We start from the raw sequence: 144,179 nt of genomic DNA, 5'->3' as shown, positions 1-144,179 counted from the left end.
TAGCGTGACCTGAAGTCAGAAGAGCGTGACCAGAAGTCAGAAGAGCGTGACCTGAAGTCAGAATAGAGTCAGAATAGCGTGACCAGAGGTCAGAAGAGCGTGACCTGAAGTCAGAATAGAGTCAGAAGAGCGTGACCAGAAGTCAGAATAGCGTGACCAGAAGTCAGAATAGCGTGACCAGAAGTCAGAAGAGCGTGACCTGAAGTCAGAATAGAGTCAGAATAGCGTGACCAGAAGTCAGAAGAGCGTGACCAGAAGTCAGAAGAGCGTGACCTGAAGTCAGAATAGAGTCAAAATAGCGTGACCAGAAGTCAGAATAGCGTGACCAGAAGTCAGAAGAGCGTGACCTGAAGTCAGAATAGAGTCAGAATAGCGTGACCAGAAGTCAGAATAGCGTGACCAGAAGTCAGAATAGAGTCAGAATAGCGTGACCAGAAGTCAGAAGAGCGTGACCTGAAGTCAGAATAGAGTCAGAAGAGCGTGACCAGAAGTCAGAAGAGCGTGACCTGAAATCAGAATAGAGTCAGAATAGCGTGACCTGAAGTCAGAAGAGCGTGACCAGAAGTCAGAATAGCTTTACCAGAAGTCAGAATAGCGTGACCTGAAGTCAGAAGAGCGTGACCTGAAGTCAGAATAGCGTGACCAGAAGTCAGAAGAGCGTGACCTGAAGTCAGAATAGAGTCAGAATAGCGTGACCAGAAGTCAGAAGAGCGTGACCTGAAGTCAGAATAGAGTCAGAATAGCGTGACCAGAAGTCAGAAGAGCGTGACCTGAAGTCAGAATAGAGTCAAAATAGCGTGACCAGAAGTCAGAAGAGCGTGACCTGAAGTCAGAATAGAGTCAGAAGAGCGTGACCAGAAGTCAGAATAGCGTGACCAGAAGTCAGAATAGAGTCAGAATAGCGTGACCAGAAGTCAGAAGAGCGTGACCTGAAGTCAGAATAGAGTCAGAAGAGCGTGACCAGAAGTCAGAATAGCGTGACCAGAAGTCAGAATAGAGTCAGAATAGCGTGACCAGAAGCCAGAAGAGCGTGACCTGAAATCAGAAGAGCGTGACCAGAAGTCAGAAGAGCGTGACCAGAAGTCAGAATAGCGTGACCAGAAGTCAGAATAGCGTGACCTGAAATCAGAAGAGCGTGACCAGAAGTCAGAAGAGCGTGACCGTGACCAGAAGTCAGAATAGCGTGACCAGAAGTCAGAAGAGCGTGACCTGAAATCAGAAGAGCGTGACCAGAAGTCAGAAGAGCGTGACCTGAAATCAGAAGAGCGTGACCAGAAGTCAGAAGAGCGTGACCAGAAGTCAGAAGAGCGTGACCAGAAGTCAGAATAGCGTGACCAGAAGTCAGAAGAGCGTGACCAGAAGTCAGAAGAGCGTGACCAGAAGTCAGAAGAGCGTGACCTGAAATCAGAAGAGCGTGACCTGAAATCAGAAGAGCGTGACCAGAAGTCAGAAGAGCGTGACCAGAAGTCAGAAGAGCGTGACCAGAAGTCAGAATAGCGTGACCAGAAGTCAGAAGAGCGTGACCAGAAGTCAGAAGAGCGTGACCAGAAGTCAGAAGAGCGTGACCTGAAATCAGAAGAGCGTGACCAGAAGTCAGAATAGCGTGACCTGAAATCAGAAGAGCGTGACCAGAAGTCAGAAGAGCGTGACAGCGTGACCAGAAGTCAGAAGAGCGTGACCAGAAGTCAGAAGAGCGTGACCTGAAATCAGAAGAGCGTGACCAGAAGTCAGAAGAGCGTGACCAGAAGTCAGAATAGCGTGACCAGAAGTCAGAAGAGCGTGACCTGAAATCAGAAGAGCGTGACCAGAAGTCAGAAGAGCGTGACCAGAAGTCAGAATAGCGTGACCTGAAGTCAGAATAGAGTCAGAAGAGCGTGACCAGAAGTCAGAAGAGCGTGACCTGAAATCAGAAGAGCATGACCAGAAGTCAGAAGAGCGTGACCAGAAGTCAGAATAGCGTGACCAGAAGTCAGAATAGCGTGACCTGAAGTCAGAAGAGCGTGACCAGAAGTCAGAATAGCGTGACCAGAAGTCAGAATAGCGTGACCTGAAGTCAGAAGAGCGTGACCTGAAGTCAGAATAGAGTCAGAATAGCGTGACCAGAAGTCAGAAGAGCGTGACCTGAAGTCAGAATAGAGTCAGAAGAGCGTGACCAGAAGTCAGAAGAGCGTGACCTGAAATCAGAATAGAGTCAGAATAGCGTGACCTGAAGTCAGAAGAGCGTGACCAGAAGTCAGAATAGAGTCAGAATAGCGTGACCAGAAGTCAGAATAGCGTGACCTGAAGTCAGAAGAGCGTGACCAGAAGTCAGAAGAGCGTGACCAGAAGTCAGAAGAGCGTGACCTGAAATCAGAATAGAGTCAGAAGAGCGTGACCAGAAGTCAGAAGAGCGTGACCTGAAATCAGAATAGAGTCAGAATAGCGTGACCTGAAGTCAGAATAGCGTGACCAGAAGTCAGAAGAGCGTGACCTGAAGTCAGAATAGAGTCAGAATAGCGTGACCAGAAGTCAGAATAGCGTGACCTGAAGTCAGAATAGCGTGACCAGAAGTCAGAATAGCGTGACCAGAAGTCAGAATAGAGTCAGAATAGCGTGACCTGAAGTCAGAATAGCGTGACCAGAAGTCAGAATAGCGTGACCAGAAGTCAGAATAGCGTGACCAGAAGTCAGAATAGAGTCAGAATAGCGTGACCTGAAGTCAGAATAGCGTGACCAGAAGTCAGAATAGCGTGACCAGAAGTCAGAATAGCGTGACCAGAAGTCAGAATAGAGTCAGAATAGCGTGACCTGAAGTCAGAATAGCGTGACCAGAAGTCAGAATAGCGTGACCAGAAGTCAGAATAGAGTCAGAATAGCGTGACCAGAAGTCAGAATAGAGTCAGAATAGCGTGACCAGAAGTCTGAAGAGCGTGACCTGAAGTCAGAATAGAGTCAGAATAGCGTGACCTGAAGTCAGAAGAGCGTGACCAGAAGTCAGAATAGAGTCAGAATAGCGTGACCAGAAGTCAGAATAGCGTGACCTGAAGTCAGAAGAGCGTGACCAGAAGTCAGAAGAGCGTGACCTGAAGTCAGAATAGAGTCAGAATAGCGTGACCAGAAGTCAGAAGAGCGTGACCTGAAGTCAGAATAGAGTCAGAATAGCGTGACCTGAAGTCAGAAGAGCGTGACCTGAAGTCAGAATAGAGTCAGAATAGCGTGACCAGAAGTCAGAAGAGCGTGACCTGAAGTCAGAATAGAGTCAGAAGAGCGTGACCAGAAGTCAGAAGAGCGTGACCTGAAATCAGAATAGAGTCAGAATAGCGTGACCTGAAGTCAGAAGAGCGTGACCAGAAGTCAGAATAGCGTGACCTGAAGTCAGAAGAGCGTGACCTGAAGTCAGAATAGCGTGACCAGAAGTCAGAAGAGCGTGACCTGAAGTCAGAATAGCGTGACCTGAAGTCAGAATAGCGTGACCAGAAGTCAGAATAGCGTGACCAGAAGTCAGAATAGAGTCAGAATAGCGTGACCAGAAGTCAGAATAGAGTCAGAATATCGTGACCAGAAGTCAGTATAGAGTCAGAATAGCGTGACCAGAAGTCAGAATAGTCAGAATAGCGTGACCAGAAGTCAGAAGAGCGTGACCTGAAGTCAGAATAGTCAGAATAGCGTGACCAGAAGTCAGAAGAGCGTGACCTGAAGTCAGAATAGAGTCAGAATAGCGTGACCAGAAGTCAGAAGAGCGTGACCTGAAGTCAGAATAGAGTCAGAATAGCGTGACCAGAAGTCAGAATAGCGTGACCAGAAGTCAGAATAGCGTAACCAGAAGTCAGAAGAGCGTGACCTGAAGTCAGAATAGAGTCAGAATAGCGTGACCAGAAGTCAGAATAGCGTGACCAGAAGTCAGAATAGCGTGACCAGAAGTCAGAATAGCGTGACCAGAAGACAGAAGAGCGTGACCAGAAGTCAGAAGAGCGTGACCTGAAGTCAGAATAGCGTGACCAAGTCAGAAGAGCGTGACCAAGTCAGAAGAGCGTGACCTGAAGTCAGAATAGCGTAACCAGAAGTCAGAAGAGCGTGACCTGAAGCAAGGTTATTATAGTTGTGCATTTTTAAAATAATTTTTACTTTATTATCGTTTTGAATTTTGCTATAAATTTCAGTTTAGTTTTAGTTTGTTTTATAAATTGTTTTTGCTAGTTTTAGTTTAGTTTTTATTTTGTAAACACATTTCTATTTAGTTTTTATATATTTCGTTTCAGTTTTAACCGGCATTTTTAAAAGTCTTGTGAGGTACATTCTGCGTTCAGTAAATATCAGTCTTGCTCTTTCTGTCCGATGGCACGCATTCGATGTCCGTAATAGCTGATAATAACATACGTTGTCTTATTTTAAATCTAGCTTTACGAGCTTTCAGAATATGCTTTAGTATCAGTGCTCGTCTCTTTTCCGCTGTTTTGTTAATTACCTCTTTAGTAAACCAATACATAACTAGCAAAAGCAGCACTGCTTGCATCTCCTCCACTTGTTATGGGTGCAGACAGTGTTGCGCAGAAATGATTATTGTCCGTCACTGACTGGGAGGAACAGTCGCGCGCAGTCCCGCGTCTCTGGACTAATTTGCCTAATCTTCACGGTACTTTAGACCGCAGTGGAAACGCAGACAGTAGCAGGTCTGGGGGGAAAAAAGTTCCTGGTACAAATTGTTCTGGGTAATTTCGGTGGAAACGGGGCTCATGTGACTCAATCTTAATTTTATGAAGCGTTGAGAATACTTTTTTTTTTGCGCAAAAAACAAAAATAACGGCTTCTTCAATTTCTTCTCTTCAACGTCATTCTCCTACGCTGTTGATGAAGTAAATACAGCGCAGCGCTTCAGAGTTCTACATCAGAACGCCGGCTCACCATTGGCTAGCGCATGCATTGTGGTGCTCATGTGAACAGCGTCGCCCAATGGTAAGCTGGCGTTCTGTCGTTGCTGCCTATTGAGGGGTCAGGGAGCTCTCTGATTTCATTAAAAACATCTTATTTTGTGTTTTGAAGATGAACGAAGGTCTTATGGGTTTGGAACGACATGAGGGTGAGGAATTAATGACAGAATTTTCATTTTTGGGTGAACAAACCCTTCAAGAACCCATTTCTCTTAAATGCCACCTTAAACCCCATCTCTTAAATGCCACCTTAAAATGAGTCTGTAAATTATTACTTTGCTTCTTAATATGTTTATGGCATCTGAATGATCTAAATGGCAGCTGTATTACCGTCTGATAACATCATAGTAAAATATCTGCTCTCTTAAAGGGGTAGTTCACCGAAATATTTAAATTCTGTCATTAATTACTCACCCTCATGTTTCAAACCTGTAATACTTTTGTTCGTCTTTATGAACCCTTTGAAGTGTCAAAGTGGTAGTTGTGTAGCTGTCAAAAATCTCTCAGATTTCATCAAAAAGATCTTAATTTGCGTTTTGAATTGGAACGAAAGTCTTACGGGTTTGGAACAACACGAGGGTGAGGAATTAATGACAGAATTTTCCTTTTTGGGTGAACAAACCCTTCAAGAACCCATTTCTCTTAAATGCTACCTTAAACCCCATCTCTTAAATGGCACCTTAAAATGAGTCTGTAAATGATTACTTTGCTTCTTAATATGTTTATGGCATCTGAATGATCTAAATGGCAGCTGTATTACCATCTGATTACATCATAGTAAAATATCTGCTCTAGTTCACCGAAATATTTAAATTCTGTCATTATATCCTCACCCTCATGTTGTTTCAAACCTGTAATACTTTTGTTCGTCTTTATAAATCTTTTGAAGCATCAACGTGGTAGTTGTGTAGCTGTCGAAAATCTCTGATTTCATTAAAAAGATCTTAATTTGTGTTTTGAAGGAAAGTCTTACGGGTTTGGAACGACATGAGGGTGAGGAATTAATGACCGAAATTTCAATTTTGGGATGAACTAAACCTTTGAACACAGCATGTAGAACATTCATGAATAAATAATGAATGCAAAGAGAAACAGCTGAACATTTTATTTGAAAATAAACAGCACTTTATTTCTGATCCACATGTGTTTGTGAGCATTGGGTCCAGATGAGAAGACGAAAATCCATCAACTGTCTGCCAATCATCTGGTTTTGGTGATTTCATGATTTCCAGTACGCTGACAATGACAACAGTATTCCAGGCAGGAGCCGTTCCCGGCTGTACTCGGAGGCACAGTTCCATATTAAACGCTTCAGGTGTCCATTAAACAAGCAACACAGCATTAATGCAGCCATCATTTTCCGGGTTATTCGTCACCTGGGCGTATTTACCTGAAACACAACATCACATTTCATTTTTCACTCTGAAACACATTTTTAAGTATCGCATAGCCAAAAAAGAAGAGCCAATCAGACTCACCCCAGATGACCTTCCCCCCCTGCGTGACCAATCCGAGCTCACTGACGTTGACCTCAATGACTGTTCCCTTGGTGATGACGCCCAGCGTAGTGTACAGGGAGGAGGAAGGGTTCTTCTTCACCCCCAGGATGGGCAAACAGAACGTGGCCTTCAGTTCAGGATGAGTGACGTGTGCCTTCTTAAACCTCAGACCCTGTAGACATTTACAATCACAATATGTGGTAACTCTTTACAATAAGGGTCCATTTGTGCTAATGTGTTTATTAATCTTTGTTCATGTCAGCATTTACTGATACATTACTAAAATCAAAGGTTGTATCTGGTAATGTTATTTAATGGACCTGAGCAAACATGAACTAACAATGAACAGATCTATTTTATTAACGAATGTTAACAAAGATGAATAAATACTGTAACAAATGTATTGGTTGTTGTTAGTTCATGCATTAACTTATTGTAAAGTATTAACAAATACATAAATATATACATGGTATTAACATATAAAAAAGTACATTCATAATATAAAACAATAATTACACATTTTAAATAATTACTGAATTTTTGAAAATAATAATAATAATGCACTTTTTATTTGGCCTTTCTATTCTTACAACTCAGGATATTATTTTTATCCATATTCCCCAGCCCAAGACTGTGTGTGTGATATCTTACCATAGGTCTGATGAAGCGCTCATATTTGGGCGGTTTGCGTGTGAAACCGTCTCCTACGAAACAGACTTTGGTCACCATTCTCTTCCAGGCCTTTTTCTGTCTCTTTCCTGTACGGATGACTTTCAGAACCTCGGTTTCACCCTGGGCTCGAACCTTCGGTAAAGGAACCTCCCACTTTCCCTAAAGAAACATATCAAACAAACCTTATAGTTAGTATGGACACCTCACAGATAGGACCAGACAACATGCTTCAAAACGAAACGGGATATAAAAAAAGAAAAAAAAGAAGGACGGGACTTGATTTAATCAACTGATAACTGACTGGATGGGTCTAATTTTAGGTTTATTTTAATCTATATTTTTCTCTTGCAAGTTCCTTTGAACAATATCAAAAGATAAAGCAGAACCTTTTAGCTTTCACTTTAGTTCAGGGTCCAATTCTCACTATTATCTAGTTGCTTATTAGCATATTACTAGGATATTGTCTGTTTATTAGCACTTATAAAGCACATATTAATGCCTTATTCTGCATGACTATATTCTACATCCCTTAATCCTACCAATACCTAAATTTAACCACTACCGTACTAATTATTAATAAGCAGTAATTAGGAGTTTAATGAGGCAAAAGTCATAGTTAATAGTGAGAATTGGACCCTAATCTAAAGTGTGACCTCAATTTCATACATTTGCTCGGGTACTAAGTCGGTTATTATCGTTAACTAAAACTATTAAAAACATTTATGTGAATTGAAATAACACTGAAATAATATAAAATGTAAATATTAGTGGAGACTAAACGAAAATTTGAAATGTTGCCTTGGCAAAAAACTAAATAAAAGTAAGAAATAAAAATAAACTTAAATAGCAATAAAATAATTAAATGACAAGAGCACATAAGGAAATTACTAAAAATGAAACAAATTAATATGACATGAAAAAATATGAAAATCTAATTCAAATTCAAAAGCCAATTCAAAATATTAATAAAACTATAATAAAATGAATACTATCAAATCTATTAATCGCATCTATCAAAACAATTCACACACATATACTGTATGAGGGTCCATGACATGACATGTATTGTTTGTGTCCGAATTTATTATTTTCCTAAACATTTTTTTTTAATAAATACATGTCACATATCAAATTGATCTACAATATTTCCTTTATAAGATACTCTTTTAATTTTTTTTGAAATTCAATTGACTTTTTGAGTTGTGTTTCAAAGACCTGAAGAAAAATGTCAGGTGGTGCGACCAGCAAATTTACATTAAAAAGTATCAATTCCCACTGCAATTGCAAAATGAAGAAAAATATAAATGTAAGCCATTATATAATGTATACAAAAAAAAAAAAACCTAACTCCTTATGGAAAATTGTGTTCTGAACACATAGAAAAGTGTCCGTATATGAATTGGACTAAAAGGGCAATACATAAAGAAATGGAAAGGGACTTTACCATGTGATATGCATTTTAGACACTACAATGGTTCATATGTATATTGTATATGTGTATCATTTTAAATTAATATATGGTCGCACCACCTGACATGATTTTCTGGGTGGTAAAATCAGAAATCTTGTTTAATAATGAATTAATGCTGTCTTAAAACCAATATGAATCAACACCATACATTTTTTGGACATAAAAATGTATTTTAAAACTCTTTTGCTTAAAATTATTATTGTTTTATCTTAAAAATATATATAATTTTTTCTTATTTGTCATTGACCCATAAACAACTTTTATATAAACAAACTTTTATGTTAGATGCAATTAATTAATTTCTTCATGCCCTGAAAAAGCTTATTGTAACTAAGTATACGAAGACCATGAATATGCAAATGAGCCCTGCCTCCACTCACTCACAACAGCTCAGAGAGCCACTCGGTCGGGTCAATGGCAAGTGGAAATAATACTGGTTTAATTCAGCCATATTCTGTATGTTTGAACCAGAAACTGATTCAGAAGAGTGAATTAAACAGGCTCATCTACAAGTCGATGTATCAGAACGGTAATTTGTTTATCGCTCTTTACAACATCTGACACATAACGGTAATTAATGATTAGCCTTTGGCTTGCCTAAACAGCTAATAATGTGATGCTAATCTTACACAAACTATGTTCCTGTTCGCCATCTCAGAGTCAGACAGCTGCCTTCTAACAATCAGTTTCCTTTGAACTTCATTGAAAGTCGGTGGAGAAAAGCCCCGCCCCTACGTTGATGGGATTGTTACATGTTTGTGGCGGCAGGAAACGCGAGGTTTCAAACTGCATTTTTAAGACTGTGTTTGGTACACTGTCGTTTTAAAGTGAAATTACTCAGCAAGGGTGTTGACTGTTGAATATTTTCACTACAGGGGGTCTGTAATATCTTAAATCTGCTGTCCGATTGGATACTCACAGCCTTCTCTTTCCTTTTCTGTTTGATCATATTGGAGAGAACTTTGGCGCGTGATTGGCCCTCTCTGTCCAGCAGGTAAGCTGGCACCGCCCCCTCTGGTGTCTTGTCATCGTCCTTCTGTTTGCTCTTCCTCTGCTCGTGCATCTTAATGCTGTAACGCAAATAAACAGGCAACAGGTCATCAACAGGTCCTCCCTGACATTTAGCCTATATCTAAAGTGAAGCTGATAGTAAGAATAGCTCACGTCTTCTTCATCTGGATCTTCTCAGCGTGTCTCTGTTTGTGGTAGAGCTTGGCTTTGAGGCCGATCATCTTTCTGGCTTTGTGTGAGCGCTCGTGCGCCTCACGGCTTTCCTTCTTCCTCTTCCTCTCGTGGTGGTCCAGGCGGTAGCCATGCCGCTTGCGATGTAACTCGATGTGCTCGTTCTGAGGCTGTAGACAAACACAGGAAACTTCATGAATATTTGATTTCGTCTGTAGGTTCAACTCTCACATTTACACTCAGTTGTAATACTGACTATTAAATGTTTTCCCAAATATGAATCTATAAACATCTGATCATAACTGAACTTAGTCCAGCTATACGTCATATAAAGGTAGTCATGGGAAATATATCACTGTATGTAACAAGTATTACGCATCACAAATCAAAGTGCAAGCAAATAGCCAGATATAAACACAAAGATAACATGCAAATCAGCTGAGCTCCTCAATGCTGTGACTCACTGGGGTTTGTTATAACAATATCAGATGAATCAGAAATACAAGCTCCGCCTTCATAGTAATGAGACACAGTTCTTGCATAATGTAACTTAGGTATTACCATAAACATAGGGGGAAAAAGATGGCTAGAACAATATATGGTTTTTGGTATATATGATACAAAAATGCCTTTGCCCACATATCTAAATGTAGGAAAGAAGTTGAATAAGCCCTATTTCTAAAAACGGTGGAGTGTTCCTTTAAAAACAGTAATGTTTTCAGACTTTTGACCTATTGACTAATATATATATATATATATATATGTATGTATATGTGTATATGTATGTATATGTGTATGTGTATATGTATGTAATATATATATGTATGTAATATATATATATATATATATTAGTCAATAGGTCAAAAGTCTGAAAACATTACTGTTTTTAAAGGAACACTCCACCGTTTTTAGAAATAGGGCTTATTCAACTTCTTTCCTACATTTAGATATGTGGGCAAAGGCATTTTTGCCTCAGTGCATGCATTGTTTTAGTTTGGCAGGGTCGCCGCTAGCTTAGCTTAAGCATAATGAATGGAATCCTATGTTGCCAGCTAGCATGTCCCGAGTAAAAGTGATCCAAAAACCCCCCACCTAATTACTTCTTGTGGCCTGCGTATTCACAACAAGTACAAATAGCGATGCAGATTAAGACTAGGCGACATCCTAGGTAGATATTGACGTGAGACTATATTATGGGGAAGCACAGGCGAAGCACTGCTACTTGGGCGCAGAGATATCACGCAACACATGAAATCCCACAACTTCCGTCAACATACCGGCGTGAATAATAGCTGGCTATTTTTCATACAGTACATGAATGGCGATGAACATGGCTGATTTTGTGAGAGACGAAGAGGGTTACTTCTTAGACAGTCAAGATCCAGAACCATACCTCTATGAGCCAGAGTTTTCAGAAGAGGAGCTACGCCTGCGTGCTTTGGAAATAGAACGACTGGAGGAGGAGGTTGCGATCGCTCAACAGCCGGAGGACGTGAGGATGAGAGCCAGCACGAACTGGTGGTGTGAGTGTGGTGGAAAATGTCACTGTATGCCAACTGAAATAGAGTGTCTGTGCTGTGGCGAGTGGGACAAGTTACTGCCATACGGCTCAACGCGTCAGATCAAGATGAGCGTGCCCGCAGTTGTGTCACAGCTACTGAGGATTTCACGGCGTTGATCCATCCTGCAGTACTCTATTTTTTTTCCCGGTGTGATAAAGTGAACTGGAAAAAACGCCCCACGCCAGATAGACCCAACGGACAGCTGTCCACAGAGTAGGTGATTATTTTAAACAGGACGCATGCAATGCAATACGCAGGCAATTACCATGTTTGCTGTAACTTCTCAAAATAAACAATCCAAAAGATAAGACACTCGGTGCACGTCACGCAGGTATGTTATACTTTTCCCCCCGTTTTTTTAGTTGCGTTGCTTCGCCTGTGCTTCACCCTAATATACAGTCCCAAGTTAATATCTGCCTAGATATTTTTGATCACTTTTACTCGGGACATGCTAGCTGGCAACATAGGATTCCATTCATTATGCTAAGCTAAGCTAGCTGCGACACTGTCAAACTAAAACTGCATGCACTCATTGCACTGAGACAAAAATGCATTTGCCCACATATCTAAATGTAGGAAAGATGTTTAATAAGCCCCATTTCTAAAAACGGTGGAGTGTTCCTTTAATGTTTTTGAAAGTCTCTTCTGCTCAGCAAGGCTCACTTATTTGATCAAAAATACAGAAAAACAGTAATATTGTGAAATATTATTACAATTTTAAACGTTTTTTTTATTATATACTTTAAAATATAATTTATTCCTATGATCAAAGCTGAATTTTCAGCATCATTACTCCAGTCTTCAATGTCACATGATCCTTCAGAAATCATTCTAAGATCATTTATTATTATCAGTGTTGAAAACAGTTGTGCTGCTTCATATTTTTTTAATAACATGATCATTTTTCAGGATCCTTTGATGAACAAAAAGTAAAAAAAAAAGAACAGCATTTATTTAAAATAGAAAAGTTTTGTAAAAATATACACTACACTACTGTTCAAAAGTTTGGGGTCAGTCTTTTTTGTGTGAAAGAAATTAATACTTTTATTCAACAAGGATGTGATAAATTGATAAAAAGGGATAGTAAAGATTTATATTTTGAATAAATGCTGTTCTTTTTAACCTTTTATTAATCTGTAAATTCAGACCAAAGTATCACAGGTTCCAAAAATATTAAGCAGCAGCACAACTACTTCAAACTTTGATAATAAATCAGCATATTAGTATAATTCCTGAAGGATCATGTGACACTGAAGACTGTAGTAATGATGCTGAAAATGTTGCTCTGATCACAGTTATTAATTACACTTTAAAGTATATTAAAATAGAAAAACATTATTTGAAATAGGTTTATTTTTTGTATATTTGATCAAATAATTGCAGCCTTGGTGTGCAGAAAAGACTTCTTTCAAATACATTAATAACAAAAACCATAGGTTGTGTGTGTGTATATATATATATATATATATATATATATATAATCTGTATGTGTGTGTGATTATTACGCACAGATACGACTCATTGGAAACATAAACACACACAGCCACATGTCAGCCAGACTCGGGCTAAACAAAGACATTTACACGACACTGGCAGGATTCTTCTTCTTACCATGATGTGATCGGTGGTGTTGAAGTGTTTATAGAGCTGTCTGTTGTTGCTTAGTTCGCTCTTTGGTGTTTATCGCTGATATTTTGATGGTTTTATTTAAGACTCGAGTTCGCGATGTTCTTCACTCAGAGTCTGTTCTGTAGAGGAAGCGCGTCTGTAAAAAGCGTCCGGTCACTACAGCGATATCTGCAAACCTACGCCTGTTCTGATTATTAACCACGCTTCATATATATTCAAAAATTATATGTATGACATATGTGTTTATTAATAAAGTAGGTAATGTCCGTGGTGCAAAACAGCAAATAATTCCGTGTTTGCAAAGAAACCTTAGGAACCAAATATTTGAGTCTTTGTTCTCTCGAGGATCACTGTAGACGTAACACACATAGGACAGCATGGCTGATGAACCTCCAGTGAAGAAAATCAAACCAAATACAGTCTTAAATAAAGAGGTTTGAACTTATTTTGTGGTTTTCACATTACTGTGCTCTTTAAACATTTGAAGCTATAAAAATGAACGTCATTACCAAGCTGTTTCGTGTCACATTCATGATTTAAAAACGAATAAATACCCTGTTTATGTCTGTTTAACGTAACGTGTTTATAATATTTTCATTTGTAGGGTGAAGAGAGAGTCAACTGGAAGAAATGGAAAGAACAAAGTAAGTGACAGCTTGAAAATATTCTACGTTTAAAGAGTTTTTGACATTATCAAGCTGAGAAAAAAAATATTAGAAAGGTACTAGATCGCATAAAACATGTAAAGCCTGACAAATGAAATTAGTATTTGAAATTAAACTGTTTATCAAACATTTAGACATAATATAAAATAAAATGCTGAAATATGTGTTTTATGTTTTATATTATATTTGTTCCATATAATATGATATAAAAAATATGGAGCTCAAACTTGAGGAAAAACACTTCACATTTTATTAAGAGGCCTTTAATGAAAGTCAGTGAGATCTTTATAACAGTATAACAGACTAAATACATAAATAGCATATAAATATCAGTCATCACTGTATATCTGCCAATAGTATGTCTTCTTAAGATATTTAAATGCTTAGTTTTATAATCAAAGCTCTGAAATTTTAAAACATATAATGCAATTCAATGATGATTGGTAGATGAACAAACCTTCCTCAAAAGCCTGATGATCATATTTGATACTCTCATTTGAACATTGTTTTTTTAAATAATAAATGTATGGATAATCTAGTAAACCTAAGCTGCTTCAGTCCAGTAAGTGTTCATCTTGAAATATTATGGCGTTTTTACAACCAAACTGGCCTTTTACTTGTGTGCGGCCTTAGAAATTATATAATGTATCAAATATGACACAAGAGGCTTTGTAGTATTAAGATTATGATGTAAAGCTCCTCTCACGGTCATATTAAATTGTTCATTGTTGCTGTCTGTGTCTTCATCCCCAGAGAAAGAGGAGAAGAGACGACGGAAAGAGAGCAAACTCATCCAGAAGCTGGAGAAACAGAAGCAGAAGCAGGAGAAAGAGGAGGAAAATAAGCAGCAGGTTCAGCTGGAAGAGAAGGAAAGTAAAGGTGAGCAACACTGCAGAGCTTTGGCATATTCAAAATTGCAAACTACCACCACTGCATCTCACTGTAATGTGTGCTAGACCACGGCTTTTCAATCTCTTAGATCAGAGTATTTTTAAACTGGGGTCCCGGGACCCCCAGGGGGCCGCAAGGGAGTGACAGGGGGTCCGTGAAAAAAGTCTAGAGAAAAACTGTAAAAAAATAAATAATAATTTGATTAAAATAAATGAATAAAGCAACAAATTGGATCTAAATAAATAAAAAATGTGTTTTTTTGTGAATGTGAACCTGGTCAAAAATGATTAGTTAGTCACTAATCTATTAAAATAGATTAAAATAAATAAAATAAAAATGTGATTCATATAAATAAATAAATATTTTATTAAAATTAAAATAATTAAAAATAACAATACATTACTATAGTGGTTAGAACAAAATATATAATAATGTAACTGAAACCAATTTTAGATGTATTATAATACTTTTTCTGTGTATAAATTAAGTGTTTATAAAAGACTTAAAATAAATAAATATAATATTTATACATTTTTGGCTGGGGGTCCCTCTCAAAGGGAGGAGCATATTTGGGGGTCCGTGGCATCTAAAAGATTAAAAACCCCTGTCTTAGATGTCACTGACTCCCAGATATGATCATCCTTGTGCAAAGGACCCTCATGTTAAAATGAAAAAGGTTTAATATACTTTCATGTAATAATATAGTTTAGTATAATATATAGTATAATATAGTAATAATATAATTAATTCATGATCATGACAGGCCTAACTATAGTACTATGTTTAATTCATTATTATTGTTGTCAAAGTTATATATCTTATTTATTTATTTGTACATTTTCCCCGACCCCAGTTTGAAAACCCCTGTATTATACTCCTATATATTCTAGCTGCACGATTCTGGATAAAATGAGAATCATGATTATTTATAATAGAGAACAAAATAACATGTAAGAGACTCTGGCAAAATGTTCATTGCTGCAGTCTATTTAAAATATATGTTATTAATTTGAATTAATTATTTAAAAAACAAAACATAAAGACACTTGTTTCATTACTGGATGAATCAGCGTTTTTGAACAAATCTCTTGAATGAATGATTCAGTCACAATTTAACAGTCTACTGGTGTAACGATGTAATCGATACAATCAATATTTGAAGCGTCAAGTTTCTTTCAATAGGTGATTTTCTCCATTTTGATCGCTACTGTGTTTATATCTGAACTATAAACTTTTATCTCAGTACTTCTGTGATAATATGAATTATTGTAAGACAGAAATGCGGATACTGTTTGTGAAGTAGTTTCATAACGAAACATGACAACTGCTCTCTCTGGCTGAGTGGCAGCACCAACACAGATCTGAATGAAGCGCTGTGATCGTACTTGTCAGAGGTTTAAAGCAGCACTAGGTAGTTTTTGCTCTCGGGGTCCCCCTACAGTTGAGAAACAGTATTGTCCTCTACTACTGTCGTAAACTGTCATCCTACATCAGTGGATGCATCGCACGTGCATTTGTTGACATGACAACTATGATAGCCCTGAACACTGCAGGAGGAGTTCACCTGTCTATGGAGTTCACATGCAGGTGTTTTGCTTGCGTCGCGTGTGAAATGTCTTCATCCCAGGTACAGTGGCATATGTTTCAGCATGTCATATGAATATAATTTCATGGGTTTTATTTTTTTTCAAACGCCAAATGATCGCGATGCTCACGTTTACAAGTCAGCGTCATTATAGTAGCCTAGTCTATTGGTTCCCGTTTTACGGAATCTATATGATACTTCAATTCAATGTTTGAGTGATAGGTAATAGGCTAACCATATTTCGTCAATATTATATTATCAAGCTACCATAGATGAATCTGCAAATTTGAAAAATCGATTTGCATTATAGCTTGAGGCAAGACAAATAAACCAATACCACAGACATGTTAGGTATCCTAAAATATGATTTTGTATGTATTACGTATTTACTTGCAAGAATATTGCCCCTCCTCCCCCAGCTCACGCCAGCCAGCAAACGCTGCCCAATGTTGATCCTCGTCCTGCCTTTAATCCGATCACTTTCTCGTTTTCTCTTTTTGCTTTCCTCAGACAAAACCTTTGCTTTCTTATTTTTCTGTGCTGCTTCGGCCATGACTATAACATTCGGCAAACAAATGATTTGCGAGCGATTTTTTCACGCACGTCCGAATTGGAAGTGGGGGTGGTGGTGGTGGAAGTGACGTATATGCCGTAAAGCAGTCTAATTTTGTAGTTCTTTTTGTTCTCGGGTTACTACCCGAAACCCGAAGTTTAAAAGTACGATTAAAAACGATACAGACCCTGTCAGGCTATGGCAGACGTGTCATTCAACCTATTGTAAGTCGATGTATCATCACAAGAGGTTTGAAAATATATTATAAAGGTTGAAAAGTTACCTTGTGCTGCTTTAATAGACAGAGGCGAATCGTTGTAATTTAGGAATAAGATCACGCGGGTGTTTAACGATTAATCGTGCAGCTCTGTTACATATAGTACAATACCAAAGTAAAACCATCCTCTTGTCTCCTCAGGTCGTGTGTATACGTTGAGTGTGGCTCTGCCTGGCTCAGTGATGGACAATGCTCAGTCACCAGAGCTGCGGACGTACCTGGCGGGTCAGATCGCCCGGGCGTGTGGGGTGTTCTGTGTGGATGAGGTGGTCATATTTGATGAGCTGGGAGAGGATGCAAAGTGAGTCGCTACTTTGATAGTTTTTGTCATTGATTACACAGCAAACTTGACAACAAATTCTGTGATTTGCAAAATAGGCCTAATATTACCTAATTTGATGATGCAGAGTTAAAGCTATTATGCGCAGTTTACATCACATACAGTTTGAATGAAGATATTTCAGCTTATACATCATATTCATCATATGTACATGCGTGTGTATGTGTGTACCGGTCGATGTTTAAATAAAAAAAGAAGTCTCTTCTGCTCATCAAGGCTGCATTTATTTGATCAAAAATACAGTAAGAACAGTAAAACTGTGAAATATTATTACAATTTAAGTTAACTGGTTTCTGTTGTAATATATTTTAAAATGTAATTTATTCTTGTGATCAAAGCTGAATTTTCAGCATCATTACTCCAGTCTTCAGTGTCACATGATCCTTCAGAAATCATTCTAATATGAGGATTTGATGCTCAAGAAACATTTATGATTATTAAACATGGTGGTGCTGCTTAATATTTTTGTGGAAACTGATTTTTTTTTTCTTGTCAGGATTCTTTGATGAATAAAAAAGTTAAAAAGAACAGCGTTTATTATAAATAGAACCTTTTTGTAATATTTATTAATTCCGTAAATGTCTTTACTGTCTTTTTTTTTTTTTTAGCAATTTAATGTGCCTTTGCTAAATAAAAGTATTAAATTATTATTTTTTTTATTCTTTAAAAAAAAATCTTACTTATAATATATTTCAACATAAACCAGTTTAAACTCTAATACTATTTCACAATATTACAGTTTTTACTGTTTTTTTTTGTTGGATCAAATAAGTGCAGCCTTGGTGAGATTAAGAGACTACTTATAAAAACACACACACACACACACACACACACACACACACACACACACACACACACACACACACACACACACACACACACACACACACACACACACACACACACACACACACACACACACACACACACACACACACACACACACACACACACACACACACACACACACACACACACACACACACACACACACACACACATATATATATGATATGATCAGTTCATCAAACTAACAGAAGCAGTCAAATGTCAAAGGTTTCTGTTTTAATTACAAAAAAAGTATACATTTATATTACAATCTGCAAAATATGTTCAGTTTTTATGTCAATTAAATGACATATAAAGTGTCCATTTAATGTCAAATAACTTATACTATATAACTATATAAACACAAGGTTATAAATAGGCTTTTTTTTCACAAAATCTCTAATTTTCTGTCACTGTGTGGATGCAGTAAAACACCCACAGATGAAGCCGAAAACATCTGGGTTATGTTTGCATTCACCGGCATGTAATCCTAACCTTGATATCATGGATTAGGCATTAAATAATGTAATGTATGTAAAAATCGCCTGGGAGTTTATCTAATGTTTGTAACCTGGTTCAAGGAAGAGAGGAATCATGTCATTTTGGCAATTTTTCTTCTGATTAAGGGGTAATGCAAGACTTCTTCACCTTACAAATGGTTGTCAAAAGCAAAAATGCTACAAATTGCATGTCATATTTTGGGCTAAAGTTAAAATAGTGCACTATTTTTTGTAATGAACATCCCAAAATTATTTCATTCAGCAAATATGATGCAGTGTTATCAATTTGAATGCACAGTTCAAGCTTCAAAACATGATTTTCATATTTCAGGACCGTTGAGGGAGAGTTCAAAGGCATTGGTAAGAAAGGCCAGGCCTGCGTCCAGCTCGCACGGATCCTGCAATACCTCGAGTGTCCACAGTGAGTGCTGTCTCAATCAGATTTATGTGATATTAATGTGCACGTAGACCTTTAGGCATCACCACGTCTGTGTTATGTGCAGATACCTGCGGAAATCTTTCTTCCCGAAGCATCGAGACCTGCAGTTTGCTGGTGAGTATCACATAATCTAACACTGATCCTGTTTTAGAGCTGAACGTTTGCAGAATCAGTGAAAACGGGTGTGTTTCAGGTCTGTTGAATCCTCTGGACAGCCCGCATCACATGCGCATGGATGAGGAGGCGGAGTTTCGAGAGGGGGTGGTGCTCGATCGGCCAAGCAAACCGGGCAAAGGGTCCTTCGTCAACTGCGGGATGAGGAAGGTGTGTGTTTCAAGAGACACAGACTGATCGGTCTTTCAATGAACAGGAAATTACCTCAGTCTGTTTAATCTATCTACAGGAAGTTCAGATCGATAAACAGCTGAAAACTGGACTGAGAGTGACCGTACGGCTCAACAAGAGTCAAAAGAAAGGTATACACACATTTTGTGTTTTATTTTATATCCTATAATGCCCTGTTTTACAAGATGTAAAATAAGTCTCTGATGTGCCCAAAGTGTGTATGTGAAGTTTTAGCTCAAAATACCCCACAGGTCATTTTTATAGCATGTTAAAATTGTCACTTTTTGAGGGTGAGCAAAAATGAGATGTTTTTGTGTGTGTCCCTTTAAATGCAAATGAGCTGCTGCTCCCGCCTAAATGTTCTCGACTACAAGAACAATTCCTCTTCTCAACATGGCCTTGTTGCGTGTTCCCGGGGGCGGGGTTTATGTACATTTTAGGGTTTGTGATGTCAATAACCCAGGAAGAAGCTTGTTGTAGTCCCTACCAGCTGTTTGTTGTAGTCCTTAAAAAGCTGTTTCTTTAAAAGAAAATATCTCCCTTTGCTTTCAACTTTGCAGATGTTGTTTATGCTAAAACGGCAACATTACACACTAACTAAAGTAAAATAAAGTCAAATCATTCCCTTTTAAAATCTGTGACATTTATTTGAACCCTGTGTGTGTGTTTCAGAGGGGAAAGTGTATAAAGGTGCAGTCGTGGCTCCTCATGTCCCGAGGACAGAAGGTGGGCTGTACTGGGGTTACAGTGTCCGCCTGGCTTCCTGTCTCAGTGAGTTCTTCACATTTATTCATCTTTTATGTCATCCTTTATTCTCCAGCAGCGAATAAAACTGAAATTGAGTCCCTCTTGTGTGTGTTTGTGTAGGCGCTGTGTTCACAGAGTGTCCGTTTAAAGGCGGATATGATCTGACCATTGGCACATCAGATAAAGGAAGCAGTGTTGATCATGTCACTCTGTCTCCATTCAAGTGAGTTTTGCACAGGTTTCTGTCTGTGTCTTATTTGATGGCTGATAAATGCATCTAGAACTGTCTCACTGGGACGTTTGCTATTACATATTTTTAACTTATTCTAAACCACAAACAAACTACATAATTTTAAAGCTTTTGGACTCTAATTTTCATATTTGGCGATTGTTTTGCCATAGACATGATAAACTCTTATTGTAATTATTAAAATTTTCAGGGATCAGCATTTTCCCCTAAAAGTGATCAGGCAGACCAAACTGTAAGTCGTAGAGACTTGAAACTTTGAGGGTTGGTAGTACCCATCCCATCTACAATGTCACCCTGATCGGCCTGACGTGGGTGCTACAGCGGTCAAAAGTACGAAATTGCTCATGACTCCTAAACCATTAAGCGTAGGCTTTGGTGAAATTTTCAAGTTTTTGGGATTTTGGCCTGATCAGAAACAAACCAGTGCAGTAAGATTCTCTGGAGTCCGATTATCATAATTGTATATAATTATAAAAAACTAAGTAGAAATTTCGATTTACTAAGGGCCACCAAAACGTTCCAAGTGGGCGGAGCCACTTTTACTAAAATGGCTGAACGGAATTAGATATTTTGACCGAACTCGGTACACATATCTATGGGCTCAATCTGGACGTGTGAAAAATCATGCGGCGACTGGCCACTCATAACATGGAAAAACAAAAAAATGGCTATACATTTCAAGTCTAATTGACTTGAAAATTGGTATGAGTTGTCTTTGCCCAAGGTGCCAAGATTGCGTTTAAGTTTTATGGAGCCTGACATGCTGAAAAAAAAAAAAAAAAAAAAAAAAACAATATATATATATATATATATATATATATATATATATAGTTTTTTTTTTTATTTTTTTTTATATATATATATATATATATATATATATATATATATATATATATATATATATATATATATATATATATATATATATATATATATATATATATATATATATATATATATATATATATATATATATATATATATATATATATATAAAAATATTATATAAATAAATAAATATTGGGGCCACAGATTAAGAATTAATTCCCTTGATTTATTAAATAGTTTTGAGGGAACAAATTCTTAATTCATGGCCACAATTTAACTCAAACAAGGAACGGATTAATAAATCATGGCTATGAATCAAGAATTTGTTCCCTCATTTTACTAAAACATGGCCACGCTGTAATAATTTGTTTCGTCCCCTTTAGGGAATGAATTTGTCAAATGTGGCCACAATTAACAAATTCATCCTTAATTCATTGCCACAATTTAACTAAAACTAGGGGACAGTTTAGTAAATGGCTAGCCTGGATCCCTGCCGAACGTAGCTCCGCCAACAACATTTGAGGTCGGGAAGTTCAGACTGGACTTGATCCGTTGTGGAGCAACTATGCTCGAACCAGAGCTGTTCGGACCAATCAAATTGTCAGGGCGGGCTTTGTGCGGTGATGGACAGATGATCCACAGTAACGTAATCATCACGTCACCAAAGAGCGCTTGGGTTGAATTGGTTCTAATCCTAAACGGAGAACTTGTTCGTATATATGCATTCACCTTCACTATTTCTCTCAAAAATGATGATGATGGTGTTGGTAAGTACTCCGTGTATCCTTAAATTATTTTTCCAACACCGGCAAAGATTGTTCACACTCATCTTCTTCTTCTACTTCTTCCAGCGTGCGTGCAGTTCTGTTGACAACTATGCATCGTTCAACATACGTCACTTACTCCGTTGCTCTGATTGGTTGTAGGTCTATCCAATTGAGTGCAGAGGCATTTTCGCCCCAAAATCACAGCCCAATGGAGCAGTATCAGATTCATATTCTGATTATGATGTCAGGCTAGTAAATCGCGGCCACAATTTATTAAAACTAGGGAACAAATTTTAAATTTGTGTCCATGATATTTATATTTTTGTTTGCATGTCATGTGTAGGGTACGATTTCATGCCAGGTTTTCAAAAGATAACATCCATGTTTAAAATATAAAGAAATACGATAAATTTTCCATTTGTGATGCGTCATGTCTTGAGCATGACCTATAATGCACATCTTTCTGCATTTCCTTTTACGTGTTAGTTAAAGGTTGGATTCACATCAAATACTGCCATTCTACTTCTGTAAAATGTGTAGAAATATATGTAATTTACTTCAATCATGTGAGACATGGGTGGAGCTTGGAGGTCAACTCGTGGAAGTGTTTGGTACTGCGCCCAAATTAAATCTTACTGAAAGTTAATTTTTGGAGATGTCAACCTCAAATTTGGAACACATTTTGTTTAGAATTATGGCTTTGATTTTCTAGCATAAAACATGTTTTGCTAAATATTTACTTTTAAAACTTACTTTTGCTTTCAAAAGTGACTAAACTATGGTATTGTATCTAATTATGGCAATTTAAGTTGGAAATGTGATTTTCAGGTTGAAGAAGGACTGACAGTTGATTTTAAATATGCTGTTTTGATTTGCTGAGAAATATAACATAACTCTGTTCTCCGTCAGGCACATGCTGGTGGTGTTTGGTGGTCTCCAGGGGTTAGAGGCCAGTGTTGATGCCGATGAGAATCTGCACATCACTGAACCCAGCGTGCTCTTTGACCTTTACCTCAACACCTGTCCCGGACAGGGCAGTCGCACCATCCGCACCGAGGTGAGGAGAGAAAATGCATATTTGTTCATTAAAAATTGCTATTGTTGGGCGGGGTTTACTAAATGGATTTCTCGATTTTAGTCGACTCTCATTTTGCTAAACCGATATTGATACTTAAATCCCAAGAATCGATGCTGTTTTCAGTCGATGTGTGAACAAAACTTCTCTAAACATTTGTAGCACACCTACCACCCAATCAATCACAATAAGCTTTGTAACTTATGATATGAAATTGATAAAATATAATATATATATTAAATTCTGTACTTTTTCAAATGAAATTCAAATAATAAATGCTGTTTTTAAATCAAATTTGCCCTTTAATGTGGTGTGACAGATCGCTTCTTAGGTCACCTGATGGGGTTTTGGTTTCCTTGCCACTGTTGCCTCTGGCTTGGCGTGCTCAGTTGGGGACACTAAATTTTTCAACTAAACATCGAAATACATCTAAATAATAAACTAAATTAACCATTTAAACTAAATTACTGATCAAATTATTGATCTAAAGCCCACACTGTCACTGTATGATACTTGAAATTTTTCCAGAATGGCTATACAGCTGAATAAAATTATGCTGCATTATTTTCCTGTTTAACACTGTAAAGCTGCTTTGAAACAATCCACATTGTTAAAAGCGCTATATAAATAAAGTTGACTTGACTTGACTTCTGTTCATGCGAAGCGCACGTAAACCAATAATTTCTTCCTCTTTACTAGCAGTTATAACACAAAATAAACATGAATGAACATCAGAAGGTATGTTGAAAGATACCGTACAACTTACTGAAATGCATCTAGTCTCATGTAATCTCTTAATCAGTGTTTCAACAGCGTAAAGACGTCAATAAAACAGCTTGTGAACAATGTCATGTAACTACATTTACCTTAGGAATGCCATTCAGTGAGCATACACTTTAGTCAGACATTAGTCAGATAGAAAAGTGAACTCTACAGAGCAGTGCTTTGATAAATATATACACTATATTCATTCTATTTTACTTAATCTGTTCTACAATATTTAATGCATGTTTGAATAAATCCCTAATTGGAGTAGAGACAATTATATGTTAAAAAAGTTATTATAAAAACTGACTGATGTGCTATTTAAATGTTTGTATCAGGGCTTAAAAACGGAAAAAAATATCAATCGGTTCACTCCGAGCAGAATCAATATTTTAACGTTTCCGTTTTTGCGTTCCTCAATAAACATTACTGTTCTGAAAACGGTTTGATATGAAAAAATACTGGTTAATAACGTTATTTTAATTTAGCCTATACTTTAAACAAATATGTATAAATAGACTTATTTTCACTCAATAATAATATAACGCATGGTAATTAAACTTGAATATTTAATTCATAACATTTTTAAAACCAGAAATACATGCATTAGAATTACAAAGCATAAACAGCAGACCTGTTTTAATGGAGCGTTAGACAATCGAAAGTGGCTCTTATGCCTAATTATTTTCAGAAGAGTGATAACATTCTTTGTACATAACTTTTTTTCAACACGACTTGTTTTAAAAATTGCATGAATAAAGAATAAATAAACTGGATAACCATTGCTCTTTTAATGCACCGTCAACTGCTAATTTCAAAGCAAACACTGCGCAACACGTCCTTGCATCACATAATCAAATTCAGTCAGCTAATAAAGCTTGATCATTTAATGCAATATAACATATCATTTAATACGAAGCATCAACCGTCTATATAGAAAACATTGACCTGTCCTGTATTGGCAATCTGAAAGACTATAGGAAAAATGTTTGATAGATGCTAGTAGACTTGGACAGGCTTAAACAAAATCCATAAACTAGCCTAAATCAGTCTGTTTGAGCTTAAAGTCTGTACTGCTTATTTAAACGTACGAAAATACTGTCCTCCAATACCTGCGATTTCATTGTAGACCTCAGCGGGGAAAGAAATGTACTTGAGGCATGAAAATAAGCGCTCTGCACTGACGGTAGATTCATAGATGACTGGTGCGCGGGCATTTCACTCACGCTTGATAAGTCAACGTCACATGCTGGACTACTCTATTCATGATTGGTCACTGCCAAATTAAAATATTAAAGAGAACGATAAAATAACGTTATTAACCGGTTAATGGTCATTTCAAATTAACGTTTCTGTTCAGAACGATTCAAATTGATTTTGATTTCGTTTCCGTTTTTGTTCCTCTTAAAATTTCGTTCGTTTCCGGTTTTCGTTCCTTGAACCGGTTCAGAGCCCTGGTTTGTATACAAATCAGCTGTTAATGTAATTATAGTAATGGACCAACTGAAGGTTTCCTGTATAGTTTACTGCATTAGTTGAGAAAAAAATGACGTGTACTGTACCTCAGGGCGGTAACCAACATAGACATTGAGGGACAAGTCCCCCCAATATTTGATGGATTGCTGCTCTGCTGTACTCCGTTGACAAAAAAAATCAGTGAAAAAATCAGTCGTAAGATGTAAGCTAAACATTTAATATTTGACAACTGTTTTACGATAAAAAAAATTCAGTGACCAACAGTAATATCAAGTGATGCAAACTTCTTGACATTTTTTTAATGAGGCTTCACCATTTTGAATAAAAAATGACAATGAAATGTGTGTTTTGAGCAGTGTGTTTAACTGCTGCAGTTCATTAAATGTTTTCTCTTTCATGCAGGAGGCCATATTGATCAGTTTATCAGGACTCAGGCAGAAAATCACAGCTGCGTTTCCTGACCTGTCCAAAGGATGACCACAGGAAGTACATTTTGAAGGACTATAGGAAGTGCAGCAACAGGTTGAGCAGACCAAGTGTGCACTCAAATCAAAAATCTTTGAACTTATGAACTTAAAGTGTAAACATCTTTTGCATTCTTTATCAGTGTACATTTTGTGAATCATTTTGTATTAACTCTATTAGTTTGTAACAGTGAACTGTCATGAATATTATTAGAACCATAAACAAACAAATCATGAAAGTCTGTTTTCAAAGGTATACATTTATTTATTTTTAAGACAGGCATGTAAAGAACATTCATAATGAGCGAAGAGCAAAACAATCAGCTCATAATACTGCAATCATGACTAATAATCATCTTTATCATCATCGTACATACTGATTTCAGTCTGAAACCCTTCATCTCAATACAATTACCCACAATCCCTCTGCCCTTTGAATGAGTGAAAAACAAATAAATTCTCTGAAGGTTTCAACATTACGGGTGATAACTGAGATCATTTCGAGCGGGACTTGAAAATTCAAACGGTTGGGATGTTTACAATGAAATATGTCACTCAAAGCTGCGAGTTCTGCTCATGCTTGTTGATTATTTTAGGCGACATTTGAGATGCAAGATCAACTTAACGGATTTATCAGCTGTTGTACAAATTAAAGGCAAGACATTTAAAGCAGCACATACGTTACCTGAACTACCAACGACTACTTGAGTTCTCCAATGAAAGCATAGTGCCAGAAAAGGCATCGTCCAATGAGAGCAGAGCATCTACAACTCATTGAGAAATAAAGCGATTCGGTCATAGCGTGATATTTAAATGTGTGTGTGTTTGTACACTAACAGCTGTAGCCAGAAAAATTCAAATTTTACAACTGATCAATAACATCAGAACTACTTGGTAAAAAGATCATAATAAACCGAAAGGCCTCTACACACCGCTGACACACTTTAAATACAACATAACTTTTTTTTTTTCTTGAAACCTTTTTCTTGAACTTCACAAAGATATGTCTAGGTCATATTTCACCCACAAACAAAAGAAAAATATATTTCACATGAAGCCAAGGTGTTTTGCATTGTGACACAAATACCCTCCAAATTTCATAATTATATCATTCACATTGCAGAAAAATCCCAACAGTGTTATTTTAGTATTATTTATAAACTATTATAGTATTTTGAAATAGCTTTTATTTTTATATTTCCAGTTTCAGGTGTTTTAGTCATTTTGTTATGTGCTTTTGTCAATATGAGTTTATAACTACTGTTTATAACTTAGGACTTCAACTTTTTTTTCCAGTTACTTGCCAAGGTAACTTTTATTTTATTTCGCAGTTGTTGTTTTTTTTAAAGTTTACATTTATCAACATTTTTATTTCAGGTTTATTTCAATTAATGGAAATTATTTTTAATAGTTTAAACACTCATCGCATAATACAGTAATTAAAAAATCACAATATATGGACAAGACAAGTTTATATATATATATATATATAAATTTATCTTGTATATAAATATTTTACACATAAATCTAAAAATTTTCTTAAATGCATACATGAATGTGTGTGTATTTATATATACATCATAATTATACACAGTACACACGCATGTATTATGTAAACACTTTTATTTTGGATGCGATTAATCGATTTCCCAGCACTAGTTTTCTTTTAATCAGCATATATTAAATTCAGTGTAACAATCTATACTTTACATCCGGGGTCCCCAACCTTTTTGAAACTGAGGGCTACTTCTTGGGTACCGATTAATGTGAAGGGCTACCAGTTTGATACACACTTCTGAAAATAACAAATTTGCTCAATTTACCTTTAATTATACGAGTAATTATACTCACAGCGAGTCATTTTATACATTTCATCCCAGCGTGTTAACCTGTTAACTTCATTTTGAATGTTTTTTGTGACATGTTGACAACTGAAGTCATTTTTATCACCTGATATTGTGTCTATTGGGGATTTGTAAAATGTGATGTAAAGGATTTAATAAGAAATGGAAAGTCAAAAATAGAATAAATGTATATGAATATAAGAATGTGAAGTAATTCACATAATCCACTTTATGTAGCCCCCTATCTGTCTTTCTTGTAATTAAGTAGGACAGCGCTCCAGATTCATTAACTAAATGCCTACAGAATACAATTGAAATCAATTTCAGTAATGAGTACTGGGTCATAATGCAAAACATATGAATGCTCCTAGATACTGTAGGCCCGGGTTTCATCGATTTTTCTTTGATTTTGTGGGCGAAAAATGACATTTTTTAATGAAGCTCGCATGTGAACCATAATTTGGCATTGACATTTGGTTCATATGACTTAAGGCCCGTTCACACCAATGACGATAACTATAACAATAACCATAAAGATATAGTTCTAAAAATCATGCTAAATGTATGTATAACGATAACAGCACAGAGAAACAATATCGTTTGAATCATGTTCAAAGCGATTTTTTTTCCAGCTGATGAACGATAAAAACTTTGACAGCCAATCAGAATCCATCCTGCTTTTAAGAGCTTGAGCATTTAAAGCGAAAGCCGACAAAATGCAGCGATAAACAGAACGATATCATCCGCTGATATAGTTATCGTTATAGTTATTGTTCTTGGATATAAAGGCATGAATAACTTTCATTCCAATAGCTCCCCTAATCCCCCCCCCAAAAAAAAAAACACAAAATGTGCTGTTTTTCCTGAAAACTGTGATTTAAAACGACCCTTTACCTGGTTGTTTATAAAGTGTCTTTTTGTAATATTGTTTTGTTTAGGGCTTTTTAAAACCATATAAACTTGTAAAAATATTTATAATAATTTACATAGTGCTTATTTACAAAATAAAACAATCTTGTAAAGTTGTTTCATCTCTCATTTCTATTCTGACATTTTTACATGATTAACATTCAAATATGTTGATTGTACCACGAGATGTAACTGAATCTTTCATTTGGCAACTGACACTCCATTCTCTGAGAAATGAACAAGAGAAGGCGTAGGAGAACTTCATGGCAGTAACATGTAGATGTTTTCGAAAACGTCATGCTCAAGACAATAAATGTTCCATCATCTCCAAAGGAAAACGAAGATCGTCCGCCCTTGGCTTGTTCCTGGATCCTTGAATGGCCTCCATTTTGGCTCAGTTACTAATCCAGATCAAAGAGAAACCAGCAGCCATACTGGATAAGTTTCTGAGCAGGCAATGCATTTGAAATGATGGTAGCCATTTTGGATCAGAAGGTCACCCAGTTACAAAAGCCGCCATCTTGGATGCGTTGTATTTTGTTGCTCACCACGTTGGGTGGGCGTAGCTGATGTTGTACTGCTTGGCCCAGCGTGCGAACACCTGTTTCTCAGTGATGAAGCGATGGTGTGATCCACGGCGCCCCCTCTCGTTCTGCAGGTACGTCACACACTCGTCTGGACCTCTGGGTTTGTAATAGTGATAGGGCATTCGTTTGGGCTGAGGGTGTCTCCTACAGGGAAGACAGGACAGGAAAATGTATTTTATTGATATAAATTTGTATTGTTTTTGCCTTTATAGAGAGCAACAGTGCCTGTCCGCCCACTTTTTCGCAAGCCAATCAGCAACGAGATGAGTCACAACATTACAAACTGATTTGAAGAAAAAAAGAAAATTGGATAAAAAAAGACTGAACTTAACGTCTTTAGTGAGGGAAAGAACTACAATCCCATGAAGCATTGTGAACAGCATAATCAAAAAGGATGGAGAAATTTAAAACCGCTCTTGATTAAAAACAATATATTTTAAGTTTATTCCAAAATGTGCATTTATATGCAAGTATTTTGAGAGTGTAGGAAGACGCAGTGCTTCATGGGAGTGGGTGGCGCTAACGAGATCTTTTTCACTCTGATTGGTGGAATTTTCTCTACAGCATCATGGGTAATGTAGTTTTCACCACAGATTCTGCTGTTAAACACTGTTATTTAAAAAATAAGATGGCTCACGCCTCACAGTAGGGCTGTCTTTAAGGGTTCCTAAGTTATTGTTAAAAATCAATTTACCTATGGAGAAAATGAATGGAGGTTTTTGCTTCCGAAACCCAACTGTTGCACTCTATTGAGATAGGACAGTATAGAGACCTGACAGGAAGTGATGTGGGAGAGAGAGGGGGACAGGGTCGAGAAAGGTCCCCGAACTCGGGTCACCGCCCATGAGGCCATTGGCTCCGACTTGGATGAAAATAATTATTTATCACAATGATACGATGAAATTGATTGTTTACTGTTTCCCAAAGTAAAACTTTCATCTTACCCACAATGGTTTGGCGGCACCATCCCATAAACCTTTATGTTGTCGCACATCTCTATGGCAATCACCATGGTAAACCAGCCTGTGCTTAACCAGGACTGAGACTTTTTTCTGTGAAAACGGGAAACAAGAACAAACACCGAAAATATAGAAGTCAAAACAATGTTCAGCCACAACATAGAACAAATTAAGGCTGGGTGATATTATTATACAACCCCAAATCAGAAAAAGTTGGGACAGTATGGAAAACGCAAAAAAAAAAAAAAAGAAGTGATTTCTAAATTTACCTTCACTTGTATTTCATTGCAGACAAAATGAACACAAAATAGTTCATGTTTTGTCTGGTCAACTTCATGTCATTTGTAAATATGCATCCTTTCCTGTCATTCAGACCTGCAACACATTTCCAAAAAAGTTGGGACAGGAGCAATTTAGGGCTAGTAATGAGGTAAAATGGTTAAATAATGATGTGATTTGAAACAGGTGATTGTAATTATGATTTGGTACAAAAGCAGCATCCAAGAAAGGTCTAATCCTTTAGGAGCAAAGATGGGCCGAGGATCGCCAGTTTGCCAACAAATACGTGGGAAAATTATTGAAATGTTTAAAAACAATGTTCCTCAAAGAAAGATAGGAAGCGATTTGGATATTTCACATTCAACAGTGCATAACATAATTAAAAGATTCAAGGAATCTGGAGGAATTTCAGTGCGTAAAGGACAAGGGCGCAAGCCTAAGCTGAACAACCGTGATCTCCGATCCCTCAGGCGGCACTGCATCAAGAATCGTCATTCATCTATAAGCGATATCACCACATGGGCTCAGGACTACTTTGGCAAACCTTTGTCAAGTACCACAATACGTAGTTACATCCACAAATGCCAGTTAAAACTGTACTGTGCCAAAAGGAAGCCCTATGTTAACAGTGTCCAGAAGCGCCGTCGACTTCTCTGGGCTCGGAGGCATCTGGGATGGACCATCACACAGTGGAAACGTGTACTGTGGTCAGATGAATCAGTATTTCAGGTATTTTTTGGGAGGAATGGACGCCGTGTGCTCCGGACCAAAGAAGAAAAGGATCATCCAGACTGTTACCAGCAACAAGTCCAAAAGCCAGGGTCTGTCATGGTATGGGGTTGTGTCAGTGCCCTTGGCAAAGGTAACTTGCACTTCTGTGAAGGCACCATTAATGCTGAAAAGTACATAGAGATTTTGGAGCATAATATGCTGCCTTCAAGAAGACATCTTTTCCAGGGACGTCCATGCATATTTCAACAAGACAATGCAAAACCACATTCTGCACACATTACAAAGTCCTGGCTGCGGAGGAAGAGGGTACGGGTACTTGACTGGCCTGCCTCAGTCCCGACCTGTCTCCAATAGAGAATGTGTGGCGCATTTTGAAGCGCAAAATGCGACAATGAAGACCCCGTACTGTTGCCCACCTTAAGACTTGTTTGCAGGAAGAATGGGACAAAATTACACCTGAAACACTTCATCACTTGGTGTCTTCAGTCCCTAAACGTCTTTTAAGTGTTGTGAAAAGGAATGGCAACATTACAAAGTGGTAAATGCTTTACTGTCCCAACTTTTTTTGAAATGTGTTGCAGGTCTGAATGACAGGAAAGGATGCATATTTACAAATGACATGAAGTTGACCAGACAAAACATGAAATATTTTGTGTTCATATTGTCTGCAATGAAATACAAGTCAAAGTAAATTAAGAAATCACTTCTTTTTTTTTTATTTGCGTTTTCCATACTGTCCCAACTTTTTCTGATTTGGGGTTGTATTAATGGGTATAATACAATATAGATATTTTTCCAACCATGTTGTAATCTAGCAAGGATATTATCGTTAACTTAAAACCATAAAATAAATTTTTTTTCTGAAACATTACAATTTTATTTCAGCCAGTTTCCAAGGCAACATTTCTCTTTTTTTGTTTAGTTTATGTTGAAGTACTAAAATAACTAAATAAACTCAAAACAAAACCTATATAGAAATATTAAAATAATAATAAAAAATGACCAAAACACACAACAAAATGACTAAAACTTTTAAATGAAAACAGGAAAATGTAAAAATAATATCTCATAAAAAATATGAGCAAAAATTGAAATACTATATCAGTGATACTAAAAATGCAATGTTTTTAATGATTGCTTATTTTCATTTGATTACATTACATTGACATTGTAATGTAATGTAATGTAATGTGACATTACATTGATTACATTTTAAAGTTCTATTAATTCATTTCATTAAGGCCCGTCCAGACCAGAAACGATAACTATAAACATAACTATAACGATAACTATATTAGTACTCACTCAAACGCACAATATGGTTCTGTTTATTATTAGTGCGCTGCCGCTTTAAATGCTCAAGCTCTTTAAATCAGGATGGATTCTGATTGGCTGTCAATGTTTTTCTTATGTTTACATTCATTCTTGAGGTCTAATTAACATGTGGAATGAATTTCCTTCCCAACTAATGTTTTAACATGAATATTGTGATAAAAATGTATTCCCAACATGTATTTTAAGATGAGAAAATATACAAAAATGCTTCCAAAATAAATCCATCCAGCAAAAATATTTTTCAAAATATACAAAAATGCTAATAAAGATGTTAAAATACATTTATATAAAATGTTTTAATTAGTTTACTTGTTTACATGCATACTTTTTGGCTATTTTTACACACATTTTTTTTTTTTATGCAAACAGACAAGGACAATATTTACAAATGAGAAATTAGATGAAAATTACATAGACCAACAAAACATACATTATGGTCAGTACGATTTGGGTATATGTGTGTGTGTGTGTGTGTGTGTGTGTGTGTGTGTGTGTGTGTGTGTGTATTTAAATGTATGTAAATATATGTGTCAATGTATTTAAATATATTTATATTGTCCATATATATATATATATATATATACATATACATATATTTACATACATTTAAATACACACACACACACACACACACACACACACACACACACACACACACACACACACACACACACACACACACACACACACACACATATACCCAAATCGTACTGACCATAATGTATGTTTTGTTGGTCTATGTAATTTTCATCTAATTTCTCATTTGTAAATATTGTCCTTGTCTGTTTGCATAAAAAAAAAAAATGTGTGTAAAAATAGCCAAAAAGTATGCATAAATAAAATTGCATTCACCCAAAATGTATTTTAAGATTATAAAATATACAAAATATATTTCAGAATATACACAAATGCTAATATAGATAAATACATTTTTATCTAAAACAAACAAATTATGTTTATTATGTTTGAGGTCTAATAAACACGTGGAATAAATTTCCTTCCCAATTAATGGTATGAAATTAATTTTGTGATTTCGATATCAAAATATTTGGGGGGAAAAAAACGTTTTGGTCATACAGCCCAGCCCTACAGCAAATATTATGAGTGTGACAGTTGCATTAAAACAATGAAATAAAACATTGAATAAATAAATAAAGTGTTTACCTGTCTCGGCCGGTCTCTTTCTGAAAGAGTGTGTCAAACTTCTGCATTTTGCTTGGCGAGATGACGAAGAACGTCATGTTCCTGTAGGTCAAACTGACTCTCTGGATGAGCCGGTACAGAGTTCCCTTTGCGTCGCGTCCGATTTTTGACGACGGGCCCCAGAATATGATGGCAGGGCTTTCTGAGTGATTGAGGAACTCCGCAGGTTTGCGCACCACCCGGAATACGCTGGAATGAGCCACGACGCGCACACTGGTCCGGTTCCCTACGTCTGATGCGTACCCGGAGGTCGGAGCGTCGTTCATGCGGATGACACACTCCGTACGGTCGATCTCGTCCCCGGCGTGAGTCCCCAACACGTGACTAGAGCTGGTCACTAATGCACAGTGATGGCAGCGCAGGCTCATGCTCTGAAACAACAGTTCAGCAACTCATTTATTCCAGAAAGAATTCGAGTGCAAATTTTTACATCTAGCAAAAAGATATATTTCAAAATATATAAAAAGGCTAATATAGATTATATAAATTGACGTACAAATTTTCAAAATGTACTAATTTCTCATATTTTTTGACAACTTTTTACATATATTTTCAATGTCAATATATTTATATTGTTCATTTATATTGTCCAAACCTTGTTGCATTCACACAAAATGTATTTTAAGATTAGAAAATATACAAAACTGCTACAAAAATTCCATCCAGCAAAAATTATATATTTCAAAACAGAGAAAAATGCTAATATAGAGCTTAAAATATATGTATATAAAAAGTTTCAATAACTTTACTTATATTTACATTTTTAAAATATATTTTCAATGTTACTATATTTATATTGTCCAAAAGATCAAAAATACAAAATTGTATTTTAAGATTAAAAAATCTTTAAAAAAAATTCTAATATACCTAGATGTTAAAATATATTAAAATTATAATTGTACTTAAATTTCCTCATATATTTTTTTATATATTTTCAATTTAAATATATTTATGTTGTGCAAAATATAATATATATATATTGCATTCATCCAAAATGTATTTTAAGATTCACCAAAAAGTAATATAGTTTAAATATATTTATATAAAATTCTTCAATAACTTTACTTATTTATATTTTCTCATATTTCTTTTTTTGTTGCCATTTTTAAATATATTTTCAATGTAAATATATTTATATTGTCCAAATTCTTGTTTTATTACATTTTGCATTCACCCAAAATGCATTTTAATATACACAAAAATGCTTCCAAAAAATTCCATCCTGCAAAAATATTTTTCAAAATATACAAAAATGCTAATATAGATTTAATATAACAATATATTTATATGTTATATATTTATATGTTAACATATATTTAAATAATAAAATGTTTAAATTAGTTTACTTGCTTATATTTACTAACATATTTTTGGCCATTTGTTTTAATAATTGTTTTATGTAAATATATTTACAAATATATGTAAAATATAAAATATATAAAAAATATATAAAATTTTGTCCAAAATATATAAAATATAAATGCATTTTTTATTCACCCAAAATGTATTTTAGGATAAAAAAAAAATGCTTAAAAAATTCCATCTAGCAAAAAATGCTAATATAGATAAATATCTTTATATAGTCGAAATTATGTTTTATTGTTTACATATTGCATTCACCCAAAATGTACTAGAAATGATTAGAAATGCATTTCCTTATATTTTCACAATATTTTGTCATTTGAAGGTTTACGTTTTTAAAGGTTTAAGATATTTAGTTTTTCTATTTCAAAATTTCAGTAGCTACACCATTATTTTCTCAGTGTAGATATACACTCTAAAAAAAGGCTGGGTTTAAAAATAACCCAAGTTGGGTTGAAAATGGACTAACCCAGCATTTGGGTTGATGTTAAATGTTGACGTTGGGCAAATGTTTGCTTAAAACAATCCAATCGCTGGGTTAAAACAACCCAATCACTGGGTTAGTCCATTTTCAACCCAACTTGAGTTATTTTTAACCCAGCAATTTTTAGAGTGTATACTGTCCAGAACGACACACATATAATGTGTCTGCCATATAAACAGGAATTTGATGACTTGTAATAAAAAGTTGATCACCTTGTTGCCGTAAACAGGAAGGTATCCCTCTTTCCCAGCCCATTTCTTGAGGTTGGTGTTTCTGACCTTGTGGTGAAACTCTGTGACCTTAAAGGGGCTGGAAAGATCAGCTGAGCTGTTTGAGCTGTAGAGGATGAGGAGGGTCATGATGAGGAAGACCGTCCCATAAATCATCATCCGCTGCCCCTGCTGCCATTGCTGAGTAAAACAAACACAAACGCTATCACTTCAACTGTATACACACAGTCAAACCAAAATGTATTCAAACACCTTTCACATTATCACAGTTTATTGGCTATAAAATGGTAATAAAATTGGCAGTGGCTATTTGCACTCAATGAAAATAAAATTGTCTTAGTGATAGATGATATTTACACTAAGTGCAAATAGCTGTATATGCTATTTACTAAGTCAAATAGCATACTAATTGAAAATAGTGATATATTCTATTCACACCATGTAAAAGCAGTTCTTTGCAAAATGTGTAAATAGTAATTAGATGCTATTTATACTTTATTTAGACAGATACAGATTTGCACCTCAGTATTATTGTACATTAACAGGATGCAATAATAACAGAGTGTAAATGATTATATTTATTAAAATTAGTAAAAGGATGCCGCCTTAATGGGAAAATAAAAGCCCTCCCTAGACCGACCCCTAACCCTACCCAATAAATGCTTTTATTAAACATTTCATTAGGCACTTTATTTCCAATTTTAGACATTTTCTTCATTTTTATTGAAAGTAAATGCCTTTCCGATGTGATGTTTGATAGGACAAGAGAGAAGAGCGAGCTCTGCAAAATGCGGATTCGAACCCAGGTCGATCACGTTAAAACCTAGAGATCTTTAAAGGTGGGGTAGGTGGTATTTCGAAGTGTCTTAGGCCGAGTTCCTAAACAAACTTATGGCCAATCAGCAGTAAGGGGCGTGTCTACTAATGACAGGGAGAAGAGAGTGCTCAGTGCACGTCATTATTCAAAAGACACGACACACGACGGACATTAGCCGAGCGACGACAGAAAGAGAGAGATGGCAGATAAAAAGCACATGTGGAAGATGTCTGTGGAACAAAAGAAGGCTTACGATCAGCTTTCCAGCGCTGGAGAGAACTGAAGGCCGAGGTTGCTTTATTTCTTCTCGATTGGCGAGTTACATTGGTTTTGTTTTGTATATGCTGGTTTTTGCTTGAATATGCTCGTGTGTCATGTTGACTTGTTTGTCCATTTGCGATCGTATCGTCGTTCACTTCAGCGATGATAAAGACCCATTCATTCCCAAATCCTATAAACCACTGTTTGTTTCAAGCATCAGCTCGCAGTGTATCCAAAAAGTAAGACAAAATATTAGGAATTTATGTTTGTTTCCTTTGGTTCCCCTCGTGATTGATATATCCCTCTAATCTGGTCATAATTGTAATGTGTTGGTTAGTCGGACTGTCGTGCTCGTGCTATCGGGTTGTTCATGAGAACTATGTTTGTGTTTTTGGGATATAAGGGATGACTTTTTCACTGAACATTCGGCCTGGATTACCATAGTAACACACATTGCTTTCACTTATTGATGACATCATACCCTTGGCCGGCTAGCACAGCAGATTCCGCCATAGTCGTTGCCTGGGTTACGTATGTGTGGGGCGGAGCTATTAAAATAGGGGCGTGTTTGTTTTGGTGATTTTAAATCAACATCGGTTACCAGAAATCACTTACTCCACCTTTAAGCCTTACGCTTTATTGACTACACCACTGAAAACGTTGAATTACGCCTGTTATTTTTTTTATCTTGTTTTTCCCAAACAGGCATTGTAATGCTGCGTTCACACCGAATGCGAATAGAGCGTCAGGAGCGAGTGATTTCAATGTTAAGTCAATGGAAAGGCGCGTTGACGCACGTCTAGAGGTCCTGCGGCGTGATAGACGCGTTTTGCGTGGCGCGACGGACGCAATTCCACCTCATTCGCGCGTGCGTCCAGTTCGCGTGAATTTGACGCGAATTGAGCATCTTGCGCGAGTGGTACTTTTTGTGCATTCACGCATTTGAAGCAAATTTGCGTCTGACGCCTGAGTTGATTTTTTTTTTACTTTGCCGTCAATTCGCACCGCGTTAACCAATCAGGAGCCTGCTTGCTGCTGACATGTGGTAAAGTGACGTGATGAGAAACCCTGCATAATTTTAAAATACTACTATTGTGTCACAAAAGGTAGTTTTAAGACTTTTTCAGGTGAGAATGTAGTTGTTTAAAGCTCAAATCTGTGGTTTATTTATAAAGAGAGCGCCTATTTTAAAAAAAATAATCTTGTGTTTTTGGAGTTGTGAGATCCAGGTGATCACCGGGCGCTCAGCGCTCATTAACCCCAGCGAGAGCAGCCTTTCCTCGGCCAGTCCTTCTGACGTTTGCCGCCGGCTCAGATGTCCTGTAGTGGTTCGTCTTGTGTGGATCTAACGGGCGAGCTTTGGTCTCATGAATCTATAATGTGTTGTCTGCCAAATCGTTTTGGCTGAGGGCAAAGAGAAGTTTCATATCTTTATTTTTTAAGGATATTTAAATATACATGCAGTGAAGATAATGTAGGAGTTGCCTGGACCACATTTGTGTGGCTATTAATGCTTAATATATATTTTTAATGAAAAGAGGCAGAGTGGTGTTTTATGACATATTTCTCCTGAAGCGCCTTGAACGTGCGTCTATTTTGCTTCAAATGCTCAATTTATATGCGTGTCCAATTCGCTGTGGATGCGCGAAGGGATTCAAAATGTTCAGGCGTCCAACTAGATGCGGTAGACGCGATTTTGACACTCTATTCGCGTTTGGTGTGAACACAGTATTAGGCAGAGCTAGTGCGAATAGCACTTGCCAACAAGGCACAATATTTACACTTGGTGTGAATAGACACTCCTGTAACGGAACTGCTCTGAGACAGAAGATGAGAATCCAAACGCAGCTTTATTGAAAGGGTAATCCACAATCGTAGTCAAGAGTTCAGGCAAGGTCAAAACACAGGCAGGCAGTCCAAACAAACAAACAAACACAACAAGGCAGGGAACACGGGCAAAAGAGTAATCCAAAAACAGGCAGGCAACCCAAAAACCGACAGACAAGAAACCAGGGAGACCGCTAAACAAGACTTTGCAGTGAATGACAGAGTGAACATGGTATAAATAGGCATGGTAATGAGGTAAATGAGACACAGGTGTAAACAATGAGTGCTGATGAGTCCGGGCAAAGGATTATGGGTAATGTAGTCTTTGATGGTATGGCAATAATCCGGGGTGGAGTGGTAATCACGGGCACTCTCACTGGTGAATCGTGACAACTCCGAATAAAATATGACAAGAAGAACAAATTCATCTTGGTATGTCATATAACTCTAATAGAAAGCTATGTAATGGACTACAATCAACCAATCAGCTGTTAAATTTAAGTACACAATTGGATAATACCAATTTAGGTCAACCAATGACAAAGCAATGCTTCATTTTGTTCAGTCTGTGGTGTAAAAAACACTGAAGCAAAACATGGTCAGGTCAAAGTGTCTGAATAATGTGGATCCCAAATGTTTATCAATTTGACTGGTAGTTGAGGGTAGTTTGGGTACAATGTGTCACAGTTTACTTTATTTTGCTATCCTCACTTACATAAATGAATTATAGTGTCCTGCACCCACTAGTAAAAAATTATATCTGGCGTCTGAATCATTTTTGGTTTGACTGTGTATATATATTGGAATATGTTTTTGAAAGAAGTCTCATTAAGGCTGCTTATATTTTCAATACTGTATTATTACAATTTCAAAAGAACAATTTTATTATATTTTAAAGTGTAAATTATTATTTTCAAAAACTTTTATTTTATTTTTTAAATTGCAATTATTCCAAACTTTTGCCCGGTACACTGTAAAAAAATATTGTTGGTTTAACTTAAAAAAGTAAGTAACCCAGTTGACTTAAATTTGAGTTCATTGAAATTAAAAATTTTAGTTAATACAATGAAGAAAATTGGTTTAATAAATAGAAACTCAAAATATTATTGTATCACATAAATAAATAAAAAATGTTGTGATAAATCATGAAAATAGCACATATATCACAAATAAAACACACAATTACGCAATATGCTTACAAAATCTTTTAATAATATTTGAATAAAGGGTGATGTCGATTCTCAAATGTTCATTGTATTAACTCAAATTTTTAATTTCAATGAACTCAAAATTTTAAGGCAACCAGGTAACTTACTTTTTAAATATTTTAGTTTTTACAGTGTAGTGTATATTATTGTAAAATATATTTTTATGGGTTTTTCTTCTACTCACTTTATCTACAATCTGCAGTGTCATTCTCCTGCTTCCCTTCTTCTAGCTTTCAGCAGTTCTCATGCCTAGAGAGAGAGAGAAACATGATCCGTTTTCTACATGTACAACATGTGTGTAACAATATACCAATTTGATTAAAAAATATATTCAAAAATAACATGCAGTGCTGATGCAGAGGCCCATTTCCCATAAGGGTGTTTGATTGACACAAGCCATGGTGATTTATTGAAACAGGAACCAAATGCAAATAAAACAGCTTGTCCAGACTATTTATTATTTAAACACCCATTCAATTATAGGAACCTGACACCTTTAAACCCCGTCATTTAAATATGGATAAAATTATAATGGGAAGAGATGAGCAAAAATCCAATGTTTTGGTCGGAACAGCATAAAGCAACAAATATTTTAAAATCTATTATACCTCCAGGGCCTCTGTAACTTAAACCTGTAATGGCCATTCACCAGAAATAAACACATATGTGTACAGAATGACAGTATTGTCAAACAAAATGATATTCATGCATGCATTGATGAGAACACACATCTTCATCATCATAATAATGCCGTGTGTGTCCGCCGGTGATGCTGGTGCGCGCGAGCTCATGCCCGCCTGGTTAACGCGTCTGATCTGCAGAATAAACCGATTGACGGCTCGTCACATCTTTGAGCTCTTAGACAATGAACGATGGCGGTTGAACGCGGTTCTTACCGATGCGTCTTGGTTTTATTCTGGATGTTGTTGTCTCCGCGCAGCATCATCATCACCATCAGCCCTTCCGCTGGCCCATAATATTCTCCGGCGAAGGATCATGTGCGCATGCGCCGCAGACCGAGTTTACAGTCCTGAAGACGCGACGCGCCAGACGCTCATAACGTCAGCGCCAAATCGACCAATCAAAACAGTCCCACACGCTCGCTCTTTGTTGAATGATGGATGACCTCTTTACCCCGTTTTCTACTGTGTTTTCCCATATTTTGTGAAAAAAAAAAATTATATTTATATATTATAGTAAATTATATTAAGAATGTACATATAAAATACTACGTGACAGGCTATACTATTACTATTAATGTCTTGGACATAAAAAAACCCAACAACAATTAATACATAAAAACAAAACAGACCACATACACTTTAGATCACGATTCTTAGTTTAATAACTGCAAATGTAAATGTCAGATATATATCAAGTCTGATTCCTCACAGATGACTTCAGCTGAATCACACACAAATAGCTGGAACCACAGTGTGTAAGAAGAATCCCTTGAATTTAAAAACACACTTTTTTGAGAACAAATTGATTATTTTTTAAACACAAGTCATTTTATAATGTCCACTGGAAGCACATAACTCATATTAGGCAGAGTATACATAGCAGAAAAAAGATGACGCAACATAAAAAAATACACATTATAAGACCTCTGTTATATATTCACACAGTTACATTCTCTCTGGTTAATAGATAAACAGTGTTAAGACAGTCTTCAGAGAACACATGCAAATATTAGAATATTGAAAATAGTACCATATGGATCCAGTAACATTTTGCAGCTTTCATCTTGAACTAAATACAAAAATAAACGTATATAATCATAAAAAGCATGGTAACTTTTTCTTTCAGCTTTACTGAAAATCCTCACATAAAAATAGAGATGAACACTCTTGGGTTAGGTTGTGATTGTGGCAAATGATAAAATAGTGGAAATAATTTGCAGACAGTATTTATGCACAGATATGAACATACATGTACATACAGTCACCATAAGAGCTGATGTTCGTTACATTTGCATTTTAGTGGCTAAACAAGCACATTCTCTATAATACACTCTAAACACACACACACACGCATAATAATAAACATAAAAATGTGCAATGAAAGCAAACGTTGAAATGAAAGCACAGTTTTTTTTAAATTTTTATATGTAAATACTTTTGGGTCATTCAACCAGAGGTTCTCGGCTAATTTTTTTTATTTTGATCATTTATTTTCTGGTGAAAGACATACATTATATTACATGCCAAAATATTAAATGTCAAGGATGAATATTGACTTACCCGATGTTTTGTAGAGGGGGGGTCAAAATGACAGTTTTCACCTGAAATTTGGAGCCAGATTACAGTAGTGTAAAAATGACTTTAGAAAGATGGCAGCATCATTATTTTATTTTTACACAGAGATTGGTAGGTCTATCAGTAAACTCTGTTGACTTGAGCAATCTTTGTTGCATTATATGCAGTCGGTGACCGTTCAAAAATGGGAAAATAGCAGTTCTTGTGTTTTTTGTCTCAAGTTTGAATGCCTGTAACTTAAGGAGCATTAAAGATCTCTTAATGTGCTTTTAGATGTTGGTTTTTAACAAACTTTTCTTTTGTTATCTTCATTTTTAAGGCCCTATATGGTTTAATTCAAGAGATATTGTTATCTCAACATGGCTCTATGAGTATTGTTGCACTTTTTCAGGGGTCAAAAACCAAACATGGGTCACTTTGCATACAGCTGATACTTTTTTCTTTTAAAGAGGAATGTCTAGATTGAACATATTGTTTTGAAACCGGTCCATAAATATAATTTTGGTAACACTTTACATTAAGGTTCCCTTTGTAAAGCGTTTATAAAGGTGTTTGTTAATGACTAATAACTCATTTACAAATGTATTACAGATCGTTAATAAGCAGTTATAACTGCATGAATAAAAAGAGTGACTAACGCAATGCCTGCCAAATAGTGAGCCATTTAACTCACATGTTATAAATGCTTAATAAATGTATTTATTCACACTTATTTAACTCAATACCAGATTCCTGATCATGATGCAGCAAAAAATAGACTATCATAGTAAGACTGAAGTGTTGTATTTGTGGTTCTCATTACTCTATCCTCTACTTTTCTTAAAATGTTCCTTACCAGAGGTTACTGTCTTACCCATGATATTCCACAAAAAGCTCATGATGCCTATCCACAGCAATGTATAAAGCGTATTTCTTGTTTATCAAGATGAAATTATCAAACTGTATTTTGAAAAAAAAAACAACAACAAAAAACAAGAGTACAACGATAACTTGATGTCGATGAGATATGTGAAAGTGAACCTTAATGTAAAGTGGAAACCTTCACTTCAGGAATCAGGAATCTGGTATTGAGTTAAATAAGTGTGAATAAATACATTTATTAAGCATTTATAACATGCAAGTTAAAAATGGCTCACTATTTGGCAGGCATTGCATTAGTCACTCTTTTTATTCATGCAGTTATAACTGCTTATTAATGATTTACAATGCATTTATAAATGAGTTATTAGTCATTAACAAACACCTTTATAAACCCATCACAAAGGGAACCTTAATGTAAAGTGTTACCATTATGTTTCCAAAGTTTGCGCGCCTGTCACTCAAGAAGTATTAAAGATCTCTCAATATCCTTTTACATTTACAACTTATTCTTGGAGCCATACTGACATCCCAATATCTCAATATGTTATAGGAATTAAACCATATAGGGATTTCAAAATGAAGATACCAAAAGAAAACCAGAATCTAAAAGGATATTAAGAGATCTTTAATACTTCTTGAGTTACAGGCATGCAAACTAGCATTTTTTTGCGTTTTTGAACGGTCACCGTTGGCATATAATGCAACAAAGATTGCTCAAGTCAACAGAGTTTACTGATAGACCTACCAATCTCTGTGTAAAAATAAAATAATGATTCTGCCATCTTTCTAAAGTCATTTTTCTGTAAAAATCTGTCATTTTGACCCCTCTCGACAAAATAGTTGATTACTCAGTCAATATACATCCGTCACATTTAATATTTTGGCTTTCATCACAATTTATGTTTGTCTTTCTTCAGAAAAAAATATTAACAAAATCAAAAATGTGAGCTGGGGAAGTTTCTGAAATTTGACGCAGAATCACCCTTTCGTTGAGGAGATGAGAATGCGTGCTTAAAAACATTGTTTTGCTCAGAAATGTTAGAAATCACAGTGTTGATAATAAAAATATTGATGCTAGTGTTGTACAAGATTCCTACCAATAAATGGATGATAATAACACTTTTATAAATTACTGGCATAAAGGATTTAGTTATCTTAAAGTACTGCTAACTGAGCTTCAGTTTACAGCAGACCAGTCGTCTACAGTACTAGATCAATGCATGGATTCAGACATGGCCTAAAATGAGCACGGTGTAAATCACCAGTTTGCCGGTCAAATTTGTATGGATTCTAACAATACAAAATTGTGAGAACATGAACAAAATGTGAACGATGCTCAGGACAGTTGACAGGCCAGCGCGTCATCGTCAAAAAAGTTTGAGCCTTACCAATTTAAATATTCTAGTGCAAGAAGACTTGCAAGCTGTGTGGCAAGTTTTCTCTGCGCAAACATCTGAAGCACGCGTCCAGAAATCAGTGTGCGAATACTAAACTGAGCTCTCTTTCACGTCTTCTTGTGCTTGAACAGACATATTCAAACAAAATGATGTCAAAATGCCTGTCTTGGCAAATATCCATAGTCATTTCTATCACAGCTGAGAAAGAAAATGCATGTGTAACAGTATATTGGATCCGTGCAGCTCAAAGTGACAGCAGCCTAATTTCCCTGCTGCTGTCTGTTTTAAATGTTAATCAAACAACAAAAGACAAAGAACAATCACTCCTTGCTCTTGACTGCACAGACTTTTGTAACTTTAATAAGGATTAATCTATGTTTCATGGCTAGTAAAGTAGTCACCAGTCATTGGCAAAAAGGTAGTTTCAGGCCCTAGATTCAGACATGAGTCTGTATTTATGATCATCGCTATGCATAAACAGTCAAACTCTCGTGTCACTTGAGAGAAAGACAATTCGATTATTTATGTTTGACAGAAGAGGTATTAGTAAACCAGAGATCAGACCAACATACAAAAGGCAAACAATCTGACAATCAATTTTTGAGACTCTCAATCATATGATAAAACACTATTGAAAGTCAAAAGGCTTATTATGAAAACTATGCAAAATGAAGTGTAAAGCCCTATTCGAATGGAAATCGTTTCTCATGAGGTCGTAAGGTATTTTCAACATTTTCAGTGGCTAGTCAGTGATTTTATTGCCGTCCGAATCCAGAATGTCGGCCGAATTACCAACTGATTTTTGACAAACACCAAGGTCGTGTGGTAATGTGATCAATTAAAAATTCACAGTTTAAATCCTTTTTTACCGCTGTCGAGCACTGTGCGATAACGGTTGTGCTTCCCTGTCATTTTAAAGATGTACACTTTTATTAAATGCTGGGAAGTATTTACAAGAACAATATTTCATCACCGCTCAAAAGAGTAAGAGAAGATAAGAACGTTTAACTTTTGAAATGGCAGCAACTATATACAGTAAAAAAAATAAACCAAGCAGCTTTATGTTTACCTCATGTAAATAAGAGGCTGTATTAACTTATTTCCACTCATTTCCACATTTTTAAAATGACATCCATCAATGTGAGATAAAATAGAAAACAATTTTAACTCTAGAGCGTCTGTCTTCCTATTATCAAACAGCAGATTTAACTATCAAATTCAATAAATAGAATTTTCCTATTATTAAAATAAATATGAATTAATTCTTATTAATCCAAGCATATGACATTTTATTTAGCCTACAGCTGTGGGATTAAATTCCCGCCGAAAGTATTGCGGTCATGGATCAAAAAATAATTAAAAACACATGTTAAAGAGGTGATGAATTGAGAAATCAACTTTCCCTTGAGCCTTTGATATATAAAAGTTAATCGTGATATAAAAATATCCTGTAAGTTTCAGAGCTGAAAACGTCCTTGTTAGTCAAAGAAAAGCTTTTATAGACACCAGGCCCAGAAAACGAGAGATCTCAGAATATGTCGACCACTGACGTCATAGGATGCAGAAGCACCACCTCAAGCCCAACCACCGACTCGTGGAGCTAAACAGGTCGCGCTACCGAGCAATAAACATGCCGGTTCCAGCTCACTTGCGTAAGACATTACGCGTTTGTTCGCTTCATTTCACCGCAGAATCGATTGTAAACAAGATACAGGTCGAGACTGGATTTGCAGACATATTGAGATTAAAACACAATGCTGTGCCTTCTATATTGGATCCGACAGGAACGGTGCAACACACTTTTGTGAGTAAAAGTTTTTTTTGTTAGTATTACATTGTTACAGATCGTTTGAAATCTATTGATTACATACCTTAGCACGCGGTCGCAGGCTGGAGGTGTTATTGGTTCATTCGTGATCAGACTCGGACTTGTAACGTTATGGGTCAGGGCTCGGACTTGACTTTTTTTAAAAAGCCCAACGTCCCGGGGTTATGTGTTTTTTAGACAGGCTACCAAAACGTATCACCGGCCTGCCTACGGGCTATCTTAAATAGTGAAATAACATTCCTTTCTTGCACGCGCGCACGTGTGTGTGTATGTGTACGGTTATATTCACTGATCGGGCGAGCCAAGTAATAAAAAAATAACATTCCAATCAATCGCGGGTGGATGAGAGATGAATCATTGTGTTTGTTTGATAAAGGCATTTCGCGAGTCCTGTGAGCGTTTCTCCAGACGCTTTAAAAACAATCCCCACATGTACTGAGGAGAGCTGAAGCTCATTAAATATGCAAATCTTATCCAATCCTAGCCGTGGGCATTTACTTCCAAGTCTTCAGTGCGGCACGCCCATCAAAACTGACCGTTTCTTCAGAGCACCTCAAAACCAAGGCAGAAAATAGCCTATTACTTATTCATTATGATGTTTCTGAATGTAAAAACCACGCGAACGTCATAAGTTGACCTCAGGGATAAAAAAATAATATTTTTATATTTTAGCATTTAAAAAAATGAGCATGAATCAAAACTTTAAACATTAAAAATTATTTTGCACAAATCTTAAACTTATGTTTATGTGTTCTTAAGAGTTACCCGTGAAACTTGAACTGTAACATTTGGAAAATCAAGAGCAGAAATACAAAAGAGTCAAATGTGAGCAGAAAATGTACAAAGTAATAAAAACAAGGAAAACTACTTTTAAGGACACATAAACATAAGTTTAAGATTTGTGCAATATCATTTTTAATCTGCTTAAAGTTTTGATTCATGCTTGTAATTTTTTTTTTTTTTTTTTCACGCCTATTTTAATTTGATCATTGACCACGTTTTTGCTATTCTGATCATTTTGCATTATTTTCTTCAGTTTGGGCAATATATTTTTTACGTGTTTTAAAATGTTTGATTCACACTTATTATTTTTTGATCCGTGACCGCAATACTTTCGGCAAGAATTTAATCCCATACAGCAGACAATCATGCGACTAACCACGTTATCGCGCGTTCCCGGGTTCGTAGGATCACAAAACTCGCTCCTCCACAGAGAATAAATCGTACCGTAGGCCTACCATACAAATTTATTTTACAGACGTCCACGTGAGAAACCATTACTGTCTGAATTGGGCTTAAGACAGAATAAATAAAATCGCACCATATAAAACAAAGCATCATGATTTAAAAGCCAAGCTGATTTACACACTAAAGGCACCACAGTGGTTTCTGATATGAGCATAAACTTACATTGTGAGGAGAAATGTTTGCCTGACTTAACGTACACCTTTACACAAAGCCAGACTCGATGTTACTATGGTGACCAGGGTGGGTAAACAAACCGTAGTTTCCCCTGAGACGCCCAGCGGCTGTAAATGAGTTTCTCCGTGATGAAGCGATGGCCGCCCTTCTTTGCGTGTTCATGAGCGCGGTACATCCTGCACTCGTCCAGACGGGACGGCTCGTAGTAGTGGTACGGCACGGACGAGTGGTTGGCGAGACTATAATCAAGCCAAAGCAGAGAACTCAGTGGACTGCATTATGATGAGAAATACCTTTTATTTATTTATTTTTAAAATAACCTGCAAGAATGCAGGAAAGCTTAGATATTTTGTTGACATTCATTGTCCTATTCAAGCCCACAGGATGTGAATTGGAACTTTGTGACAAAATATGCATAAATACACTGGCAGACAAAAGTTATGAATAATTACAATTTGTTAATGTTTTGAAAGAAATATCTTAAAGGTGCAGTGTGTATTTATGAGGATCTATTGACAGAAATGCAATATAATATACATAACTATGTAACTACCTTATATAATGTATAGTTATATAATTAGCCATTTCTATCTACATACATGTCGCCATATAAAACATATAAATACACAAGGGTAAATTCTACTGTACATAAATTCTGTAAAAAGTTTTCTGTACAGGTGAGGAAGTTGTTTGTGAAAAAATACATAATGAATTACATTAATTTAATCTAATCATTAGGATATTAATTCAAAATAATTGTGCCTATAATATATGTACACATCATAATTCGATTAATATTCACTATCGATTCTATCGATATTCTATCAATTACATAGCATATTGAGCTGTACATAATTAATTACAATAATTTAGTAATTATCATTATAAAAACATATAAATACACACATAAGTGTAAATTCTACTGTACATTAATTCTGTAAAATGTTTTCTGTACGGGTGAGGAAAATAACTGAATAATTATCAAGTTTAAGTTTAAATAATTGTGCATCTATATATATATATATATATATATATATATATATATATATATATATATATATATATATATATATATATATATATATATATATATATATATATATATATATATATATATATATATCTATATCATAATTTAATTTATATTCACTATAAATCTATTGATTATATAATATATTGAGCTTTAAATACACAAGTGTAAAAACTGTAAACAAGTCCAGTAATCCTGAAATTGGTTTCTGTACAGGTGAGATGCAACTGTATATACATAAATGACGGTAACACTCTATGGGTGATGTAGTTAGTTGCATGTTACTATATGTACTTACTATAGTAATAACAGTAAATTATGCATAATTAAAGTAACTAACCCTAAACCATACCCTAACTCTAACTGTAACTATATAGTAAAAACATGTTAATATTACTCAGTAAGTACAATGTAACTACATCACCTGAAAATAAAATGTAACCATAATTACTCTACCTTTTGATGTTTTATTTTAATTGTGTTGATTTTCCTAAAAATGAAACTCAAACAACTGAACTCACCTGCAGTAAGAGCCGTCAATCATTCCATAAACCAGAACACTGTCACACACCTCGAGAGCCAAAATCATGGTAAAAAACCCTGTACTGAGAAAAGCCCCTGATTTCATCCTGAGAGAGACAAAGAGATCACGCCATTTAATAAAATGATAATCCAAAACTCTTTTACATGATATAATAGAGAAAAAATTACCTGTTTTTGCCTGTTTCGTTTTGAAACACGCCGTCACAGTACTGAACCTTTTCTCTGGTGACGGTGTAGATGTGTGTGTGTGGATACTTCTTGGCCAGCATCACTAGTGCATTAAAGGTTTTCCCCTTTCCATCCTGCCTCATGTTTTTCTCAGGGCCCCAGATGATGTATCTAGTTTCTGCCTCTCGCCTGAAGAAATACCCCTGCTGGCGCAGCAGGTGTGGCACGCTGGTGTGGGAGACGACGCGCAGGCTGGTCCTGTTCCCCACATCAGCCACGTATCCCACGGTGGGCGCTGCGTTCATCCGGATCACACAGTCCTGCTGGTCGATCTCTTGACCCCGTCCACCGCCCAGCATCTGCCCGGAACTGGACACCACGGCACAGCGGCCGCAGCGGAAGTCCAGCAACTGAAGTCAGAAAAATACATTATACACTCTCAGAAAAAAAGTACAAAAGAATAAGCAATATTGGGTTCTCACATTTATAGATGTGGTATATCTCGAATTGTCCACTGCACGCATTCACGGTGCAAGAGAGGACACCATCAGACTCTGGGCTCAAACTTTGGAGAAGCTCAAAGGTCTACTGATTTGAATTAAGGAGATTCCCCCACACCCCACACACACTCTGGTTTTATTGCTTTTTTTGTTGTTGTTTGTTTTACTTGTTCTTTTCTTTATACTTCATTATTACTTTTATGTTTACAGTTGTATTTATGGTTCCTTGTTTTGGTTATAATTGCCTCTTCTCTAACTGTCGTAGACTTCTTTCAGCACTGTTTTACTGGTTTGAATGTCAAGATTTTTGTATGGATATCTTTCTTTTACATCATTTGTAGTACATGTATAGTCTTGCATATATTCTGAAGCAAATATTTGTCTCAAATAATTTTTTCTGTATCTGTAATTTACACTTCAGTGTAACTGACCAGTTTTAATTATTAATTTGTATTATATTTTATATATATTTTAATTATTATATATTTTTTATTCTTTTATTTTATTTTTTAATGTTATTTTGATTTTACTTACTGTTGTAATGGCTGAATGTTTGTCTTCGTCATTTTGTGTGTAAAAGATAACAAAACAACAATATTTTTTTTTTAAAAAGGTACTTTTTAGGTACTAATATGTACTTTTAAGGTACTGATATGCACCTTTTAGGTACCTTTTGAAAAGGTACCGCCCCAGTGATAGATTTTGTACCTTTTTTTCTGAGAGTGTATGAACAAAAGCATGTGTATAGTTTTAAATTGAATTGTATAACGGCTCAAAGGTGGAATACAACTTACATATGAACTTGAGCGAGTGTTGGGATGAACCCTCGTGTAACCACGGACACCTGTTTTCATGGCAAGCCCAGTCCTCATCACATGACTGTACCATAGCAGCAGACACACCGAGAGGAGGAGGAGGCAGATCCAATGAAACCTCTGGGGATGAAGGGCGAGAGACAGCTTCATTCACAGTCAATAATAAACTGATACATTTTTTTCTGATACATTTCCCAGTCATCCTATGAGATATGAAAGCAATACCAGGGATTTCATATCCTATTGAGGCTGAAGCTCCAACCCAGGTGCTCAACTGGGGAGGAAACACTCATTTTCCTAGGAAAATATGGAAGAAAAGTACTCTAATTCAATCAATCATTCAATAAATGACAGTATGCAATAAAATACACAACCACATACGATATATGTGTGTGTGTGTGCTCAGTACCGTACTAACTTTATGTGATCAATAACCTTTTATTAATATCTACTGTAAGAAACCTACTAACATCATTAACTTTTATCACAGCGAAACGGCAATAAATAAACACATCAGTAATCACATACAGCCCTATTTTATAATGATTTTGTGTGCCTTAAATGTAATCGGTAATCAAATAGAGAGAATGAAAACAATAGATAACCACATTAAGATTAGCTGTAAGATTAGCCTTCTCACGTTTTTCCTTGGCACGCTGATATTTACGTCCCGACAGCGAAACGCTGCTGCAACTTTAGTTCCGCTTCTAAGTGTGTGTGATAATAATAATAAATACATAAACTAGATGAGTAAAGTTCGTTGACAAAATTTCAGTTGGTTTGAAAAAAGCAAACCAGAATGTTTGAAGTAGTTTTAAATGCTTGAAGTTTATCCCCTTAGCTGTCACCCCCCGTTTTTGAGAATAGACGTGAAAAAAGAAAATCCAAACCTAAAGGGATAGTTCACCCAAAAATGAAAATTAGCCCATGATTTACTCACCCACAAGTCAGCCTAGGTGTATATGAAATTCTTCTTTTAGACAAATACTTTGCCTTTTAGAGAAATAAAAATCGGAGTTATATTAAAAAATCTTGGCTAATTCAAGCTTTATAATGGCAGTGACTTGTTGCATCGTTTTTGAAGTCCATAAAAGTGCATCTATCCATCATATAACTTCTCCACACGGCTCCGGGGGGTTAATAAAGGCCTTATGAAGCAAAGCGATGCATTTGTGTAAGAAAAATATCCATATTTAAAACTTTATAAAGTAAATTATCTAGCTTCCGGCCGATCGCCTTCCGTATTCAATTTACAGAAAAAGTGTAGCGCCTCTCGCAGTTCAAAATGCTTACGCTATGTCTGACGAGCGTAACTGGTGTGCAATGTCATCAGACACATTTTGGCCGTATACTTATCAATGTCCCTGTCCCAAATGGCACCCTAAACCCTCATGGTCTTCCTCTGAGTCCGCACTTTCACGAAGTAATGCCGCTTTGACTGCCGGGAAGACTACCAGTGCAGGCTCAGCAGAGTGTGCATCGAGGGCGCATATCGACCGCAAAGGGGGTGCTCACAAGCTCCCTTCTGAGACCTAAAATGACAAATGGGACACCCTGCGGTCTCTTGGACTTAACGGACACACGCACGCAGCGGCCATTGTAAGTCCACAAGACCGAAAGTGCACATGAAGTGTGCCATGTGGGACAGGGCCCAAGTCATTCATCACAGACAGTATCGTCAGTAAGCTATACTTATTGTATTTCGGCCACACCACAAGGTGTCACTGTGGCCTCAACGCTTCGCCCTCGCTTACTCTGAGCTCGATTGCTATGTCTGAGGTAAACCACGCCCACCTCATTACCCTACGGAAAAAGAAATGTAAAGATAAAGAAACATAGAAATAAATAAATGTAGAAGTACATACATGTAAATAAATAAATGTATAAATAAATAAATGTAGAAAGGAATACATGTGGAAATAAATAGGAATAAATAAATGTATAAATAAATAAATAAAATAATAAATAAACAAATACATGTGGAGAAAATAAATATATACATAAATAAGGAAATAAATGTATAAATAATTATTTATTTTTGTTTTTGCTTTTCTATGTATATTTATTTATTTATATATTTATTTATTTATTCAGGCTTTTTTAGATTTCTACGTAAAAAAGGAGGAGTGCGTCAATGTTTTGTGTGGAAGAAGAAGAAGAAGAAGAAGAAGAAGAAGAAGTACGCAAGAGAACAATAGCGATGTTTTGCAAGCACCACTAATAATAATAATAATAATAATAATAATAATAATAATAATAATAATAATTTTAAATAGTAGATCAGTAAGTTGGCTTTTTCAAGCCAACTTAATAAAGAAAAACACCGTTTTCAATTTGTCATCATATTCCCTTTTTTCATGGCTACAAAACGATATTACGTCGGGTACTACTGTAAATACATTATTATTATTATTATTATTATTATTATTATTATTATGCTCAGATGTCGAGATGTCAGATGTCGAGGCAAGAGTCGCGTCGCGACTGTTGATGTCATTGGATAACCAACGCTTTGCGTCTCTCCCTCCTCTTTCCCCATTGGTTACCAGTGAACCATCTAAAGCCGTTATACGGTTTTTCCGCTGTCGCTCAAAACTCTGCCCCGCCCACCAGGAAATCACAGGTTAGTGTGTGCAATGCGGAATGAAATGTCCTTCCAAAACAGGAGAAAGTGAGTGTGGGCTGCTTTTCAGAATTTCACTTTTGATATTGCAATTACATTTGCTATTATGTGTCTGCTCTTATCTCCGCTTTAAGCATATATAAATGTGTATATCACTGGGGGACACTGTCCTAAAAGAGCCTAGTGTATGTGTGTTGAGCTAAGCTAATGTGCTTGTGGTGTCTAAGGACATGGACACATAGAGGGTCAGCTTATTTATGAATCAGTATGAATACAATAAGGAGGATCAAATCAGCAAGTAATGAAATAAATTGCCTTAAAATAAACAGGGTTTTACCTGTCTGTGTGATCTTTGTTGTTGCCAGTGACTTCTGGTATTCATGTATGATGTAGTTGCAGGGTTAACGTTATATGTTGAATTCTCATCATCATGCACCTTTTATATTTCTATATTTCTTTATAATTCAGTTGAAAACTGATTCCTTAAGAACCTCTTTACTCTGCAGAAGCAGCATTGCTATATTTCATAGAATTATGTCTTCAACTGTCAGACTTGGCAGATGAAGGGGCGTGTGATTTGCTAATACTTCTTGCTTAATACTATCTATCTATCTATCTATCTATCTATCTATCTATCTATCTATCTATCTATCTATCTATCTATCTATCTATCTATCTATCTATCTATCTATCTATCTATCTATCTATCTATCTATCTATCTATCTTTTGTCCTGAATAAGATATTTTACATAGGAGATGTTTACATATATTCCACAAGACAAAAAAACAGCTGAATTTATTAAAATTACCCTGTTAAAAGTTTATGAACTCTTGATTCTCAATCCTGTGTGTCGTTCCCTGATGATCCACGGCTGGTTTTTTTTGTTTTGTGATGTTGTTCTTGAGTCTCTTGTTTTTCCTGAGCAGTTAAACTGCCCAATGTTCTTCAGAAAAATCCTCCAGGTCCTGCACATTCTTCAGTTTTCCAGCATCTTTTGCACATTTGAATCCTCTCCAGCAGGGACTGTATGATTTTGAGATCCATCTTTTCACACTGAGGACGATTGAGGGACTCGAACACAACTATTGAAAACGGTTCAAACATTCACTGAAGCTCCAGAAGGAAACACGACGCATTAAGAGTCGGGGGTGAACACTTTTGAGCAGGATGAAGATGTCCAAATTGTTCTTATTTTGTTTAAATGTCAAGTTTTTTTAATTTAGTACTGCCACTTCAGAAGCAACAGAAGATACTTACATGTTTCCCAGAAGAAAAATTAAGTCCAATTTACCTTGATCTTCAAATTCACGATGCTCTTAATGCGTCGTGTTTCCTTCTGGAGCATCAGTGAATGTTTGAACCGTTTTCAATAGTTGTGTTCGAGTCCCTCAATCGTCCTCAGTGTGAAAAGATGGATCTCAAAATCATACAGTCCCTGCTGGAGAGGGTTCAAATGTGCAAAAGATGCTGGAAAACTGAAGAATGTGCAGGACCTGGAGGATTTTTCTGAAGAACATTGGGCAGTTTAACTGCTCAGGACAAACAAGAGACTCAAGAACAACATCACAAAACACAAAATCAGCCGTGGATCATCAGGGAACGACACACAGGATTGAGAATCAAGAGTTCATAAACTTTTAACAGGGTAATTTTAATAAATTCAGCTATTTTGTTGTCTTGTGGACTCTTTTTCAGGACAGCACTACATAAAAAAAATAACATGCATTTTGTATTATCTCCCTTATTTTGTTAAAATTATTCACATTTTCACAGATTCTGCAAGCAGTTCACATACTTTTTCTTTCAACTGTATCTATTTGTCTGTCTCCTCATTTTAACTACATTATATTGTGCCAGTATTGATACATATTTTGTATATGGCGTGTTTCAGTCTGTTTATATAAGCAAAGCTTCTAATCTAAACCACTAAAATGATATGAAATGTCTTTTGGTCTCCAAGGCGATGAAAATGCGGAGCGCTGCAACACTGCGACGTGGAATTCAAAGCTGTGTTTGTGGATGAGTGCTGCTGATCTCCAGTCAGTCTCACGTCCAGCATAGAGGCCAGAACTGAGTTCCTGCTGCAGTTGTTCCGGGATCCGTTTGGCGCGACTCGGATGTGAAAGCGTCTGCAGGAGGGAGGGGCGGAGCTGAGATGTCATTCAGAAGTGCAGAGGGCATGTCCATCATGCAGGCCTTAGCCATGACCGTGGCTGAGATACCTGTGTTCCTGTATTCCACCTTTGGACAGGTACACAGCAGAACACACTTCTGTATATCTGATCATACGCCACATACACTACTACTATACATAAACGCTGATACAACCGTGGTCTTGGACTTTATATTGTCAGCTTAGCTAACAAATAAAAGTGAAAAAATTGGCCTATTTATCACTCACAATGTCTAAAGGTGTTTGCGAAGGCAAACTTCACTACTACTACCAACCAAACATTGTTGCTATCTTCTTCTAAAAAATGTAAATTTGAGGATTTTTTTTTTATTTCAACTATAAATAAAAGTAACATTTGATGAAGCATAAAATAAAGCATGTTAATTGTGATAATATTGATAGAACTACCATATTTGGTACATTAATAAATAAATAAAAAATGGGACAACTCCATTTTGAATGAAATTTTAGATTCAACCTCAGTGTTATTTTAGTATTATTTTATTTTAAAATCAAATTCAAAATGAGAAAAAAAAATTCTATAATCATACATAAATAATTTATTTATGTATGATTATAGGTTTTTTTTTTCTCATTTTGAATTTTATTTTAATTTTTTTAAATTATATTACTTCAAAAAAATGTCAAAATATTTTTGGTTTTCTTTTCAGTTTACGTTTTAGTAATTTTGTTTTGTGCTTTTGCCATTTTTATATTTCTATTTAGATTTAATTTATTTAGATTTTTTTTTAAAAATCACTTAATTGCAAAGGCAACATTTCTAATTTTAATTTTAAAAAATTTGTTTAGTTTAATTTAGGTTTTTAAGATTTTAAATCTAATAGTTACATAATTTTATTTCCGCTTTATTTCAATTACTGAAAATAGTTTTAGTTTCATTAAGTGTAACAACGTGTTAAAATCAAAGTAAAAATAAAAAGATTTATTTATGCAATTATTCTTGGATTGTCATTCCCTTTCCCCTACTTTGCTAAGAATTAAATGGATTAATCATTGCAAATAAAACTTTGTGTTTTTTTTTTTTTTAAATAATGAATCATGCAAAGTGAAGACAGCAAATAACTGATTCCCTCATTTCTGACTCTGTCATTTTCTCAGTCTATATTCTCTCAGCTGAAGTTGAGTCCTAGTCTGAAGAAGGTGCTGTTTGCCACGGCGCTGGGCAGCGTCGCTCTGGCACTGACCGCACATCAGTTAAAGAGGCGGGGCAGGAAGAGGAAGCAGGTGCTCGGTAAAGAAGCGCAGAAATCTGTGGGCATCCCAGAACAGCTGCTCCGAACCAGCCGGCCAGCCTCACTCAAGAGAGGTGAGGATGTTCACGTTTTGCCAACAAAAATATTACCTGTAAACCAGAGCTGAGCTGTTGTGCGTCTCCGAGCAACACAAAGTATTTCGTTTCTGAATGAATTTCGCATTTTGAGCAAATCAATCGGGTGAACCAATGATTCAATGGCCCATTCATAAAAAGTCATTTACTTCATTCCTGAATGTTGAACGAATCAAATGAATGACTCAATGACTTACAAATTTAGACATTTACTGCCACCTACTGGGAGTTTTAGTTTCTTATTTAGAGTATCATTTCATTAAAAAAAAAATCATATTTCAGGGATATTTTGCCCCAGGTTTATTTATATTTACTCACCCTCATGTAGTGTCAAACTTGTATGACTTTCTTTCTTTTGCATAACGTAAAAGAAGATATTTAGAAAAATGTTGATAACCAAACTGTTTTGGTCTGTAAATGTACACACCGATCAGGCATAACATTATGAAAAATATCATTATGACAGGTGAAGTGAATAACACTGATTATCTCTTCATCACGGCACCTGTTAGTGGGTGGTATATATTAGGCAGCAAGTGAACATTTTGTCCACAAAGTTGATGTGTTAGAAGCAGGAAAAAAGGGCAAGCGTAAGGATTTGAGCGAGTTTGACAAGGGCCAGATTGTGATGGCTAGACGACTGGGTCAGAGCATCTCCAAAACTGCAGCTCTTGTGGGCTGTTCCCGGTCTGCAGTGGTCAGTCTCTATCAAAAGTGTTCCAAGGAAGGAACGGTGGAGAACCGGTGACAGGGTCATGGGCGGCCAAGGCTCATTGATGCACGTGGGGAGTGAAGGCTGGCCCTTGTGGTCCGGTCAAACAGACGAGCTACTGTAGCTCAAGAAGTTAATGCTGGTTGGTTCTGATAGAAAGGTGTCAGTGCATCGCAAAACAGACAAAACCTTGCCCAATTGTCTTTATAAAGATTTATTTTTCTTGCAAGAAAGAGCCACAGTCAAAACAGCCATACAATGCCTGCCTCGAGTGTGGACTGAAGACACAAAGAAGCCACAAGCTTTTATACCCCCAATGTCTAAACAACCCTTCTCAGTAGTTTTCCACACATGGTAAATGTAAGAAACACAACACACAAATGGCCCCCCTCTGTCTTCATTTAATTAGTTCTATCCGACACCTTTGGCTCGGGAGGGTCCTCAAATTAGGTGTCCCGCGACCCCCTGGGTAACAGACACAGTCACCGTGTCTGTCAAGCTTAGAGAGGTGTTTTTGCATGCGGAAACACATGTTGACTCCTGTGTGAACTCAAACATGTAAAAATGATTCATCTTCTGTGATTGAATTTTTCCCCAACACATAGAAACGGTATTCCCTGGTGGCTGTGGCTCTTTCAGCAGATAATGCGCCGCCACAAAGCAAAAATGCTTCAGGAATGGTTTGAGGAGCACAACAGTGAGTTTGAGGTGTTGACTTGGCCTCCAAATTCCCCAGATCTTGATTCTCAATCCAATCGAGCATTTTTTTATATATATATCATTTAAGTCAAGGATTCTTGTAATTTATATAATTTTATCGGGCGAATTCAGTTTTTTATGATATGTCACCTGTAAAATGCTATATACAAAAAACATGGATCTTTTTTTCCCTTTTCAGGTCCGGTTCCAGGGCGGCAGATGATGAGTCCCAGCACCCGCAGTAATGACACATTCAGCGGCGTCTCATCTCTCGCACAAAGCAAACACTCTAGCTCTTCACACAGCATCGCCTCTGTACGTACATCTCACCAATACAACCATTGTCTTCCTGTTTATTTGTCAACAAAACTGCTTTAAAAGGCTTAACTGACCATTTTTAACTTTTTGGATCTGCCTCAGATGCGAGTCCCCTCCTCTCCCAACCAATCAGTGAACACTGGGATGCCGTGGGAGGCGGAGCCAGTGGCAGAGGAGGTGGGAGTCGGAGAGGATGCCAATGCTGAGAACCTGTATCTCATGGGTAATGCAGTTTAGTCTTGTGATCTATTGTATTATCTTCCATACTTCCATACTGCATATGTTAAATGCTACACGACTGTTCAAAAGTACGATTTTTAAAAAAATTCTGCAAGGATGCATTAAATAGATCATAGGTGACAGTAAAGACATTTTACGATTTTTACATTTCAATTATTTTCAAGAAATGAATACTTTTAGTCAGTAAGGTTAGATTAAATTGATCAAAAGTGACAGTAAAAACATGAATAATTTTGCAAAAGATTTTTATTTTGAATAAATGCTGTTATTTTAAACTTTTATTCATAGTTTCACAAATATTTGAAGTAGAACAACTGTTTTCAACATTGATAATAATGTTTCTTGAGCACAAATCCTCATATTAGAATGATTTCTAAAGGATCATGTGACACTGAAGACTGGAGTAATGATGCTGAAAATTCAGCTCTGATCACAGGAATAAATTACATTTTAACATACACTCACCTAAAGGATTATTAGGAACACCTGTTCAATTTCTCATGAATGCAATTATCTAATCAACCAATCACATGGTAGTTGCTTCAATGCATTTAGGGGTGTGGTCCTGGTCAAGACAATCTCCTGAACTCCAAACTGAATGTCAGAATTGGAAAGAAAGGTGATTTAAGCAATTTTGAGCGTGGCATGGTTGTTGGTGCCAGACGGGCCGGTCTGAGTATTTCACAATCTGCTCAGTTACTGGGATTTTCACACACAACCATTTCTAGGGTTTACAAAGAATGGTGTGAAAAGGGAAAAACATCCAGTATGCGGCAGTCCTGTGGGCGAAAATGCCTTGTTGATGCTAGAGGTCAGAGGAGAATGGGCCGACTGATTCAAGCTGATAGAAGAGCAACTTTGACTGAAATAACCACTCGTTACAACCGAGGTAAGCAGCAAAGCATTTGAGAAGCCACAACATGCACAACCTTGAGGCGGATGGGCTACAACAGCAGAAGACCCCACCGGGTACCACTCATCTCCACTACAAATAGGAAAAAGAGGCTACAATTTGCACAAGCTCACCAAAATTGGACAGTTGAAGACTGGAAAAATGTTGCCTGGTCTGTTGAGTCTCGATTTCTGTTGAGACATTCAGATGGTAGAGTCAGAATTTGGCGTAAACAGAATGAGAACATGGATCCATCATGCCTTGTTCCCACTGTGCAGGCTGGTGGTGGTGGTGTAATGGTGTGGGGGATGTTTTCTTGGCACACTTTAGGCCCCTTAGTGCCAATTGGGCATCGTTTAAATGCCACGGCCTACCTGAGCATTGTTTCTGACCATGTCCATCCCTTTATGACCACCATGTCCCCATCCTCTGATGGCTACTTCCAGCAGGATAATGCACCATGTCACAAAGCTTGAATCATTTCAAATTGGTTTCTTGAACATGACAATGAGTTCACTGACTAAAATGGCCCCCACAGTCACCAGATCTCAACCCAATAGAGCATCTTTGGGATGTGGTGGAACGGGAGCTTCGTGCCCTGGATGTGCATCCCACAAATCTCCATCAACTGCAAGATGCCATCCTATCAATATGGGCCAACACTTCTAAAGAATGCTTTCAGCACCTTGTTGAATCAATGCCACGTAGAATTAAGGCAGTTCTGAAGGCGAAAGGGTACACAGTATTAGTATGGTGTTCCTAATAAATGCATTCTTGGTGAGCAAAAGAGACTTCCATAAGTGTAGAGATGTGTGCAGCTGATGGTGGTCTTCTCTCGTCTCTTCCTCCTGCAGGTATGGAGCTTTTTGAGGAAGCCCTTCGGAAGTGGGAACTGGCTTTAAACATCAGACACAGAGATCCCTCCGGTGCATCTGGCGCTAGCAGTCTCGCCCCGGAAGGATCAGAACTCGTTGAGCGTCATTCGGTAAATATCTCTTATTCTTAACCATCACTACAGAAGGAGGAACCATGTGTTCATCTCACTCTCTTCTTCACTGTGTGATTCCAATTTGATTTTCAGCCTGAACTTCATAATCATCAGTTTGCGGAGAAGCTGGAATCTCTGCTGCACCGAGCCTACCATCTACAGGAAGACTTCGGCAGCACCATCCCACCGGACAGCCTGCTCGCTGATCTGGGTCAGATGCGCACAAACACATGCTTATACAGGGTTGCCAAATGTGTTTTGTCTGTCTGTAGCTTACTTAATGAAGTAGTTTGTGTGCAGAGAGTGAAGGAACGCTGATTCTGCCCACAGTGGGAAGCTCCCATCCGATCCAAGACGACGATGCCACGACAGTCACATCGGACGACTCGTTTTTCTCTGCCGCTGAGGTCAGGACACACACACACACACACAGGTGTCAACAGACACGTGCAAGCTCTCTTGCATGTATTTGATGTCACTTCCCACTTTGTCTCTATAGTTGTTTGAGGCGTTCTCACTAGAGGACACGTATCATCTGCTGAAGCCGGCAGCTCTGTATGAAGAAGCCCTGAGTTTAGTGCGAGATGAAGGCGTGGCCTGCAGATCACTGAGGTAGTGCATACTACACACTGCATACTGACACCCTAAATATTACATACTGGCACCCTGGAAAGTAACTGTATCATCGTCCAGCTCTTTATTTAAAGTTGGATATATATATTCAACTTTATCCACTTGCATGCAGAATACTCACGTAAAGCAATATATTTATCAAATCTCAATTGCTTGTGTAGTTGCAAAATGTAACTGTATTGTCACCCAACTCTAATTTGCTAAAGGTATGAAGAAATTAGGATATTATAAACATTATCACCATGATTTTCTATAAAGCTGCTTTGAAACAATGTGTATTGTAAACAAATGCCATATAAATATATTTGATTTGACTTTTTTTTTTTATCCCTTCTTGGGTGTATTGATATATTTAATTATTTATTCACAACTCGTTTTGTGAAATCAGAATTTCCAAGATTCAACAGTAACAGGAGAAAAATACATATTTTTTTTAATAATCTTTTAAGTCAAGTCAAATGTTTTTATATAGCATTTTTTTTTATTTTACAATACACATTGTTTCAAAGCAGCTTTACAGAAAATCATGATGATAATGTTTATAATATCCTAATCTCTTCATACCTTTAGCAAATTAGAGTTGGGTGACAATACAGTTACATTTTGCAACTACACAAGCAATTGAGATAGATTTGATAAATATATTGTCTTAATTTCTTCAAACCCTTAGTAAATTAGAGGCGATAATATGGTTACATTTTGCGGCTCCCTGAGGCATGCAAATACCTCCCAATATGAAAGCTATCCAGTTGTAACCATCTCTTAGCTCTGTATCATGCTTGAAGAAAAATGTGGTCTCTATTTGCACTTTCAATATTGAGTACTTTGATTATGGTATTATGGTTATTGTTTGCACTTAATATCTATGATCATTTTGTGGGAAGAAGTTCAGTTAGGAGGTCAAAAGAAGCTCATGTAAAGTAAGGTCTGAAGAGATAATCATACAGGAGAGAAGCCAGTCAGTTGAGGTTGTGGGAAAACCTTTACAGGGCTTGTTGTCTTTTACTGCATATGATAATTTATACTCAGAAAGTAGATCTGAAATGACATTCATTACAAGATGATGAGTTAAAACATTTTAAACGCACCTGCAAACTATTTTTCTAGTCATGTATTTCATCATTGAGGATTTCTTAAAAATACTATGTAAAAATCTCGTCTCGTTCTCGTGAACCCAATCTCGTGTCTCATTTCGTCTCGTGAGATAAGTGTCTCGTCACACCCCTAGTATACACTGATCAGGACCCAAGTTTTCCGAGCATAATATGTCCCAAAGCATCACACTGCCTCCACCGGCTTGCCTTCTTCCCATAGTGTTCCCCAGGTAAGCAACGCACATCCACATGATGTAAAAGAAAACATGATTCATCAGACCAGGCCACCTTCTTCCATTGCTCTGATGCTCACGTGCCACTGTTGGCGCTTTCGGCGGTGGACAGGGGTCAGCATGGGCACCCTGACTGGTCTGCGGCTATGCCGCCCCATACGCAACAAACTGCGATGCATTGTGTATTCTGACACCTTTCTATCAGAACCAGCCACTGATCTATATAAATGACATTATTATTGATCAGTGGAACCAGCATTAACTTCTTGAGCAATTTGAGCTACAGTAGCTCGTCTGTTTGATCGGACACACGGGCCAGCCTTCTCTCCCCACGTGCATCAATGAGCCCATGACCCTGTCGCCGGTTCTCCACTGTTCCTTCCTTGAGCACTTTTGATAGAGACTGACCACTGCAGACCGGGAACACCCCACATGAGCTGCTGTTTTGGAGATGCTCTGACCCAGTCGTCTAGCCATCATAATTTGGCCCTTGTCAAACTCGCTCAAATCCTTACACTTGCCCATTTTTCCTGCTTCTAACACATCAACTTTGAGGACAAAATGCCACTAACAGGTGCTGTGATGAAGAGATATTCAGTGTTATGCACTTCACCGGTCATAATTATATGCCTGATCGGTGTATATCACTTTGCGTGAGTAATCTGTTTGCATATGGATAAAGTTGAACATGTATATCCAGCTGGGCGATACAGTTAATGATTTCTGTTAACAAATTTGAAAACAAGCAGCTTTGTCATAATTACAGAAGAGATAGCCTGTAACGGGGCCTTTGAGTCAAAAAGGTTGAGAACTGCTGACCTACACAATACATGCTAATGAATACTAATCCTAAACCCTCCGCTCCATTAGCATTGATTTTAAAGTGAGATGGGACCAAGTGTACTACTGCACATACTGACCAGATGTTCAGTGTGTTCCCCTCACACATTCTCCTTTGGGATTTGAAGATTTCCATGTTAGCTCAGGGAGCCTGGGCTGATGGGAACACACACTCAATGTCACTTTTGTGCCTCTGTTTTACAGAACTGAACTGCTGGAGTGTTACAGCGATCAGGACTTCCTCGCCAAACTGCACTGCATTCGACAGGCCTTCCAGGTCAGCACACTCTCACACACACATGATTACACACACATACACATGGGAACAGGGCTGTTGGTGAGATCTGTGTGTGTTTGTTGCGTCTGTAGGTGCTGCTGCTGGATGAGACACACAGGATGTTCTTCATGGAAACAGGGAAGCGGATGATATCTGGACTCCTGGCCAAAGCCAACAAGGTGCTTTTTAAAAAATAATTTCAATTTAAAGCTAGGGTAGGCAATGCATTTCATGAAATCTTTTTGTTACACCGGTTGAAAATCTCTTCACATCTTAATAGCAATGAATAATTAGAAGTGGTCTAAATATTAAAACATGTACATATATCTTAGGTGGAAGTCTCAGGGCCAAAAAATGTTCATTCAATCATTCCATTTTGTCCGAGTGCAATAATAAATAGGGCATACATGCATGTCAACATATGTATTTCCATACCTCATTATCGTGCAGATATCACATGTCATCAGTGCATCCCATAAAGCTATGCAGAGTTGTAGACAGACTGAGCACCGCAAAAAAAGCACCGCAAGTTCCTCCCAGGCCCCGTTCTAAGCACCCTCAAACCTAAGCAAAAGCACCCTCAGTTGATACTGTGAGAATATTGTCGAAACAGATTTGGGAGATTTGCAAATTTGTGTCCGAGCTCTGGAGAGAATCAAATGCATCTATTTACAGCTCGTTTCTGCAGCGGTGAGTAATGCAGCCAATCACAGTTGATCTCTTGAACGCAATCAGGGGTGTTTAAAGGTCCCATGGCATGGCATTTTTCTATTATTTTATAGTGTTTCCTGAGGTGTACTTATATTGTTAGTATGATTTTTACATCATAAAATGTCATAATTTAAAAATAAAAGGCATTTTTTCTATACTTCGGTTTGCCCTGTGGTTGACTGTCCTGTTTCAAGAGGCGTGTCTGCTGTGAGACTTCAGTAAAAACGCCAACTGTTGTGATTGGCTGACATCTTTGCATTTGAAATGAGCGGAGGGGGCGTGTTTTAACGAGGTCTACGACGCACGAGCTGCTGCCAGAGAGACGGATGGACCTGAGTTCACTTCTCATCAGTTCTCTCAGCATGTCTCAGTTCAGGGTGAACTGTTGTAGTTACTAGAATATACTTCAGGTTATTTGTTTATTTCTAGTCTGAGGGGCTGTCACTCATGTCAGAAAGTTAGTAACTTTAGTAAATTATGGATCAGCGCTGACTCGAGACGCGAACCGTTTAGAACGATTCAGTCCGATTTGGTGAACTGGTTCGGTTCACTAAAAAGAACCGATTCAAAAGAATGATTCGGTCGCGAACCGGACATCACGGAGACGGAGCGATTGCTAACAAAGTTATTTATAGTAACTACGGAGTTGTGACTTGTGATAGCTCTGTCTATCAGCGCGAGTTTATTGTGTTTGTATCTGAGAGTTCTGAATAAACACGAGTCCCAGTCACGCCGAGTCCGTCTTCATCATTATTCTACCAACTTTGTAACACATGCAATGTACCATTACAGCGAGATGAACGAGTTAGTAAGTTTGATTAAAGCATTATTTCTAGACATGTTCCAATCATATGAAAAGCGTCAGTGACGCGCATTGAGTAACTTACACAGCGCAAACAAAGACACAACAGCAGTAATCGAATGTAATCCAGTTTATTGTGGGGAAAGCTGGCTAGCCTAGCCGGATACCCTCACGCTTACCCCCCTTCTGCTTAATCTCACGCCGCGTATGGCGCCTCCGCTGTGGGCCAGATGCAGTACTGGGGGTCGGGGATGTTGAAGGCCGACCGGCCAGTGCAGCCCGAGCTTCGGCGTGCGTGAGGTTTATCTCTAAAGATGTGGCTCTGCCGATGTTAAGCAGAAACTCCCGACTGTATGCACATTTAAGAACAGATAGACGCGATGAGGACGTACAAAAACACTGACTCACAAGATAGAAAACACGAAAACACCGTTCTGTCGGGAGAGAGAGAAGCCGCAGTGTGTGCACGAATAATAAATAATTAGCTACACATAAGAAATCACTGATCACAGATCAGAAGGAACTGAAAAAAGACTTCTGTTTTCATTTGTACATCCAAACACTGAGAAACTGCCAGCGTTCACTCGTTCACAAGCAATGAATGATCTCTCGAGCGTTTGCATGGGCGTGGCAGATTCTCTGAGCGGAGGAAAGGGAGGAAACCGTTCCTGCTTGGACGTCAAACCAGGAGACTTCAGGATTGGCTCGTCTGGCCTGTCATTTTCTTAAAGGCAGAGAAAGACAGCCAGAACTCGGTTTTACACCGATCAACATTTCTATCTACTTGGGGACAATATTCAGGCTAGGGGAACTCATATTAATGTTGAAATACCTCATAAAATGAAAATTTCATGCCATGGGACCTTTAAGTTAGTCAGAATCTCACCGCTCAAAATGGCAGAGTTTTTATTCAGTGCTGAGTTAATGCAGGCTCGTGAAACCTCTCATTATCAAACAAAGTCAAGACGCGATGTAAGTAAGAGATTTATTGTTGACATTTTTATAACGTAACTTTGTGAGATCGCGATGAGCTGACAAAGCAACAGCATTTTAGTGATCGTATAGCGATCTTGGCACACTTTCGAGGCTACAGTCTATAAAATTCATTGAATAAAACTACTGTTGCTAAGAGGAAGGATGGCCAAAGATTTGGAAGTGAAATCTAAATATAAATGCTACTATATTTATAGAGACAGAAATATCCTCCTGACCCAGAATAGAGGTTTTGCCTCTGTAGAGGACATTATTTAGTGAATTACTCTGACAACATACACAGTTTTAAGTCTGGATATTCTTATGAAATATGAGACATTGTAATGAAAATATTATTTCACGTCTTTTTACATGACATATTTTCCCAAAACACATTAATATGCAAATTAGATACAGTGTATAGGTGCATTACACATGTTTACACACATATTGCATAAAGTAAAAGGGTAAATCAAATTATTCTGTTATCTTTCATAACATTAAGAATCATCTTTATACAAAGTTTGGATTAAAAAAAGAAGAAGCTTGAAGCATAAAAATTGATTGGTGAATGAAAAAACAACAACATTGTTTTTGACTATTCATGTCTTTTAATTTTCTCAATAAATAGTTCTGGTGTCCTCTACAGAGCAGAGGATATAGCATAAAACATAGGAATTTTCGCTCCAAACAAAAAAAAATCACATTAAAGCAACGTAAAGGCAGATTAATAGACACATATTTGTAGCAAAATATTTTTGAAATTCAAATTATTGGTAAAAGTGATGACTTGTAAATAAATAATCATACATTTCTCACTGTACACTGCTATGGTTGCTTAGCCTACATCTGCACTTTACTAGAGCACCCTGAGTGATTTGATTCTGGAACCGGGCCCGGTCCTGAACCAAAACAACAAGTTTATGCTGCGTTCTCGCCATGTCATAACCGTGATTACAAAATGTCAACTTGTGAAGTTCTACGAGTCGGAGCTCTTTAGGGAGGGTGGGATCTTATGCTTTCAAAGCTAGCTTGCTATTGCTAGCCTCTACAAAACTGTACAACCTTGCTTTAAAGACAACCTATTCTGCTTTTTTACATGTTCATGTTTGTAATGTTGCTGTTTGAGCCTGAAAAAGGTCTGAAAGTTAAAAGCACAAAGTCCCTCCAGCAGGAGTTTCTCTCTTTATCAGTGTCACTGTTTCTGAACTCCCTGAAGTTAGTTAGTAGTGTAGTTAGTTGTTAGTAGTGTTGAAATTCGCAGTTATGGTAAAGGGCGGGACATTTCCCATACACACTCGAAGCGCTTGACCAATCATAACACAATGATTCAGCCGACCAATCGGAACACACTGTGCTTTTCACAGAGCATTACTGACAGACTGGGAAGAGAGGAGCTGCAACAATGACAAATATGGGGGAAATAATGTGTTTTTGTACATTCAAGCATGAAAACCTGTTCTAGTAGAGCCCAAAAAACAAAATCAAGACTTTGTAAAAGAGCATAAATGGCCTCTTTAACTGTAATGTGACATTTCTGAATGAAACATTACGAATATACAGTGGTTGATAATGTATGCAGGGCTGTATTATTCATGTGAGTTACGATGTGATATTATTGGTTAATATTAATTTTATTAACCAATTAACAGAAAGGAAAGTTGGAGAAAGTTACTACATTTTAATGAAAAATTATATGCAATTTTATATAAATTATATATTTGTTTTCTCATTAAAATAACATACATTAATGAATTGTGCACAATAAATCTAAAGACTGTAATTAATAAAGGAAAAACAATCATTTTGAAATTGTATGTCTGGATTTTTATTGAAATAAGGTTTTGTCTTCTGCTCTTGAATGTGTGTGAATGTTTAGAGTCCAAAGGCATTTCTGGAGAGTTATGAGGACATGTTGCAGTACACGCAGAAAGAAGAGACGTGGCCAGTCACCAAGATGGAGCTGGAAGGACGAGGGGTGTGTCCTATTGTCTCCTATTTCTCTGTTTTTGTCCATTTCCATTGGCTAAACAATATTCTGTGTTCAAGTCGAACTTCAAGCAGGTATTCTTGACTGTCCCGGTTATCAATGAAAAATATTTAATGATAAGTTAAAGCTAAATAGAAATCTTTTGAAAAAAAAAAAACTAATAAAAATGAAAAAAATTCATAACAAAATTACCAAAACAAACTATACTATAAAAATAAAAGCTAATTCTAAATATTAATATAATACTAAAATAATTTGTAATAATTTTTTCAAATTCCTGGCTCTTTGTTTAGACTTACCTTTGACCTTTGATTGTGCTCTAGGTGGTCTGTATGAACTTCTTTGACATTGTGCTGGACTTTATCCTGATGGATGCGTTTGAAGATCTGGAAAGTCCTCCGTCTTCAGTGGTCGCGGTTCTGAGGAACCGATGGCTCTCGGATAGTTTCAAGGAGACGGTATGAAAACGTCCAAACGTATTGGATCTACACAATTGAAAATTAAGGTTTTGTTTAGTTTAGAACCAAAAAGGAGCATGGGATCAATTCTTAAGTGCCACAGAAGAAGTCTTTATTCTCTAGTTCTTCAGGAACCTTCTATGTTCTGGTGCTTTAACAAAACACTGAAAACAAAACACTGATCTGAACAACATATAATAACCCTTTTTAATTAAAGGGATAGTTCACCCAAAAATGAAAATTCTGTCATTTACTCACCCTCAAGTTGTTCCAAACCTGTATGAGTTTCCTTGTTCGGCTGAACACAAAAGAAGATATTTAGAAGAATGTTTATAACCAAGCAGATAGAGCAACCATTGACTACCATAGTAGGGAAAAAAATACTATGGTAGTCAATGGTTGCTCTATCTGCTTTATAACAAACATTCTTCTAAATATCTTCTTTTGTGTTCAGCCGAACAAGGAAACTCATGGTTTGGAACTTGAGGGTGAGTAAATGATGACAGAATTTCCATTTTTGGGTGAACTATCCCTTTAAGAACCATATTGCAACCCAAGAAACCTAAAAAGCCAAACAGAGGTTTTCCTTGAAGTTTTTTATGGTCTATAATTTCTGTGTCTTTGTATTTCTTAATTTCTATTTTATATTCCTGTGTCTCTCTCTGTTTTTATAAGGCATTGGCTACAGCCTGTTGGTCTGTCCTAAAAGCCAAAAGGAGACTGCTAATGGTGAGTGTGAAAAACAAAACATCCAGGCTGTGTTTAGATCTGGAAACGCATCTGATCCACATTGCTTGATTTGAGGAATCATGTCTGTATCTATAGGCGTGTGTGGGATGAGTTTCATATATTCTGATTGTAATAGTATCTCTTGTTTTGTGTTTGCTGCTCAGGTTCCTGACGGTTTCATTGCCCATTTCTATGCCATCTCTGAACATGTGAGTCCAGTTTTGGCTTTCGGGTTTCTGGGCCCCCGACAGCACCTCAGTGAGGTGTGCACCATATTCAAGGTAAGACGTTCTTAGTTCTCTCCACACTCCTCCATTACACCTGAGATAAACCTCCCAGTAATCCAGGAAGAAGTGTAATCCAGATCAGGACATAATCTGATGCTAATCTGATCTCTGTGACACACTGATGTCTGCGATCAGATCACAAACAGTGATTGTCAGTGTGTGTTTTTACATACATGATACATACATACAGTTGTTCTCAAAAGTTTGCATACCCCTTGCAGAAAATGTGAATAATTTTAACAAAATAAGAGAGATCATACAAAATGCATGTTATTTTTTATTTAGTACTGTCCTTAATAAAAATATATTTGACATAAAATATATTTACATATTGTCCACAAGACAAAAAAACAGCTGCATTTATTAAAATTACCCGTTCAAAAGTTTATGAACCCTTGATTCTCAATCCTGTGTGTCGTTCCCTGGATGATCCACGGCTGTTTTTTTTGTTTTGTGATGGTTGTTCATGAGTCCCTGAGGCCTGTTGCATGAAGCTAGCTGAACAAACTCTGAGTTTCAGAGTAGGTTTAGAGTTGACAAATCCAGATAAATCCATCCTGGTTTAGATCAAGTTCAACGGTCTCTCAAAGCTTGGTATAAACATTCTCTGTCAACTCAGGTTTAATCCAGAGTTTGCGATTAACTCTGAAGCGCATGCACCTGAAAGTGTGACACGTGCGGCAAACAGCCAATCACAGTGTCCGTTCGATTCACTTCTCGCAAGAGACACGGCGCAATTCACTTCTCTTCTGAATTGAAAATTATCATGAAATTAAATGCGTTTACAAAGCAGGAATAAACACTGCTGCTGCAGCGAAAGTTTATAATTATAGGTTCACAAAGAGCTCAAATGAATACACGTTGTTTAAAAGAGTTATGAATATATGTATTCTATTTGTATTAATATTTGGCTACTTGACAATTAATATAATAATTATATGAATATATTATATTAATTAAAAGTAATTATAATTCATATAATATAAATAATTAGCACCAAAAGATGAGCAATTTTGTCTCTAAAGTTTTTTCACTCTAAACTGCTTTAATTTTGCAACGAGAGATACAGGGGGTGTGGCTTTATTGCATCTTTACTTGCAGCTGATTGGTCCAGTTTGCGTTTGCGATCTCTAACCCAGAATAAAACCTGCTCCAGAGCAGGTTAGCCATGTAGTGTAAGTTACTATGGTGATGAACACTGCTAAAAACCAATCCACCTTCTTGAGCCCGAAAAAACAGAATTTGCTCAAACTAATCTCGAACTTACCTGGGTAGCAACTGAAACAAGCTTTGTGCAACATGCCACTGGTTTGTCCTGAGCAGTTAAACTGACCAACGTTCTTCAGAAAAATCCTCCAGGTCCTGCACATCCTTCAGTTTTCCAGCATCTTTTGCACATTTGAACCCTCTCCAGCAGGGACTGTATGATATTGAGATCCATCTTTTCACACTGAGGACGATTGAGGGACTCAAACACAACTATTGAAAACGGTTCAAACTACTTTTTGAATTTGAAGATCAAGGTAAATTGTACTTAATTTTTCTTCTGGGAAACATGTAAGTATCTTCTGTTGCTTCTGAAGGGCAGTACTAAATGAAAAAAAAAAGACATTTAAACAAAATAAGAACAATTTGGACATCTTCATCCTGCTCAAAAGTTTTCACCCCCGACTCTTAATGCGTCATGTTTCCTTCTGGAGCTTCAGTGAATGTTTGAACCTTTTTCAATAGTTTTGTTCGAATCCCTCAATCGTCCTCGGTGTGAAAAGATGGATCTCAATATCTGCTGGAGATGGTTCAAATGTGCAAAAGATGCTGGAAAACTGAAGAATGTGCAGGACCTGGAGGATATTTCTGAAGGACGTTAGTCAGTTTAACTGCTCAGGACAAATAAGAGACTCAAGAACAACAATTCAAAACAGCTGTGAATCATCCAGGGAACGACACATAATATTGAGAATCAAGGGTTCATAAACTTTTAAATAAATTCAGCTGGTTTTTTTGTCTTGTGGACTATATGTAAACATCTTTTATGTAAAATATCTTATTCAGGACAGCACTAAATAAAAAATAACTTTCATTTTGTATGATCCCTCTATATTTTGATAAAATTATTCACATTTTCACAGATTCTGCAAGGGGTGTGTAAACTTTTGAGCAAGACTGTATATTAAAACTAAACAATCTGAATATCATTGCACTAGATAATTATCAAAACAAGTGTCATTTATTGTACATGAAGCACAAACACATTTTACATTCAAAACATCTCACTAAAATAAGATTGTCTGGTTGGAAACAATAGTGTTGAACATGAATACAGTCAGTATTGTGTTAGTGGAATATGCTGATGTTCACCTGTGGTCAGTGTTGGGGAAAGTTACTTTGAAAAGTAATGCATTACAATATTGCGTTACTCCCTTAAAAAGTAACTAATTGAGTTACTTAGTTACTTTTTAAGAAAAGTAATGCGTTGCGTTACTTTTGCGTTACTTTTTCTCACCTGGGCTGGGCTTGTTTTTGTTTTGTTTTTTATTACAAAAAAAGTTATATTTTTGTAAAGACCTCTTCATACCAAAATTGAAATAATCAGCCCCAGGCTGAGGTAAAAATGCAAATTCACGCATGAACAGAAGAGGGCTCTCCTGTGCTGCCATTCTGGATAATGGTAGAATAGGATGCAGGAGAAAAAAGTTTTACCAGTAAAAACTAAAAATCTAGTATTTTTCATCATCAAAGGTCAGCAGCAAGACATTGGTAAATTAAATATAAAGGTAGATTAAATGCATGAAAATAGTTGTTTTATTTAACATTTATATATTTGAGGTTTGCATAGTACTCTGATTTTGCATTTGACTGATTTTATTAATTTTGAGGAGTACAGAATCTTTATTGTGCAAGTGAGATAAATAAATGCTCACATTTAGTCTAGAACTACAATAACCCTCATGTTTACACACAACGCCTCTGCACATTTTTCTCAACATGGGGCCAGGAGAGCTGTCAGTCAAATTAATGTGAAAAAGTAACTCAGATATTTTGTTGTAAATTTGAAAAGTAATGCGTTACTTTACTAGTTACTTGGAAAAAGTCATATTATTACGTAACTCAAGTTACTTGTAATGCGTTACCCCCAACACTGCCTGTGGTTCCTCTGCTAGGACTTGAGGAGAACTGACTTCATGTATCCACTAAAATCACCAAAACACAAGTCGATTCGATTCGACCCTTCAAACATGATGATGTCAAGTTATGTAAATCCATTTCACATTCTCCTTTGAATCTCCACAGCAACAGATCGTGCAGTATCTGAAGGACATGTTCGACCATGATAAGATGCGTTTCACATCCGTCCCGTCTCTGGCCGAAGACATCCTCAGTCTGTCCCACAGACGGGCGGATATCCTGGTGGGTTACCTGGGCATTGACAGTCTACCTGATACCAATGGAGCTCTACCCAAGAGCCCCTGCCAAGCCAACAGCGAGCATCCGGACGCCAGTGGGCCGCAAGACTGAGGTGCAGAATGATTGATGACCTAATCTAGTTTTGAAAGAGCCTAGGTCTCATGTAGCTATTCGTCACCGCCGACCAATCAACATGACTGTAAACTGCATTCGTTTAAAAGGCGTTACACCTACAGTCCCGTTTCATCGAATATTTAGAGAGATATACCACTACCGCCTCATCTGAGGTCAACCAAGGCCTTTTCTTGCAAATTTTCGTTTGCCATTGATTATCCAGCGCTGCTATCCTAGACTCCCTCGTTTTAAGACCCGGGATTCGCCCAGATTGACGAATGCTTTGGAAACGGATTCTTTCTAAAAACCATCGGAGAACTCGCCATGATCTGAAGGAACTGAGTAAAAACCATTTTTTAGCCAAACGTGCAGCCTCGTTTTGAGTTGCAGATCTTCTGAATCAAACCCACAGCGTATCAACTGATGCCTCTTTCGTCGAAAAAACAAGCTTTTCTTTGTTTTACATGTCGGTTTGCAGATTGTGTGATTTATATAAACGCCCGTTGTTGGGCGTTTACGCTTGTGCCAATGGCCAAATAAAGTCTTGCACTGAGTACAATGAAGAGGGAGAATCAAGACTTTACCGTAAGTCTGTCAGCACATTTTAGATGTGAAGGCAGTTTGAGAGACTCACACAGGAAGTGCGTCATTATAACAGGATGTAGCGGTCCAGATCACATTAGCTGAGCTCACTTGTGTCCTCTGAGAGTTGCTGTAGCCCTTGTGGTTTATTCTAACCCTCACAATATATCAGTCACAGTGTTCATCAGAGCCTCAGATAGGTGTTATGTTATATTTCATCATACTTCATTCTTGATTTGTCAATATTCAGGCTTGCTCACGGACTAAAATTGCTGATTATCTACTTTTCTATTATATAGATAGATATTCATTATGTATTATAAATTTAATACAGCAGTGGTAATGGGTCAAATAAGTCAGTTGTAGAGCCGTCACTATTAGGTGAGTAGGAATGATTGACTCCATATATGTGGCAAAGAAATGTGCTTTATTTCGTTTTTTTTGTGAGTTCAAGCCTTTAAGCTCCGGTTGTTAAACACTATGAACTGCATCTGTGCCATTATGATCAATTCAGTTATTACTTCATTTTGTGAAAACAAACCAAAAAAAAAATGCTTCGACACTTATTTGTTTACAGTTGAAGTGAATGGGGGAAATTACCTCATAGACTTCAATTAAAGTAGATTTTTGGTTTGTTTTTGAGGGACATATACTATTTAATTATGTTATATAATAATATAAATAATTATAGAGATAATTATATATACATACATACTTACATACTACTGGTCAAAAGTTTGGACCAGTGTTTAATGTTTTTGAAAGTAGGCTCTAAATCTCGCCAAGACTGAATTTATTTGATCAGAAATGCAGTAAAAACAGTAATACTGTGAAATATTATTACAATTTAAATCAACTGGTTTCTGTTGTAATATATGTTCAAATGTAATTTATTCCTGTAATCAGAGCTGAATTTTCAGCATCATTACTCCAGTCTTCAGTGTCACATGATCCTTCAGAAATCATTCTGATTATCAGTGTTGAAAACAATTTTAGCTGCTTAATTTTTTAATTAAAACAAATCATAATACACTGCCATTCAAAAGTTACTTTTAAAAGTAAAAATACTTAATACTTTTATTTAGCAAAGGCACACTAAATTGATCAAAAAGACAGTGAAGACATTTATGAAATTAATAAATATTAATATATAAATAAACTTTCTATTCATTTAAGAATCCAGAAAAAAAATCACAGTTTCCACAAAAATATGAAGCAGCACAACTGTTTCCAACATTAATAATAATCATAAATGTTTCTTGAGCACAAATCATCATATCAGAATGATTTCTGAAGGATCATGTGACACTGAAGACTGGAGTAATGATGCTGAAAATTCAGCTTTGATCACAGAAATAAATTATAGTTTAACATATATTACAACTAGTGCTTTCAAACGATTAAGAGTGATTAATCCAAAATAAAAGTTTGTTTTTACATAATATAAGTGTGTACGGTGTATAATTATGTATATATAAACGCACACTAATTTTTTCCATATATATATATATATAATTATACATGTATATGCGTGTATTTAAATATACATAACAATTATACACCGTACACACTTATATTATTTAAAGATTATATTATGTACTTTTATTTTTGGATGCGATTAATCACGATTAATCGTTTGACAGCCCTAATTACAAAAGAAACCAGTTCATTTAAATTGTAATAATATTTCACAGTATTACTGTTTTTATTGTGTTTTTGATGCAGCCTTGCTGAGTTGAGACCGGTACTGTATATAATAATTTTCCTTGGCAATGGCACAGATGCTGTCGATAGTTCAAATTGTATTCAACCCATGTTAAAATCTGTTTAAAACAAACAACAAAACACACTTGCTAACACCCAGCAGGTCTTTTGATTGGTCTGTCATAATACGGTAATAAAGCTGACCTGCAATAACGTACAATATCGCTAATTAAAGTGTTAATAATTTTAGAATTTTAGGTCATTTTAAAAGCAATGCTCATAAAATGTCTAAAATAATCCTCAAAGTCACTGAGCCTTGACAAAACTTGACCATGTCCCTTAAGTGTGAACCGGAGACATTTGAGAAATTAGATATTACAATCGTTATAGTGTTTCTTTTTGTCCTTGTATTGACCATTTAAAACTGGCCCCGCCAGTGTTGGGTGTATTGCACTTTATATGTTAAAAAAAAGAGATACAGATGTTAATTTTCTCTATTTTTATCAAAATATACAGTTGTTAACTTGATTATATGTAGTGTATTTGTTTTGCTTTTGAATCTTGTTGGACAGATGTATAATTTATATGAAAAGGTATTTAAAATGGAAAGGTGCAAATGTGAGAGGATTTGGGTTTGTTTCTAATTTAAAAAAGCGGAAAAATGTCTATATAGCATATAAGAACGATATACTTGAGCACCAGTCAGAATCCGGGTTATGAGTGATTGGTTGTCTTGTGCCTCTGTTTTTATTGATATATTCTTCTTTGTCTTTATTAAATACATGCATGCACTCGTGCTATTAGAACTCTGCACTGCTTAAAATAAAATCATACTTTTTTGTGACCCAAAACCCTTTGCACCAACTTAGATGCAGATATATAATTCTTGCCAAACACATCTTTATTCCTCTGAATGATATGATTATTGTTAATTGGATAACCAAGATTGTGCACCTGAAATTTCACTGTCAAAAACTAAAGATTCATTTTATTTTTCATGTTTGGAAGACACATTGCAGCAAAACCAGACTGAAGGTACAATGTTTGATTTCATATCATTCCAAGGGGTTTTGATGAATAAACTTTCCAACACACTGTTTAATCTGCTGCACGAGTTTTGCGAGAAGACATCATGAAATTATGTTTTGACCTGCGCTGCTACATCTTTTTACTTGCTAAAGCTCTGAAACAGTCACTCGTGTCTGTGTCCCATTTCTGAAGCATCGGCCCTTTTAAAGATTATTGATATTTGATGTGATTTATAAAAGATTCACCAATGTGCTAAAAGAGTTACTGGCGGACAGTAACAGATGCTCTGATTTTTATATTAAGTTATGGTACAGTTCCTGATTGCTCCAATAGATGTGCTGTTTCTCATATAATAACCGAATCAAATGACGGTGTCTATATGGGAATGTTTTCATTGAATCGGGATGTTATTTCCCTTCACTGCTGCTGTATTCTGCCCCCACATAATTCACTGAACAATAATGTTTTATGTCTAAAATTGTGTTCGAATTGTGACTAATGATGGCCAAAGAGGACGAACCGGGGTGGTGGAAACAACTCGCGTTTTTATTTCCCTGAAACTTTTCTTGGTGTGTGTATTTGTGTTCTTCAAATGCCTTTTTGTTCTTACAAATTAATGGTTTCAATCATTGTATTGGTTTATTATTGTATTGTCATTTTGCCTTCCCTAGCCAACATAAAGTCTTTCTTTTTTTTTATCGGTCTTTAAAACGTGTCATTACTGACCATTCATATCTCCTTCTGGAACAGTGGTAACTAGAAGAAACCTATTGAATGTGACCTTTGACCCAATGCTTTTTAAACCTTTTTTTTTAAATGTATTTGTGCCTGAAAGGACCTTCAGACTTGTATTAAAGCTCAAAGCATTTCTAAGTAGCATTTGAGCATTGCTGCAATATTTTGGGTAACATTTGAATTAACCTTGCTATTTGCAATACAAGGACTACAACCCGTTGTCCAATCCCTTAAACATGGTAAACTCACATCCTTGTGGTATTTAGCAGCATAAAAATTTACGTTTGAGTTATGACTAAGTGTACTTGTAGAATAAAATGTAAAAAGTGTCTTCAAGTAATGATAACCACAGACCTTAATTGACTCAAAACCAATATTAAAATAAAAACCAATACAAAAAAGCCTGAGGTAATAGCAGTGACTTGACTAGTGTTTTTTTGGTGCTTATTTTCATGTTAAAATGAAGTATTTGACTTCATATATATATATATATTATATATAGATTTTTTACATATTTATATATACATTTTTTTTACATATTATTTATATATATAGATTTTTTAACTTATTTATTTATATATATATATATATATTTACATATTTGTATATAGGCCTATTTATATTTTACACACATATATATATATATAATATATACAAACTCTATAATATATATATATATATATTATTTTTTTACATATATACATTACATATTTATATATATAATATATATATTAGATTTTTTACATATTTATATATATATATATATATATATATATATATGTTTTTTTATTATATATATTTTTTTTGTAATATATATATATTGATTTATTCGAATTGTGAAAGTTTTTCAACAAGTATGTAATGGCCGGAGTGAGTGTGGCGTGTATGCCATTGCCTTCACATACTACGGTAATATCAATTGAAGAGAATCTCTCCATTCACTTAATTTTTCTTCTTTCATTTGAATAAATCCGATTTTTATTTGTCCAGTCAAACGTCCTCGGATTGGCCCATCCTCTTAACCACGCGCCTCTGATTGGACGGCTGTTCCCGTGCAGATTTTTTTTTTCTTTGAGAATGCGCTTGGTGAATGGCCGCGCGTCGTAGCAGCGTCCGGTGAATCTGATTGGTCGAATGCGTCGGGGCGTTTCATTCTGATTGGTCGACGACCGATGCCCGGTGTCCGGGTAAGATGGCGTCGGAAGAGCAGTGCTCGGCACCACCTCGATGGCGGTCGATATCCTTAACCCACGTAGAGTATCCGGCTGGTAAGAGCATTTTTAAATCGTTGTTCTCTCCGCGAAGCCGTTCCTATCATCATGCGCCATTTTATTCGCGCCGCGACTTCTGTGGAACATCGAGCAGCTGAATGGACACGGCCAGGGCTGGGTTGCCAAATAGTGCGCTCGCTTTCTTCGCTCTGCAGGGAACGGAACGCCTGCTGCCAAATAGTGCGCTTGTGTAGTGCGCATGCGCTGTGGTCCTATACGCTCACTAGTACACCACACTGGGATACCCTTATTCAGTTTCTCAGTAATATTTACGGCTTATTAATAAAACTGTTAACTAATTCAAGGTTGAATCGATAACCCAGTGATCAGTACTAGCATTATAGTCAGGTGACTGCGTCTAATGCAAGCACATAAGACCCAACTGCTCTTGTAAGTTTCTGGAAAGACTCGTGGCTCTGTTGGGTTAATCCAGTTCATTCCCGGTTGCATCACACCCTTTCTGGGTCCTGTCTTGTGTGAGGGTCTCCCTGGGTTTGGGAATATATAAACTGACCCCAAAACGCTGGAACATGTCAAAGGAAGTCGAAAATATACTATGCTAATGCCAAACACAGAGAAATGATGCGGAACATGAATAAAACCACGAACATCTTCCGTGTTTTAAACTCCTGTCGCATAGTTTTGATATGTTTGCACATTAAATTGTCATGTATTCATGGTGCATGAGATGATAAAACGTGCCACGAGATAAAACAAGACTAAATGTGCAGGCAAATGCAGTGTAACAATATAAAAATGCAATGTTTTATATATATATATATATATATATATATATATATATATATATATATATATATATATATATATATATATATATATATATATATATATATATATATATATATATATATATATAACAACTTGTGAACAATTCTCTCAGAGTTCTGACTTCTCATGCGTAAACACTTTAAAATGCTGTTAAGCTATTATTCCTTAATATTTCTGTATAATAATTCCTATTATTGACTATTGGTAATGTCTTATTAATGCAAGAATAATCTAAAAATGAATGAAAGATTTCATGTGTCTAGCACAAAGTTGAATAACTAATGCCATGCTAAATAATATATAAAATTTTTAAAAATACATTTTACATAACAATGTTTTGGCATTAAAGTAGCGACAGTACAAAGTTTCATATTGTGACACATCCGAGTGTAAGAAAAGTATGCCGGGGACTTGCTTCTATGCATCGATTGTTCTTTGGATGTTGAGATATAGATATGCAGTTGTCATAATTTATTTATCCTCATGTCGTTTCAAACCCGTAAGACTTTTGTACATCTTTGAAACACAAATTAAGAAATTTGATAAAATCTGAGAACTTTCTGTCCCTCCATTGACAGCTACGCAACTACCATTTTGGCGCTTCTAACAGTTCATAAAGATATCGTAAAACTAATCCATATGAATTGAGCGTTTAGGTCCAAATTAACCTAAAGTGGGCCGTCACCATTTTGGCAGCGCGTCATTCCCGGATAACTGAAAATGGGCAAAGAGGCGGGTTGTGGGTGGAGCTAAGGTGCCTAGTTGCTGAAACCACACCTGCCTAGCTTGACCATACCTGTCACTCAAGTGGCCACGCCCTTGATTATGCAGAACTTTAAGGCTTAATATAATTTAAACGGATGAGTTATAAAAAAATTCCCTCCTCACAGTTGTCATGAAGACCAAAACCACTTTTTGTACAAGGCTGTAAACATTTTAACATGGGGAGATACAAATTTGACTCCCTTTTGGAGCCTGTCTCTCGTGGCCAGTCGATAAATTGCAGTTTAATTCACTTCCGTATAGGCTTCAAGAGATGAAGCCATGATGACAAGGACGTTTCAGCAAAGGGTAAATGAATTTCCAGCACCAAAATTCCCTTGCAGTAGCTCTGTTACTAGATTTACGGAGAAGCGAAAGAAAAAGAAAACACAGTTTGGCTGAGCTTTCAATGTCGTAACGGAAAGGGTGAAGCTGATTGGTTGGTTCTTATCACGTGAACTGATGTGCGCTTGCGGCATTCTTGAAAGTTGGGATGTTTTTCATCTCTGCGGTGCCCTCTATTGTGCGCACTTATCATGCGTTTACATTTAAAATGACAAACTTGAGTGCGCAAAATATGTGACATGTAAACGGCCTCTTAAAATGACAGAAGTCCTGCATATGTCACCAGAAAGGCGTATCGCTTTCAACGGAAAATCCAGATATGACGTTTTGCTGAAACATTGAGGTCAAAATGGAAGAATGGAAGCGTGTAATTAAACGTATGCACGCATTGATGAATAAGGTCAACAACATGTATTTAGTTGGCTGAAATTTCATTTTATGTCGACTTTAATGGTTATTAAGCATAAATCTGAGTATTAAGTTTAGTTGAGTCCTGTCCAGTACTCATTTTATCAGCTGTGAAATAAGCATTTTAATCCAAGTGGGTGTGTAAATATGTCGTAACTTTTGGTTTAATGCCGAGTAGTAAGGCAGTACACTATTCTGAACAGTTTGTTTTGACTGGCTCAGAAGGAGGAGTCTAAATTCCAGTTTGTTTGTCCAGGTGATCTGACGGGGCAGGTATTGGCCTTCATGAGCCTGCTGCCCATAGCGATCCTCGTCGGATTCGTCACTCTGATCGTCTTCAAGAGAGAACTACATACGGTGAGCCACATGATGTCACAAACCAGCAGGACATCCCAAGCCATATAAATAGTCCCCTCCCCTCAGCAAATGTCAAAATTTGATTGATTGATGATGTTTGACCTCTTGTCTTTGATGTTGGTGACCTCTGACCTTCCCCAATGTGATCACCTTTGACCTTGGGTATCCTCTGGGGATCTTTATGACCTATGACCATTGCATATTTGAAATAGCAATGTTGGTCTATGACCTCTGGGTGTCTTCCGGGTGACCAATATGAAGATTGATCATTTTGTACTGTGACACGGCTATTTGAAGGGTCGAGGGTCACATCTGCAGGGCACGTGATCTGGCTTCCACATTCCATCACAGGGCATTCTGTGGGCATCTCCTCTCTATATGTAAATCTAGTTTAAGGGAAATGTTTTTTTATCAGACCAAGAGGTACTGTGGATCAGATTATGTTCGCCTTCACACTAGAGTTTATGGTACGTCAAACACAGGGACTCTCGTATCCGATGAGTTGAATTGAAACCGTACAGATCGTTTGACGGAGAGCGAAACTCTCAAGCGTTCAGTCAAGAGTGTTCAGCGAGTGAAAATATATCTTTGCTTAATTTATTCTTAGCCTCTAACACTGGAGAGTAAAATCTAAGCATTTATTAGCCAATGGCTAATGATAGACAATGACATTATGTAGTCGCCCAGAGTGAAGATTTATTCACATATGCGAGTGATTTACTCGCATTGTAGATAGGGCTGTATGATTAATCGAAAAATAACCGAAACCGACATTCAGAACCTCTAACCAACGTATTTTTCCCATGTCGGTTATTTTGGTTTTCACGTGACTCCGCCCCGTCAGTCACGTCAAGTGCAGTTTGAAGGCACACAGATGCAGGAGCAGTTATCTGTGTTTATAGATGCCCAGAATCATTATAGTAACTGCATGTTTTACACAGTTTATACAGGTCAGTTAATTGCTGTTCTTATAGCCTACGCTCTGACACACACACACACACACACACACAGACAGCGCGCGCAAGCCCCGAAGCCGCTTTCACTTTTGTGCTCATAAAGTTTGTCAAGTAAATGCGTTTAAAGGCTTGCCAGTTTCAACATTTAAAGCGATTGTGAACTATTCAACAACAACAATACGGAAAACTTCTCCGTTCAGTGCTCAGCTGTTTTCAGTGACACAGAGAGCCGAGTCGCGTCTCTGAAAACGCGCGCCCTGAAGTCAGACCTCTTTTACCTGCGTCCTCACAAAGCTTGTCATTTGTATGTGGTTTAAGCCCTGCCAGTTTGAACATTAAAGCGAGTTTCGACCATCAGATGTGTATTATGTTGAACTAATACCTGATATATTTTGACAAACGAACACTCAGACAGAAACTGTGACTAAAGTAAAGTCACTAAAGGAGCTTAGAAACTCAACCGTTATAGGCATACATTTTAATACCTTTTGAAGTAAGTACAAACCACAGCTTCATAATGAATAGAGACGGTATGAGTAATTCACACACACAATCACTCTGTCATTAATGCATTCAAATAAATGTAATGTAGGCCTACAGTGTTAATTTATCTGTATCTGATGTACAACAAACAGAAATCTGCTCCATAGACAATAACTGCTGAAAGTTTTCTTCAAGTATTTTAAAATCACAATGCACTTTTTCATTAGAAAAAAAAATTCCACCTTTAATAGTAGAAAATATTTACAGTACAAACCTTATCAGTGAACTTACTCAAAAACCTTATGAGGGCAAAAAAAGAAGAAGCAAAAAGCAAAATAATCATTAATCGTAATCGAGGTCGTAATCGAGGTCAAATGTTCAATTAATCGAGGTTTTTATTTTTGGTCAAATCGTTACAGCCCTAATTGTAGAGCAGCGGTTTTCAAACTTTATGATGCCAAGGTCCCCCAAAAATTATTAACCTTTTATGAGGGACCCCCTCCGTCTGTATATCCGTCTGTATATTTTTATATATGGAAAAAGTTTAGATAAATAGTAAGTGTGACATTATAAATGTAACATATTGTGTATAAACCTGAAAAATAAACTAAGCAACTTTCGCAATAAATGTATGTAAGCAGCTTGTGTATTGCGTTAAGAATACTGCCTTACAACCCCAGTGAGTGAGATAAAGTATAAAACTCACTATAGATACAAAGCAAACGTATACAATTCTGGAAATATGTATACGGCAAGAAAGGAGAGAAACATTTAGAAATGAAACGGTTAGAATGTTTGGCAGACTTTACTACCAAACTCTGTACTGTCCAAGACACTGATTAGCTGGTTCAAATGTGTTTAAATGGGGTTGGAGCTCAACTCTGCAGGTCAGGACCTCCAGGGCTGAGTATGGAGACCCCTGACTTAGAACCTTCTGGAGGACCCCTGGGGGTCCCCGGCCCCAAGTCTGATAACCCCTGTTGTAAAGGGTTGCCTAAGGGTGAATGATGTTACGGGTAGCCGACACTGTGACTCATGCATCAATACGGCGTTGTTTGAAGACGCACACATGTGGAGAATCTCCTATTGTGCATTTTAAAATGAGTTAAACATTAGGCTTGGTTCATCCTGGCAGTTCCACCCCCTGTGTCTCAGAGACTGTCAGGCATTACCGCAAGAAGCACTTTGAGAAGCACTCTGAGGTTTTATATTTTACAATTCATTCATGACATATAAAAAGAGCTGCTACTTCAGCTCGCTGAAAAAAGTAGGATATTTCTTATTTTTATTAATTTAGTTAACTATAACTGTTTACATTGTTTAAATAACTTTTATTAAGATGTTTATTATTATACAGTATGTGTGTGTATGTATATATACAGTGAGGAAAATAAGTATTTGAACGCCCTGCTATTTTGCAAGTTCTCCCGCTTAGAAATCATGGAGGGGTCTGAAATTGTCGTCGTAGGTGCATGTCCACTGTGAGAGACATAATCTAAAAAAAAAAATCCAGAAATCACAATGTATGATTTTTTTACTTTTTATTTGTATGATACAGCTGCAAATAAGTATTTGAACACCTGTCTACCAGCTAGAATTCTGACCCTCAAAGACCTGTTAGTCTGCCTTTAAAATGTCCACCTCCACTCCATTTATTATCCTAAATTAGATGCACCTGTTTGAGGTCGTTAGCTGCATAAAGACACCTGTCCACCCCATACAATCAGTAAGAATCCAACTACTAACATGGCCAAGACCAAAGAGCTGTCCAAAGACACTAGAGACAAAATTGTACACGTCCACAAGGCTGGAAAGGGCTATGGGGAAATTGCCAAGCAGCTTGGTGAAAAAAGGTCCACTGTTGGAGCAATCATTAGAAAATGGAAGAAGCTAAACATGACTGTCAATCTCCCTCAGACTGGGGCTCCATGCAAGATCTCACCTCGTGGGGTCTCAATGATCCTAAGAAAGGTGAGAAATCAGCCCAGAACTACACGGGAGGAGCTGGTCAATGACCTGAAAAGAGCTGGGACCACCGTTTCCAAGGTTACTGTTGGTAATACACTAAGACGTCATGGTTTGAAATCATGCACGGCACGGAAGGTTCCCCTGCTTAAATCAGCACATGTCCAGGCCCGTCTTAAGATTGCCAATGACCATTTGGATGATCCAGAGGAGTCATGGGAGAAAGTCATGTGGTCAGATGAGACCAAAATATAACTTTTTGGTCATAATTCCACTAAACGTGTTTGGAGGAAGAAGAATGATGATGAGTACCATCCCAAGAACACCATCCCTACTGTGAAGCATGGGGGTGGTAGCATCATGCTTTGGGGGTGTTTTTCTGCACATGGGACAGGGCGACTGCACTGTATTAAGGAGAGGATGACCGGGGCCATGTATTGCGAGATTTTGGGGAACAACCTCCTTCCCTCAGTTAGAGCATTGAAGATGGGTCGAGGCTGGGTCTTCCAACATGACAATGACCCGAAGCACACAGCCAGGATAACCAAGGAGTGGCTCTGTAAGAAGCATATCAAGGTTCTGGCGTGGCCTAGCCAGTCTCCAGACCTAAACCCAATAGAGAATCTTTGGAGGGAGCTCAAACTCCGTGTTTCTCAGCGACAGGCCAGAAACCTGACTGATCTAGAGAAGATCTGTGTGGAGGAGTGGGCCAAAATCCCTCCTGCAGTGTGTGCAAACCTGCTGAAAAACTACAGGAGACGTTTGACCTCTGTAATTGCAAACAAAGGCTACTGTACCAAATATTAACATTGATTTTCTCTGGTGTTCAAATACTTATTTGCAGCTGTATCATACAAATAAATAGTTAAAAAAAATCATACATTGTGATTTCTGGATTTTTTTTTTTAGATTATGTGTCTCACAGTGGACATGCACCTACGATGACAATTTCAGACCCCTCCATGATTTCTAAGTGGGAGAACTTGCAAAATAGCAGGGTGTTCAAATACTTATTTTCCTCACTGTATGTATGTGTGTTTATGTATGTATATATATATATATATATATATATATATATATATATATATATATATATATATATATATATATAAACACTTATTTATTTTGAAATAATTTCATTTAAAATATAGATAAGTTCTTTTTACAGAGCCAATGGTGTGTGTGTGTGAGAACATCTGATCCACAGTACCCCTTGGTCTGATAAAAAACCTTTCCCTTAAACTAGATGTAGATTTAGAGAGGAGATCCCCACAGAATGCCAGCACACGTGCTTTGCGGATGTGACCCTCGACCCTTCAAATAGCCAACATCGCTATTTCAAATATGCAATGGTCATAAAGATCCCCGGATGATACCCAAGGTCAAAGGTGATCTCATAGGGAAGGGAAAAGCCCAATTTATACTTCTGCGTCGAGTGTACGTCATAGGCTGTGTTGCACGCGTAGCCTACAACTTAGCCTGACGTGCACTTCTCCAAAAATGTAACAGCGCGTCAATCCTACACGGACCACAAGCGCTGTGATTGGTCTGCCAGAACCCCTCCCTCAGGGGCACATATGCTCCATCTGCATGTGTAACTGCACGCCAGCGCGGACAAGGACACAGAAGTATACATGAAAATCAATGCGTAGAGGCTACGGCGCAGAAGTATAAATCAGCCTTCAGAGGTCACCAACTTCAAAGACAAGATGTCAACGGTCGTCATCAATCAAATTTTGACATTTGCTGGGGTGTAATGACTACTCGCATACCACCTTGTTCTGCATTATGCTTCTTATCCCTTGTGTGTGATCTCTCTCTCTCTCTCTCTCTCTCTCTCTCTCTCTCTCTCTCTCTCTCTCTCTCTCAGATCTCTTTTTTTGGTGGTTTGATCATGAATGAGGGGCTAAACTGGCTGCTCAAACACATTGTACAGGAGCCTCGGCCGTGTGGGGGTAAGTAGCATCAGCGTGTTGTTTAAACATACCGAAGTTTAATGAATATCTTAAATCTGGGTACCATGAAAACTGAATGTTAGAACGTTTTTTCCCTCTTCGACATATAAACTAACAAAAAGACACGCACAAACTTTTTTTATTTAAAATTTTCATAATTTGTCTGAAGGATAAACTTGTCCTTTTTTTTAATGACTATTGTTTTATATGTCAAGCTTTACACAGGGTCAGTACAGAAAGATCTGGTGACTTTAATACAAAGTTATCCCTGTTTGAAAGACATTCAGCGTTTAGTTTGAGGCAGTGTGTTCTGTATGTAGACTGCCATGCCACAAAACGGCATGTAAAAACAAAACAAACTGCTGTAGTGATTTACATGTCGGCTAGACAGTCTGAGTAGGCGGTTCTTGGACAGAATAGTCTGAAAAACTGGACCAGACTTTATGGCAATAGACACAAGTCTGACTATATGAGACCGTGCTCAAAGACACAATGGGTAGTTCATGGACCAACCCTTGTGCTTCACCTGCAACCATTTCACGTGAATGATAATCATGTTAGCAACTTAGGCGATACAATGACAGACACTCATGGACTTTCTGAATCTTTTTTTCAACTTCACTAAATAAATGTGCGTGCCACTCAAACCAGCAACAAATAAAGCATTAAACGACCATCTAAATCAGACTGTACTGTTTGGTGAACGTGCCACATCAAACCACATTTACAGAATCAAAGCGACATGTCAGAGGTGAATGTGTGTTATAAAGCTTTTAGGTTTCTTCTCATCATGTAAGCGTTATCACTTCCAATAAACAACACATAAAATAAAATATTTTCAGATTGCTGTACTATATACCAAATATAATGCTGAAAATAATGCTAATTTATGTTAAATATGGTCTGAAAAACCAGAGAGGTTTGGACATTTGAGTCTGGAAAAGTTTGGAATTTTCCAGTAAAAATCTAAACATCCTAAAACAGATGTTTGTTTTATATGCAAAACTGCATGAATTAGCTTTAAAATAATTCAAATATTTGGCCAATATGCAATATTAGCAATGTAATGTGACGCATTACAACAGAAACATATCTCAGAGAGCTACAACATGAGCAGAATATTTATTCAGTCAAACCATGCACATTAACAAAGACTTTCAAAATTGATTGGATAAACAAATGAGCAGATTATCATAAAGCCTCCTACTTCCTTTTATCATATAAGTACGTTTTCCGGTTCATCTTCATCCAGCTTGGTCTTCCTCAACATCCTGTAATATGCCCACCTGACATGCAGAAAAACATTTTTATCTGACTCCCTAAACTCTCCCTGGCCGAACTGACCTTGACCGCAAAAAGAAGCATTGTTCCCATGTTGCTTCTCACAGCTTTTGTAGATTCGCTTGAAACATCAGAGAGAGGGAGAGAGATAAATTAAATACATGTGTCTGAGTCTTCTCCCAAGTGTGTGACAGAAAGTGTGGCCCAATGATCAGTAGTAAAATAAAAAGGTAACATATCTCCATGCTTATCAATCAAAATCTAGCCCTTACATGTACAGCATGACCTTCAGTTCGTCCCCTTACACTCTTAAACAGTTAACACTCTTTTGAAACAATTACTTTTGTCCTCCTTTCCTAATCCCTCTGTCAAATACATAATGTATCAATGCATAAAAATACTGGTTTTACACACGCATATGTCTATGTACATGTCAAAAACAAATGATATTTTCAACAAAATTGATCATGTATAAGCAGTAGCATTGATTGAATTGAAATTTCTCTTGCACCACTCAGTGAGGTTTAGCGATATCCGCCACATGAACTTTACCTAGTTCATATTTTGGAAGTCTTATAACCAAAAGCTCCTGCAATCTTGTTTTTGTTAACAGTAGGCATTCAGATATGAAAATAACTGTTCAAATATTCTGTTCAAAGGACACGTTCAATCAGACAACATATTGTTATTGTAGCTCAGTGCTATTAATACTAGTAGGTTGTGGTTGTAACGGTGCTATTCGAATATCATTGATATGCTATTATAGGTTTTGTTGATATTTTAGTTTGGGTTTAATGTGCATGTTTTCTGTTTTCACTTTAATCATAGTTACTTTTTCTGTCATTTTTATTCGTTTTTTGTTTTTATTAAATGTCTATAAAGTTTTAGTATATTCGGTTTTAGTACTTCAAGTTAAACTAAACAACTGGTGGAAATAAAACAAGCTTGAAGTTTTTTTTTATATTTTATTTTATTATGTTTAACATTTAAAAATGTTGTTTTTAATGGTTTTAGTTAACGATGTTAACCCTGGTTTGTGACTGAGTATCTTATAGCTATTCTCATTTTTGTGTTACTATAAATGCAGGGTTGTTTGACTAACTAGTTGTTTGACAAGTTGGTGCATAACTAGTACCCAGCTAGTCAATTACTTTTGCACATTGCTAACGTTTTGTGAGTTACTGAATTGTCTGTGGTCTGTCTCTCATTAACAGGTCACAGCTCGGTCACAACAGAGTACGGGATGCCTTCCAGTCACTCTCAGTTCATCTGGTTTTTTGTTGTATACTTTTTTCTTTTTCTTTATTTAAGGTAAGGCATTCAAATTTTTACTTCATGACATTTTACTAAAATGAAAAAGAAAAGTATTAGCAAGAAAAAGAGACGCACTCATTATTAGAAAAACTTTTTTATCATTTTGAAAAAGTCTCTTCTGCTCACCAAAGCTGCATTTGTTTTAAAAAATAGAATAAAAACAGCAATATTGTGAAATATTATTACATTTTAAATATATGTTAAAATGTAATTTATTCCTGTGATCAAAGCTGAACTTTCAGCAGCATTACTCCAGTCTTCAGTGTCACATGATCATTCAGGTGTGTGTGTGTGTGTGTGTGTGTGTGTGTGTGTGTGTGTGTGTGTGTGTGTGTGTGTGTGTGTGTGTGTGTGTGTGTGTGTGTGTGTGTGTGTGTGTGTGTGTGTGTGTGTGTGTGTGTGTGTGTGTGTGTGTGTGTGTGTGTGTGTGTGTGTGTGTGTGTGTGTGTGTGTGTGTGTGTGTGTGTGTGTGTGTGTGTGTGTGTGTGTGTGTGTGTGTGTAAATGTATGTGTATGATGTATGTGTATGATGTATGTGTAGTGTGTGTGTGTATTGTAGGGCTGCAACGACGCGTCGACGTCGTCGATGACGTCGACTACGAAAATACGTCGACGTGCGTGAAATGCGTCGACGCGTCGGCGGCACAATATTTACGTTCGAGAATGGAACAGAAGATCTAGAATAATGGCAGCTTCTGCTCCCGGGCATAGTGAAAATGATCATTTATCATATAAAGCCAAACCGCGACATTCAAAAGTGTGGGAGTACTTTAAACAGACGCCGAATAAAACTGTGCTTTGTTCGCTCTGTAACGCCGGTTTCACACTGTGCGCGGTGGCAGAGCAGAAGCTGTGTGTGTGGAGAGCAGGAGCTTTCACGCTGCAGTCAGTGTTGCCAAGTCCGCTTTTTTCCGCGGAATTGGGCTACTTCTACACTGTTGCCGCGGGCTGTGTCTCATGTCCGCGGGTTGAAGCAAAAAAAACACGCATATTTAACCCCCCGAACGCGATGTTTACCAAAGAACCTCCCCGAAACGCGATTGGGCTTGTTTTGGGCTAGTTTTGAGTAACGAATGGGTGGGTTTTGTTGTGTAAACCTGGCAACCCTGCTGCCAGTGTTCTCTCGCGCAGCTGAACCGTGGCGCGTGTATTGCAACAGACCGTCACATTTTCCTGGGTTCTTCTCCGACCCCAGTACGTCTCGTGCTTTTATTTATTATGGGCTGCATATATCTGCTGTTAATGCGACCTGGTTCCGCTCTGTCCCAAACACATATGCATAATAACTTGTTGTATATAGGTAGTTTACATGATTAAAGTAACATTAAAGTTAAGATATGCCTCTAGCTTTAATCATTTAAATGTGTCTTTGAAGTTTGGGCAAAAACTTCTGGCAGCTTTAGTCGTTGTTTATGCACCTTCAAAATAGACGACTAGTTATACATTAACACTATGCTGAAAGCTCCTGTATGTGAACCTTTTGCAGATAAATACAAGTGCATTTTCGTTTACTATTGACAAAAATCAATAAGTAAATCATACTCAACTACTATAGTAAACAACTTTTCCTAATTAGGCCTACTCTGTATACATTTTATGATGAATAGTATCATTATATATTATGTTTAAAAAGCTTGTGTTCATATATTTCTTTATAAAATGGCATACTATGTACACTACCCTTCCTGAAATACAATTAATATTGTCATCATTCATTGATTTCATGTTAAAATAATATACAAATTCACTACCCTCTTTGAAATACAATAATCAGTAAAAAAGAATAATAAGATTAATCTGGAAAAATAATCGTTAGATTAGTCGACTAATCGAAAAAATAATCGTTAGATTAGTCGACAGAAAAAATAATCGTTAGTTGCAGCTCTAGTGTATTGTGTATGATGCAAGTGTAGTGTGTGTATATTTGTGTATATATACACACAGCTCTGGAAAAAATTAAGAGACCACTCCAAGTTCAGAAATCAATGTTAAGTGGTCTCTAAATTTTTTTCCAGAGCTGTATATAGAGCTAAACATTAACACCCACTAACCCACCATTTGCGGGTAGATTTTAGCTGTGGCGTGTAATACAGTCACAGTGGTAATACAGTGGTTGATTGTTTTTGTTCTATTTCAGCAGCGAAAATAGTTTCAAAGAAAGATCACAGCAGAAGCATAGCGCATCTGATGTGGCACAAATTTAGGGACCGTCTCTAAAGTTACAAACGATATTGTTATACACGTTTCTAACTTCAATAGCATTTGAAAAGAATGACTTAGTCATAAAACCGAATGTAAAGTGTTCATCTAGATGTCAGGTATGATGCACACCTTTTGGATTTTTGATATATAAAATAAACTGTCAAATCACATGAAAATATGGATATGCATTTCACTGTATGGGCTCATACAGTGAAAATATATTGGAAAATATACAAAATATACTGGATTTAAATATGTCATAGCTGATAGAACACTGAGAATATTGCTTGAGAATGAATAATATTTACTCAAAAAAATATCTTATTTTTTTCAGACAGTTAGTGTTTCTCTGTCTAGATTAAGGAGCTTTACACATAACCTTATCAGAACTTTTGTGTGTGTGTGTGTGTGTGTGTGTGTGTGTGTGTGTGTGTGTGTGTGTGTGTGTGTGTGTGTGTGTGTGTGTGTGTGTGTGTGTGTGTGTGTGTGTGTGTGTGTGTGTGTGTGTGTGTGTGTGTGTGTGTGTGTGTGTGTGTGTGTGTGTGTGTGTGTGTGTGTGTGTGTGTGTGTGTGTGTGTGTGTGTGTGTGTGTGTGTGTGTGTGTGTGTGTGTGTGTGTGTGTGTGTGTGTGTGTGTGTGTGTGTGTGTGTATATATATGTAGAACTTAAGTAGTATATATGTTTTTAGTTAATGCAGTCAGCCTCAAATAACGAAGTAATATGTTGTTGTTATTTTATGTGGGATAGGATAAAACAAGAAATATTTACACTGGAGATTACACACTGAACACTTTCTTTGTTCAGCTCAATGTGTGTGTAGATGTCAGGACTCCAGACTTTGACCAAATGGTCCCATTTTGCAACTAGATTTTGTTAGAGGTCGCACTGGTGCCACCACCACGTTACCCAGCTGGTAAGAGGTGCCATTTCTGTTGCATATATGAGAAACATCAGTTCAGTCAGGTCCACTTAAGTCAAAAACATTTGCCGATATGGCTCGGTTCTTAATTCCCCGTCCTTTTCATTAGCTCCATGAAAAGCCAAGACAGGGAACAGCAGCAGATTCTGGGGACAACCTCCAATTTTTTTAAACTGGGTGGGGAGCGAAATCCCCCATTTAGAACAGAGTATGCATCAATGACAACAGAATGACATCAAGTTAAACCCAGTTTAATGAGGAGCTGGGGTGGAGGTGGGTTGCAAAGCAGCGTTCAGCAGAAGCAGCCAAGCAGGCAGATTGAACTGAAGCTTTGCTTAAGTAAGGCGCCCTTTTTGAGAGTTGCCAATTGAGTGCATAGGAATCGGATCAGCTGATATAGGTGGGGTTGGAATTTTTCCAATCAGCTGATAGCAGAGCTTGACTACTTGGCCTGCCTGAACTAACGCAGAATGCTTGATATGGCAAATGAAACAAAAGCGGGAAGAAACCGCGCTAGTCGTTTGAGCTGTGCAGTTTATCAGCTCGGACCAATATTAGACAGCACTCAGAACAGGTTTACTCAAGGGACAATCGCGATTACGTGACACCATTTCCGCCCTGGGATATCCAGTGAGAAAGGGCTGGAATTCACTGCAGAATTAATAACATTGCATTTCAAATTCGGCGCAGAATTCTCTGTTATAAACCATATCAGATCAAACAGCGCCAGGAGAAGCACTGTGCTATGAACGAACACGTTATAGAAGGCCTTTCAATCCACAAATCACCAACATTCACCATGAATTTAATGTAGTAACGCTAACTGTAACCATGGTATTGTGGCAGATATAGTTGAATGTTTTCAGGGTTCGTACACTCTTTTGAGAGTGAAATTCAAGCACTTATCAAGGGATTCACACAACATTTTCCAGCACTTCAAAGCTCTAAATGTGAACAATTGCATTGCAGGTCGATTTAAGGTGTTGCCTCTAAATTCTCTGCTTGTACTCCTATGTTAGTCTGGAGCTCTGAATGTGTTATTGTCTTGAAAAAGTAACTAACTATTATACTTTGTTGCTTCATGTTTCATGTGGAAATATGTGGCTTTTTGTGTGCCACAATGGGTTTTTTTACCACAGTGTAACATGCACAGCTGAATCTCTTGAAATTGTAATCAAATCAAAATAAAAGAATGTGTCTGATTTGATTGGTCTTTTTCCCAGAATGCATCAAACGAACAATGCCAGGTGTGTTGAATTGTTATGGCGGCATATACTGTCCATCATTCTACTGGCCGTGGCTCTGTCCGTTTCATACAGCAGGTAATGTTTGTTTTTTGTTTTTAAGCGAGTGCAGGATCTTTGTTATTTGTAGTGTTGGAGTATTATTGATGCGTTGCATATGTTGTCCCGTGTGTTCATAGAGTCTACCTCCTGTACCACACCTGGAGTCAGGTGATTTATGGGGGCGTGGCCGGCATGGTGATGGGAGTGGTTTGGTTTTTTATCACCCAAGAGGTGCTAACGCCACTCTTTCCCAAGATAGCAGCCTGGTAATGATGCAAACACACTCACACAGATGTTCATATACAGTGTCCTCATCCTGAATAATGCACACAGAGCTCTGTTTCACGATCATGATGGGGTTCTCTTTCTCTTCTCAGGCCTATCTCAGAGTTTTTTCTGGTGAGAGATACAAGTCTCATTCCCAACATCCTGTGGTTTGAATACACGGTAACCAGATCAGAAGCCAGGTAAACTCACCATGCAGAATCTACCGGCAAATATCAGATTGAGGGCCTTTCTGACACTTTCCATGAAATAAGACTAGAGACTTATTTAAGACTTATTTGAAAAACATTGAAAAAATCGTCACAACACCAAACTTTTAACGGTAGTTTAATGTTATTAATAAACTATATATATATTATTTTTTAAAATAGGTTTGTGATCATTTTTTCTAAATAAATTTGGTAAGTCTTGATGAATTTGGTAACTGGTTGAGCTTGATGAATGCAGTCAACACTACAATGTGTGTAAAAATGAGATTGATGATACTCGTCATCCTGCTATACTGTAGAAAATATCCAAATGATGTCACTTCCTGTGTGTCACAATTTTAATGGAAAAACTAACTTTCGTTAGTTACCCCTTTATTGCTTTAACCTATTTGTGGAAAGTGCCTTCTAAACCTTTGGCTTACATTTTCTTCTTTTGTTGTCTTCTCGTACAGAAACAGACAACGAAAGCTGGGGACGAAGCTTCAGTGATTTGCTGCAAAACCCCAGTGAAAACTGACCACACACATGCACACACACACACACACACACACTCTCAAACACACTGGAGTTTCATAGTCTGGACTGTTCTGGTTGATGTGAAAGCGCAGAACAGTGTACTTGTGGACCAAAGGAGCGAGTTTGTATCGCAGACATGACCGTTATCACATGACCCAACTGTTAGCACGACAACATGGCCTTCTCCTCCCCCCGTCCTTAGGCTGCCCCTGCGTTCCTAATGCATGCAGACCGTGCAAGAGACAAAACTATTTAATGACAAATGTAATATATATTTTATTCATTAACGTTCACTGGGACGATCTTAACGGCGATGTGAAGGGGGGGAAGAGGTGGAAGTAAGTGAATGAAAGAAAGTTTTACGACCTATCAGCATGGCATTACTTTTATCTAAACGACACGTTAAAGGACCAGGGACAGGAAAGTGGGAATTTAAGGCTGGGTAGTAAAAACAGGAAAGGAGAGGAGGAGGAGGGGAGGAGGAATACAAATGCTGCATTGAAAACTGATGAGGGGGTGGGGGGCATAAAATAGCTTTTGCTCATTTGTGTATATCCTAAAAGAAAGAAATATTCATTACGAGGTGAATATCGCAAATAATATGTCCAGGTCACATTTTACCCCCAAATTTTGTGTTCTCAAATTCTCGTTAATATGAAAGCTTGTTTCCGCCACATAATAAACCATTTTAAAAGATAATTTGCGCCTTTTTATCTCACAATTGTGAGTTTCTCGCAATTACATCTCGCAACAACTTTTTTCCCAGAATTGAGATGTAAACAATTCTGACTTTTTCTCTCGCAATTGTGAGTTTATCACGCAATTCTGACGTTATAACTCACAATTCTGACTTCACATCATATAATTCTGAGAAAAAAAAGTCAAAATTGCGAGATGTAAATACGTCTTCTGTGGCGGAAACAAGCTTCCATACATTAACGTGTCCAGATGTTTTGCCTTTTTTTTTATTCTCAATAATGATTCTCATTACTGTGACAGTTATTTTTATTGCGTATTGCATTACAGAATGTGCTTGCTTGTCATGAAAATTGTTACTATGTAAAAACTCATAATGGTCCTAAAATAGGCTTCATTTTCCTTGAGCGAAATATTTATTTCTTTAGTTTTGGGGGTGAAACGCAGCCCAGACATGTTCTCGACAGGCTTTGCGAGATTCACCTTGGAATCCTGTTCAAAAGTGTAACGTAAACGAAAATAATATGCACTTTGTCAATTCGAAGACTTTAAAAAAAGTCATATAAACACTAGTTTTTGTCCCTGTCTGCTCTTCTCTGGCCCTTTTTTGTTCTCTGACAGACGTTGTCACTCGAGCAGAACTTTTGCGTTGAGTTTTTCCTCCAGACGTCCGTGAGCAGGATTTGGTCGATGTCTTGAGCATTTCAGAGCATGTAGTCGTTACAATTCATTAGTCTCAAGTGGTGCTGGGAACAAATTTAGTGCCTGTTTTTGGTCAGAAGGATGTCGTTTCAACTTCATTTGCATTACGTTGTGTTGTACTTGCAAAATGTGTTTCGTTCTGCAACATCACAAAGAACAACTTTTTCAGATTTATCGGGCAGCTGACGGTCCAATGCATAATGTTTGTTTCAGTGTGCAGATGATATGCAGTAATATTTCATCATTCATTCCTTTATTTATACTAATCAACATCTCAAAGGATGCAGTTCTGACTGTGCTGGAAAAATAAAGCTCAGCTTTTTAATAGTAACATTTTTTTCTACCTATTTCTGACCCATTTTTCCCTGATGTGGGCCGTTTTCTCACCTGACATCTGCTCTAATTTCCGCTTAAGACATTCCCGTAATTCCACTTTTGAATATTTAAGGACAGCTTTGCAACTGCTACAACAGGAAAATATTACATGTCTAGTAATGGAAATATGAAAAGGACATAAAAAAACAATTCCGAAGCCAAACCTCAGGTGAAGTCTAGCATGTACCGAGGCCTCTGTTCTTTTAGGGTGATGTAGAAACTGTCTGTGACGGGGTGTTTATATAAAGGGAAGGGAGGTTATTATTGCATAACTCTAAGATGATCCTCTCTTTTATCATGTGTAATTCATATCAGGCTGAATAAAAAGCAAAATATGTTTATGTATGAACGGTTGCAGTTATTTGTGCAAGTCAATGTGAATGTAGATTTTTTTTTTGTAACAGCAGCAAAAGTTACTAGTTTTTTCGTCTCCATATTCACTCTCAGCATTTATTTATTCATAAATCCTATTCATTTCCAGTATTTAGGTTCATTTCTGATTTATGTATATTTGCGCTTCAGTTTAGCTGAATTATTTTGAAAATTTCACCAGCTGTATGTATTTATCGCAAATTTATTTAATGTATTATATTAACTACAAAACTATTTCAGTATAATATTGTAATATTATTTTTCAATGATTAAAATACAGGTACATTTCTGAATTATTTATAATTGCGCTTCAGTTTAACTGAATTATTTTTTTTAATTTCGCCAGCTGTATATATTTATTCGCATATGTATTGTGTTAGCTATATACTTAAACTATATTTTATTAACAGTATACACTGAAATTAGTATTTCATTATTATTTTTAAATTTAAATGTGCAAAACTATATAATGTATTTTATTAAATATATACTTTATTAACTATATTTAATTAACAATACTCTGAATTTTTTTTTTAAATAACTTATAATAAGTCAACTTACCACATTCAACTTTTTTAATTCAACTAACTTTCTCCAGTTAAAGTAAATTTTAGGTAGTATTTTGAACTTAAAACTTCTTGTCAAGACAAACAAAGAATGTTTAGCAATGCAAGCAGCTACAATCCTTGATTTCCATCTCCATTTTTTACGAGACACAAACATAAATTGCCTCTTTTAAAGGCACACAGTTTACCCATTTCACCCGGGCAATTAAGTTGCAATGAGGAGAACATATAGCCACATATAATGCCACATGTCTCATGTCAACACAAATCTCAGACATGCTTGAGAATCTAAGGAAGGTCAACAAAAAACTTTTTTTAGCAACATTTTCTTCTAACAAATGTAACAACAGCTTGGACAAAGATTATTTGAACATGAACAAAACAAGAATGTTCTTAACATGTTACTAACAAAAGTTTATTTGTTGACCTCACTTAAATTCTCAAGTATTTGTCCAAAACTTGTTTGTTGTCCCAACTATCCAAATTAAGTTATCTGAACAAACTATTTTTCATTCAACAATGTTGTGCCATTTCCCAGCATGAAATGTGTTTTTTTTTTTTATGTGGTAACTATTGTATAAAATATAATAATATTAATTTTAAATGATTAAAGTATATATTTATTTGAAAATCTATGTAATGTATTTTATTAACTATATACTTTATTAACTATTTAATTAACAGTATAAGAGCCATTCCACCGAATGGGTAACATTTCAGTCCCCAGGACATTTTTTTGTATAAATTTGCATGGAAATTAACTCTAAAATACATTTTATAATTACGCAAAGTGTCCTGAACATTAATCTAACTGCAAATGTAAAATATAAAATGTAAAACATTATTAACTACTGAGAACACTAAAGAATTGTATTTGTTACATGTCCCCGGTTTCTAAATCTAAACTTTATCATGAAATATAATCATTAAAATCGTTCAGAAATCTTACTTTTTTTGCATTGTTGTGTAACTCCATATACCATCTATGCTTAAAAAATATATTTTTAATAAAAAAATCCATAATATGTTATATAAAATACACATTTTAGTCGTGTCCCCAGGTTTTCACTCAGTCCTGTTATCCTCATACATTGCCCCCTCTAAAAACTTGGAACATGACAAGAAGGTCATATCTCAACGCACTGCCCTGTTACCTAAATTATTTCTTATTATTTGTTTATTTTAAAAATATTAACTTAAGGTAAGTCACTACAATTTTCTCAGTGTCCTCATGCTATTATAAAATTGTGAATATTAGTTGATATAATATTCACCTGATTTATGAGTTTTACGGTTGAAATTAAGCAAAAAAATTGACATTTAGCACATACGGCTATGGACACTCTCTCTCTCTCACACACACACACACACACACACACACACACACACACACACACACACACACACACACACACACATACACACGTATGGACACTCATTCCTGTTACCAAGTGTTCATTCCTTTTACAAAAATTTTCTTTTTTTTCTAAAAAAATTTGTTAAACCACTTTTTTCATCAGTTTTGTTTGGTCCATCAGTTTAATAAAATAAATTATTTAAAAAAATATTAAACTTTTGGCTTCAGTCTTCTTTAAAAAGATTTTTTTTGTTTTGTTTTTTATTAAAATACACCATGTCTTCATATAGTGTTTTTTTAATCACAGATATTAATTATTTGAACATATAACCAACAATTTAAAAAAAAATATTTACTATCTTGAAGGGAAAACAAAGGAATTAATTGACATGGTTTTAAACACGCTTTTTAAATGGCACATGAGTTTTGGTAACAGGACTGAGAAAACATACATCCATTTTCTGCTTAGAAACCTTGTAAAGAACTAAATAAAGTTACCTGAGATTGACAAATACACATTTTGAAGAGTTAAATATGTGTAGTATTAGATTCAGTGTTGAAAAAATTAAATAATAATAAAGATTAATTTTTAAGAGTTACAACAAGCAAATGTCACCCATTCGGTGGAAGGGCTCATACACAGTAAATTTCTGATTTATTTATAACTGCTCTTCAGTTTAACAGAAGTATTTAAAAAAAATTGCCGGTATATATTTATTAACTATATGCTTTATTATACACATTTTATTAACTATTAACAGTATTCACTAAAATTAGTATTTCATTATTATTTTTAAATTATTAAAGTATATATTTATTCGCAAATCTACGTAATGCATTTTACTTTATTAACTATTTTTATTAACAGTATACACTGAAATTAGTATTTCAATATTATTTTTTACATTATTAAAGTACAGGTACATTTCTGATTTATTTAAGCAGTTTAACTGAATTATTATTTATTTTTAATTTCACCAGCTGTATATATTTATTCATAAATCGATGTAATTTATTAACTATATATTGTACTTTATTAACTATATTTTATTAACAGTATTCCCTGAAATTAGTATTTTAATACTATTTTTAAATTTGTAATATATTTATTCGCAAATCTATGTAATGTATTTTATTAACTATATTCTTTATTATACTTAACTTTATTTTATTAACAGTATACACTGAAATTAGTATTTCAAGATAATTTTTTACATTATTAAAGTACAGGTAAATTTCTGATTTATTTAGACAGTTTAACTTTTTTTATTTTTTTATTTCACCAGCTGTATATATTTATTCACAAATCTATGTATTTTATTAACTATATACTTTATTATACTTTATTAACTATATTTTATTAACAGTATTCACTGACATTAATATTTCAATATTATTTTTAAATTATAAATATATTTATTCGCAAATCTATGTAATGTATTTTATTAACTATATTCTTTAATTAACTATATTTTATTAACAGTATTCACTGAAATTAGTATTTCAATATTATTTTAAATTATTAATTAAAGTACAGTTACATTTCTGATTTATTTAGGCAGTTTAACTGAATTTTTATTTAAATTTCACCAGCTGTATATATGTATCACAGATCTATGTAATGTATTTTACTAACTACAAAACTAGTTTCGGTATACACTCAAATTAATATTTAATTTATAAATATTTTTGAAGTTAATCATATAAATCATTATGTAAAACGAACCTACTCCTTGAATAATCATTGCTTAATTATCTTCCTGGTGCACATCTTTAATCGCGCGTTTTATTAATTGCCCAGAAGGCCATATCAATAACACAAGCCCTTTATATTCGCGAAGCGCGCGTTGGGATTCGGCGCAGGCGCAATGGGCCTCTCGGTCCGACTCGTTACGTCACCGCAGCGCGACTCGGCGGCGGCAGGCGTGTTTCCAGTGGAGAGCGAAATCGAGCGGAAAATTGAGACCATGTAAAACACACTACTGAGTGGACATCAGGTAATCACAACCGTGTCAGTGTGTGGAAGAGATGCTACAGACCTGAAACACTCAAAGTTTCCTCCTTTGGAGCTTTGTGGGTAAGCGGTTTTTCAATGCGTTTCTCGTGTTTACATTTTTATGGTAACGGTAAGTTAACTTCGATATTATCAGAAGTTTACTCTTTCTCCTGCAGGAAACCTCATGATTTATGGCTCTGGCATGCTTTCAGTAAAAAAGTAAATCTTCTGCAACTGGGCACTCTTTTGTTAGTAGTGTAAAAAAGGAGTGTTTATGTGAAATACTTCAGCTTATACTTTTTGTTGATACTAGCATGCGTGCTAATCAAAATATATCTTCTTGTTTGTCATTGTTGGCCATTTAAAGCTCTCGACTCTGACTTAACTTTCACAAAACAATCAGAGCAGGAAACACCCACGGCGGGCTCTGATAAGTTTCGTTTCGTTTCTTTTATATTGTTCATTTGCATGCTATATTGTAGGTTAATTCAAATGTGGCAACCAACTGCCTTTTTTATATCCTCTGATTTGACCAGTTTTTTTCCTTTCATAAAACTTAATTCACATGTTTGCATGGAGCACAATATTTACCTGCAGCTGCTAGTTAACACACCCTTGTTATTTGTGTGCTTATCATTTCACAACATACAATAGATGCTGCAGAACAGGATGTATTAACCTTGATTTCATATTTATTAGACATATTTGCCCTGTGTGTGGGAACACATTTGCCTTCTGACCTGTTGAATGTTGTCTGTTTACACTGACTATACACCATGCTATCATTGGGATTTGATCCTTTTTTTTTAATCCATTATTTTTTTACAATCTGATTTCTGTGTCCTGTTTCTCTTGGATGAATACAAATGAAACCGTTGCAAAGGTTTCTCAAGATATTCAATTAACTGGTTCAGATGTCCCGATCACAAAAATACTTATGATAGTAATATCATGTTACATGTCAGAAAAGGTTTATTTCTGAAGTCCATGGTCAAGAATGATGAACTTTTATAATGATTATACTATTGCTAAGAAGATTCATGAAAGGGGTTGTGGTGAAATGAGGTGAGAGGAATGAGTCTTTAGTCTTTACCTTAGAGCAAGTTTTAGGGCTGGGCGATTTAAAAGGATGATGTAAGTGATCCTCTGCATTTTAGGTTGGCTATATATTGAATCTATAGTGGTGTGTGGCACACATATTAGCGCTGCAGGGAGTTGAACACACGTCTGAGCGCTCAAAGGCAATTACAATTTTTTTTTACATTGGTCGGAGTATGCAACTAGATAAAAAAAAGTTTATTGAGACAAACTTAAAGTTGGCTTGAGAAAGCCGGACCAGAAAGTTTGAAAACGTTTTAAAAGTTTGAAGATTTTCAGTTTAAAGTTTGAAGTCAATAAGTCTATCAGAAGATGGATGGATAGATTTGAGAAGCATGCACAATTGTGTGCGTGATTGTGAATTTGTGAGGGGCAGTAGGCTGTGCTTATTGATGTTACACTTTATTTTTTTATTTTTTTTGTGAGTGATATTTTAAAATGTCTAAGGAGACGTCACTGGTCTGCAATTTTTTTTTCTTTTATTTTTAGCTATTAAAATAGTATTTATTTATTTTGCTCTATTGTTTAATGATATGAAATTGTGTACTACAATACAATTGATAAAGTAATATTTTCTCCGACTTTTAGTGGATGTACTATAAGAGAGCTTTAGCTTTGTTTGAAAAACAAGTTGTATTTGGATTTGTATTGTAAACGTTAAATAAAAGTTAAGAAGTGAATAATTTATATTTCTGCCTTATCAGACAATGGCTTGTAAGGCAGCGTTTGTGCATGAAGGCACCTCACGAAACTGATTTCGGACAGACTTCTTAGGCAGTGTAACAGTTTAATGATCTACAGCTAAATAGAGAGAGCTTTGGTGTGAACTAAACACATATTTAATTACTACAGTAGTAATTTATCTCTAGAAATGAAATCAGAATTGGAAAATGTTGGTCAGAAGCGTTACACACAAACTGACCAGCAAACGCAACTTCCGGACAGCATCTATTTTCCCCAGCTCAACTGTCACAGAATGGAACGCACAGGATTGTGGGATATCAAAGGCAGCGAAGGATACAAATATGCTGCCTTCAAAAATCGATCAGATGAAGGTCTCTCAGGAGACGGGAAGTGAAGCTAACATTAGATTCGGACCTGCCTTGGTACCTTCCTACCTTAAAATGTGTCCTCTGAAGACAGCATTTTCCTGGTTTTGGACGCAGCCTATGTCCTCCAAAGTTGATGTGTTAGAAGCAGGAAGCATGGGCAAGCGTAAGGATTTGAGCGAGTTTGACAAGGGCCAGATTGTGACGGCTAGACGACTGGGTCATAGCATCTCCTAAACAGCAGCTCTTGTGGAGTGTTCCCGGCCTGCAGTGGTCAGTCTCTATCAAAAGTGCCCCATGGAAGGAACAGTGGAGAACCGGCGACAGGGTCATGGGCGGCCAAGACTCATTGATGCACGTGGGGAGCGAAGGCTGGCCCGTGTGGTCCGATCAAACAGACGAGCTACTGTAGCTCAAACTGCTCAAGAAGTTAATGCTGGTTCTGATGGAAAGGTGTCAGAATACACAGAGCATCACAGTTTGTTGTGTATGGGGCGGTATAGTCGCAGATCAGTCAGGGTGCCCATGCTGACCCCTGTCCACCACCGAAAGAGCCAACAGTGGCACGTGAGCATCAGAACTGGACCACGGAGCAAAGGAAGAAGGTGGCCTGGTCTGATGAATCATGTTTTCTTTTACATCACGTGGATGGCCGGGTGCGTGTGCGTGGCTTACCTGGGGAACACATGGCACCAGATGCACTATGGGAAGAAGGCAAGCCGGCGGAGGCAGTGATGCTTTGGGCAATGTTCTGCTGGGAAACCTTGGGTCCTGCCATCCATGTGGATGTTACTTTGACACCTACCACCTACCTAAGCATTGTTGCAGACCATGTTCACCCTTTCATGGAAACGGTATTCCCTGGTGGCTGTGGCTCTTTCAGCAGATAATGCGACAAAGCACAAAATGCTTCAGGAATGGTTTGAGGAGCACAACAACGTGTTTGAGATGTTGACTTGGCCTCCAAATTCCCCAGATCTCAATCCAATCGAGCATCTGTGGGATGTGCTGAACAAACAAGTCCGATCCATGGGGGCCCCACCTTGCAGGACTTAAAGCTACACTGTGTAACTTTTTTTAGTTTATTCTTAGCTAAAAACACTTAGTTCTTTCAAAAATGTGCTCATTAATGTATATTTACTTCTTTCAAGTAATAAAGTATTCTCGTAAGTTTATAATATGCCATTGAAAATACACACGGGTAAGGGGTTCGAATGCGGGTCGCCATGTTGCCCCTCTGTCTTAAATGGACTGCATTTATAAAGCGCTTTTAACAGACCTACGGCCATCCAAAGCGCTTTACATTTTTGCCTCACATACACTCATTCTTACACCGACGGCGGTGTCAGCCATGCAAGGCGCCATCCAGCTCGTCGGGAGCTGCTGGGGTTAGGTGTCTTGCTCATGGACACCTCGACACTTGGTCAGGTGGAACCGGGGATCGAACCACCAACCTTCCGGTTTGTAGACAACCTACATGAACCACTGCCGCCCAGAAAGCACATTAGCCAAAGAGGGAGATGGCACCGTGTCGAATGTGGACAAGGTTGAACTGGAAGCCATATTAATCTTGGACTAAATCGGCCACCGTAGGAGTTAAAACGAAATCGGAATTGAGAGGAACAGAAACTGAAATTCACTGGATGGTCATATACCCTTTCCACCGCTAGATGGGGGAAAATATCACACAGTGTAGCTTTAAAGGATCTGCTGCTAATATCTTGTTGCCAGATATCACAGCACACCTTCAGGGGTCTAGTGGAGTCCATGTCTCGACGGGTCAGGGCTGTTTTGGCAGCAAAAGGGCGACCAACACAATATTGGGATAATGTTATGCCTGATCGGTGTATATGACTCACACCCTAGTCACATCCATGTGATCGGCTACAACGAACATGCAGCTGGCGTTTCATATACTACCACAATTTCATTTATTATTTATAGTAATTCTGATTTCAGGCAGAATTGCTATAAATAATATATGAGATTGTGGAAGTATATGAAACTGTGTAAAAGGGTGTGCAGTGATTGACTCTGGAGGTGCTCCATGAACCAACTCGACTTTGGGTTTTAAGGTCAAAAGAATAAGTAGCAGTGTTTTGTTATGCAGGGAAAATTTCCAGACACTTCAATTCTGTACTAAGCTTTCTATATCTGTGTATGCACAGGTGATCATGATGGAAAAGTGTTTGTGGTGTACCAAGTCCCTAGAGGCGGAGGGAGATGTGGCGTTAGTCAGCATCTTGCGTCGCTACAGTTCAGGGCAGCTGTCTACGACGGTGATGGACTCTCTGAATGACGACCTCAAATGCTGTCTGGACTGTGTGGTGGAGTATCATCGAGTCAGAGACAAGGTCCCTGAACTGCACAAGGTATGCAAATAAAGCCAAATTTACAATGCAACGGTGGCATGAAGCACTTCTGAAGGAGTATTTACATGTCTTTATACACTGTCAGTTAAATGCTGCTTGGGGGGGCATGATTGCAAATGCACAGAAATTAGAACTCGATACTTTCACACTAGGGGGTGAGGTGATTGTTCAGAGCAGGCATAATTTAAGCGGGGTTAATTTCATTAACGAAAATGACAATTTTCATGGACCCTTTTTCCATCACTAAGACAAGATGATACAAATGTCCTTAAACGATAAATGTGACTACATCAAGCAATGTCGTTTAAGGAAAAAGACGAGACTAAAATGTAGTTTAAAAAATAAAAAGTGACCAAAATCACTGTTTTTGGCCGGGGGGGAAGAGCGTTCGAGCGTTCATGCTTGCGGTTGCCAAATTTCAATCATTTAAATTCCCCAATCAGAGCTTTTCTGTAAAAAAAACTTATTCAATTCAGTGTTTTTACTTCAACAACCATGTGCACGTGCACTGATGCTCTGAGAACACCAATAAACAAGTAAGCTGCATTTCATCTCCATTTGAGATTTTCTGCTTAAGTGTCATTTGGTCGGTCTGTGTTCTGTCACAACTCACGAGCTGCTTATGCTGTTTGTGCAACTAAATCTGCCATCAAACCTTCTCAGTGATGTAATACATCCAAGCATTGATCTCTCGACTATTTGGTTTTTTTTTGTTTTTTTGCTGAATAACTGCACATACACAACCTCTGTGTGACAATAGTCTTTTTTGCTGTTGTTTTAATAGAAAAACTTTAAAGTAATGTGAGATTTCACTGTTTTTACATTTTTAGAGAAGGCTATAATAAATCAAACTAGATGAGGTAAAAAACCTTGTGTATGGGTCGACATTCTCTTGATTTGTGCTTATAGGTGAAAGTAAAAATACATTTCTAAAATGACGATGTCATTTTTATACGTTTGAGCAAAATAATCGGGATTATCAATGCAGAATGACGAAAATGTGAACACTTTTCATTGACGAAAACTAGACTAAAATGCTCAGGCATTTAGTCGACTAAAACTTGAGAAAACAGGACATGGTTGACTAAATATTAGGGATGCATCAACTCCAGATTTTTGGGGTTCGGCCGAATATCGAATCCACTTGTTAAGATTCTGCCTAATCTGAAACCGAATACCGAATCCTACTCCCATCCGCAGTCTATTATCGCAGTAAAAACATTAATGAAGTAAACAACGTCCACAGCAGTGTAGGGATGCTCATATTGCAAAATATGCTATGCGGTATTAAAATACAGCAACAATACAAGCTCTAGACTGGTGGAAAGCAAATGAAAGGCGCTTCCCGAGGCTGGCCACTAGCGAGGCGTTATCTCTATTCCCGGGACATCAGTGCCATCGGAAGCCTTGTTTAAGGCTTTTCGTTGTGTGGTTTGGGTCAAGTTTACTTAAACATTGTCTCGTATGTTCTTCTCGCCACTGTTTCCTGATGGTTTATAGAACAATTACCCCGAGTTGCTCTTTGTCGTTTCAAAGAACAACACAACGGAGAGCGCAGAAGGCGTGCGCGCAGTCATTGGAGGCGCGCGCTGCGGAGCCAGACGAAAGTATAAGCGAGGCTTGAGAGGGTGTTTCTGTCAAAAGGCTGAGCACCAGACTAATCCACATCACTTACACATGTTGCTTAAAAAATAAACCATACAAGGTGAGGGTTGAGGTAGGCCTGCTATTTTTATTTGACAAAAACTATTGGTTCTTCAACGCTTCAAACGGATTCAGTGTATTTTCGTTTTGTCATCTTAATTTGGTAATTATTTAAGTGAAAAATATTTGGTGTAGGCCTATTTATTTTATTTTATCTGATCTGATGAAAAGTGTACGCGTCAATCGTATTTTTATTTAATGGCAATTCAATATGATAATCTTATCAGTTAACTGTTAATAGTCGGATAATGAGCAGCGGTTGTTGTTTGGAAAATTAACCGACTGAGCATCCCTACCGCAGTGTATTTTTAATTAAGAATAGGCAACATTATGCCAGGATGACTGTCCTTCCTTTGCCGTACCTGAAGTTGCTGCATTTTGGCTGCTGTCTGTAGATTCCTTCATGCACATCTCGTATTCTTTCGGATGTTTCATACGCAAATGTTTTAACAGCGGCTGTTGTTTAGGGTCCTTGCCACCACGAGACAAATCGGCATTGCAAATTGTTCATATAGCTCAACTTGAATCGCTTTCTTTTGACTGAGAATACTGCCAAACAACACTTTTTCTGTTCACACGTTCCAGGTTCGGTGGAGAAAAATTCTAAGGTTCGGCAGAAACCGAACCCTGTCAAAAAGCCCAATATTTGGCCGAACCCGAATCCTGGATTTGGTGCATCCCTACTAAATATGATGATAGCTAAAAAGCACATTTGACACAGGACTGAGACTAAACAAAACAAAAATAGCTGACGAAATGAACACTAGTGTTCACACTTGGCAGGTTTGGTTCAATTGTCAATGTTGTTGCCATCCGAACCCTGGTGTGCACCAAATAAGCAGACCCAAGACCGAGTTCTATTGAAATATAAAAACACAAGCCAAAAAACATAAAGGAACCAAACCAGAATGTGAAGTCACAAGATAAAAAGGACTTTCGTCATACATCATAGGGAAGTATCGATTTTTGGACACAATAGGTGTTTCTCAATATCAAGGATACTTCCTCTGCAGGACTGGTCCTTCCAAGTCACTTCCTTCAGAGGCTAGGCGAGGCTCCTCTTTAGCATTCGGAGAACACGTAAATGAAACAGGCTAGCAAGTGCACATCATTGCGTCATTACGTCAGTGAAAAGCTCCATTAGCCATCAATAACGTAATTTGTATAATATCAATACGGTAGTAATTTGTACTGCCATTTAAACGTTAAACTTTACTTATATTTACTACGGTTATAACAAATGTTTGGTAACGTAAATACTTACACTTGAAAGCATATTGCCCCGTTAACGCTCCGACTCCGCCAACGTCCGATATTTTGTATTTTTTGAACAAGATAGCAAAGCTGCGCGCATAGGATTGTGGGTGATTTGAGAGCGCGAAGGCTACTCGTATGCATCCTTTCCTGTATATGGCATATTTTTTGAACGAACGACTCAGACCTTGGTTGAAATTCAGAGGATCCTCGACATTGGAACAGTCCTTTGACGGATGTCGATGACGTAGCATCCTCGGAATTCTGGCTTCCGAGGATCCTTCCTTGACATTGAGAAACGCCTACAGTGTCTTAAGAACTTTTTTCAACATCCCACCTGATGAACGTAAATTATTCTTTTCTTAATTGGATACATTTTATCTGACTCCCTAGACATTTTTCCCAGGCCTACTGACCTTCAGAAAGAAGCATTATTCACATTGTATCTCACATTTCTAGATTAACTTGAAACATGAGGAGGAGACCAAAAAGAGGATAAGGGGCAATATATATCTGAGTCTTCTACCAGGAGTGTGTGGGAGGAGGCGGCCTGTGCTCGGTAGTTATCTGAGGCCTTGCACTTGCAACATCTCAATTAAATGAAACCCCCAAAAACTTTTTTTGAGATGTGAACCGATATGTAATGTACATTACAGCGAAGAATTCAAACGCGCATGAGAGCGGTTTCTGTGCAGAACTCTGCGACGAGTTTAACAACACTCACCACCACGTGGATCAGATACAGAGCGAGCGCGTTTCAAGTTATGGACATATTTCATATCCTTTACTAGTGCTCTAAACATGAACCACCACCGTGTATGCCCACATATTTAATCACGTCGTCTTCAAATGAAATGTATGCGCAAATAAGGACACTGATACAGCCGTACTTCTGATCATGAAAACGATGACATGATGATTCTGAAACACAAAAGACAATGATGTTGACCAAAAATTCAAAGAATGGGCAAAAATGTTGCCTTTTATTCTTTGTTAAACTGACATTTGTCATTTGTTCAGAGACTGTAGTGAAAATGTATTAAATATTATTAGACCTTTTAAATGTTCTTCTGCATTTCTCCCTCGTTTTGGCAGTTTATCATCTAGGGTTAGATTATTAAAATGCGTTAAGGTGCCCTCAAGGTTTTTTTTTTCCCCTCTCTCTGTGGTCCTATTTTAATATTCGGGTGTCTGTATAATGTGTGTTGCAGTTCTGAGTTTTATTGGTTGTTGTCCCCCCATACACTCCCCCTTTTTACAGATTTACACACCCATTTCTTTAGACTTTTCTGAAGTCTGAGGTGTGAACAACCAGGCTAAAACAATCTAGGTTGTGGAGACTCTATTTGTTCTGTTGAAATCACGAAACAAAATGCATGCAAATGTGTCCCTGCTCTTGATGTACAATCACTGATTAACATCTCTGGTTTTAACAAGAGAAAAAAAATAAAAATAAACTATACAATGGTGATCTAATGATTCTAGAAACCAGAACCTCTGGCACGCGTAACAAAAATTCTACCACTAGACCATTGAGCTTCACAGTGTATCTATGCATTTATTCACTAACATAAAGAATCTCGGGACTAAAACATATTGTGTTATATAGCAGATGTAAGGATGAAACATCTCATTTGTTCTGGACAACACCTCTCACAATCTCATTTGTTTTTGTGAGACTCATCCAACACGTTAACTTTTATATTGACTCTTGTAGTTGACCATGGAGCCTAGGGCACTGCGGTCTTATTTAAGCCCGTCTCCTATGTGACCTATGGTCAGCTAGAAGAGTAAATAGTTTCAACATGTGTTGGATGCTTCTATCAAAAACAAGTATATTTATAAAAGAAGCAGTGGATGCCAGAACCCCCCCCCCCTCCTTTCAGTAAGTGCTGTCACAAAATATACACCATAAAAACTTTGGTGGTAATGACAGCATGAAAGCTAGGTGAACCAGGACAAAATGCATCAATTTCTTCTTTGGTCCTGACCAAAAGAACCAAGAGAACCGAACTACAAACGTGAACACACCCTTAGGCCGTGTGTACACAAGCGTTTTTCCGAAGGCTGGTATATTTTTCCAATTGTTTTCAAAAGGAGGCGCCACGTTTATATATAAAAAAAATAAATAAAAAAAACACAGCCAGCAAACGTAACGAGGTGCTGATCATCTCCTTTCATACTAAATGCTTCAGCGTTTTTTACAGGTCACCGATAGTTGGAGACTGTTCAAAATTGGGTAAAACGCAGTGCTCATCACTGTCACTTTTAACCCAGCCATCCAATCACAGTGGAGGAGGGGCGGGACTTGCACAACGTCAGCAGATGACAAATCTCACTGTAATCTTGGAATTAATCTATCTTAAAATGGCTCATTTGAATTCTGCCAAAGGCATTCAGAATATGTGTACTCGTGAAAGTTTGTCTTTTTGTAGTTTGAATAATAAATAACTTCTGTCCCTTTAAGACCTGGCGCACGCATGGATCTCACTGTTCCTGTGAGCTGGTTATGACTCTATTTACGTTAAAACTCACCAAGATGGGAATTGAGACATTTGAGTGTATTTGACCATTAATAAGCTGGAAAAAGGAGCTCATTTTTGCACTTGTATGTCAGAGGCAGCTTTATTACGGTATGTGTCTATGCTTCACATGCGAGTGCGAAATCTGTGGGAATTAGTAGAATTAACGTCATGTGCAACCCCGTGCGAAATTCAGACCGGTCACACCAATACTAACAAAAATCCAGCAGAACACGCGTTCGCAATGTTCAGAGGATTAAACGGACTGAATGAGAGGAGGCGGGTGCGTGTCAACTCGCTGTCGGAGAGGAGAACGCAGCTGATATCCATACTGTAGAAAATTAGTATCGTTTCAGATATTTCAGTATCGATACAGCGGAATATTCAATTCAAATTTTTCAATTAAAATTTATTTGTATAGCGCTTTTCACAATACACATTGTTTCAAAGCAGCTTTACAGAAAGTGCATTTCATAAATGTACATTGAAAAATGTTAGAAAGAGAATGTTAAAGAAAAATGTTAGAATAAGTTAATCAATCATGTATTAATTTAGGCCATAACAACGCTGGTGTTGAGTCGTCTCTTCACAGGCGTCGGGGCATCTGAAGTCTCCATGAGAGGCTGGATACAAGCTGGAGCTGACGAACTAGTTACCTCGGGACTAGTGTCCCGAGATAACAACAGAAAAGCAGATGGGAAATAATTAGCATAGCTGCTGTTCAGAATATTAATGCTTATATATTAATGCTGAATGCTATATGATCATATTTTCTTGACCTAGTAAGAACTCTAGCAGCTGCGTTTTGGACTAACTGTAGCTTGTTTATTGATGATGCAGGACAACCAGCTAATAAAGCATTACAGTAATCTAGTCTCGAGGTCATGAATGCATGAACTAACTTTTCTGCATCAGAAATAGATAGCATGTTACGTAGCTTAGCAATGTTTCTAAGGTGGAAAAATGCCGTTCTTGTAACATATCGTTAGCCTCATAGCATAATTGCCTAAGTCATTTGTTGGCCCAATTGAGATGTCTGCCTAACTTTACTGTGAAAAAATACCTAAAAATGTTTTTTTTCTTGTTTACCAAAAACATTGAAATATGACTTAGGCAATTATGCTATGAGGCTAACGAAAATATGATTTTCGAAAGACAAGTTGCGGTCTAATAAAACACCCAGGTCTTTTACTGTATCGGATAAAGTGACAGGACATCCTTCTAAGTTAAAGTTGTATTGTGAGAGGTTTTGTGGGCAGTTTTTTGGACCAATAAGTAATACCTCCGTTTTATCTGAATTTAATAGAAGAAAATTACACGTCATCCAGTATTTAATATCTTCAACACACGCTGTCAGTTTAGATAATTTAGTGTTTTCATCTGGTCGTGATGAAATATATAATTGAGTGTCATCAGCATAATAGTGGAAATTAATTCCATGTTTTCTTATAATATTACCAAGTGGCAGCATATATATTGAGAATAGCAGAGGGCCTAGCACGGATCCTTGCAGCACCCCATAGTCTACTGACGTTATCTTTGATTTTTCCCCATTTAGACAGACAAAATGGTAGCGGTCTGATAAATAGGATCTAAACCAGTTTAATGCCTGTCCCTGAACACCAGTGTAATTTTGAAGTCGATCTAAGAGTATTTTATGATCTATAGTATCGAACGCAGCACTAAGATCGAGTAGAACTAGTATTGAGATACAGCCTTGGTCAGAAGCTAGAAGTAAATCATTTGTGATTTTAACGAGCGCGGTTTCTGTGCTGTGATGCGGCCTGAATCCTGATTGAAATTTTTCATAGATATAATTTTCTTGCAAGAGAGTGCACAATTGAGCGGACACAACTTTTTCTAGTATTTTAGACATGAATGGAAGATTTGAAATTGGTCTGTAATTTGCTAGGTTATTATGATCTAATTGTGGCTTCTTAATGAGAGGTTTTATGACTGCCAACTTGAATATTCTTGGAACATGACCTAAAGATAAAGACGAGTTAATAATATTGAGAAGATGCTCTTCCACTACAGGTAACAACTCTTTCAGTAGTTTAGTGGGTACTGGGTCTAATAAACATGTTGTTGGTTTAGATGGAATGATAAGTTTATTTAGCTCTTCCTGTCCTATAGTTGTAAAGCGGTGTAGTAGTTCTTGAGGGGCGATAATTGCGGTTGAATCATATGACATCATTAAAGATTGTACATTTACAATTTTGTTTATGATGCTTTCTATTTTCTCAGTGAAGAAATTCATAAAATCATTACTACTAAACTGTAACGGAATATTTTGTTCAGGCGATGCTTGTTTATTTGTTAGTCTAGCCACAGTGTTAAATAAAAACCTTGGATTATTTTTCTATTAGTTTGCTGAGATGCTCAGCCCTGGCTGCTTTTAGGGCCTTTTTATAACGTGACATACTATCTTTCCACGCGATTCTAAAGACCTCTAAATTTGTTTGTTTCCATTTACGCTCTAAGTTACGAGTTTCTCTCTTGATAACATGTGTAGCACTGTTGTACCATGGTGCTTTAGTTTTCTCTCTAACCTTTTTTTAATCTAATTGGTGAAACAATTTCTAATGTACTAGAGAAAATGGTGCTCATACTGCTAGTCATTTCCTCTAGTTCATCTGTTTGTTTGGGTTCACTTAGCAGCTGAGACAGATCAGGTAAGGTATTTGAGAATCTATCTATAGTGGTTGGAAGGATTGTTCTGCCTGGTCGATAACGTGGCGCAACATGACAGATTTCAGCAGTACGCAGTATGCAAGTTACCATGTAATGGTCAGTGACAACATCACTTTGTGGTTTAATATCTATATCGGTTGGGTTGGTTCCATGTGATATAATTAAATCTAGTGTGTGATTTAGACGATGAGTGGGACCAGTGACGTTTTGCTTGACCCCAAAGGAGTTTAATAGATCTGTAAACGCAGCCCCTAATGCATCATTTGTGTTATCTATGTGTATGTTAAAATCTCCAACAATTAATGTTTTATCGACGTTGACCAATAGATCTGAGAGAAAGTCTGCAACCTCTTTTAGGAAATCAGCATAGGGCCCTGGAGGTCTATATACAGTAGCCAAGGCTAGAGATAATACGGATTTCTTTCTTACATCTAAGAGCGTAACATTTAGCACTAGTACTTCAAACGAATTAAACCTGTGACCTGTTTTCTGGGTAACATTAAGAATATCTCTATAGATTGTTGCAACCCCCCCGCCACGACCAATCAGACGGGGCTCATGCTTATAACCGTATCCTGGTGGAGTAGACTCATTAAGACCGAAATAATCATTTGGCTTAAGCCAGGTTTCAGTAAGGCAAAGTACATCGAGACCATTTCATTTACAATAACCGCCTTAGGTGTGAGCGATCTAATGTTTAGAAGACCTAGTTTTAGAAATTGTTTTTGTTCACTAATATTGCTTTTTTTTTTTTTTTTTTTTTTTTTTTTCTGGTTTAATCAAAATTAGATTTTTCCTAGATCCTACAGTAGATTTAATGTTTGACCTCACTAAACGAGGAATAGACACCGTTTCTATATAATGTTCTACATTGGTACTTATGTCAATTAAGTTAGGACAGCAAATACTGTGATTTGGACTTTGACTTGCTAGTCATATGTTGGTGGTGTGCAACGCTCTGGAGATGTTGTCCGACAGAAGAGCCGCTCCGATTCTGCTGGGGTGAAGGCCATCAGGACGGAAGAGCCTAGGTCGCTCCTAAAACAGATTCCAATTATTTACAAAGAGCAGCTTCTGTTCATTACACCATGACATTAACCATTCATTTAGAGCAAATAATCTACTGAACTTTTCATGTCCTAGTCGGTATGTGGGAAGCGGTCCAGAAACGATGATCGTTGCTTCAGGCGATGTTCTGCGCACCGTCTCGATCAGGCTCCTGTAGTCCCTCTTCAGAACCTCCGTCTGCCGCAGCCTGGTGTCGTTTGTTCCCGCGTGCAGCACGACAGCTCCGATGCGCTCGTCACCGTTCAGGATCTCGGGAAACTGCGCAGCGACATCGAGAACACGAGCAGCAGGAAAGCAGTGAGTGATAACCTTGCCTTTACCTGAGGTAGCGTGGACATGCCGGACGATGGAAGTACCGATGACCGCAGCGTCGCGTTCCGTCTCTCGAAGAGGGGAGAAGCGGTTCCGGGTGGAGATCTCGAAGACCGGGAGGGGCGGAGACGTCCTCGCTCTGGTCCTGGCTCGCGTCTTCCGCTGTGGAAACACCCAGGGTCCATGGTGCTGTGTCGGTGCCGGAGTGAACGAAGCCAGGGATGATGATCGCGTCCTGGGTGCTTGGGTTCTGTGCAGAGAAACACGCGGAGTAGACGAGGTCGGAGTCAAAATGTTACTATCCACTGACTTGAGAGCATCGGCGCGCGATGTTTCAAGCGCTGTTCTTCGCTCTCTCAGCACAGCTTGTCTGTCTAGAAGGCCGCAAATCTGCTTCTCCAACGACTCCAACTCCAACTGCACCGAATGCAGCTCGAACGTGTCCTCACCTGCACTCAAAGGTAACATTAGACACACATCCGAGTTATTCGCCATTGTAGCAGATGTGTTATGATGGCGAATTGTAGGTTTCAGTTGGTAACGTTACCGGGTGTAAACAAGTTACCACGCGTGCAATGCTAGCGGGCTACGGCTAGTAGCGGAAGGTCGGATATAAGTAGCGATATCAAAGCAATCCGATTGTTTTTTTGTAGAGAATCGTATCGGAGATATGTTCACACGCTGTAAATAATAGAAAGTATTCGTTTGTAAGCGAGTGTTAAGAAGAAAATCAAGGATTATGAATCAATTTGACGGAGCTCCAAACATATCTATATTTTTGACAACACCACTAGTAGGCATACATTACACACAGGTTGACCGATCTAAAGTATCTAAATTTGTTGCCCATTCCCAAAAGGTAAGTGGCCAAGCAACATTGCTTTGTAACATTGCTCAAAAAAGTTGCCCCATGTATCATCACCTTTAGTCTGTCTTTACACTGTTAGGACTGAGGAGTTAAGACTGCTCTGTGCCTGCTCAAAGTTCTGTGTAAAGACAAACATTTGTTGATCCAAGAATGTTGTTGTATTGATACGAGTAGCATAAAATGGAGACAAAAAAAGACTGAAACAATTCAGCTTCCACTTGTATACAGTTCATGGCTCATCTTCAATCTCTTGCTACAAATATATCTATTGCTTTCTTTGACTGGTACATTCCATTCAGTGTGTGACAGGCTATGTTTCCATCCACCAATTTTGGGATTTTGCGTAAATGCTTAATGGAAGCGCCTTTAAAAAACTTAATGGAGTCTGATCTGTTTGTTTTTTTTTTTTTTTGGAAACGCATTCACAGAATAAAATCCTTGACGTGCATCAAAAGTCATGTGACTTTGCGTGCTGGGACATAACTGGACTAACCAATGGACCGATCTCATTGCACAGCATCTGAAATGCTATAGCCAAAGTCTGTTTTCAAAGTTGCTCCGTATAATTTCCTCCTAGAACTTGTCTTGCAGGACTACAACTCTGTTCCCCAAACGGCAGTCGTCCACCACTGTTCCCCAAACGGCAGTCGTCCACCACTGTTCCCCAAACGGCAGTTCCCCAAACGGCAGTCGTCCACCACTGTTCCCCAAACGGCAGTTCCCCAAACGGCAGTCGTCCACCTCTGTTCCCCAAACGGCAGTCGTCCACCTCTGTTCCCCAAACGGCAGTCGTCTACCTCTGTTCCCCAAACGGCAGTCGTCCACCTCTGTTCCCCAAACGGCAGTCGTCCACCTCTGTTCCCCAAACGGCAGTCGTCCACCTCTGTTCCCCAAACGGCAGTCGTCCACCTCTGTTCCCCAAACGGCAGTCGTCCACCTCTGTTCCCCAAACGGCAGTCGTCCACCTCTGTTCCCCAAACGGCAGTCGTCCACCTCTGTTCCCCAAACGGCAGTCGTCCACCTCTGTTCCCCAAACGGCAGTCGTCCACCTCTGTTCCCCAAACGGCAGTCGTCCACCTCTGTTCCCCAAACGGCAGTCGTCCACCTCTGTTCCCCAAACGGCAGTCGTCCACCTCTGTTCCCCAAACGGCAGTTCCCCAAACGGCAGTCGTCCACCTCTGTTCCCCAAACGGCAGTCGTTCTCCACTATTCACCAAACGGCTGTTCCCCAAACGGCTGTTCCCCAAACGGCAGTCGTCCACCACTGTTCCCCAAACGACAGTTCCCCAAACGACAGTTGTCCACCTCTGTAAGCAAGATAAGACAGAGTGTGCAGACAAAAACTCAATAAACACTGAGCCTCGGAGTATTTTTTCATATACAATACATTTTCTAACTGCAGCAACTTGCTTTCGAACTTAGCTTCAATTTTTGTTTTTCTTCTACTCACTGGATGGCAATTGTGGCCAAGTTACATTCGCAACTTTGGGCATGGCTATAGTGGCCTAATGCTACGTCTACATACATCAGGACGCATTTGAAAAAGGTGTTTTTCATTTCAAAATGCTCTGTCCAGACTAGCATTTAAGCGTGGTCCATGAGTCCATACTGAAACGTTGGAAAATGCTAATCACCTTACTGTGCATGCATAAAAGCTCAGATCATAAAGATGGATGCTATTCTTCTGGCAGAATCATTGTATTTATGAAAGTGCCTCACAATTCACTGATGCTTTCTGGTTGCACTCAATAACCCTTATATTCCCTCAGGACAGTAATTGACCGTTTGCAAAGACCCGCCCCCTTTAGTTACTGTTGCTATGTCCGACAAGCCATGGCACTCTCACACCACACGCATGTAGAGAAAATACATCGCGGAGCAAATAGGACACTGACATGCCGACGGACAGGGCAAGTTACTTTTGATATGAAACGGTCTCAACTTAGAAATTGTCTTTAAAAAAAAAAAAAGAAATTTAAACAATAAATAGCATTTTGTGGCTCTTTACACACCGTTTTTCCAGGTTAAGTCCACCGACGTTAATCTACTAACTCTCCTGACTGCTTTGTCGGACAAAACAGCAGAAATTGCAGTGTGATTGGTCAGATTGCCTGTCAATCAAACTTGCGGCGATGGGTAAATTGTTGTCTTTGCAGGACTGTCTTTGCAAGATTGTACAAAGTAACATATCTTTAGCAACAGTATAAGTGTGAATGGCACAATACTGGGTATAAACATCTATCATCTATCAACATCTAAGCTTCCTCATGCCATCCGCTCTGCATCATCTCTAGCAACCTTTAAAAACTAACTTAAAACACACCTCTTCACTGAAGCCTATGGGCCATAGCTGCTCTGGTTTCTCTCCTCCTTTTTTTTCTTTTTTCTCCTTATCCTCCCCCCTATTGTCCATCCCTTCCCTTGCTGTTGGTTAAGCGTCCTTGGGTTTTGTGAAAGGTGCTATATAAATTAAAGTTGATCAGTACAATGTATAAACATGCATCATTTTCAAATGTATCCACTTGGGAGGATGTTTTCAAAAAACTTGGTTTTCTCAGGACAAAAACGGTCGGCCAAAATGGAGAGCAAAAGATGATTTTCATTCAAACAAAACAAGCCCTAATTAAGGCTTATAGAAGCCTACAGGCTTAAATGTCCCTGGTTTTGTTCGTAGTGCTTCCAGGCTATTCTACAAACAAACCATTTCTCAAATAAAATATACTATATCCCCTGTGAAACTTGAGACCTCTGTTAAACTATTGTTAAACCTTGAGGGTATTAGGCCTATTCTTTCCAGTTAAATGTTCTTAAACTTGTATTTAATCTCAAGAAAAACATTAAAGTATAAAATAAATATCAAACTCTTATAAAAATTAACATGTTATTAGTGTGCAACATTTAGAACGAAGTTAATGAAATAATTGTGGAAGGAGATTGGTGATTTGAGCCAAAAAAAGAGAGGGAAAAACATTTGAGATTGTTAGGTGTTCAGCTGGCATGAAGTCTGATCTTTGGTATCTGGAACTCCTTGACTTTGAAAAAATGTATTTGGAAAGGGAGAAGACTTTCTACAACAATGGAAATTGTCTGATGGAGAGTGAAATAATAATGGCCCATTCTAAAAAAAAAATTTTCAAAAAAGGGCATGATGTGAACCTTACAATGTTTCAATGGGGAATCCAGCCTCAGCCAACAGATCACCAAAGACTCAAAAGATGAAGTGGAATGAAATTATATTAAAGGGATAGTTCACCCTGGAATGAAAATGGGCATCTTTTACTCACCCTGCTGTTGTTCTAATGGCCTATGTCCTTCTATCTTTTTCAGACCTCAAAAGCAGAAATAAAAGAAAGAAACGTCCTGCGTGTTCCTCCATATAATGGCAGTGAATGGCGACCAGGCTAAAACTTTACAAAAAGGATACAAAAGTATCACGCAATGATTAAGTGAGACACGTGCCATATATGGAAAGTGTTCAGGAGGCATACTATAAGGTTTTAATACTGGGTGAACTTTGAAAAGATTTGCTTCACATTTGGATGGAAACCCTCCTCCGATGTGTATCAAATTGAGTTCTCTGTTGCTTCCTCTTGCGCTTGAGGTTGAATCTTTCGCTCTATGATGGTTAAACTTTGCAATTAACCCGGGAATCACATGCATGAACAAAGGTAGGGCCTGGTCTATATGGATCAACTATGATCAGTTCAGCCCTTAGAAATCCCAAACCTTACACTTACATTTATGCGTTTAGCAGATGATTTTATCCAAAGCAACGTGCATTTTATTCAAGGTATACTGTACATTTTAGCAGTTCATGCAGTCCCTGAGGGTTTAATTGAGAACTGTGTAACTGCTAGTGCAATGTTGTACTGTTTCACCTTGCATGAGATGCTAATTCTCAATCTCTTACAGTGTTTGTGGGAAATTGAAAAGGCTCGACTCCTGCATGTGTTGGAACACTATCTGAACAAGGAGCTGGAAGAGGATGATATATTTATCATTGAAGATGATCACGAGAAGCCCGTGTCAATAATCTCGCCTGCAGAGTTCCATGACTCTCTCCGCTGCCCACTTTTTGAAGTTCTGAAGTATCCGTACCTGCTTTGTCACCGTAAACTCTGTAAGTCATGTTCCCTTAACCAACCTCATTCTGTGTGGGTTAACAATCAGGACTGAAAACTGGAAAGTTTCTGGTGTGATACTGACAGGGTGATTACAAACATCCAACGCAGATGGTCTCTTATGACATGGATATTTGACAATTATTCCCCTTATTATTAACGTAAAAGTGGGCATCGCCATTGTAACTTGATTGTGTCAAGGCTTCCGGTCTCATCCGCTTCCTGTTATTTTTGATGAACAGTTTGTTTGTACAGCTTAGTTATGTAAACCTGTGATATTTACAGTAGTCAGAAGAGACAAATGTCAAATTTGCCATCACTCCCACAGCCGTTATATTAGAAACACCCACACAGCAGCGATAACCAGTTTTCTGTCATTTAATTACAAGGTAATATAACAAAGTATAATTGTACAAATGTACATTGAATTTTAATATAGAAAATGCAAGAACGACAAACATTTTAAATGTATTAAAGTTTTTTACATACATCAAAGATCAGAAACACTTTTTCTCATAATATACATTTGCATGTGACTTCAAAGAATGACCTGAAAATGGTTCATTCGAAGATTCAGTCTCCCTAAGCCCCTCCTTTCTGTGAGCCTACTCTGCTCGGATTGGTCAGATGGCCCAGTCTTCTGCTTGCAATGCGTGTTGGAAACTAAACTCCTATTACCATATCTGAATTTCGGGTCTGGAAACTTCCTCAGTCCTCATCCTTTTTGAAGTGCATGCAAATTAAATTTGTAGTGCTTAAAATAGCATCTTCTCGACACGTCACACACAAACCAAACTCTTCCAGTCTCAGTTACAACTACAGTGTTTGAGGTCAGGGCAAAGTAGACGTTCTTCACAAGCAGCCAATCAAGACAATAGGCTGGCATTATACACATTTGTTACATTTAAGTAGGTATGTAATATGAAGTGAGACTGGAATTGCTGACGGCAGTTAAGAATTGATTCTTTTAGGAGACGACAACCTCATTTGTCATGCACTTTGATCTTTAATACTTTGCAGACCTTTTACATTCAAAAAATAGCCGTATTACACACTGGATGGAAGGTAATACTCAAAGTATAATAGTGACTGTGGAAATGTCATCACAGGGTCCATTGACCAATCAGAATCAAATGAAAAAATGTCTGATCTGATGTGAAGGAGTGTTTGCCTCTTTTCGACATTCTCTTCTCCTCTTTCTCTACAGGTGATATGGTGGTAAAGGCTCTGTGTAAGTTGCAGGAAATGAATAAGTCTTTAACTGTGTTTGAGAAGTATCAAGGAACATATCTGCTGCTTGTTCATCCCAATGAACAGGTAATTCAGTCAAAAAGCCATATAAGAGAATCGACTGGACCTCTGTTTACATAATTTTTTGGTTGTTTTCCTTGTTCTTACTCCAACTTTCTATTTCAGGTGCGGCGTTGGGCAATCGATGCTGCAAAGACCATGAAGAGCGTGGACCGGGACGCTTACTATGACCTTCAAGAGATTTTCTTTTGCATGTTTTATGTCATTGAGCTTGGAATATCTTTGGATGTTCCAGACATGGATCCTGGGTCTTACGCAGGGGGCACTATACCAATGCTGCCGTCTCACCTCTATGATTCGCAAAATAAGAAGAATTACTGGCTAGGTCTGTTTGTTAGTTTTCTACAAATCCTCTTTTCTTACTGGTCTTTCCTTACTTCCTTCTGTTACTAAACTTGTTAAATTTGAGACATTTTGGATTGTCTCCAAGTTTTTGCTCCTCTGCTCTTGTCAATTTTACCATCCTGCAGTTAGTATAGAGACTGGATATGTAGGCGAAAAGGATAGGGATTGAAAATTCATGGGCCTTGATGGATTTCTCTGGTGTCTACTGTGTACCTACAGTCAAATAAGTGTGGCACCATATCCTAGCCAGATGCATGTTCATATGTTGTACTTGAATAGGACATGGTATCAGGTTGACCTGGAACAGGCAAATGGTTTTTATCGCTCATGTTATGGTGATTGTAATATCACCTTTTTGAAGTCATTCTATTTTGTGCCCTCTAGGCATCTGTATGTTGCTAACTCAGCTCAGCGCTGAGGCAATGGACTCTCTGTTCATGGGACAGTTTAACATCCCGCTTTGCATACTCAACACAATGGATAGGCTGAAGAATGGTATGTCATGAATTTGTGATTTTTATTTTCTTCTGTTTTTTATGTAATTGGATATAATCAATATGACTGGTAATAACATTAATCCACTTAAAACGTTTATTCTTATTTTTCAGAGGATAACCCAGCTTCTGACCCATTCTGGCCAGCCCTCCACTGTTTTATGGTAATTCTCGATCGACTTGGTTCGAAGATCTGGGGTCAGGTTGACCCTAGTATGGCTTTCCAGACCATCACTGGAGCAGGCAGCTATGATGTGGAAATAAGAAGCATCCACCAAAAAACCATGGGGTAAGAAAGTCTGACATTTACTGAAGGAGAATTCATTGCATAGGAACAATTTTAAATTCAATATGCTCCTTGCATTTCTTCTCATTATGAAAAGTTGCATTTCCAGCTGGAATGATTTCTGCACAGACTTGGATAGAAATGTGATCCAAATTACAGCCTCATTTGTCAAATTTCAATTGATATGCATTTTACCAGGTGTAGAGCACAAAAGGCCACATTCTGGGTTTTATTTTTTAAATGAACTCTTATTTTTGAAATGAACTATTCACTGTAGCTATTCCCATAGTTCCTTAAGTTAAAAATCTAAAACTTTAATTAAATTTAAGTGTAATGATTCCATTTCACTGTGGCATAAATTATCTTCCTTATGCATTGCCCCAGGATTTCAAAATTAGATCTTTTAACTGCTCCAAAATGCGAGACCTAAACAGGCAACATCAACAGATACCGTTAAAAACCGTACTCAATACTCATTTAAAACGGTACTCTTTAAAACTTTGCCTTTTGGACAGTAAATGGTTGCTTTTGAAAGGCCGTTTGATGGAAGTAGTGTTGGCAGAACACTACTTATTTAATACTTTTTTTTAATTAACAGGAGTATGGTCAAAGCAGAGCCAGAATATGATGACCATATGGTGACTTGCAGTCAGATGGTGTACGACTGTTATGCCTCAAAGCCGAACCAAGTAAGATTTCTCTTTTATTGCTCTACTGCACCACAGCGTATTTACATAACGATCATTTAATGCACTCTTGGTATTCTTTACTTTTAATGTTTGTTAGGATAAAGCTTAATAATCTTTTTTTTTTTTTTTCATCATGTAGGCATCTGGATCATCCAACAGTGGTATTTGCAGCAACTATGTGATCTATGAGGATATGCAGTCCTTGGTCAAAGTGCTTGATTCTGAGATGGGCCAGAGTATGCGTGTATATGGAAGCACTTTTCTGTGGTTCATTCCATTTGTCCGTTCCATAATGGAACTTCCAGAGCTCAATGCCTCCTATATTAGTGAAGTCATTCACTATCTTTGTGACAAGATACTCGCTAATCGACACGTACTGACCGGACAGACAAGTGTGTGCGATAAAGTGACCGAGTTCTTCACCCGTATCCTCATTCAGATTGTTGAGCTACACTCTACAGAAGGACGCATGGGAATTCTTTCTCGCTGTGCCCCCAAGTGGGTGGAAGTGATTGTCATGTGCATTGTCCTATCGGATGAACCACATGGGCCACCTGACAAGATGGGTGGGATTCACAGCGTCAGTTCAACCTCGTACAATCTTGGGATAGTAGGAAGACTGCCTACATCTGGAGCTGGCATTGGTGCCATAATTCTAGGCTGCATGACACTGATTCGACTTCTGCTGAAAGAAGGTATAAAGACGGGAGCTGTCCCACGCGCAACCCATTTTTTGAATTTGCTTAACAAGCAGCTGCGTGGAGCTACAAACAAACGATGGAATCTAAACAATTCTGAATCTATAGAGCTTCAAAAGTGTTTAAAAAATGTTGTCCGGTCGATGCAAGAAAGACAAGCTTCTGCATCCTCTGTTCCATCCCCATCTTCATCATCAGTGGAGGCAACTACAAACACTGTTATTTCCAGAAAATCAATGCCAACCCTGCAACAACAACATGAGGACCAGGAGGCAGGTCCGAGCAGAGCCAGTGGCTCCTCTTTTATTAAAGAGGAGCCACTTTGTAATTATGAGGATTTCTGCAGCGGTCTTGAGGACATCATAATGGCTAAAAAGGAACCTCCCGCCCCTGTGTTAATTTCAGAGCTGAGACCTGCTGATGCTAAACGTATTAAACCAGATCTGGGGAAGCTGCAGGAAATTCGATCCAAATTAAATGACAAGAGTTTGTCAAAGATCGAAGCCATTACCAAAAGAAAGCCTGGTGAGTCCTTAAAACCTGCACATTTGGCATCAGCTAAGGAGGAACGTGGTTTTAGAGCTGCTGCTGAGGATGATGATGATGGAGATGATGAACCCCTCAATGTCATACGAGCCCAACTGATAAAATCTGCTAGCCACAAGGTTGAATCTAGTGACTCTGAAGTTGACTGTAGTGATGTTGGAAAAACGCATACCAGGTCCAACTCAAAGGAAAACCTAGAGTCCAGTACCATTGTTATCTCTGATGATGATGATGATGATTCTGATAATGATGAAAGGCCAACTGAAATCCTGGGGTCTATTGACAAGGAATGTGCCAATAAATCTCCAGAGGTTTTGCCTGAGAGTCCAGGGCGTGATTATGATGATCTCAGTGAATCACAAGTGTTTGAGTTTGAGACCCAGCAATATGTGGCATCTGCCTGGAATGATTCAGATTTTGAAGCCTCAGTCTTGACAAAGAAATCAGACCATACAATCAAACCACAGGCGGAAGAAGCTTCTCATGAAGTATCTCCCTCATGGACTTCAGAGAGTGCAATGATTCCAGATGAGGACATTGAGAGGGCCTGTCAGCAAGCAGAAGATAAGATCAGACAACGTCAGCAAGCAGAAGATAAGATCAGACAACGTCAGCAAGCAGAAGATGAGATCAGACAACCGCAGCAGCCACAAGAGCCAGCGGATTCATGTGCAGCGTCCAAAGCATCCAGCACTACGGATACATTTGTCAAACCAAAACCTCTAAAGGTTAAAAGCACAAAAACAATTCCATCTGAGAAGAGAGACATTGTGCAGCCTAAAAAGCCATTGATAATTGATGCCCTTGCTCAAAAAGTCAAGCGGCACCCCTGGAAACGCAGCTCCATATCTCCGGATGAAGAAGAACCTTCCTCGTCAACTACTCCATCCTCATCTGGTATTCAATCTTCCTCTCCATCCTCCAGCTCCGTTTCCTCTCCTTATTTTTCTGCTTCCACCTCACGTGGCACCCCTGCCATTGTTCCTCCGAAAAAGGTGCGTAAAGTTGTTGAGCCAGAATCAACAGCCGAGCGTTTGGGATTAAAAAAGAAGGAAAGAAAAGCCTTTGACCTTTCTCAGCGTTCCCTGGATTGTGTGGCTAAACTGAGGTGCCATGGCCAGAAAGTGCAGGTGGAACCACAACAGAAGATGAGGCGAGTGTGTCGACCCACTAAGACCTCTCCGCAGAAACGTGTGGGAAAAAGCAACAAGAAACTTATGGGATCTCAAGATATTCAGTTTTTCAGGCAAAGTCGTGAGAAGCATCAGAGGCCAGCAACAGGAGGCAAACCAGCAAAGACGTATCAGCCAGGTGAAGTACCCTTATCAAAACATACAGTTGCAAGCAATGGGGACTCCTTTTCCGGCTTTCAATCAGATCCTGATCAGCAGGAGGATAATGAAAATGCTGCATCAGAATCCGGTGATTCTAGAGGTGATGGGGTTGGAAGTAATAGGACAATAATTGAGTCCAAGTACTTTCAAGCCAGTGAGCCTGCTGATGTCAACATGGAAGAAGAAAAAGCCACCCAGGCATTAAAAGAGGAGGTTGATGATGAATGGATGTTCCTCACTCAGATGGAACCCACCGACATGGAACTGTGCTCTCAAATGGAGCAGTTTCAGGATGAAAATGAAAATGAGGAAAATGAACTCTTTCTTACCCAGAGAGATCCTGTTGACATGGACCTTGATACAGATAGTGACTCCGATATCCCAGGGCAACCAGTATTGACGCATAAACCTTTTCAGACTCCTCATGCCCCCCTTTCGAGTACCATGTGTAGTGATGAAAAAGTTGCTGATCATTTGTTCTTAAAGCCTGGCATGCCACCAGTGAAAAAGGCCAAACCATCTACCACAAAAATATACAAGCCCAGATCCCGCAGTGCCTCACTAGTCCTTGAAATGGAAAAAGGAGCTAAGCCGCCTCCTGCTGCTAATGTTGCTAAAGTGAGGATTCCCCGACTGCCCCCAGCTATGCCACCCCCCAAAACATTACAGCCTTTGCCTCCTCCCCAGTTCTCAAAGCCGTTTCCTTCTCTACAAACTCCTCTGCCTCTGAGCCATGCCCCCAAGTCTGTCACTAGTACTAAAATAAGCTCTACTTCAGAGCCACCGTCTTATAAGGTATACCAAAGACCCGAGTCTCCAGTTAACAGACCAGCAGCCACGATTGATCAAAGTGCAAAGTTTGAGCCTTCAGTCTTGACCCAAGCAATCCTTAAATGGGAATATAGAATGCTTGAGAATTACAAAACCTTTGGGAGTCCAAATGATCTATGCCAACAGCCGCTGAAGGAGGTGCCCGTTAAGTTCCCTAGCTACCTGGAGTACTTCAACACCTTGTACCCCCTGCTGCTAATTAATGCATTTGAAGAGGTGGGACTTCATCTTATTTCTGTAATGCCTAAAGCTTTAGATGTAATCGAGACTGCATTTTATACAGCTAATTTGTTCTTGTCGTGCTGCCTTACATTGTATTACAAGCATAAGGTATGGACTATGTATCCGTGTTAATGATCAATTCCTTTTTCAATAGATGGCTAGCGAGTGGCTCAAAGAGGGCAGGGTCAAGCTTAACCTAAGGGTCCAGGGTATAGAGTACAGTAATCGCACAGCTAGCGCCAGATTCACAGGTACGTCCGGCTATGTTGGGCAGATCATCTTCTGATGTTCAGTTAAAGTGTATTTTAATACAAGTACAATTAATAACAGCTGGCATGGTATACATTCAAGAAACAATTTTTTCATAAAGTTGTACTTATGTTTGTAGTGAGCATTTCTCAAGAAAGTGAAATGAAGCAACTCTACCCAAAAGAAGATGACCTTGTGCTGCTTTGGCTGCCGGACAACACTGGGGCATATGCCCACGATGAACCAAATTTCCATGAACCACATCCTCATTTCGGTTGTGTGTCCAAGTCCATTATTTCCAGAGGTTCAGGTGTGTGACTTCTGCACAATCCATAATAATGATACAGCACATTTATGTGCACCGTCTCATTATTCTGTCTTTCCTCAGGTTCTATGTCAACCCTGAACTTGACCATTCAGACCCATGGTAATGTATCTTCGGTGAATGCCCAACCTGTGTGCTGTGAAATTATTGGATCTTTGATCAGCATATCCCGGGAGTTCCGTGCACTATGTCTGCTGCGAAATGGACCAATGTTGCGTCCTGTTCTTGCTCCACATGTGTCTTATTTCACACACACTCCGCGTAGCCCACCGGACCTGGACGCACCAGTGAGTTTGGTTTTATCCGAGGCAGTGGTTCCTAATCTTGGTCCAAGGACTTAGAGCATTGCACATTTTGTATGTCTCCTTTATTTAATACACCTGATTCAAATCATTACTTTAGCCGATAAAGGAGACAAATAGAATGAGAATTTGGAAGAAAATGCTGTCTTTTCCAAAATTCAACCTTAGACAACTATTCTTGTTCATGTTTGAGCTTTAGTACCTTTTAGATTGATGCATGTGCAAGTCCAATTGGTGAAATCTAAGAAGTTGATTTTGTTCTAACATATATTCCTTTATAATGGGCTCGGTTTTTCCTCTATCTTTCTCTTTGCTTTCCAGGAGTTCAACAGGGACCAGGCAAAAGCGATATCCTGTGGCCTTGCCATGATACAGAAACCACAGAGGACCCCAAAATTTCTCCTTATTCATGGTCCTCCAGGAACTGGGAAGAGTCAAACAATCGGTGGCCTTTTGTACAAACTACTATCTTCGGTATTCATATTTATGCCTGCATACTGTATATGCTTACAAGGACACCTTAATCATACTGCAACTTTCAAGATACATTTTTGCTGAGTGTGTTTTGTGTATGTCTGTGTGGTTATCTGGTTAGGGAAATAACAGTGTTGCTTCTGTGGGGAACTCCAAGACTCGACGGACACGTGTTCTTCTCTGTGCACCCTCTAACGCTGCCATCGACAGTCTGATGAAGAAAGTAATTTTGATCTTTAAAGAAAAATGCAGAAACCGCAACGCTCCTCAAGGTTTCCAAGCTTGCACAACATCAATTGACCATCTGAAAATAGCATGCATACCTAATCCTGTCACATTCAAATTAAATGACGCAACACTTTTGTGTACAGGTAACTGTGGTGACATAAACTTGGTGAGATTGGGAAATGAAAGGACTATCTCGAAATCACTAAAACCTTTCAGCCTCGACCACCAGACTAAAGCCAGAGCACGTGAGGGACAAATTCATGCATTAACACCGTCTGCATATGCATAAACTCTCATATTATTAATTAACTAGCTCCTGGGTGTGTTTAGAGCGAGCCCAGCAAACTGCAGATGTTGACGTACAAAGGCGGAAGGAGCAACTGGACCAGAGTATTGACAATCTCTCCCAGCGATGTGCAAAGACACCGAAGGATTCTGCTGATGTAATGCATCCTCCACGCATGCAATTATAAGACTTTCTATTAAGAGAAAGAAAGAATATAGACCGTTTTCTGAATCAAATGATAGCGTATTGATTCATGCATACTGAATGCACCCTACTACTTCAAAATAAATGTGATTTATTAAAGAACAATTATATTATTTTAATGCTGTCTTAATTTTCTGTAACCTCATGGGCTGGATGACAGTTCAAGAAGTTGGTGGACAAGAAGAGGCAGCTTATGACGGAGAGAGAAGGACTGAGTCGGCAGATTAAAGAGGTAAACAATCACGTTATTTACCATCCATGTTTTGCAATACTCTATAATATAATGCAATAATATTACTACAAACAAACATATCTCTTTTTCTTAGTGTCGCAGTAAGCGTCAAGAGAGTCAAGCATTTGTGCTGCAGAACGCTCATGTGATCTGCTGCACGCTCAGCACCAGTGGAAGTATTGTCCTCGAGAATGCATTCCGTCGACTGGGACATGAACCATTTAACTGTGTCATCATCGATGAGGTGCTAAAATCTCTTATAGTTTCTGGTTCCATTGAATGTTGTTGTTTGGGCAAATACTAATGTAATAAGATTATAAATACCATCTGTTGACATCTCCAATGAAGGGAATATCTTACTGCTTGTACAACAGTTAAAACAAATGTTTTTAATATCATGTTTTATTTGGCTTTTTTCATGGTCTGTTTTTATCATTTTACTGAATATATCATTATAAACATACAAGCATGTTTGTCTTTGCACATTTGTAGGCTAGTCAGGCTAAAGAAACTGAGACGCTGATTCCCATGCTTTACCGATGTCCTGCCATAATCCTTGTTGGTGATCCCAACCAACTTCCACCAACGGTTGTCTCCCAGGTACCCCACCATATTAGCCGTATTACCAGCATACAAATTTAAAGTGTTAGTTCACCCAAAAATGAAAATTCTGTCATTAATTACTCACCCTCATGTCGTTCCAATACCATAAGACCTTCGTCATTTCTCCTCAGTTGCGTAGGAGACTATTCAACGATTTCCTTCTCGTCTGTGTCAAAGTCGTTATTTTTGTTTTTTTTGTGCACAAAAAGTATTCTCGTCGCTTCGTTAAAAAAAGTCCATGTGACTCCAGTGTTTCAACCTTAATTTTGAGGTCTTTCTACTTTTTTTAACTACCTTTCTGGGCCTTGAAAGTGTTAATTAAACTGCTGTCTATGGAGGGGTCAGAGAGCTCTCCGATTTCATCTAAAATATCTTCATTCTGAAGATGAACGAAGGTCTAATGCTGCGTTCACACTGAACACGAATGGAGCGTCTGGACCGAGTGTTTTTTCATGTTAAGTCAATGTAAAGATATGTTGACGTGCATCTTGACGTCCTGCGGCGCGATAGACGTGTTTAGTGTGGATGCGATTTCGCATCATTCGTGTGTCTAGTTCGTGCAAATTGAGCGTTTTGCTCGATACGCGCAAGTGATTTTTATTTGGTGCATTCACGCGTTTCAAGTGAATTTGCGTCTGATGGTGCGTTCACACCAGACGCGAATAAATCGTGCTATTCGTGCGAAGTTGGATGCTTGAACATTTTGAGTTTACTTGCTTGATTCGCGCGTGACATTCACTTCACAACAGAAGCGAATTCGTGTCATGGGAGGGGCTTCTGACAGCCGGCTCGTCTCGTTGCGAAATGGCTGACATGGATTGTTTTAAAATTTGCCGGCTTTAACTAGCTTGTAGTCTCAATAGGGTGAATTCATGGTGATTGCGACACTTTTTCCAAGTCATCTCATTGGCAAAAAGTGTTAAATTGAGTAAAGAGCTTTTTTTTACAACTTACCAGATTGTTCGACCTCCTCACTAACTTTCTTCCAAACAAGATCCTTTTTATTCCTGTTTCTATAAAGTACGAAGATGTTTCGTACAGCTCCGGGTATCCACATATGATTTTGTCCTCATTGTCACTACTAGAGCAAGCTCCTGATTGGTTAATGTCTATTCGCAGAATGTCTATTCGCGTCTTTGCATTGACTTAACATGCAAATTACTTGCGCAAAACGCTTCATTCGCGTCTGGTGTGAACGCACCATTACACCAGAGTTGAAAAATTAGAACTTTGGCGTCTGTTTGTGCCGTGTTAACCAATCAGGAGCCTGCTCGTGATAAACGGCGGCAGACCTGCCCGCTCGATACTCGCTCCGATGCGGGACAACAGGTCATCAAACTGTGTGCGGGACGGGGAAGTACCGCTGAAATCAGCTGTCATCCAGGTGCAGCTCCTAGAGCAAGTGGTGAAACTTGCCAAACTGGGTACGTCTCCGCAGGGTCTGGTGGACCCAAGTCCACCCTGTTCTGCTCTCCAGAGCATATATAGAGCGGTGACTCTCGATTTAATGCTCGATCAACATCAGCCGTCTTGCAAACACCTTGCACTTGCCCCTTTCACCTCGAATGCGCGTCTATTTCGCTTCAAACACTCTTTATACGCGTGTCCAATTTGCTGTAGACGTGCGAGTGGATTCAAAATGTTCAAGCATCCAACTAGATGCGATAGACGTGAATATGACGCTCTATTTGCTTTCGGTGTGAACTCTGCATTACAGGTTTGAGATGACACGAGGGTGAGGAATTTCATTTTTGGGTTAACTAAACCCATCATTTCTTTCATCATTTCATCTTTGCCCCTAAATTTTGGCATGAAATCTGCAGAAAAGCATTTTGTGCAATTTATGAATCTGTTTTCTTTTTCGTTTGTGTTTTAAACAGAAAGCAAAGGAGTTTGGCTACGACCAGTCTCTTATGGCAAGGTTATGCAAAAATCTTCATCCATCAAACCCACAACAATCTCCCATCCTCCTCCTCAGCATGCAGTACCGCATGCACCCCGAGATCTGCGAATTCCCCTCCAAGTACATCTACAACAGTGCTCTTCAGAATGACTGGTACGCACACACGACTCTTTGTTTGTTTGGAAAGTTTACACTCAAGGCATTTGTAGGGAAAGAGAGGGAGATGAGTGCTCTGAAATCAGACTCCTCACCATGTTTATGATGTGTAGGAAGGGGCAGTGCAGGCAGTATGATCAGGAGCAGTGGACTCTGACCAGGTCTGAATTAAAACTCCTAAGGTCATTGAAAGGACCGTGCTTGTGGTGAGTGCTCAACACAATGAGCTGCTAACTGCAAACTAAACCAGGACCCGGCAGACCTCAAGAAACATGTTCCAGTGATATAGATTTTGCCATCCTATTTGTGCTTGACTCCCACTTTGCTGTGAAGGCCAGTTCATACTGAGAATACAAAGAAGAAAGCAACATAAATCACAGATAAAAGGTGCATTCACCAAGAGCGACTTGAAAAAGCACTCCAGTTATTCACATGTATTTATCAAAGGGAAGTGTGCTGCACAAAAGATTGAAACCAATCCTGTAGACTCGCTCTCTTTACTGTCGTTAATCCCAGTCTATTTTTACATTTTGGCCAGTAATTTTTCTCAGTTCTTCTCCATTGCGAGGTTTGGCAAAAAGTAACATTTGTATGCAAGGTCATCAAGTAGAAATGTGGACTTCTGATTTGTGCACTTTTGTCCCACAGTGAGACCGCTCAGAAACGCTGTTCCTTCAGCTGGCCCTTCAAGCCCTACAAGGTGTTTGACGTGACTGATGGGAGAGAGATGAAGGAGAGAGAGTAAGAAATGGAGGATTGTGGGTTGGACTTTACTGCCTCTTGTGTCTGAACACTTAACTTATTTTGTTTCTCCATTGGTCAGTTCATTTATCAACCCCAAAGAGGTCAGTTTGGTCCTGCTGCTGTTGAAGCTTCTAGGCGAGAAGCAGTCAGTGCGAGTGGGTGTCATAACGCCCTACAGTGCCCAGAAACACCGGATACTGGACGCCATAAGAGCTTCAGGCATCAACAAACTTCAGTGAGTGCAAATATTTTCTGAAGGGAAAAAGTTGGTTTTAATCAAATTGTATGTTGTTCCATTTTATTGCAGCGTGCCACAAGAAATAATTAGTCTTTTAATTTTTGCGCAATGAAATGTTTAAATGTATATTTTTTTTAAAATTACAAATAAATATATAACATGCATAACTGTGTTTTAGGGTGGACGTAGATACTGTCGATGGCTTTCAAGGAAGAGAAATGGACTGCATCATCGTGTCTTGTGTGAGAGCCAGCAGTGAACTGGGTTCCATCGGGTAAGTGTGTGTAGAGGGTATGCACGTGACGTAGGGCTGTACGATTAATCGAAAAAAACGAAATTCAGAACCTCTAACCGGCGTATTTTTCCCATGTCGGTTATTTTGGTTTTAGTCCCGTGACTCCGCCCCGTCACATCAAGTGCAGTTTGCAGGCACACAAAGAGATGCAGGAGCAGTTATCTTTGTTTATAGATGCCCAGAATCACTATAGTAACTGCATGTTTTACAGTTTATACAGTAAGTTAATTGTTGTTCTTTTTATAGCCTACGCGCTGCGACACACACGCACACACAGACGGCGTGCGCAAGCCCCGAAGCCAGATCGCTTTCACTTTCGTCCTCATAAAGTTTGTCAAGTAAATGCGTTTAAAGGCTTGAACATTTAAAGCGATTGTGCACTATTCAAAAACAACAATACAGAAAACTTATCCGTTCAGTGCTCAGCTCTTTTCTGTGACACAGAGAGCCGTGTCGCGTCTCTGACAACGTGTGCACGCCCTGAAGGCAGACCTCTCTCACCTGCGTCCTCACAAAGCTTTGTCGTTTGTATGCGTTTTAAGGCCTGCCACTTTGAACATTGGAGCGATTTTAGACCATCAGATGTGTATTATGTTGAACGAATACCTGATATATTGTGACAAACGAACACTCAGACAGACGCTCGCACATCACGTGAAGATCGCGCGCAGAGAGCAGCGCAGAAATGCAGTGTCAACGCTGTCCTGTGACTAAAGTAAAGTCACTAAAGTAGCTTAGAAACTCTATTCATTATGAAGCTGTGGTTTGTACTTACTTCAAAAGGTAGAGACAGTATGAGTAATTCACACACAATCACTCTCTCATTAATGCATTCAAATAAATGTAATGTAGGCCTACGGTGTAAATTTATCTGTATCTGATGTACAACAAACAGAAATCTGCCCCCTAGACAATAACTGCTGAAAGTTTCCTTCAAGTATTTTAAAATCACAAAGAAATCCACTTTTTCATTAGAAAAAAAAAATCCACCTTTTTAATAGTAGAAAATATTTACAGTAAAAACCTTATCAAGAACTTACTCAACCTCATGAGGGCAAAAAAAAAGAGCAAAATAATCGCTCCTTAATCGTAATCGAGGTAAAATGTTCAATTAATCGAGGTTTTTATTTTTGGTCAAATCATTACAGCCCTAACGTGACGTCATCATCGGCTGGAGTGACTGCGGTTACACCCACTGAGTGGCAAACAGACTGAGCGACAGCATTTTTTTTCAGTGTGAATGCCGTGAAAAACACAAAACATCTAAAATGGGAAAGAGCTTTGATATTGACTGTTCAAATAGAATTTACAAGAAATCTGAGGTATTTTTTTTTTTTTTAGACTGCCGAAAGCTACAGAAAAGAGAAGCAGATGGATCTTTATCATTATCATTTTGTGCCAATGTTGAATTTTGGGGTAAAATCATACCCTATATATTGTATTGACAACTCAATTCGATATTCACCAGCTTTTATTCTGCATAAATTGGATGTTTTTAAACAAACACTTGTGCCGCGTCACCTCTAGGGTGGTTTCTACCATGACCATGACTATCTTGGTCACGAGCCACTTCCTCTATTCATATTACTCAACTCCTGTAATAGGTGGGTTAGCCTTCCGTTCAGTATGCACTCCCACAGCACACTCTTTTGCGACTGGTTGGCAACCTTGACTGGGCTCTTTATACAAATCTATCTTTTTCAGACAGTCGTCTCATGATACCCCAAAATGATTCAATGAACAGACTCAGACAATACTATCAGAGTTTGAGGACAGTCCTCATTCTTATTTAGTTATTTCTTGCAGAGGCAAAAGCTAATTATCTGTTTATCTGGCCCATGGAACTTCCAGCTTAGCTTAGCTGACAATTACATTTTCTAGGCTTATCCAGTCTCTGTTCAACCTCTTAACCTCAAAAAAAAAAAAAAAAAATCTTTCCTTTCCTCTTTCTCCCCCTTTCTTCCCTCCCTACTCTAGCCTGTGCTACACTGAGCAATGTACACGGTCTCAGTATTTCAGGCACTTGTTGCACTTACTCGACTCTTCATGACCAATCGCTTCGTGTACCCCCAAGTTGTAAGTCGCTTTGGATAAAAGCGTCTGCTAAATGCATTAATATAAATGTAAAATATTCAGTATATGGGTTCTTCTCTAAGAATGTCAGGTGTCTTCTTTGATCTTCTGATGTTGTGGTTTTGTAGCTGGCACCCGCTTGCATGTATGCGCGCTCTCTCTCTCTCTCTCCTAAAGATCTTCCACCCTGAGAGCTCTAAAGCCCCATTTTTATAATCACTAATGACGCACTATATCTCTGCATTTTCACGTTGCTTCTACTTGTGCTAACATATATTTCCTGCTTGCGTTAATTGTTACATTCCTTGTGGCAATTGCTTTATTCCTATTGATGTCAATGGCATTAGCAATACACACTTTGTTATCAGTTTTCAACCTTTACAGACATTTACTTTTCTGACTCTTTACATATTAGACATTTATACACATCAACGCTCTTGCCCCCAGAACACAGAGACACACACACACACATAATGCAACATACGTCATCTTTACAGGATGTGGTATACACCGTGCACAGTATGGGTTTTTATCACCTTATGAAACTTCATGAACCCTAGAGATCTTTCAAGATCTGAAATCTCTAAATCTTTTCTTATACTTTAGATTATGTAATTGTTAAGAAGAGAACACTCCATTTCTCTTGAGACCCTGACAAGAACTATATGTTTTAGGGCTGGATTATATATATATATATATATATATATATATATATATATATATATATATATATATATAAAACATTGATATAAGTGATCACCCATATTTAGACCTACCTATATTGTATAGATGTCGAAATCAGGCTCATATAAATGTCAGGAAACATGATCCTGGCTGCATGTCAATATCCATGGATCACTGGGTCTTTGGTAAGTTGTAAGGAACGCTATTTCGAATCCAACCTTTAGTTTAAACTGATAATCATTTCCTTTATTCACGTTTCCCATATTAAATCCAGTCATGCAGCAGCACTTCTGCCACTCAGTCCGGCTGAGGGGCGTGTTCAGGGACGTCAATATATATACAGTGAGGAAAATAAGTATTTGAACACCCTGCTATTTTGCAAGTTCTCCCACTTAGAAATCATGGAGGGGTCTGAAATTGTCATCGTAGGTGCATGTCCACTGTGAGAGACATAATCTAAAAAAAAAATCCAGAAATCACAATGTATGATTTTTTAACTATTTATTTGTATGATACAGCTGCAAATAAGTATTTGAACACCTGTCTATCAGCTAGAATTCTGACCCTCAAAGACCTGTTAGTCTGCCTTTAAAATGTCCACCTCCACTCCATTTATTATCCTAAATTAGATGCACCTGTTTGAGGTCGTTAGCTGCATAAAGACACCTGTCCACCCCATACAATCAGTAAGAATCCAACTACTAACATGGCCAAGAACAAAGAGCTGTCCAAAGACACTAGAGACAAAATTGTACACCTCCACAAGGCTGGAAAGGGCTATGGGGAAATTGCCAAGCAGCTTGGTGAAAAAAGGTCCACTGTTGGAGCAATCATTAGAAAATGGAAGAAGCTAAACATGACTGTCAATCTCCCTCGGACTGGGGCTCCATGCAAGATCTCACCTCGTGGGGTCTCAATGATCCTAAGAAAGGTGAGAAATCAGCCCAGAACTACACGGGAGGAGCTGGTCAATGACCTGAAAAGAGCTGGGACCACCGTTTCCAAGGTTACTGTTGGTAATACACAGTGCCGATCCTGACCTCCCTGGGGCCCTAAGCAAAATTCTGCTAAGGGGCCCTCTAACTGACCCGTGACGCCGTGAGCTATTTTGCCATTGCCACACAGTCACACCTGACACTTCAGTGATCCCAATACAATCCTCCCTCCTTTAAACAAAACAGTCGCAATACAGAATGAGGTTCAAACAAACAATATTTATTGAATAGAGTATTTCCTATAGAATATTAAGATAACAAGCGAATATTATTAAGTAAGTGAATATTAACGTAAACATAAATAAGAAGAAAATAATAAATTATAACTCTGAGCTTTGGCTTTTGGGATTAACTTAGGTTCTCTCTACAGCCTGGGCATTTTCGGCATCAGTATGGGCAACACCAGTCTATTTTATTATTAGTATTAGCTATTATTGACTAACTATTAGTAAAAATAATCAAGAATTCACATTGCAAATAGTAAAAAAATGTAATGCTTGATATCAAAAATGCATAAACTGTGAATGAATAAAAGCTCAAATGGCTTGCCATAGCATGTTAGTTTTTTTTTATTTTTGTAATACATATGGTGAAGCAATTCTTGATTTATGGTTATTATTAACTGAGGGATGTGCATCCACACATTGACCAGTATGTCCAGCTAATCAACATTTAAATTCAATATAGCCTATAAATCAAGTCAATCACTGTCAAATTATCAATACATTGCTTTCCATCTTGCATAATTAGTGCAGTGCAGTTGTATAGAGTTTTTAACTACACATTGACTGAGACTAGATAATCAGTGTCTTGTTTTAAAAGTATGTATGTATAATGTGCACTTTTGATGAGGAGTGCCATCATTCACGCCCATATATTGTACAGTCTGTCTGGTCTCCACATATATTTCTGCTTGAAAAATGTGCATTTCATTTCGTGCATATGAATGAACGCATGATAACACACGCGACGCGGTTATCTTTTCCGAGCTGCAGTAAACAAACACCGTTGCACTTTGTCGTTTATCAAAAACAAACGTAATAAATAATTGTATTTTACTCACTTTTGTCAGGCACAAAGTGATGCAAGAGATGCACTGCCTGCCTGTACAGCTAGGTTAGCAAGACCGAAAAAACACAACAGAAATGCACATAAACTTTACTTTGCTGACATCAAACTTAGAGAGAAGACAAGTTTACCTGATTGTTGTTCCCGCAGTTCACTTTCATGGGTTTTTTTTTTTTTTCCTCTTTTCATGACCAGAAGGATAGTTTCGCTTAATTTTGTCATGGATGTTGTAAACATTAATTGACGGTGACGTGACGCGCTATGACACGGGAGGAGGCGGGGCCTTGAGTAATTTGCGGGGCCCTACGCAGCTTGCGTAGTGAACGTATAGGGCTGATCGGCTCTGGTAATACACTAAGACGTCATGGTTTGAAATCATGCACGGCACGGAAGGTTCCCCTGCTTAAACCAGCACATGTCCAGGCCCATCTTAAGTTTGCCAATGACCATTTGGATGATCCAGAGGAGTCATGGGAGAAAGTCATGTGGTCAGATGAGACCAAAATAGAACTTTTTGGTCATAATTCCACTAAACGTGTTTGGAGGAAGAAGAATGATGAGTACCATCCCAAGAACACCATCCCTACTGTGAAGCATGGGGGTGGTAGCATCATGCTTTGGGGGTGTTTTTCTGCACATAGGACAGGGCGACTGCACTGTATTAAGGAGAGGATGACCGGGGCCATATTGCGAGATTTTGGGGAACAACCTCCTTCCCTCAGTTAGAGCATTGAAGATGGGTCGAGGCTGGGTCTTCCAACATGACAATGACCCGAAGCACACAGCCAGGATAACCAAGGAGTGGCTCTGTAAGAAGCATATCAAGGTTCTGGCATGGCCTAGCCAGTCTCCAGACCTAAACCCAATAGAGAATCTTTGGAGGAAGTTCAAACTCCGTGTTTCTCAGCGACAGGCCAGAAACCTGACTGATCTAGAGAAGATCTGTGTGGAGGAGTGGGCCAAAATCCCTCAAACAGGAAACGTTTGACCTCTGTAATTGCAAACAAAGGCTACTGTACCAAATATTAACATTAATTTTCTCAGCTGTTCAAATACTTATTTGCAGCTGTATCATACAAATAAATAGTTAAAAAATCATACATTGTGATTTGTGGATTTTTTTTTTTTTTTTAGATTATGTCTCTCACAGTGGACATGCACCTACGATGACAATTTCAGACCCCTCCATGATTTCTAAGTGGGAGAACTTGCAAAATAGCAGGGTGTTCAAATACTTATTTTCCTCACTGTATATACCCTCTATATCATTGTGACATACTGAAATATTCATGTTTCTGGTTCAAACATTGCTGCATTTCTTTCTTCTTAAGGTTTGTTGGAAATCGTCAGAGGATGAACGTAACCATTACCAGAGCCAGATTTAGTCTCTTCATACTGGGACATCTACGCACACTCAGGGTAACGTACAGATTTATACACTCACTTGTCTTGAGTCTTGACCCACCAGAAGAGGTGGTGTTGTGTGCTTTTAATGTTTTAATGAAATCAACGCGTTTCTGCAGGAACAAAGCGATTGGGGAGCGTTGATTGAGGATGCTGGGAGACGGGAAGCTGTAATCAAAACAATGCAAAGAAATTTTGAAAGTGACGTCAAGAAGATCATTAAACGGGATCCACCCGCTCGCAGTCTCTCTCATCCTCCTGTTGGGAGATCAAGCACTGTGACCTCACCTGTTATGCATACTCCTATGGAAATAAGCCCCCCCCCTGTACCACCCCCCCACCATGACATAAGCAGCGGTCAGGCACAGCAGCCAATGCCACGTCTAATACCTTTGGATTGCCCTAGAGACCCACGGATGAGTGACAGGCCCAGAGACCCACGGTTTTCAGAGCGTTGGCCAATCAGAGAACCGGGACCGGACAGGCGGGGCTTACCGGCACCACGCCTCCCATCACACAGAGCGAATTCATTTGACGCTGACTCTCAAAGTACCGGACACTCTTCAAAACACCGTGGTTCCACCCCGCCAAGGCGACACAGGAGATAAAATCATTGTCCCTGTTTTTATTTTTCATTAAAGGTTAACAACAATTCGTTGAGAGAGATGTTTTTCCTCATGTCCTCTTCATGTTTTGAAAGCCCACCATGCACCAAAGGGTGTGCGTTAACTATTTCTCAGGCATAGGCAATTAGCTTGATGAATTATTTTTATAGCAGTACTTGCTTAATCTTGGACTCCTAATCATCTGTTTGCTGCTAAACACATTGAATAACTCTTTTATTCATGAAGAGGGATGTTTTGTTCCTTACAACAGATTTTGGGTTTTTTTGGAGCTTATGCTTGTCTTCCAAAAAAAAAATATATGAATGCAATAACTGCACTTTCTTAAGCTGTTGGACTTGCTCAAAAAAATAACAAATTTTGGTGTATCAGTCTGTATAGTTTGTCACTTATTTGAATGTAGCTTTGATTTAAGGTTTGTTTGCAGGGATTGATTTGCTGTGTAATTGTGTTGTGCATGAATGCAGTGCCGTTTGTTTGACTGGTTGTTTTATACTGACTTTTAACATGCTGAATGTGGTGAGTAGGTCTTTTCTGTTAAACCTGGATTATATTTGATTGCGCCAACTGTTAGAGTATATTGTACAGGTAATTTTTGATTATATACATTATTTAGGAGGGGTTAAAGGCCAAACTGAACCAGAGGAAGTATTCCTTTAACATTTTAATTTCAAATCTAAAATGTCATGTTTGAGTTGTAAATGAGTTAAGTTTGAAATTGTACAGTTGAATTATACTAGCCAGATACCTGCAGAATGAGAGATCGACCCGCTACTGTGGTGCTTTTCTTGTTTTATCTTTTGTGTGAGACCAGTTTTACAAAAGTGTACGAAGAGGCCTTTGTTTTGTACGGATGCACTTTTTGTAGACAGGAAAATAAAAAAAAGTTTCCTTTTTTGTATTTCACTTTTTTTTTATGAGAATCACTGCACCAATTGATTTCTGAAGCCATGCAACTATTCTTGATAAACTGCATGTTAGTGATGTGTGAGTTAAGTAATAAGCCACGTGCGGCTATGGTTTTATTTTACTGTGGTAAAATGACTAGTGCAGTGGCTTATTCCATTTGTATGATTAATGATAAAATACACAAATTCTAAATGTATTAATATTACTAATATCAATGAACAAATATAGCTGCAAGCAGCAATACCGGGGCCAAGCGCAAAGAAGAAGACAAGACATGCCAAAATGGCTGGCAGTGTCAGATCAACTGCAGCAATGAGAAATTAATCACGTTTTAAGATGATTTTAGGCAAAAGGCTGAAAATGCATTGTAGTCTGAGAGTGTCAGACCAACTGCAGCAATTAACAATTATACAGTTTAAGAAGATTAGGCAAAATGGCTGAAATATCATATATAGAGTCACTGATAATATAAGTTAATGGTTTATCACTTTTGACCAATAGGTGGCACAGTTACGAAATGTATGTGGTGTGGTCAGAATAAGGGAACAATGACACATGCAAAGTTTGATGCCAATATGTCAAAGCATTGCAGAGATACAGCCTCAAGAGTCATTTTGGCATCATGGCTCAACTTCGTCACTGCGGTTTACAAAAACGGTTTCATCTATTGATGCAAAATTCCTAACTTTTTGTTGACACAGTCTGAAGATGATACGATTCGATTTTGGTGGAAATTGGACAAACAGTCTAGGATGAGTTTGAAAAAGTAGGTTTTGATCAAATAAGAACATTGAGGACAGGATGTTTGACCAAATATGGCAAAATTAGTATCTATGTTCTCGGCATGAGCCAATGACTGTATTATGACCAGTTTCATTAAACTAGGCTAATTTAATCAAAAGTTATTAGCATGTTTGTAAATTTTGTTATAACCTCTGACCACAAGGTGGCACTGCCCCAAAACTTTTTGAGTACCTTCAAAGCATGGTGCGGAAGACATGAATTTTGGACAAACAGTTCAAAAGTTATAAGCAAAAATAGCCATTTTTTGTATCTCCGGACCAGCAGGTGGCGCTGCGCCGAAACGCTGCATGTTGCCTCAGGTCATGCTTGTGATGACATATACCAAGATTGGCTTGAATACGATAAAGCGTTGTGGAGATATAGGCTTATGAGTGTTTTTGCAACTGCTACGCAAAATTTGTGTGCGCGTTTATCAAAAACGATTTGACAAATCAACTTGATTTGTAAGATTTTTTGTCAGCATGGTCTGAAGATGATATGGTTCAATTTCTGTGCAAATCGGACAAACCGTCTAGGACGAGTTCGCAAAAGTAGGTTTTTTGGAAAATTAAAAATGGCGGGGAAATTATCATGACCGAAAATGACATCATAGGGTGCAATTGAATCGGCATGATACATTTTGGTGAAAATCGGACAAACGGCCTAGGAGAGTTTGAAGAAGTAGTTTTTTAACAAATAGCAAGATGGAGGACAGGAAGTTTGACCAAGTATGGCAAAATTTATATTTATGTTCTCAGCAGTAGCCAAGGAATGTATTATGACCAGTTTCATTATTATAGACAAAATTTATTCAAAAGTTATTAGCCTTTTTGAATATCTTGTTATACATTTTGACCACAAGGTGGCGCTGCCCTGAAACCTTTTGAGTACCTTCAGGGCATGGTGCAGAACTCGAACACATAGCGAGTTTTGTAATTATACTCCAAAGCGTTATTTAAACAAAGGCCTAGAATTTATTTTTTTCATAATCCTGTATTTCATGTTTTTTCTATTATTGTGCCACCAAGAGATATGATACCACCATTTTTTTATGTGTCCTCGGAGTGAGCCCATACACATGTGTGTCGATTTTGGTGAAAATATCTCATTTTGTTTTTGAGTTATAGACATTTATATGAAAAAACATAAAAAATTACTGACACCTGACTTTGATTGGATTTTACTTCCCCTTAATGTCAATATTTTGACATTTGGGTATTAACACTTGGCTATCGACCTATGTTTCAGAACTTCTGACGCTGGTTTCGTTTTGGTCAGACTAACATTCGAAGATATCTGCTAATGTTTTTTTAGCGCTTTTACCATGCTGCGAAATCTGGCAAGTCTGGTATCGTTGGACTTGGCAAGGATTCAGGAGGGAAAAAAAAGTTACTCCTATGAAAACAAGTCAACCACACCCAAAGTAATAAGCATTTGGGAGGGGCAATCTCCACTAGGTGGTGCTGTTTCTAAACCTCTCAGGCTACCTCAGGGCATCGTGGTGATGACCCATACTGAGTTTTGTCAACCCTATGTCAACCTAAAATGTATTACTGAGACCACAAAATATGGGGGAAAATGAATACTTAAACAATAATACTTAAACAATAGGCTTAAACAATAATATTTTATACAGACTAAACATGCTCACACACACAAACACACATTTTGTTGTAGATACAGATATATGAAATATATGGTGGGAACAAAATGTTTACTGCAAGATTTTTTCAGGTTTCACATTACTCATCATGTGGCACAATTGTCAATACCAATACTTCAATAGAAAGGAAGTGATGCATTTTACAAAATGTGATGGTAAATGTTATAATAGTGATTTTATAATGTCTAAATATGAATTACAGATCAATATTAGGGAGTAGTATGAGCACAAATTGATGACAATAACTTAGTAGAAGCTGTATCGTTAGATTTTAGCTCAGCATTTTATGTAATGGATCATAAATTATTGCTGGATAAATTGATTGTTTAATATGTGACAATGACTACGTTTACATGGACAACAATACTCCGATATTAATCTGATTAAGACCATACTCTGATTAAGAAACTACCATGTAAACAGCGATTTCTAATGACCTTAATCCGGTTAAAGCCATACTTGAATTAAACAAAAATCTAATTAAGACATGTGGAGTATGCCTATTTTAGTCGCATTATCGAAGTGCATTGTAGACATGTATACACCTTAATCTAACTATCAACGTCGTTGTGTAGGAGTTTTCGCCGCATTTTGTGACAGGACACCCATACACACACACACACACACACCAGGCAAGTGCAGAGCGGAGGAGGGCTTTGGAGCGCGAGCCCCTGCCCTTTTTAAAAATGTATCAAAAGTGCCCCTCTCAACAATCATCAATAATATTGTGACAAATAAAACAGAATTTTAATTATAATTAATATAACAGCGCGTACAAAACAGTAACAAGGCACTCAAATGTCCCGTTTATCTTTTACGTATCTGTCAGTTTGAAATGTCGTTGCCATGACGTGTTGCTATGGTTGGTGCGTGTCTTGCTTGACTGCTCATTCTGACACTGCCTCCTCTATATTTTTTTCTTTGTGTTGTAATATGTAAAAGTACATTGTAAAAGTAAAATACAATAAGTTTGTATCTGTAATCTCAGATTCATAATTGTCTGCTTACAACAGTGGTCGAGAACCTCTAGGCTCGCGAGCCATATGGCCATTCAGTGAACGCCTGTGGCTCGACGGCAGAAAAAAACAATCCAAACAATCACGATTTTGAAACCTCAATTTTCATCATTAATCAAAGCTATTAATCGAAATGTAGGCTGTCAAGAAAGAGGCAAGATGGCCAGTGTCTCTTCAAAAAAACCTGAAAGACACAACATATAATATTACAAAAATAAAACAACGTAGCCTATATATATATATATATATATATATATATATATATATATATATATATATATATATATATATATATATATATATATATATATATATATATATATATATATATATATATATATATATATATATATATATATATATATATATAT

At 37.7% G+C, this 144,179-nt stretch overlaps 7 protein-coding genes across 12 annotated transcripts; 4 read left to right on the top strand and 3 right to left on the bottom strand.

Moving 5' to 3' along the window:
• Positions 1-5,997: 5,997 nt before the first annotated feature.
• On the bottom strand, positions 5,998-13,062 carry nsa2 (NSA2 ribosome biogenesis homolog). Its single transcript, XM_079835034.1, has 6 exons — positions 12,905-13,062; positions 9,714-9,901; positions 9,469-9,619; positions 7,058-7,237; positions 6,386-6,578; positions 5,998-6,297 (listed from the first exon to the last, which is right to left on the bottom strand). Exons 1-6 carry the CDS (start codon positions 12,905-12,907, stop codon positions 6,230-6,232), a joined length of 783 nt encoding a protein of 260 aa, XP_079691160.1. The 5' UTR covers positions 12,908-13,062; the 3' UTR covers positions 5,998-6,229.
• A 204-nt stretch (positions 13,063-13,266) lies between these two features.
• On the top strand, positions 13,267-26,744 carry spout1 (SPOUT domain containing methyltransferase 1). Its single transcript, XM_079835035.1, has 12 exons — positions 13,267-13,356; positions 13,527-13,566; positions 14,341-14,466; positions 17,035-17,194; positions 18,893-18,982; positions 19,065-19,114; positions 19,194-19,324; positions 19,404-19,476; positions 20,018-20,116; positions 20,213-20,315; positions 22,847-22,994; positions 25,656-26,744. Exons 1-12 carry the CDS (start codon positions 13,300-13,302, stop codon positions 25,728-25,730), a joined length of 1,152 nt encoding a protein of 383 aa, XP_079691161.1. The 5' UTR covers positions 13,267-13,299; the 3' UTR covers positions 25,731-26,744.
• A 583-nt stretch (positions 26,745-27,327) lies between these two features.
• On the bottom strand, positions 27,328-40,756 carry st6galnac6 (ST6 (alpha-N-acetyl-neuraminyl-2,3-beta-galactosyl-1,3)-N-acetylgalactosaminide alpha-2,6-sialyltransferase 6). The gene is made up of 6 exons (XM_079834071.1): positions 40,651-40,756; positions 39,939-40,003; positions 35,624-35,821; positions 33,527-33,936; positions 30,002-30,109; positions 27,328-29,201 (listed from the first exon to the last, which is right to left on the bottom strand). Exons 2-6 carry the CDS (start codon positions 39,960-39,962, stop codon positions 29,015-29,017), a joined length of 927 nt encoding a protein of 308 aa, XP_079690197.1. The 5' UTR covers positions 39,963-40,003; positions 40,651-40,756; the 3' UTR covers positions 27,328-29,014.
• A 6,307-nt stretch (positions 40,757-47,063) lies between these two features.
• st6galnac4 (ST6 (alpha-N-acetyl-neuraminyl-2,3-beta-galactosyl-1,3)-N-acetylgalactosaminide alpha-2,6-sialyltransferase 4) lies at positions 47,064-51,278 on the bottom strand. 4 transcript variants are annotated; one of them, XM_079834964.1, is made up of 6 exons: positions 51,217-51,278; positions 50,802-50,873; positions 50,556-50,696; positions 49,262-49,671; positions 49,072-49,179; positions 47,064-47,759 (listed from the first exon to the last, which is right to left on the bottom strand). In XM_079834964.1, the coding sequence occupies exons 2-6, from the start codon at positions 50,811-50,813 to the stop codon at positions 47,573-47,575; spliced, it is 858 nt and encodes a 285-aa protein (XP_079691090.1). In that variant the 5' UTR covers positions 50,814-50,873; positions 51,217-51,278; the 3' UTR covers positions 47,064-47,572. The 4 variants fall into 4 exon arrangements, with proteins under 4 accessions (XP_079691090.1, XP_079691092.1, XP_079691091.1 ...); XM_079834966.1 differs by having other exon boundaries at positions 51,185-51,231; XM_079834965.1 differs by having other exon boundaries at positions 50,802-51,246.
• A 1,913-nt stretch (positions 51,279-53,191) lies between these two features.
• On the top strand, positions 53,192-74,230 carry miga2 (mitoguardin 2). 2 transcript variants are annotated; one of them, XM_079834883.1, is made up of 16 exons: positions 53,192-53,247; positions 55,162-55,452; positions 56,494-56,701; positions 58,333-58,448; positions 58,554-58,674; positions 60,438-60,568; positions 60,665-60,782; positions 60,902-60,978; positions 61,071-61,183; positions 63,576-63,648; positions 63,741-63,827; positions 68,013-68,111; positions 68,447-68,581; positions 69,257-69,310; positions 69,475-69,591; positions 72,889-74,230. In XM_079834883.1, the coding sequence occupies exons 2-16, from the start codon at positions 55,357-55,359 to the stop codon at positions 73,111-73,113; spliced, it is 1,770 nt and encodes a 589-aa protein (XP_079691009.1). In that variant the 5' UTR covers positions 53,192-53,247; positions 55,162-55,356; the 3' UTR covers positions 73,114-74,230. The 2 variants fall into 2 exon arrangements, with proteins under 2 accessions (XP_079691009.1, XP_079691008.1); XM_079834882.1 differs by having other exon boundaries at positions 53,195-53,247; positions 60,872-60,978; positions 72,889-73,677.
• A 4,111-nt stretch (positions 74,231-78,341) lies between these two features.
• Positions 78,342-96,583, top strand: dolpp1 (dolichyldiphosphatase 1). Its single transcript, XM_079835123.1, has 8 exons — positions 78,342-78,434; positions 80,998-81,098; positions 86,373-86,457; positions 88,953-89,049; positions 93,397-93,495; positions 93,597-93,725; positions 93,837-93,926; positions 94,406-96,583. Exons 1-8 carry the CDS (start codon positions 78,359-78,361, stop codon positions 94,440-94,442), a joined length of 714 nt encoding a protein of 237 aa, XP_079691249.1. The 5' UTR covers positions 78,342-78,358; the 3' UTR covers positions 94,443-96,583.
• A 3,859-nt stretch (positions 96,584-100,442) lies between these two features.
• On the top strand, positions 100,443-140,336 carry setx (senataxin). 2 transcript variants are annotated; one of them, XM_079834069.1, is made up of 25 exons: positions 100,443-100,614; positions 104,849-105,052; positions 119,387-119,594; positions 120,803-120,912; positions 121,012-121,231; positions 121,636-121,746; positions 121,860-122,034; positions 122,630-122,720; positions 122,860-126,345; positions 126,506-126,602; positions 126,740-126,910; positions 126,989-127,212; positions 127,549-127,701; positions 127,823-127,973; positions 128,073-128,174; positions 128,260-128,372; positions 128,580-128,651; positions 128,746-128,895; positions 129,144-129,251; positions 131,135-131,310; positions 131,962-132,054; positions 132,137-132,292; positions 132,474-132,569; positions 138,742-138,829; positions 138,934-140,336. In XM_079834069.1, exons 2-25 carry the CDS (start codon positions 104,855-104,857, stop codon positions 139,420-139,422), a joined length of 7,038 nt encoding a protein of 2,345 aa, XP_079690195.1. In that variant the 5' UTR covers positions 100,443-100,614; positions 104,849-104,854; the 3' UTR covers positions 139,423-140,336. The 2 variants fall into 2 exon arrangements, with proteins under 2 accessions (XP_079690195.1, XP_079690196.1); XM_079834070.1 differs by lacking the exons at positions 138,742-138,829; positions 138,934-140,336 and adding an exon at positions 133,932-134,122.
• Positions 140,337-144,179: the final 3,843 nt, after the last annotated feature.

Source organism: Gobio gobio (assembly GCF_949357685.1).
Source record: "Gobio gobio genome assembly, chromosome: 14".
NCBI classification, from domain to species: Eukaryota; Metazoa; Chordata; class Actinopteri; order Cypriniformes; family Gobionidae; genus Gobio; species Gobio gobio.
Note: the sequence above shows the minus strand (reverse complement) of the source record. Positions and strands in the feature narration are given on the sequence as shown.

Bases quoted from the DNA above. Each gene is read 5' to 3' on its own strand.
- nsa2 (XM_079835034.1), bottom strand. The intron at 9,620-9,713 runs GTGAGCTATTCT...TTTGCGTTACAG, and splicing joins AAGATCCAGATGAAGAAGAC to CATTAAGATGCACGAGCAGA. The intron at 7,238-9,468 runs GTGAGTATCCAA...ATGTTTCTTTAG, and splicing joins AGAAAAGGAAAGAGAAGGCT to GGAAAGTGGGAGGTTCCTTT.
- spout1 (XM_079835035.1), top strand. From the start codon at position 13,300: ATGGCTGATGAACCTCCAGTGAAGAAAATCAAACCAAATACAGTCTTA. The intron at 18,983-19,064 runs GTGAGTGCTGTC...TGTTATGTGCAG, and splicing joins CAATACCTCGAGTGTCCACA to ATACCTGCGGAAATCTTTCT. The intron at 20,117-20,212 runs GTGAGTTCTTCA...GTGTTTGTGTAG, and splicing joins CCGCCTGGCTTCCTGTCTCA to GCGCTGTGTTCACAGAGTGT.
- st6galnac6 (XM_079834071.1), bottom strand. From the start codon at position 39,962: ATGACACTGCAGATTGTAGATAAA. The intron at 35,822-39,938 runs GTGAGTAGAAGA...TGTTTTACTCAG, and splicing joins CACTGCAGATTGTAGATAAA to CAATGGCAGCAGGGGCAGCG. The intron at 30,110-33,526 runs GTAAACACTTTA...CCGTTTTCACAG, and splicing joins AAAGAGACCGGCCGAGACAG to AAAAAAGTCTCAGTCCTGGT.
- st6galnac4 (XM_079834964.1), bottom strand. The intron at 49,672-50,555 runs GTAAGTTGTATT...TTCTGACTTCAG, and splicing joins ACACTCGCTCAAGTTCATAT to TTGCTGGACTTCCGCTGCGG. The intron at 49,180-49,261 runs GTAATTTTTTCT...TGTCTCTCTCAG, and splicing joins AACGAAACAGGCAAAAACAG to GATGAAATCAGGGGCTTTTC.
- miga2 (XM_079834882.1), top strand. From the start codon at position 55,357: ATGTCATTCAGAAGTGCAGAGGGCATGTCCATCATGCAGGCCTTAGCC. The intron at 56,702-58,332 runs GTGAGGATGTTC...TTCCCTTTTCAG, and splicing joins GCCAGCCTCACTCAAGAGAG to GTCCGGTTCCAGGGCGGCAG. The intron at 63,649-63,740 runs GTCAGCACACTC...TTGCGTCTGTAG, and splicing joins GCATTCGACAGGCCTTCCAG to GTGCTGCTGCTGGATGAGAC.
- dolpp1 (XM_079835123.1), top strand. From the start codon at position 78,359: ATGGCGTCGGAAGAGCAGTGCTCGGCACCACCTCGATGGCGGTCGATA. The intron at 78,435-80,997 runs GTAAGAGCATTT...TTGTTTGTCCAG, and splicing joins CCACGTAGAGTATCCGGCTG to GTGATCTGACGGGGCAGGTA. The intron at 93,726-93,836 runs GTAATGATGCAA...TTCTCTTCTCAG, and splicing joins TTTCCCAAGATAGCAGCCTG to GCCTATCTCAGAGTTTTTTC.
- setx (XM_079834069.1), top strand. From the start codon at position 104,855: ATGATGGAAAAGTGTTTGTGGTGTACCAAGTCCCTAGAGGCGGAGGGA. The intron at 121,747-121,859 runs GTATGTCATGAA...CTTATTTTTCAG, and splicing joins AATGGATAGGCTGAAGAATG to AGGATAACCCAGCTTCTGAC. The intron at 138,830-138,933 runs GTAACGTACAGA...GCGTTTCTGCAG, and splicing joins GACATCTACGCACACTCAGG to GAACAAAGCGATTGGGGAGC.